The sequence below is a fragment of the Copadichromis virginalis genome, linkage group LG7 (genome assembly GCF_057382275.1).
Source record: "Copadichromis virginalis isolate Kocher_CV1m ecotype Utaka linkage group LG7, C_Virginalis_male_GT1.1, whole genome shotgun sequence".
Lineage (NCBI taxonomy): Eukaryota > Metazoa > Chordata > Actinopteri > Cichliformes > Cichlidae > Copadichromis > Copadichromis virginalis.
Genome location: NC_140624.1, coordinates 64,753,891 through 64,898,069, shown reverse-complemented (window position 1 = coordinate 64,898,069; position 144,179 = coordinate 64,753,891). Strand labels below are relative to the sequence as shown.

Genomic DNA, 144,179 nt, shown 5'->3' with positions numbered 1-144,179 from the left:
GGGCAGCTGTGGCTACAAAGTACCGCAGTGTAATCCATTTATTTCAACAAAGTAACTGTATTCTGAATACCACCTTTTTAAACGGTAACTGTAACGGAATACAGTTACTCATATTTTGTATTTTAAATACGTAACGGCGGTACATGTATTCCGTTACTCCCCAACACTGGTTACATGTAATTGTTTCAGGAAGAAACACTTGGTTATTGATCATCAGGATGCTTCACGATGAATACATGTATTGATATGTATTTACCTATGAGTTTTAGAGATAAAAATAAATAAATAAGCAAATAGGTTTGTGATGGCTAAGGCTGTCACTGAAACACAAGAAAGAAAACTAAAGATCTCACCACAGCTCAGTCTGGAAATATTAAGACATTTTCTGTAATGCTAGAATCATCAACTCATATAATGTAGAGATTGTTACGTTCCCCTGAGGGGTCTAGGCGGGGAGGGGGAAGTAACAAAAGGGACCGGGTCAGAAAAAGGAGTCAAGGAGGCAAAGGGGTTAAATTAAAGAGTTTTATTAAAGTTTCAATTTATACTAACTAAAAGAGACGGACAAGCCGCTATTACCATTTAAGAAAACAAACAAAACTCAGGCGTTGGTCAATAAAGTAAAACGTAAGCCAAAAAGAAAGAGCAGCTCACTAGCTGAAAACCACCAAAAACACAGCTCACTAGCTGCAAACACAACAACCACTCAGCTCACAAGCTGTAACCACACTACTGGCACTCTGGCCCAGAGCTCACCTTTCCCTGGGCTTAAATACTTTTAATTACTGATGTGAGTCAGCTGTGTAACAGGGAAAGGTGGCACCTCAGGCAGAAGAGGTGGTGGGACACGCCCACACAGGCACCTTCAGGAGGAGGCCCTGCTAGGGCCGTAACAAGATGATGTGAAAAAGGCAGCTGTACTCACATAGACCCATTGTTCCACTCAGGATGAGGAACCTAAGATTGGACTGTGTCTTAAACAGAAGTGAGCATCAGCTGTTACTTCCTGGATAATGAAACTGAATGGGCGTCACTGGGTCTGTGACGTAAATAAACTTCCTTTAGTCGTCATAGAACAAGTGCTTGTGAGGCTGGATCTAAGGGGATTTGACATATTTATTTATTTTATGTTTTGTATTATGTATTTCACACACATGTGTTATTTCAAGGATTGTTCTTTCTATTTTAATCCTTATGTTAAATCAACTGCTTAAAATAAACACAAACAAAAAGGAGGTTATGATACGGAGCGTGTTTGAATGTTATTTGGGTCACTGAAAATGTGTCTGCATTATGTGTGCCCTTTCTTTGGGGTGTGGTATGTAACATAAGAAAGACCGCGGGTACCAATTAGTGTAGAATTTCCTCACATACTTGAGTCATACCTTGATTCTGGTTTAATCTTGTTAAGAAAAATAGTGAGAAACAGAAATGGAAATAAAATGGGTGAGTATAAAAGGCGCCGCACAGCAAGAAGGTCCTGAGTTCAATTCCACCATCAGGCCGGGGTCTTTCTGTGTGGAGTTTGCATGTTCTCCCCGTGTTTGCGTGGGTTCTCTCCGGGTACTCCGGCTTCCTCCCACCATCCAAAGACATGCAGCTTGTGGGGATAGGTTAATTGGATAATCCAAATTGTCACTAGGTATGAATGTGAGTGCGAATGGTTGTCTGTCCCTGTGTGTTGGCCCTGCGACAGACTGGCGACCTGTCCAGGGTGTACCCTGCCTCTCGCCCTATGACAGCTGGGATAGGCTCCAGCGCCCCCTGCGACCCTGAAAAGGAGAAGCGGAAGCGAATGGATGGATGGATGGATGGAGTATAAAAGGCTTATCACAGCAGACACAAGAGCAGAAGGTGAGAGGAGTTATAAAAACAACCAACGTCTGAGAAGCCCTGGACAGGAGATCCTATGAAATGGCAGCACTGGAGATCATGACAAGACACACGTTCAGGAAAGTTTATTATACTGCATTTAATCCCAGTCATTTTCAGAGAGAGATTAAAGGTTGAAGACTGATTTATAACAAGTCCCCACACAAACATAGATAAAGCACTAAAAGTGCCTCACTGACGAGCAAGAAGTGCAATAAATAACTGAGAAGTGATACATGCTGTATGGGCGTCGCACATATGACGAGTTAGGAGTGAGAACGTGTTGATCTGCAGGGAAGCAGGAGACTGCTGTTATAGAGTGGATTGAAGATTTTTATTCTTTATTTCTATTTTTCAAGACTTTGTGAATTGTCTTTTTTTAAATAACTTGGCTTACCCTTTTTGGTTTTGTTAATATTGGCAATAGTGTGAAGTACTATTGTTGGGTTCGATAATATTTATTATATAGGTCATCCAGTTAAGGTAAATGTCATGTTTTGAATTGTTAGAATCTGATGAGCATTATTTTATTTTATTTTTTGTTGTTTTGTTTTTCTGTTTTCCCCCTGAGAGATTACCACCTTAACGTGGTCAGGCGGTGTGATGGCTGCAGTTACAGCCACACAGTGGTAATATCAGTGTAGAGGCTTACACACAACACTGCATCCACATTGGTCTTTCCTTAAATATAAGGTTTAATTTACAGGATAATAAATAACTGGTTTTGGTCTCAGTTAGGTTTTTGTGTGTTTTACCCCTTTTTGTGATTTTTGTGGGCTGATCAGCCACTATTTAAGTTTCCCCCTTTGTCTTCTTTAGTGAGGTCAGTTTGTTTGAGGTATCAGTATTGGTTGTTGTTAACTTTGAGTAGAGTTCTGTGATTTTGACCTCTTTTATGGGCACATATGATTTTTTTTTTGTATAATTTAACCAACTATGTTGTTGGGTTAAATTTAAAAAAATTGGGGGGGACTGTACTGCGGTGGCCCTGAGAGGCCGAACGGACTGCAACTTAAGAAAACACCAGCAATAAGAAAAACCCTGCAAAAGCACACAAAACACAGCGGAAATAGGAAAAACAAAACAGAAATAGGAAAAAATAGATTTCCAAAAGCACAAGGAAAGTGTTTCTGGGGAGACAATAACCCGACAGACCAGTTGCAGGAACCAAAATATGGTAAGAATTGCGCTGGGAGACACTTAAAAGAAGTGGAGGATCACACATGATGGGAGGAAAAGGACCAACGTTACTGACACGCAGTAGTGATATATTAACACACTGAGAGTAAAAGACAGAAGTGCTCAGTGCATGATGGGAAGTTAATGAGCAGTTGTGGCCTATAACAGCATAACTAAAGGATGGGACAGGGTCAGCTGATCCAGCTGTAGCTGTAAGACTGATCAAAAAGGAAAGTTATGAGTTTAATGTTAAAAGACGAGAGCGTTTCTGGTTAAACAGGACAGGGACAGGAAAGCTGAAGGCTCAGCCTCCCATTAGACTCATTAGACCTCACCAGAGTGAACAACTTTCTCTGCAGCAACGCAACTCATAACTTTTATTCACACCCTGTCCTGATACTTCATCTGCTATTTCATCTGCTATAAACAATAACCATACACTATTATTGCAATCTATACTACAGCTCAAACGTCTGTAGAGAATTAGAAATGTCTTATTTACTGTCAACAGTGAAAATCTTTTGATGTTTTACTAAATTAATCAGAAGCGTAAAGAAATATAAATAATTAATGGTAACATTTAGCATAAATCACAAATGAGATTTAGTGGAATATCTACTTAGTGTTGTTGAGACAACGTCGGTCTCTCCGATTCTTTTTGTCTTGGTAGAGATCACGCAGAGATGTTTCCAAATTTCACACAATCCTTTCATTACCCATTTTCCTTACAGATGCATCTGGAGATCAGCACACTGCATCCTGTACAGTCCTACTCTAAAGGCTGATCTGAAGGGTTTCACACAACAATTACAGTTATAGTCTCTGGTCTCCAATTTCTACAGTAAATCCCCCACAATGGAAAAACACTGGTAAAGTGGCCTGGGGTGCTGACACCCTGACCCCCATCTCCTTTTAAGGTAATGTACATTGGCAATTGTCTGCCCCTCACCCTCAGTAAATCTTGCTACTGTCCTGTGTTTGGGGGTTAACTGCCGCACTTCCCTGCACCTCAGTTCTTTGTTCCCATCCCAGGACTATTTTCTATTTTGTAATCTTAAATCCTATCAACAACAAAATCATACTACGACACACACTAATAAACTACATTCACTATGACCTCAATACCTAATACACAGTCCATTATTTCTACAGTGTACTGTTATGAAAACAACAGAATTCAATTCAATTCAATTCAATTTTATTTATATAGCGCCAAATCACAACAAAAGTCACCTCAAGGCGCTTCATAGATACAGAGAAAAACCCAACAATCATATGACCCCCTATGAGCAAGCACTTTGGCAACAGTGGGAAGGAAAAACTCCCTTTTAACAGGAAGAAACCTCCGGCAGAACCAGGCTCAGGGAGGGGCGGCCATCTGCTGCGACCGGTTGGGGTGAGAGAAGGAAGACAGGATAAAAGACATGCTGTGGAAGAGAGACAGAGGTTAATAACAGGTATGATTCAATGGTAGTGAAGGTTGTCTGGAGGCACACTCAGACACTGTCACAGAAGGTCGTGGAGATCCGTAACGCTGAAACGTCTGCACAGAAACAGAGAGTGAGCAAAGGCAAGAACTGATGGAAAATGTGACATGACTGTGGCATGATACGTTACCTTGGTACTGCAATGATCTGGTTGTTTAGAAGCCAGCATGAAGACCTCGCGAGGAACAGGCGAGTAATCAGCTGATTCTTCACAAGTGACTGAGGGACGGGAAGGTGGAGGAGCATCCCCTAAAAAAGACAAGCACACGGACAACAACACAGGCATACACCGAAAGAGGAGAGAGAGAAAGAAGCAGGCCAGCAAAAGAGGGCAAGGGAACCGTGACATCTACAGAGGCCCATTTTTATTTGGTACATCGTGTCACCAGATGTCAGTTTGTGATGTTACATCCAAACTTGTCAGTCAAGAAACCTTTTTCCAAAGATATCAGCACAAACCAAAATCATTGTGTGGATTAAAAACAGTAAAATATCGAGGTTTGTGATGGATCATCCCATTTTCTGTTTGTAATCTGATTGAATCAAGTGTGTTCCATGTGGCCATAAAGGAGTGAGTGTTACTAAAATTTGGTCCATGTATAAATATGCAGACATTTCCTAATGCATCATGAGTGATTTAACCAATAAAAGATTCATTAAACACACATCTGTGAAAACATTACTGGTAAACTTTGCGTAATATTATGTTAAAGCAAATATAATTTTACAATTAAGACAAGAATGTTTTAATCTGACCACAAACTTTTGAGCAGTAGTGTGTGTTGTATGCATGTGTCTGTCTGTATCTGACCAGGATTTTGTCATCAGTGTCAACAAAACGCTCATTTTTTTAGCTGTGTCCATCATCAAAATTGAGGTGGAGTGTTTTAACTCTGATGGCAATCTCTCCCTAACAAGTCCACTTTATTGCGTGCTCATTTTCTCCTATTAGTGGCTCATACGTATATAATTAGGAAACATGCATTAAGTCAGCGGTCCTCAACCTTTTTTGCGCCACGGACCGGTTTATGCCTGACAATATTTTAAAGGACCGGCCTTTAAGGTGTCGCGGATAAATACAACAAAATAAAACTAGTACCAGTACCGAAAAAAGAAGATTTATTCATATAACACTTGAAAAGGCCCAGGGACACCGAGTTAACGATAAAAACGATAACAAAATAAACCTGAAAACCGATAAAAACCCTGAAAACCATACATTTCACACCTGAGCCTCAACTCTCGCGGCCCAGTACCAAACGACTCACGGACCGGTACCGGTCCGAGGCCCGGGGGTTGGGGACCGCTGCATTAAGTGCACTAATTTCTCACACTTATCAGTGGCTCATGGTTGCTTAAGGCCTATGTCTGTACTTGACCACAGAGGCAGAGCATCATTCAACCTGCCAGCTGCCTATCTTGGGAGCTTTTCAAGGATGACAGACTCCACTTTCTCTGCAGCAAGACAGCTCATAACTTTTTTACAGTGTCTCCCTGTCCTCATACTTCTATATATTCTTCTGTAATAGATAACTATACACTATCATTGCAATCTACACTACAGCTCAAAAGTTTGAAGTCAATTTTCACCTGGTTTATAACCATGTGATTGGTCCATACAGCAGTGATTGTTTCTAAGATTTGGCGCACGTATAAGTGTGTAGACATTTCCTAATGCATCATGGGTGATTCAACATAAATGATTCATTAAACACACATCTGTGAAAACATTTCTGATCATTTTCATGTAATATTATGTTAAAGTAAATGTAAATTATTAATTAAAAGACAACTGTTTGAAACTGACCACAAACTTTTGAGCAGTAGTGTGTGTTGTATGCATGTGTCTGTCTGTATCTGACCAGGATTTTGTCATCAGTGTCAACAAAACGCTCATTTTTTTAGCTGTGTCCATCATCAAAATTGAGGTGGAGTGTTTTAACTCTGATGGCAATCTCTCCCTAACAAGTCCACTTTATTGCGTGCTCATTTTCTCCTATTAGTGGCTCATACGTATATAATTAGGAAACATGCATTAAGTCAGCGGTCCTCAACCTTATTTGCGCCACAGACCGGTTTATGCCTGACAATATTTTCAAGGACCGGCCTTTAAGGTGTCGCGGATAAATACAACAAAATAAAACTAGTACCGGTACCGAAAAAAGAAGATTTATTCATAACACACTTGAAAAGGCCCAGGGACACCGAGTTAACGATAAAAACGATAACAAAATAAACCTGAAAACCGATAAAAACCCTGAAAACCATACATTTCACACCTGAGCCTCAACTCTCGCGGCCCGGTACCAAACGACTCACGGACCGGTACCGGTCCGAGGCCCGGGGGATGGGGACCGCTGCATTAAGTGCACTAATTTAACTAAGCTTCGCCCCAGAAAGGCAGCAGGCCCAGACAAGGTGTGTCCTAGGATGCTAAAGGCGTGTGCTGCTGAACTTGGGGAGCCGCTACAACGAGTCTTCAACCTGAGTCTGCGACTGGGGAGAGTGCCCGCCCTATGGAAGACATCCTGCATCGTCCCGGTCCCCAAAAAGAACCGGCCCAATGAGCTGAATGACTTCCGACCGGTGGCACTGACGTCACATCTTATGAAGACTCTAGAGCGGCTCTTCCTCAACCTCCTCCGACCACAGGTACAACATGCCCAGGACCCACTACAGTTTGCATACAAGGCGGGTGTCGGAGTGGAGGATGCCATCCTGTACCTCCTACACAGAGCCCACTCACACCTGGATGGGGGAAAAGGCACGGTCAGGATCCTGTTTCTTGACTTTTCCAGTGCCTTTAATACCATCCGGCCCTGTATGCTTCAGGAAAAACTGAACAGGATGGAGGTGGACCCCTGCCTGGTGGCTTGGATCTCCGACTACCTCACCGACAGACCACAGTACGTCAGGCTGAAGGACATCACGTCTGACACAGTGGTCAGCAGCACAGGAGCACCACAGGGAACTGTGCTGTCCCCTCTTCTCTTCACCCTGTACACCTCTGACTTCTGCTACAACTCTGAATTATGCCATATTCAGAAGTTTGCAGACGACACGGCCATCATGGGGTGTATCTGGGATGATCAGGAAGAGGAGTACAGAAGTCTGGTGAGGAACTTTGTCGCATGGAGTCACACAAACCACCTGCAGCTCAACACCTCAAAGACTAAGGAACTGGTTGTGGACTTCGGGAGGTCCAGAGAAGGTCCACTGCCAGTTCAGATAGAGGGGGAGGAGGTGGAGGTGGTCAACAAGTACAAGTACCTCGGGCTGTGGGTGGACAACAAACTGGACTGGTCATGCAACACAGAGCACCTGTATAAAAAAGCCCAAAGCCGACTGTACTTCCTCAGGAGGCTGAGGTCTTTTAACATCTGCAGGAAGCTCCTGAGGATGTTTTACCAGTCGATGGCTGCTGGAGTACTTTTCTATGCTGTGGTGTGCTGGGGGAGCAGCACAGCAAAGAAGGACTCATCCAGGCTGGAGAAACTGATCAGGAAGGCTAGCTCTGTGGTCGGCATGAAGCTGGACACTCTGGTGACAGTGGCAGAGAAAAGGACATTAAAGAAACTGATGGACATTATGGACAATGCTGGGCATCCTCTGCACACGGCCATAAACAACCAGAAGAGTCTGTTCAGTGACAGGTTGCTTCTCCCCAAGACAAGAACTAACAGACTTAAAAACTCCTTTGTCCCACACGCCATCAGACTGTTTAACTCCTCTCTGGAGGGGAGAGGGAGGGGAGACAGGAGGACAAAGGAGGGGGGAACAACTAAGCTGTAGTGCCTCTTCACCTCACTGTACAATACCTTGTGCAATACTTTTTGTAAATAGTCAACAGTGCAATAGACTCAATACTTGAAATGTGCAATTCACTTGTATTTTTATTTTTTTATTCCTATTTATTCTATTTATCCCCTTTGTATATTTTATTTATATTTGTCTCTGTATTTATATATGTGTGTGTGTGTGTGTGTGTGTATATATATATATATAACAGTTCTGTAACTGTAACTTTGGTCGTTGCTGTGCTTTTTTTGGAAGTCGAATTTCCCAGAGGAACCCACCCGAGGGATTAATAAAGTTCTATCTTATCTTATCTTATCTTATCTTATCTTAATTTCTCACACTTATCAGTGGCTCATGGTTGCTTAAGGCCTATGTCTGTACTTGACCACAGAGGCAGAGCATCATTCAACCTGCCAGCTGCCTATCTTGGGAGCTTTTCAAGGATGACAGACTCCACTTTCTCTGCAGCAAGACAGCTCATAACTTTTTTACAGTGTCTCCCTGTCCTCATACTTCTATATATTCTTCTGTAATAGATAACTATACACTATCATTGCAATCTACACTACAGCTCAAAAGTTTGAAGTCAATTTTCACCTGGTTTATAACCATGTGATTGGTCCACACAGCAGTGATTGTTTCTAAGATTTGGCGCACGTATAAGTGTGTAGACATTTCCTAATGCATCATGGGTGATTCAACATAAATGATTCATTAAACACACATCTGTGAAAACATTTCTGATCATTTTCATGTAATATTATGTTAAAGTAAATGTAAATTATTAATTAAAAGACAACTGTTTGAAACTGACCACAAACTTTTGAGCAGTAGTGTGTGTTGTATGCATGTGTCTGTCTGTATCTGACCAGGATTTTGTCATCAGTGTCAACAAAACGCTCATTTTTTTAGCTGTGTCCATCATCAAAATTGAGGTGGAGTGTTTTAACTCTGATGGCAATCTCTCCCTAACAAGTCCACTTTATTGCGTGCTCATTTTCTCCTATTAGTGGCTCATACGTATATAATTAGGAAACATGCATTAAGTCAGCGGTCCTCAACCTTTTTTGCGCCACAGACCGGTTTATGCCCGACAATATTTTCAAGGACCGGCCTTTAAGGTGTCGCGGATAAATACAACAAAATAAAACTAGTACCGGTACCGAAAAAAGAAGATTTATTCATAACACACTTGAAAAGGCCCAGGGACACCGAGTTAACGATAAAAACGATAACAAAATAAACCTGAAAACCGATAAAAACCCTGAAAACCATACATTTCACACCTGAGCCTCAACTCTCGCGGCCCGGTACCAAACGACTCACGGACCGGTACCGGTCCGAGGCCCGGGGGATGGGGACCGCTGCATTAAGTGCACTAATTTCTCACACTTATCAGTGGCTCATGGTTGCTTAAGGCCTATGTCTGTACTTGACCACAGAGGCAGAGCATCATTCAACCTGCCAGCTGCCTATCTTGGGAGCTTTTCAAGGATGACAGACTCCACTTTCTCTGCAGCAAGACAGCTCATAACTTTTTTACAGTGTCTCCCTGTCCTCATCCTTCTATATATTCTTCTGTAATAGATAACTATACACTATCATTGCAATCTACACTACAGCTCAAAAGTTTGAAGTCAATTTTCACCTGGTTTATAACCATGTGATTGGTCCACACAGCAGTGATTGTTACTAAAAATGGGCCCATGTATAAATGTGTAGACATTTCCTAATGCATCATGGGTGATTTAACATAAATGATTCATTAAACACACATCTGTGAAAACATTTCTGATCATTTTCATGTAATATTATGTTAAAGTAAATGTAAATTATTAATTAAAAGACAACTGTTTGAAACTGACCACAAACTTTTGAGCAGTAGTGTGTGTTGTATGCATGTGTCTGTCTGTATCTGACCAGGATTTTGTCATCAGTGTCAACAAAACGCTCATTTTTTTAGCTGTGTCCATCATCAAAATTGAGGTGGAGTGTTTTAACTCTGATGGCAATCTCTCCCTAACAAGTCCACTTTATTGCGTGCTCATTTTCTCCTATTAGTGGCTCATACGTATATAATTAGGAAACATGCATTAAGTCAGCGGTCCTCAACCTTTTTTGCGCCACGGACCCGTTTATGCCCGACAATATTTTAAAGGACCGGCCTTTAAGGTTTCGCAGATAAATACAACAAAATAAAACTAGTACCGGTACCGAAAAAAAGAAGATTTATTCATAACACACTTGAAAAGACCCAGGGACACCGAGTTAACGATAAAAACGATAACAAAATAAACCTGAAAACCGATAAAAACCCTGAAAACCATACATTTCACACCTGAGCCTCAACTCTCGCGGCCCGGTACCAAACGACTCACGGACCGGTACCGGTCCAAGGCCCGGGGGATGGGGACCGCTGCATTAAGTGCACTAATTTCTCACACTTATCAGTGGCTCATGGTTGCTTAAGGCCTATGTCTGTACTTGACCACAGAGGCAGAGCATCATTCAACCTGCCAGCTGCCTATCTTGGGAGCTTTTCAAGGATGACAGACTCCACTTTCTCTGCAGCAAGACAGCTCATAACTTTTTTACAGTGTCTCCCTGTCCTCATACTTCTATATATTCTTCTGTAATAGATAACTATACACTATCATTGCAATCTACACTACAGCTCAAAAGTTTGAGGTCAATTTTCACCTGGTTTATAATCATGTGATCAGTCCATACAGCAGTGATTGTTACTAAAAATGGGCCCATGTATAAGTGTGTAGACATTTCCTAATGCATCATGGGTGATTCAACATAAATGATTCATTAAACACACATCTGTGAAAACATTTCTGATCATTTTCATGTAATATTATGTTAAAGTAAATGTAAATTATTAATTAAAAGACAACTGTTTGAAACTGAATACAAACTTTTGAGCAGTAGTGTGTGTTGTATGCATGTGTCTGTCTGTATCTGACCAGGATTTTGTCATCAGTGTCAACAAAACGCTCATTTTTTTAGCTGTGTCCATCATCAAAATTGAGGTGGAGTGTTTTAACTCTGATGGCAATCTCTCCCTAACAAGTCCACTTTATTGCGTGCTCATTTTCTCCTATTAGTGGCTCATAGGAGTCTAACTAATGAACTGTATACATGTTTCCTAATCTTTCACACTTATCAGTGGCTCATGGTTGCTTAAGGCCTATGTCTGTACTTGACCACAGAGGCAGAGCATCATTCAACCTGCCAGCTGCCTATCTTGGGAGCTTTTCAAGGATGACAGACTCCACTTTCTCTGCAGCAAGACAGCTCATAACTTTTTTACAGTGTCTCCCTGTCCTCATACTTCTATATATTCTTCTGTAATAGATAACTATACACTATTATTGCAATCTACACTACAGCTCAAAAGTTTGAAGTCAATTTTCACCTGGTTTATAACCATGTGATTGGTCCACACAGCAGTGATTGTTTCTAAGATTTGGCGCACGTATAAGTGTGTAGACATTTCCTAATGCATCATGGGTGATTCAACATAAATGATTCATTAAACACACATCTGTGAAAACATTTCTGATAATTTTCATGTAATATTATGTTAAAGTAAATGTAAATTATTAATTAAAAGACAACTGTTTGAAACTGACCACAAACTTTTGAGCAGTAGTGTGTGTTGTATGCATGTGTCTGTCTGTATCTGACCAGGATTTTGTCATCAGTGTCAACAAAACGCTCATTTTTTAGCTGTGCCCATCATCAAAATTGAGGTGGAGTGTTTTAACTCTGATGGCAATCACTCCCTAACAAGTCCACTTTATTGCGTGCTCATTTTCTGCTATTAGTGGCTCATACGTATATAATTAGGAAACATGCATTAAGTCAGCGGTCCTCAACCTTTTTTGCGCCACGGACCGGTTTATGCCCGACAATATTTTCAAGGACCGACCTTTAAGGTGTCGCAGATAAATATAACAAAATAAAACTAGTACCGGTACTGAAAAAAAGAAGATTTATTCATAACACACTTGAAAAGGCCCAGGGACACCGAGTTAACGATAAAAACGATAACAAAATAACGCTGAAAACCGATAAAAACCCTGAAAACCATACATTTCACACCTGAGCCTCAACTCTCGCGGCCCGGTACCAAACGACTCACGGACCGGTACCGGTCCGAGGCCCGGAGGTTGGGGACCGCTGCATTAAGTGCACTAATTTAACTAAGCTTCGCCCCAGAAAGGCAGCAGGCCCAGACAAGGTGTGTCCTAGGATGCTAAAGGCGTGTGCTGCTGAACTTGGGGAGCCGCTACAACGAGTCTTCAACCTGAGTCTGCGACTGGGGAGAGTGCCCGCCCTATGGAAGACATCCTGCATCGTCCCGGTCCCCAAAAAGAACCGGCCCAATGAGCTGAATGACTTCCGACCGGTGGCACTGACGTCACATCTTATGAAGACTCTAGAGCGGCTCTTCCTCAACCTCCTCCGACCACAGGTACAACATGCCCAGGACCCACTACAGTTTGCATACAAGGCGGGTGTCGGAGTGGAGGATGCCATCCTGTACCTCCTACACAGAGCCCACTCACACCTGGATGGGGGAAAAGGCACGGTCAGGATCCTGTTTCTTGACTTTTCCAGTGCCTTTAATACCATCCGGCCCTGTATGCTTCAGGAAAAACTGAACAGGATGGAGGTGGACCCCTGCCTGGTGGCTTGGATCTCCGACTACCTCACCGACAGACCACAGTACGTCAGGCTGAAGGACATCACGTCTGACACAGTGGTCAGCAGCACAGGAGCACCACAGGGAACTGTGCTGTCCCCTCTTCTCTTCACCCTGTACACCTCTGACTTCTGCTACAACTCTGAATTATGCCATATTCAGAAGTTTGCAGATGACACGGCCATCATGGGGTGTATCTGGGATGATCAGGAAGAGGAGTACAGAAGTCTGGTGAGGAACTTTGTCGCATGGAGTCACACAAACCACCTGCAGCTCAACACCTCAAAGACTAAGGAACTGGTTGTGGACTTCGGGAGGTCCAGAGAAGGTCCACTGCCAGTTCAGATAGAGGGGGAGGAGGTGGAGGTGGTCAACAAGTACAAGTACCTCGGGCTGTGGGTGGACAACAAACTGGACTGGTCATGCAACACAGAGCACCTGTATAAAAAAGCCCAAAGCCGACTGTACTTCCTCAGGAGGCTGAGGTCTTTTAACATCTGCAGGAAGCTCCTGAGGATGTTTTACCAGTCGATGGCTGCTGGAGTACTTTTCTATGCTGTGGTGTGCTGGGGGAGCAGCACAGCAAAGAAGGACTCATCCAGGCTGGAGAAACTGATCAGGAAGGCTAGCTCTGTGGTCGGCATGAAGCTGGACACTCTGGTGACAGTGGCAGAGAAAAGGACATTAAAGAAACTGATGGACATTATGGACAATGCTGGGCATCCTCTGCACACGGCCATAAACAACCAGAAGAGTCTGTTCAGTGACAGGTTGCTTCTCCCCAAGACAAGAACTAACAGACTTAAAAACTCCTTTGTCCCACACGCCATCAGACTGTTTAACTCCTCTCTGGAGGGGAGAGGGAGGGGAGACAGGAGGACAAAGGAGGGGGGAACAACTAAGCTGTAGTGCCTCTTCACCTCACTGTACAATACCTTGTGCAATACTTTTTGTAAATAGTCAACAGTGCAATAGACTCAATACTTGAAATGTGCAATTCACTTGTATTTTTATTTTTTTATTCCTATTTATTCTATTTATCCCCTTTGTATATTTTATTTATATTTGTCTCTGTATTTATATATGTGTGTGTGTGTGTGTGTGTGTGTGTATATATATATATATAACAGTTCTGTAACTGTAACTTTGGTCGTTGCTGTGCTTTTTTTGGAAGTCGAATTTCCCAGAGGAACCCACCCGAGGGATTAATAAAGTTCTATCTTATCTTATCTTATCTTATCTTAATTTCTCACACTTATCAGTGGCTCATGGTTGCTTAAGGCCTATGTCTGTACTTGACCACAGAGGCAGAGCATCATTCAACCTGCCAGCTGCCTATCTTGGGAGCTTTTCAAGGATGACAGACTCCACTTTCTCTGCAGCAAGACAGCTCATAACTTTTTTACAGTGTCTCCCTGTCCTCATACTTCTATATATTCTTCTGTAATAGATAACTATACACTATCATTGCAATCTACACTACAGCTCAAAAGTTTGAAGTCAATTTTCACCTGGTTTATAACCATGTGATTGGTCCACACAGCAGTGATTGTTTCTAAGATTTGGCGCACGTATAAGTGTGTAGACATTTCCTAATGCATCATGGGTGATTCAACATAAATGATTCATTAAACACACATCTGTGAAAACATTTCTGATCATTTTCATGTAATATTATGTTAAAGTAAATGTAAATTATTAATTAAAAGACAACTGTTTGAAACTGACCACAAACTTTTGAGCAGTAGTGTGTGTTGTATGCATGTGTCTGTCTGTATCTGACCAGGATTTTGTCATCAGTGTCAACAAAACGCTCATTCTTTTAGCTGTGTCCATCATCAAAATTGAGGTGGAGTGCTTTAACTCTGATGGCAATCTCTCCCTAACAAGTCCACTTTATTGCGTGCTCATTTTCTCCTATTAGTGGCTCATACGTATATAATTAGGAAACATGCATTAAGTCAGCGGTCCTCAACCTTATTTGCGCCACAGACCGGTTTATGCCTGACAATATTTTCAAGGACCGGCCTTTAAGGTGTCGCGGATAAATACAACAAAATAAAACTAGTACCGGTACCGAAAAAAGAAGATTTATTCATAACACACTTGAAAAGGCCCAGGGACACCGAGTTAACGATAAAAACGATAACAAAATAAACCTGAAAACCGATAAAAACCCTGAAAACCATACATTTCACACCTGAGCCTCAACTCTCGCGGCCCGGTACCAAACGACTCACGGACCGGTACCGGACCGAGGCCCGGGGGATGGGGACCGCTGCATTAAGTGCACTAATTTCTCACACTTATCAGTGGCTCATGGTTGCTTAAGGCCTATGTCTGTACTTGACCACAGAGGCAGAGCATCATTCAACCTGCCAGCTGCCTATCTTGGGAGCTTTTCAAGGATGACAGACTCCACTTTCTCTGCAGCAAGACAGCTCATAACTTTTTTACAGTGTCTCCCTGTCCTCATACTTCTATATATTCTTCTGTAATAAATAAATATACACTATCATTGCAATCTACACTACAGCTCAAAAGTTTGAAGTCAATTTTCACCTGGTTTATAACCATGTGATTGGTCCACACAGCAGTGATTGTTTCTAAGATTTGGCGCACGTATAAGTGTGTAGACATTTCCTAATGCATCATGGGTGATTCAACATAAATGATTCATTAAACACACATCTGTGAAAACATTTCTGATCATTTTCATGTAATATTATGTTAAAGTAAATGTAAATTATTAATTAAAAGACAACTGTTTGAAACTGACCACAAACTTTTGAGCAGTAGTGTGTGTTGTATGCATGTGTCTGTCTGTATCTGACCAGGATTTTGTCATCAGTGTCAACAAAACGCTCATTTTTTTAGCTGTGTCCATCATCAAAATTGAGGTGGAGTGTTTTAACTCTGATGGCAATCTCTCCCTAACAAGTCCACTTTATTGCGTGCTCATTTTCTCCTATTAGTGGCTCATACGTATATAATTAGGAAACATGCAGCGGTCCTCAACCTTTTTTGCGCCATGGACCGGTTTATGCCCGACAATATTTTAAAGGACCGGCCTTTAAGGTTTCGCAGATAAATACAACAAAATAAAACTAGTACCGGTACCGAAAAAAGAAGATTTATTCATAACACACTTGAAAAGGCCCAGGGACACCGAGTTAACGATAAAAACGATAACAAAATAAACCTGAAAACCGATAAAAACCCTGAAAACCATACATTTCACACCTGAGCCTCAACTCTCGCGGCCCGGTACCAAACAACTCACGGACCGGTACCGGTCCGAGGCCCGGGGGTTGGGGACCGCTGCATTAAGTGCACTAATTTCTCACACTTATCAGTGGCTCATGGTTGCTTAAGGCCTATGTCTGTACTTGACCACAGAGGCAGAGCATCATTCAACCTGCCAGCTGCCTATCTTGGGAGCTTTTCAAGGATGACAGACTCCACTTTCTCTGCAGCAAGACAGCTCATAACTTTTTTACAGTGTCTCTCTGTCCTCATACTTCTATATATTCTTCTGTAATAGATAACTATACACTATCATTGCAATCTACACTACAGCTCAAAAGTTTGAAGTCAATTTTCACCTGGTTTATAACCATGTGATTGGTCCACACAGCAGTGATTGTTTCTAAGATTTGGCGCACGTATAAGTGTGTAGACATTTCCTAATGCATCATGGGTGATTCAACATAAATGATTCATTAAACACACATCTGTGAAAACATTTCTGATAATTTTCATGTAATATTATGTTAAAGTAAATGTAAATTATTAATTAAAAGACAACTGTTTGAAACTGACCACAAACTTTTGAGCAGTAGTGTGTGTTGTATGCATGTGTCTGTCTGTATCTGACCAGGATTTTGTCATCAGTGTCAACAAAACGCTCATTTTTTTAGCTGTGTCCATCATCAAAATTGAGGTGGAGTGTTTTAACTCTGATGGCAATCTCTCCCTAACAAGTCCACTTTATTGCGTGCTCATTTTCTCCTATTAGTGGCTCATACGTATATAATTAGGAAACATGCATTAAGTCAGCGGTCCTCAACCTTTTTTGCGCCACGGACCGGTTTATGCCCGACAATATTTTCAAGGACCGGCCTTTAAGGTGTCGCGGATAAATACAACAAAATAAAACTAGTACCGGTACCGAAAAAAGAAGATTTATTCATAACACACTTGAAAAGGCCCAGGGACACCGAGTTAACGATAAAAACGATAACAAAATAACGCTGAAAACCGATAAAAACCCTGAAAACCATACATTTCACACCTGAGCCTCAACTCTCGCGGCCCGGTACCAAACGACTCACGGACCGGTACCGGTCCGAGGCCCGGGGGATGGGGACCGCTGCATTAAGTGCACTAATTTCTCACACTTATCAGTGGCTCATGGTTGCTTAAGGCCTATGTCTGTACTTGACCACAGAGGCAGAGCATCATTCAACCTGCCAGCTGCCTATCTTGGGAGCTTTTCAAGGATGACAGACTCCACTTTCTCTGCAGCAAGACAGCTCATAACTTTTTTACAGTGTCTCTCTGTCCTCATACTTCTATATATTCTTCTGTAATAGATAACTATACACTATCATTGCAATCTACACTACAGCTCAAAAGTTTGAAGTCAATTTTCACCTGGTTTATAACCATGTGATCGGTCCATACAGCAGTGATTGTTACTAAAAATGGGCCCATGTATAAATGTGTAGACATTTCCTAATGCATCATGGGTGATTCAACATAAATGATTCATTAAACACACATCTGTGAAAACATTTCTGATAATTTTCATGTAATATTATGTTAAAGTAAATGTAAATTATTAATTAAAAGACAACTGTTTGAAACTGACCAAAAACTTTTGAGCAGAGTGTGTGTTGTATGCATGTGTCTGTCTGTATCTGACCAGGATTTTGTCATCAGTGTCAACAAAACGCTCATTTTTTAGCTGTGTCCATCATCAAAATTGAGTTGGAGTGTTTTAACTCTGATGGCAATCTCTCCCTAACAAGTCCACTTTATTGCGTGCTCATTTTCTCCTATTAGTGGCTCATACGTATATAATTAGGAAACATGCATTAAGTCAGCGGTCCTCAACCTTTTTTGCGCCACGGACCGGTTTATGCCCGACAATATTTTCAAGGACCGGCCTTTAAGGTGTCGCGGATAAATACAACAAAATAAAACTAGTACCGGTACCGAAAAAAAGAAGATTTATTCATAACACACTTGAAAAGGCCCAGGGACACCGAGTTAACGATAAAAACGATAACAAAATAACGCTGAAAACCGATAAAAACCCTGAAAACCATACATTTCACACCTGAGCCTCAACTCTCGCGGCCCGGTACCAAACGACTCACGGACCGGTACCGGTCCGAGGCCCGGGGGATGGGGACCGCTGCATTAAGTGCACTAATTTCTCACACTTATCAGTGGCTCATGGTTGCTTAAGGCCTATGTCTGTACTTGACCACAGAGGCAGAGCATCATTCAACCTGCCAGCTGCCTATCTTGGGAGCTTTTCAAGGATGACAGACTCCACTTTCTCTGCAGCAAGACAGCTCATAACTTTTTTACAGTGTCTCCCTGTCCTCATACTTCTATATATTCTTCTGTAATAGATAACTATACACTATCATTGCAATCTACACTACAGCTCAAAAGTTTGAAGTCAATTTTCACCTGGTTTATAACCATGTGATTGGTCCACACAGCAGTGATTGTTTCTAAGATTTGGCGCACGTATAAGTGTGTAGACATTTCCTAATGCATCATGGGTGATTCAACATAAATGATTCATTAAACACACATCTGTGAAAACATTTCTGATCATTTTCATGTAATATTATGTTAAAGTAAATGTAAATTATTAATTAAAAGACAACTGTTTGAAACTGACCACAAACTTTTGAGCAGTAGTGTGTGTTGTATGCATGTGTCTGTCTGTATCTGACCAGGATTTTGTCATCAGTGTCAACAAAACGCTCATTTTTTTAGCTGTGTCCATCATCAAAATTGAGGTGGAGTGTTTTAACTCTGATGGCAATCTCTCCCTAACAAGTCCACTTTATTGCGTGCTCATTTTCTCCTATTAGTGGCTCATACGTATATAATTAGGAAACATGCATTAAGTCAGCGGTCCCCAACCTTTTTTGCGCCACGGACCCGTTTATGCCCGACAATATTTTCAAGGACCGACCTTTAAGGTGTCGCAGATAAATACAACAAAATAAAACTAGTACCGGTACCGAAAAAAGAAGATTTATTCATAACACACTTGAAAAGACCCAGGGACACCGAGTTAACGATAAAAACGATAACAAAATAAGGCTGAAAACCGATAAAAACCCTGAAAACCATACATTTCACACCTGAGCCTCAACTCTCGCGGCCCGGTACCAAACGACTCACGGACCGGTACCGGACCGAGGCCCGGGGGATGGGGACCGCTGCATTAAGTGCACTAATTTCTCACACTTATCAGTGGCTCATGGTTGCTTAAGGCCTATGTCTGTACTTGACCACAGAGGCAGAGCATCATTCAACCTGCCAGCTGCCTATCTTGGGAGCTTTTCAAGGATGACAGACTCCACTTTCTCTGCAGCAAGACAGCTCATAACTTTTTTACAGTGTCTCCCTGTCCTCATACTTCTATATATTCTTCTGTAATAAATAAATATACACTATCATTGCAATCTACACTACAGCTCAAAAGTTTGAGGTCAATTTTCACCTGGTTTATAACCATGTGATCGGTCCATACAGCAGTGATTGTTTCTAAGATTTGGCGGACGTATAAGTGTGTAGACATTTCCTAATGCATCATGGGTGATTCAACATAAATGATTCATTAAACACACATCTGTGAAAACATTTCTGATAATTTTCATGTAATATTATGTTAAAGTAAATGTAAATTATTAATTAAAAGACAACTGTTTGAAACTGACCACAAACTTTTGAGCAGTAGTGTGTGTTGTATGCATGTGTCTGTCTGTATCTGACCAGGATTTTGTCATCAGTGTCAACAAAACGCTCATTTTTTTAGCTGTGTCCATCATCAAAATTGAGGTGGAGTGTTTTAACTCTGATGGCAATCTCTCCCTAACAAGTCCACTTGATTGCGTGCTCATTTTCTCCTATTAGTGGCTCATACGTATATAATTAGGAAACATGCATTAAGTCAGCGGTCCCCAACCTTTTTTGCGCCACGGACCCGTTTATGCCCGACAATATTTTCAAGGACCGACCTTTAAGGTGTCGCAGATAAATACAACAAAATAAAACTAGTACCGGTACCGAAAAAAGAAGATTTATTCATAACACACTTGAAAAGGCCCAGGGACACCGAGTTAACGATAAAAACGATAACAAAATAACGCTGAAAACCGATAAAAACCCTGAAAACCATACATTTCACAACTGAGCCTCAACTCTCGCGGCCCGGTACCAAACGACTCACGGACCGGTACCGGACCGAGGCCCGGGGGATGGGGACCGCTGCATTAAGTGCACTAATTTCTCACACTTATCAGTGGCTCATGGTTGCTTAAGGCCTATGTCTGTACTTGACCACAGAGGCAGAGCATCATTCAACCTGCCAGCTGCCTATCTTGGGAGCTTTTCAAGGATGACAGACTCCACTTTCTCTGCAGCAAGACAGCTCATAACTTTTTTACAGTGTCTCCCTGTCCTCATACTTCTATATATTCTTCTGTAATAAATAAATATACACTATCATTGCAATCTACACTACAGCTCAAAAGTTTGAGGTCAATTTTCACCTGGTTTATAACCATGTGATCGGTCCATACAGCAGTGATTGTTTCTAAGATTTGGCGCACGTATAAGTGTGTAGACATTTCCTAATGCATCATGGGTGATTCAACATAAATGATTCATTAAACACACAGCTGTGAAAACATTTCTGATAATTTTCATGTAATATTATGTTAAAGTAAATGTAAATTATTAATTAAAAGACAACTGTTTGAATCTGACCACAAACTTTTGAGCAGTAGTGTGTGTTGTATGCATGTGTCTGTCTGTATCTGACCAGGATTTTGTCATCAGTGTCAACAAAACGCTCATTCATTTAGCTGTGTCCATCATCAAAATTGAGGTGGAGTGTTTTAACTCTGATGGCAATCTCTCCCTAACAAGTCCACTTTATTGCGTGCTCATTTTCTCCTATTAGTGGCTCATACGTATATAATTAGGAAACATGCATTAAGTCAGCGGTCCTCAACCTTATTTGCGCCATGGACCGGATTATGCCCGACAATATTTTCAAGGACCGGCCTTTAAGGTGTCGCGGATAAATACAACAAAATAAAACTAGTACCAGTACCGAAAAAAGAAGATTTATTCATAACACACTTGAAAAGGCCCAGGGACACCGAGTTAACGATAAAAACGATAACAAAATAAACCTGAAAACCGATAAAAACCCTGAAAACCATACATTTCACACCTGAGCCTCAACTCTCGCGGCCCGGTACCAAACGACTCATGGACCAGTACCGGTCCGAGGCCCGGGGGATGGGGACCGCTGCATTAAGTGCACTAATTTCTCACACTTATCAGTGGCTCATGGTTGCTTAAGGCCTATGTCTGTACTTGACCACAGAGGCAGAGCATCATTCAACCTGCCAGCTGCCTATCTTGGGAGCTTTTCAAGGATGACAGACTCCACTTTCTCTGCAGCAAGACAGCTCATAACTTTTTTACAGTGTCTCCCTGTCCTCATACTTCTATATATTCTTCTGTAATAGATAACTATACACTATCATTGCAATCTACACTACAGCTCAAAAGTTTGAAGTCAATTTTCACCTGGTTTATAACCATGTGATCGGTCCACACAGCAGTGATTGTTTCTAAGATTTGGCGCACGTATAAGTGTGTAGACATTTCCTAATGCATCATGGGTGATTCAACATAAATGATTCATTAAACACACATCTGTGAAAACATTTCTGATCATTTTCATGTAATATTATGTTAAAGTAAATGTAAATTATTAATTAAAAGACAACTGTTTGAATCTGACCACAAACTTTTGAGCAGTAGTGTGTGTTGTATGCATGTGTCTGTCTGTATCTGACCAGGATTTTGTCATCAGTGTCAACAAAACGCTCATTTTTTAGCTGTGTCCATCATCAAAATTGAGGTGGAGTGCTTTAACTCTGATGGCAATCTCTCCCTAACAAGTCCACTTTATTGCATGCTCATTTTCTCCTATTAGTGGCTCATACGTATATAATTAGGAAACATGCATTAAGTCAGCGGTCCTCAACCTTATTTGCGCCACGGACCGGTTTATGCCCGACAATATTTTCAAGGACCGGCCTTTAAGGTGTCGCGGATAAATACAACAAAATAAAACTAGTACCGGTACCGAAAAAAGAAGATTTATTCATAACACACTTGAAAAGGCCCAGGGACACCAAGTTAACGATAAAAACGATAACAAAATAACCCTGAAAACCGATAAAAACCCTGAAAACCATACATTTCACACCTGAGCCTCAACTCTCGCGGCCCGGTACCAAACGACTCACGGACCGGTACCGGTCCGAGGCCCGGGGGATGGGGACCGCTGCATTAAGTGCACTAATTTCTCACACTTATCAGTGGCTCATGGTTGCTTAAGGCCTATGTCTGTACTTGACCACAGAGGCAGAGCATCATTCAACCTGCCAGCTGCCTATCTTGGGAGCTTTTCAAGGATGACAGACTCCACTTTCTCTGCAGCAAGACAGCTCATAACTTTTTTACAGTGTCTCCCTGTCCTCATACTTCTATATATTCTTATGTAATAAATAAATATACACTATCATTGCAATCTACACTACAGCTCAAAAGTTTGAAGTCAATTTTCACCTGGTTTATAACCATGTGATCAGTCCACACAGCAGTGATTGTTACTAAAAATGGGCCCATGTATAAATGTGTAGACATTTCCTAATGCATCATGGGTGATTCAACATAAATGATTCATTAAACACACATCTGTGAAAACATTTCTGATCATTTTCATGTAATATTATGTTAAAGTAAATGTAAATTATTAATTAAAAGACAACTGTTTGAAACTGACCACAAACTTTTGAGCAGTAGTGTGTGTTGTATGCATGTGTCTGTCTGTATCTGACCAGGATTTTGTCATCAGTGTCAACAAAACGCTCATTTTTTTAGCTGTGTCCATCATCAAAATTGAGGTGGAGTGTTTTAACTCTGATGGCAATCTCTCCCTAACAAGTCCACTTTATTGCGTGCTCATTTTCTCCTATTAGTGGCTCATACGTATATAATTAGGAAACATGCATTAAGTCAGCGGTCCTCAACCTTATTTGCGCCACAGACCGGTTTATGCCTGACAATATTTTCAAGGACCGGCCTTTAAGGTGTCGCGGATAAATACAACAAAATAAAACTAGTACCGGTACCGAAAAAAGAAGATTTATTCATAACACACTTGAAAAGGCCCAGGGACACCGAGTTAACGATAAAAACGATAACAAAATAACGCTGAAAACCGATAAAAACCCTGAAAGCCATACATTTCACAACTGAGCCTCAACTCTCGCGGCCCGGTACCAAACGACTCACGGACCGGTACCGGACCGAGGCCCGGAGGTTGGGGACCGCTGCATTAAGTGCACTAATTTCTCACACTTATCAGTGGCTCATGGTTGCTTAAGGCCTATGTCTGTACTTGACCACAGAGGCAGAGCATCATTCAACCTGCCAGCTGCCTATCTTGGGAGCTTTTCAAAGATGACAGACTCCACTTTCTCTGCAGCAAGACAGCTCATAACTTTTTTACAGTGTCTCCCTGTCCTCATACTTCTATATATTTTTCTGTAATAGATAACTATACACTATCATTGCAATCTACACTACAGCTCAAAAGTTTGAGGTCAATTTTCACCTGGTTTATAACCATGTGATCGGTCCATACAGCAGTGATTGTTTCTAAGATTTGGCGCACGTGTAAGTGTGTAGACATTTCCTAATGCATCATGGGTGATTCAACATAAATGATTCATTAAACACACATCTGTGAAAACATTTCTGATCATTTTCATGTAATATTATGTTAAAGTAAATGTAAATTATTAATTAAAAGACAACTGTTTGAAACTGACCACAAACTTTTGAGCAGTAGTGTGTGTTGTATGCATGTGTCTGTCTGTATCTGATCAGGATTTTGTCATCAGTGTCAACAAAACGCTCATTTTTTAGCTGTGTCCATCATCAAAATTGAGGTGGAGTGTTTTAACTCTGATGGCAATCTCTCCCTAACAAGTCCACTTTATTGCGTGCTCATTTTCTCCTATTAGTGGCTCATACGTATATAATTAGGAAACATGCATTAAGTCAGCGGTCCTCAACCTTATTTGCGCCACAGACCGGTTTATGCCCGACAATATTTTCAAGGACCGGCCTTTAAGGTGTCGCGGATAAATACAACAAAATAAAACTACTACCAGTACCGAAAAAAGAAGATTTATTCATAACACACTTGAAAAGGCCCAGGGACATCGAGTTAACGATAAAAACGATAACAAAATAACGCTGAAAACCGATAAAAACCCTGAAAACCATACATTTCACAACTGAGCCTCAACTCTCGCGGCCCGGTACCAAACGACTCACGGACCGGTACCGGACCGAGGCCCGGGGGATGGGGACCGCTGCATTAAGTGCACTAATTTCTCACACTTATCAGTGGCTCATGGTTGCTTAAGGCCTATGTCTGTACTTGACCACAGAGGCAGAGCATCATTCAACCTGCCAGCTGCCTATCTTGGGAGCTTTTCAAGGATGACAGACTCCACTTTCTCTGCAGCAAGACAGCTCATAACTTTTTTACAGTGTCTCCCTGTCCTCATACTTCTATATATTCTTCTGTAATAGATAACTATACACTATCATTGCAATCTACACTACAGCTCAAAAGTTTGAGGTCAATTTTCACCTGGTTTATAACCATGTGATTGGTCCATACAGCAGTGATTGTTTCTAAGATTTGGCGCACGTATAAGTGTGTAGACATTTCCTAATGCATCATGGGTGATTCAACATAAATGATTCATTAAACACACATCTGTGAAAACATTTCTGATCATTTTCATGTAATATTATGTTAAAGTAAATGTAAATTATTAATTAAAAGACAACTGTTTGAATCTGACCACAAACTTTTGAGCAGTAGTGTGTGTTGTATGCATGTGTCTGTCTGTATCTGACCAGGATTTTGTCATCAGTGTCAACAAAACGCTCATTTTTTTAGCTGTGTCCATCATCAAAATTGAGGTGGAGTGTTTTAACTCTGATGGCAATCTCTCCCTAACAAGTCCACTTTATTGCGTGCTCATTTTCTCCTATTAGTGGCTCATACGTATATAATTAGGAAACATGCATTAAGTCAGCGGTCCTCAACCTTATTTGCGCCATGGACCGGATTATGCCCGACAATATTTTCAAGGACCGGCCTTTAAGGTGTCGCGGATAAATACAACAAAATAAAACTAGTACCGGTACCGAAAAAAAGAAGATTTATTCATAACACACTTGAAAAGGCCCAGGGACACCGAGTTAACGATAAAAACGATAACAAAATAAACCTGAAAACCGATAAAAACCCTGAAAACCATACATTTCACACCTGAGCCTCAACTCTCGCGGCCCGGTACCAAACGACTCACGGACCGGTACCGGTCCGAGGCCCGGGGGATGGGGACCGCTGCATTAAGTGCACTAATTTCTCACACTTATCAGTGGCTCATGGTTGCTTAAGGCCTATGTCTGTACTTGACCACAGAGGCAGAGCATCATTCAACCTGCCAGCTGCCTATCTTGGGAGCTTTTCAAGGATGACAGACTCCACTTTCTCTGCAGCAAGACAGCTCATAACTTTTTTACAGTGTCTCCCTGTCCTCATCCTTCTATATATTCTTCTGTAATAGATAACTATACACTATCATTGCAATCTACACTACAGCTCAAAAGTTTGAGGTCAATTTTCACCTGGTTTATAACCATGTGATCGGTCCATACAGCAGTGATTGTTTCTAAGATTTGGCGCACGTATAAGTGTGTAGACATTTCCTAATGCATCATGGGTGATTCAACATAAATGATTCATTAAACACACAGCTGTGAAAACATTTCTGATAATTTTCATGTAATATTATGTTAAAGTAAATGTAAATTATTAATTAAAAGACAACTGTTTGAATCTGACCACAAACTTTTGAGCAGTAGTGTGTGTTGTATGCATGTGTCTGTCTGTATCTGACCAGGATTTTGTCATCAGTGTCAACAAAACGCTCATTCATTTAGCTGTGTCCATCATCAAAATTGAGGTGGAGTGTTTTAACTCTGATGGCAATCTCTCCCTAACAAGTCCACTTTATTGCGTGCTCATTTTCTCCTATTAGTGGCTCATACGTATATAATTAGGAAACATGCATTAAGTCAGCGGTCCTCAACCTTATTTGCGCCATGGACCGGATTATGCCCGACAATATTTTCAAGGACCGGCCTTTAAGGTGTCGCGGATAAATACAACAAAATAAAACTAGTACCGGTACCGAAAAAAAGAAGATTTATTCATAACACACTTGAAAAGGCCCAGGGACACCGAGTTAACGATAAAAACGATAACAAAATAAACCTGAAAACCGATAAAAACCCTGAAAACCATACATTTCACACCTGAGCCTCAACTCTCGCGGCCCGGTACCAAACGACTCATGGACCGGTACCGGACCGAGGCCCGGGGGATGGGGACCGCTGCATTAAGTGCACTAATTTCTCACACTTATCAGTGGCTCATGGTTGCTTAAGGCCTATGTCTGTACTTGACCACAGAGGCAGAGCATCATTCAACCTGCCAGCTGCCTATCTTGGGAGCTTTTCAAGGATGACAGACTCCACTTTCTCTGCAGCAAGACAGCTCATAACTTTTTTACAGTGTCTCCCTGTCCTCATACTTCTATATATTCTTCTGTAATAGATAACTATACACTATCATTGCAATCTACACTACAGCTCAAAAGTTTGAGGTCAATTTTCACCTGGTTTATAACCATGTGATTGGTCCATACAGCAGTGATTGTTTCTAAGATTTGGCGCACGTATAAGTGTGTAGACATTTCCTAATGCATCATGGGTGATTCAACATAAATGATTCATTAAACACACATCTGTGAAAACATTTCTGATAATTTTCATGTAATATTATGTTAAAGTAAATGTAAATTATTAATTAAAAGACAACTGTTTGAATCTGACCACAAACTTTTGAGCAGTAGTGTGTGTTGTATGCATGTGTCTGTCTGTATCTGACCAGGATTTTGTCATCAGTGTCAACAAAACGCTCATTTTTTTAGCTGTGTCCATCATCAAAATTGAGGTGGAGTGTTTTAACTCTGATGGCAATCTCTCCCTAACAAGTCCACTTTATTGCGTGCTCATTTTCTCCTATTAGTGGCTCATACGTATATAATTAGGAAACATGCATTAAGTCAGCGGTCCTCAACCTTATTTGCGCCATGGACCGGATTATGCCCGACAATATTTTCAAGGACCGGCCTTTAAGGTGTCGCGGATAAATACAACAAAATAAAACTAGTACCGGTACCGAAAAAAAGAAGATTTATTCATAACACACTTGAAAAGGCCCAGGGACACCGAGTTAACGATAAAAACGATAACAAAATAAACCTGAAAACCGATAAAAACCCTGAAAACCATACATTTCACACCTGAGCCTCAACTCTCGCGGCCCGGTACCAAACGACTCACGGACCGGTACCGGTCCGAGGCCCGGGGGATGGGGACCGCTGCATTAAGTGCACTAATTTCTCACACTTATCAGTGGCTCATGGTTGCTTAAGGCCTATGTCTGTACTTGACCACAGAGGCAGAGCATCATTCAACCTGCCAGCTGCCTATCTTGGGAGCTTTTCAAGGATGACAGACTCCACTTTCTCTGCAGCAAGACAGCTCATAACTTTTTTACAGTGTCTCCCTGTCCTCATACTTCTATATATTCTTCTGTAATAGATAACTATACACTATCATTGCAATCTACACTACAGCTCAAAAGTTTGAGGTCAATTTTCACCTGGTTTATAACCATGTGATCAGTCCACACAGCAGTGATTGTTACTAAAAATGGGCCCATGTATAAGTGTGTAGACATTTCCTAATGCATCATGGGTGATTCAACATAAATGATTCATTAAACACACATCTGTGAAAACATTTCTGATAATTTTCATGTAATATTATGTTAAAGTAAATGTAAATTATTAATTAAAAGACAACTGTTTGAAACTGACCACAAACTTTTGAGCAGTAGTGTGTGTTGTATGCATGTGTCTGTCTGTATCTGACCAGGATTTTGTCATCAGTGTCAACAAAACGCTCATTTTTTTAGCTGTGTCCATCATCAAAATTGAGGTGGAGTGTTTTAACTCTGATGGCAATCTCTCCCTAACAAGTCCACTTTATTGCGTGCTCATTTTCTCCTATTAGTGGCTCATACGTATATAATTAGGAAACATGCATTAAGTCAGCGGTCCTCAACCTTTTTTGCGCCACAGACCGGTTTATGCCTGACAATATTTTAAAGGACCGGCCTTTAAGGTTTCGCAGATAAATACAACAAAATAAAACTAGTACCGGTACCGAAAAAAGAAGATTTATTCATAACACACTTGAAAAGGCCCAGGGACACCGAGTTAACGATAAAAACGATAACAAAATAACGCTGAAAACCGATAAAAACCCTGAAAACCATACATTTCACACCTGAGCCTCAACTCTCGCGGCCCGGTACCAAACGACTCACGGACCGGTACCGGACCGAGGCCCGGGGGATGGGGACCGCTGCATTAAGTGCACTAATTTCTCACACTTATCAGTGGCTCATGGTTGCTTAAGGCCTATGTCTGTACTTGACCACAGAGGCAGAGCATCATTCAACCTGCCAGCTGCCTATCTTGGGAGCTTTTCAAGGATGACAGACTCCACTTTCTCTGCAGCAAGACAGCTCATAACTTTTTTACAGTGTCTCCCTGTCCTCATACTTCTATATATTCTTCTGTAATAGATAACTATACACTATAATTGCAATCTACACTACAGGTCAAAAGTTTGAAGTCAATTTTCACCTGGTTTATAACCATGTAATCGGTCCATACAGCAGTGATTGTTTCTAAGATTTCGCGCACGTATAAGTGTGTAGACATTTCCTAATGCATCATGGGTGATTCAACATAAATGATTCATTAAACACACATCTGTGAAAACATTTCTGATCATTTTCATGTAATATTATGTTAAAGTAAATGTAAATTATTAATTAAAAGACAACTGTTTGAAACTGACCACAAACTTTTGAGCAGTAGTGTGTGTTGTATGCATGTGTCTGTCTGTATCTGACCAGGATTTTGTCATCAGTGTCAACAAAACGCTCATTTTTTTAGCTGTGTCCATCATCAAAATTGAGGTGGAGTGTTTTAACTCTGATGGCAATCACTCCCTAACAAGTCCACTTTATTGCGTGCTCATTTTCTCCTATTAGTGGCTCATACGTATATAATTAGGAAACATGCATTAAGTCAGCGGTCCTCAACCTTTTTTGCGCCATGGACCGGTTTATGCCCGACAATATTTTCAAGGACCGGCCTTTAAGGTGTCGCGGATAAATACAACAAAATAAAACTAGTACCGGTATCGAAAAAAAGAAGATTTATTCATAACACACTTGAAAAGGCCCAGGGACACCGAGTTAACGATAAAAACGATAACAAAATAACGCTGAAAACCGATAAAAACCCTGAAAACCATACATTTCACAACTGAGCCTCAACTCTCGCGGCCCGGTAACAAACGACTCACGGACCGGTACCGGTCCGAGGCCCGGGGGATGGGGACCGCTGCATTAAGTGCACTAATTTCTCACACTTATCAGTGGCTCATGGTTGCTTAAGGCCTATGTCTGTACTTGACCACAGAGGCAGAGCATCATTCAACCTGCCAGCTGCCTATCTTGGGAGCTTTTCAAGGATGACAGACTCCACTTTCTCTGCAGCAAGACAGCTCATAACTTTTTTACAGTGTCTCCCTGTCCTCATACTTCTATATATTCTTCTGTAATAGATAACTATACACTATCATTGCAATCTACACTACAGCTCAAAAGTTTGAAGTCAATTTTCACCTGGTTTATAACCATTTGATTGGTCCACACAGCAGTGATTGTTTCTAAGATTTGGCGCACGTATAAGTGTGTAGACATTTCCTAATGCATCATGGGTGATTCAACATAAATGATTCATTAAACACACATCTGTGAAAACATTTCTGATCATTTTCATGTAATATTATGTTAAAGTAAATGTAAATTATTAATTAAAAGACAACTGTTTGAAACTGACCACAAACTTTTGAGCAGTAGTGTGTGTTGTATGCATGTGTCTGTCTGTATCTGATCAGGATTTTGTCATCAGTGTCAACAAAACGCTCATTTTTTAGCTGTGTCCATCATCAAAATTGAGGTGGAGTGTTTTAACTCTGATGGCAATCTCTCCCTAACAAGTCCACTTTATTGCGTGCTCATTTTCTCCTATTAGTGGCTCATACGTATATAATTAGGAAACATGCAGCGGTCCTCAACCTTTTTTGCGCCACGGACCGGTTTATGCCCGACAATATTTTAAAGGACCGGCCTTTAAGGTTTCGCAGATAAATACAACAAAATAAAACTAGTACCGGTACCGAAAAAAGAAGATTTATTCATAACACACTTGAAAAGACCCAGGGACACCGAGTTAACGATAAAAACGATAACAAAATAACGCTGAAAACCGATAAAAACCCTGAAAACCATACATTTCACAACTGAGCCTCAACTCTCGCGGCCCGGTACCAAACGACTCACGGACCGGTACCGGTCCGAGGCCCGGGGGATGGGGACCGCTGCATTAAGTGCACTAATTTCTCACACTTATCAGTGGCTCATGGTTGCTTAAGGCCTATGTCTGTACTTGACCACAGAGGCAGAGCATCATTCAACCTGCCAGCTGCCTATCTTGGGAGCTTTTCAAGGATGACAGACTCCACTTTCTCTGCAGCAAGACAGCTCATAACTTTTTTACAGTGTCTCCCTGTCCTCATACTTCTATATATTCTTCTGTAATAGATAACTATACACTATCATTGCAATCTACACTACAGCTCAAAAGTTTGAAGTCAATTTTCACCTGGTTTATAACCATGTGATTGGTCCACACAGCAGTGATTGTTTCTAAGATTTGGCGCACGTATAAGTGTGTAGACATTTCCTAATGCATCATGGGTGATTTAACATAAATGATTCATTAAACACACATCTGTGAAAACATTTCTGATCATTTTCATGTAATATTATGTTAAAGTAAATGTAAATTATTAATTAAAAGACAACTGTTTGAAACTGACCACAAACTTTTGAGCAGTAGTGTGTGTTGTATGCATGTGTCTGTCTGTATCTGACCAGGATTTTGTCATCAGTGTCAACAAAACGCTCATTTTTTAGCTGTGTCCATCATCAAAATTGAGGTGGAGTGTTTTAACTCTGATGGCAATCTCTCCCTAACAAGTCCACTTTATTGCGTGCTCATTTTCTCCTATTAGTGGCTCATACGTATATAATTAGGAAACATGCATTAAGTCAGCGGTCCTCAACCTTATTTGCGCCACAGACCGGTTTATGCCTGACAATATTTTCAAGGACCGGCCTTTAAGGTGTCGCGGATAAATACAACAAAATAAAACTAGTACCGGTACCGAAAAAAGAAGATTTATTCATAACACACTTGAAAAGGCCCAGGGACACCGAGTTAACGATAAAAACGATAACAAAATAACGCTGAAAACCGATAAAAACCCTGAAAACCATACATTTCACACCTGAGCCTCAACTCTCGCGGCCCGGTACCAAACGACTCACGGACCGGTACCGGTCCGAGGCCCGGGGGATGGGGACCGCTGCATTAAGTGCACTAATTTCTCACACTTATCAGTGGCTCATGGTTGCTTAAGGCCTATGTCTGTACTTGACCACAGAGGCAGAGCATCATTCAACCTGCCAGCTGCCTATCTTGGGAGCTTTTCAAGGATGACAGACTCCACTTTCTCTGCAGCAAGACAGCTCATAACTTTTTTACAGTGTCTCTCTGTCCTCATACTTCTATATATTCTTCTGTAATAGATAACTATACACTATCATTGCAATCTACACTACAGCTCAAAAGTTTGAAGTCAATTTTCACCTGGTTTATAACCATGTGATTGGTCCACACAGCAGTGATTGTTACTAAAAATGGGCCCATGTATAAGTGTGTAGACATTTCCTAATGCATCATGGGTGATTTAACATAAATGATTCATTAAACACACATCTGTGAAAACATTTCTGATAATTTTCATGTAATATTATGTTAAAGTAAATGTAAATTATTAATTAAAAGACAACTGTTTGAAACTGACCACAAACTTTTGAGCAGTAGTGTGTGTTGTATGCATGTGTCTGTCTGTATCTGATCAGGATTTTGTCATCAGTGTCAACAAAACGCTCATTTTTTTAGCTGTGTCCATCATCAAAATTGAGGTGGAGTGTTTTAACTCTGATGGCAATCTCTCCCTAACAAGTCCACTTTATTGCGTGCTCATTTTCTCCTATTAGTGGCTCATACGTATATAATTAGGAAACATGCATTAAGTCAGCGGTCCTCAACCTTATTTGCGCCACAGACCGGTTTATGCCTGACAATATTTTCAAGGACCGGCCTTTAAGGTGTCGCGGATAAATACAACAAAATAAAACTAGTACCGGTACCGAAAAAAGAAGATTTATTCATAACACACTTGAAAAGGCCCAGGGACACCGAGTTAACGATAAAAACGATAACAAAATAAACCTGAAAACCGATAAAAACCCTGAAAACCATACATTTCACACCTGAGCCTCAACTCTCGCGGCCCGGTACCAAACGACTCACGGACCGGTACCGGTCCGAGGCCCGGGGGATGGGGACCGCTGCATTAAGTGCACTAATTTCTCACACTTATCAGTGGCTCATGGTTGCTTAAGGCCTATGTCTGTACTTGACCACAGAGGCAGAGCATCATTCAACCTGCCAGCTGCCTATCTTGGGAGCTTTTCAAGGATGACAGACTCCACTTTCTCTGCAGCAAGACAGCTCATAACTTTTTTACAGTGTCTCCCTGTCCTCATACTTCTATATATTCTTCTGTAATAGATAACTATACACTATCATTGCAATCTACACTACAGCTCAAAAGTTTGAAGTCAATTTTCACCTGGTTTATAACCATGTGATTGGTCCACACAGCAGTGATTGTTTCTAAGATTTGGCGCACGTATAAGTGTGTAGACATTTCCTAATGCATCATGGGTGATTCAACATAAATGATTCATTAAACACACATCTGTGAAAACATTTCTGATCATTTTCATGTAATATTATGTTAAAGTAAATGTAAATTATTAATTAAAAGACAACTGTTTGAAACTGACCACAAACTTTTGAGCAGTAGTGTGTGTTGTATGCATGTGTCTGTCTGTATCTGACCAGGATTTTGTCATCAGTGTCAACAAAACGCTCATTTTTTAGCTGTGTCCATCATCAAAATTGAGGTGGAGTGCTTTAACTCTGATGGCAATCTCTCCCTAACAAGTCCACTTTATTGCGTGCTCATTTTCTCCTATTAGTGGCTCATACGTATATAATTAGGAAACATGCATTAAGTCAGCGGTCCTCAACCTTTTTTGCGCCACAGACCGGTTTATGCCCGACAATATTTTAAAGGACCGACCTTTAAGGTTTCGCAGATAAATACAACAAAATAAAACTAGTACCGGTACCGAAAAAAAGAAGATTTATTCATAACACACTTGAAAAGGCCCAGGGACACCGAGTTAACGATAAAAACGATAACAAAATAACCCTGAAAACCGATAAAAACCCTGAAAACCATACATTTCACACCTGAGCCTCAACTCTCGCGGCCCAGTACCAAACGACTCACGGACCGGTACCGGTCCGAGTCCCGGGGGATGGGGACCGCTGCATTAAGTGCACTAATTTCTCACACTTATCAGTGGCTCATGGTTGCTTAAGGCCTATGTCTGTACTTGACCACAGAGGCAGAGCATCATTCAACCTGCCAGCTGCCTATCTTGGGAGCTTTTCAAGGATGACAGACTCCACTTTCTCTGCAGCAAGACAGCTCATAACTTTTTTACAGTGTCTCCCTGTCCTCATACTTCTATATATTCTTCTGTAATAGATAACTATACACTATTATTGCAATCTACACTACAGCTCAAAAGTTTGAAGTCAATTTTCACCTGGTTTATAACCATGTGATTGGTCCACACAGCAGTGATTGTTTCTAAGATTTGGCGCACGTATAAGTGTGTAGACATTTCCTAATGCATCATGGGTGATTTAACATAAATGATTCATTAAACACACATCTGTGAAAACATTTCTGATCATTTTCATGTAATATTATGTTAAAGTAAATGTAAATTATTAATTAAAAGACAACTGTTTGAATCTGACCACAAACTTTTGAGCAGTAGTGTGTGTTGTATGCATGTGTCTGTCTGTATCTGACCAGGATTTTGTCATCAGTGTCAACAAAACGCTCATTTTTTTAGCTGTGTCCATCATCAAAATTGAGGTGGAGTGTTTTAACTCTGATGGCAATCTCTCCCTAACAAGTCCACTTTATTGCGTGCTCATTTTCTCCTATTAGTGGCTCATAGGAGTCTAACTAATGAACTGTATACATGTTTCCTAATCTTTCACACTTATCAGTGGCTCATGGTTGCTTAAGGCCTATATCTGTACTTGACCACAGAGGCAGAGCATCATTCAACCTGCCAGCTGCCTATCTTGGGAGCTTTTCAAGGATGACAGACTCCACTTTCTCTGCAGCAAGACAGCTCATAACTTTTTTACAGTGTCTCCCTGTTCTCATACTTCTATATATTCTTCTGTAATAAATAAATATTCACTATCATTGCAATCTACACTACAGCTCAAAAGTTTGAAGTCAATTTTCACCTGGTTTATAACCATGTGATCGGTCCACACAGCAGTGATTGTTTCTAAGATTTGGCGCACGTATAAGTGTGTAGACATTTCCTAATGCATCATGGGTGATTCAACATAAATGATTCATTAAACACACATCTGTGAAAACATTTCTGATCATTTTCATGTAATATTATGTTAAAGTAAATGTAAATTATTAATTAAAAGACAACTGTTTGAATCTGACCACAAACTTTTGAGCAGTAGTGTGTGTTGTATGCATGTGTCTGTCTGTATCTGACCAGGATTTTGTCATCAGTGTCAACAAAACGCTCATTTTTTTTAGCTGTGTCCATCATCAAAATTGAGTTCATGGCAATCTCTCCCTAGCATGTTCACTTTATTGTGTGCTCCTCAATTTACTCTACAGCTGAAAAAAGTTTGAAGTCAGTTAGAAACGTCTTTTTTAAAAAAAACAAAAACAAAAAACAACCAAGATCCGCTTTTAGATTTTGCAAATTAATTGGGAATGCAAATAAATATTATTCCTTAAAACTTGCATAGATCACCAATTATGAATGATGATTGATTAAATATTACCTGGTGTATGGATTACAATAATAATAGCAAGTGTGTAGATTATATTACCTTTCCTCAGTTTATCACATTAAATCTCAGCTTACTAGTGACCCAGCATTTTTCTAAGTACAGAAGCACTAACCAACATCATTTTTTCAAGTAATATAAAAATCATCTTTATATATTACCTTTTTAAACATCCCATTTTCTTTCTAATGTCATTAAAACAAGTTTGCACATTTGAATAACAGTAGTCAGACCTCCAGATCTTTTAAGCTTTCAATTTTTTTCTCAGTGTCACACATGGATTAGTTTTCCTCTCTTTCAATAAGAAAGTCAAATCTTCAAACCCTAAAGCAATCTTTGTTTCTTTCAATCATTCCAATATTTTTCATCTCCTGTTATATAATTGCAGTTAACCAGGGCTTAGCTACTCTGATCCACAGCAATTTTGGGGGTGTGGATACCTATTTTCTTTTTTTCACAGGTGCGGAGCCTTTTTTTTTAAAAAATAACGAATAAACTGCATTTTTTAAAAGTACCTTTAACATAAATGTAGACTGACAAGTAACTCAACCTTTAACACGGTGATCATAGTGAAGTTTCTAGTTCAGATAAAAATTATTGTTCTGATTAAGGAAACAGTAAATCTGGCCACATTATTGTCCCGATCCTCCAATCTTCCCTTTCCAATGTGACTAAATGAAATGCAACTTTTTTTTAATAAAAGCAGTTAATAAACCCAGATATTTCTTACAGTAAGAATCCTCCAACAACCTTTCAAAAGAATTTTTTTTGTCTTTCCTCAATTTTGAGACCAACTGAACCCACAAACCTGAAGCTGCAGACCCCAAACTAACCAAATTTAATGTTTCCTTAATCAGCACAGTAATTTTTAAGTCTTTATGTGTTATGTTTACTCACAGTTTTGATGCTTGCTTCTTCGACTTGATCCACGATTAGCTCTGCACCATCGCTCTGCTGTTTTCTCTCTCCTCATGCTTCTCCTTCATGCGTCCTGTCCTCAGATATAATCCAACCTGCCTCCTTGTTTCCTCCTTGACTTGTATTCGCAAAATTTCCAGTTAAATTAAGAGTAATCCAGAAAAGTTTCCCTGCTTCAAAAGCTCTTCCAGTTGCCTGTCTTCTTGTCCTCCTTCAAATGTGCAGTTTATATATTTGTATTTATTTGACTTCATATTGCCATGGCAACATAACACAGAGCATCATGGTAGATTAAAGCAGGTGGTTCTGTCCTCTACAGAAATGCTGATAAACTCAATTTATTTGAGTTGTCTTAATTTAGAAAAACTAAGTAAGACAGAAGTTTTTCTTCTCAGTGCGGAGGGATGAAAGATGTGTTTTGAAAATGCCACTCACTACCGTCCTCCTCCCTAGCACGGATCAGTCCGCAAGTTCATGGTGCCAGCATTTTTTATGGAATATGTTGAGCAAACCTAGGAAAGCGTCAGCTCAAGAGATTATTGTTGTCATTGCTGTGGATCTTTACCTGATACACTGACTTGGTGAGTAAATGTTTACTCTTATTCAAACTGATTTTGTGGCTTCTCTTAGTTTAGCACCGTGCTAGCTAGTGTTAGCCTAGCGTTGCTGCTGCGGCTGGGCTCATGTTACTTAGAAATGAACACCACAGCCTTAAAAACCTTATATAAAAATGTGTCTGTGAAATTTTCTGTTGATTGTTTGAAATAAAAAAGTGAGATAAGAGCCCAGACAAAATTCTTCGGGGGGGTGAAAACAATAAGCCAGGAGTTAGCTGTGCTCGCGGACTCTTACCAAGCCTTGACCTCCCGGTCAGCTATAACAGAGCTCTCGTCGGAGCCTGTGCGTACTTGTAAGCGCAGCAATGGTGGAGGAGCGCGGCTAAAAAACCTATTACTTTTTCTGGGTCACAAAATCAACTTTTAAGATATTTTCAGGCGAGAATGTAGCTGTCGAAAGTTCAAATATCTGCTCGATTTATCAAGACGTCACATATTTGCAAAAATGCCCAGACGTTTTCCAAGACGTCCATTTTTTTCATGCTTTGTGGCACCTTGAACATCTGTGGCATCTATTAATGTCAAATCCAGCCTTTATTTAACAACATAAGCAAACTCTATGTTACAATGATTGCACAGCCATTAAGGATCAAATCGGTTTCTGAAAAATGTTCTGTTTTTTCTCCCTCTGCTTGCTTCTTACTGTCTTTGAGGCTCGGGACCAGCACTCCTGCTGTTGGACAGAAAGACATCAACTCAGTGGTAAGTATTTTGGTTTTCCAATATATTAGCAACTGTCAGTGACATTTATATTAATCAGGCTGAACTTTAATCATACTTTAGATCAGCCTGTTTTACTTATTGTTTTACTTCTTTTTTGGTTTGGGGAAGTTGTTTCTTTACTGAGCTTTTCCTGTCTTCTGTTATTAGACTTGAGATATGACTGCACTAGGCTGTTGCTGGTGACTCCAGTTAATTCTACAAGACATGCTGTGTAAGTAAACAAACAACAACAGTTTGGTCTGCATTTCTTGAAAGATCACATCCCCCAAACTTAGTTTAGAGGGTCTACACTGAATATAGTGAAGTCTGCAAGTTTAACAGCAAAATTTGTTTTGTGCCCAAATCATTTTGCACATCATTAGAATGAAAGTTATTGGCCATCTTTGCATAGCCCTTTTTAAAATGATGCTTTCATGACATTATTGTGTGTCGGGTGGGGGTCACGGCTATCCAGACTGACAATTTGGACATTGAATGTCACCTCTCCAGTGGGGAGGGAGCCTGAGATTGTCTAAATTGGAGTCTGTTTCATACCAAATGCAGAAAAAAATGTTTTAAGAAAGCAATTAAGTTCATGTTCCAAAAAATATGATTGTTTGCTTGCAGGACAACAGGAGAGATGAGTCCTCCGTCACAGATGGTGTGGTCAGTGAAGATGGTCGCCTGCAGGTTCAAGCTCATTGCATCTCCAACCCACATCCACTGCCACTGTACTTAAGGGAAGTTAAAGACTTTCTTCTGCACCTATATTTGGATCACCTCGATCCGTGATAGTCATTCAGGCAGTAATGCCTGGACTGGAAACAAGCCATCCTTAAAATATTACAACATTCCAGCTCATGTGTTGGAATGAAAAACAAATGTGTTGTTTAAATTAGAGACTACACTTGTGACAGAACAACAAATATTTTATTTTGATTATATAAGTAATTTAAGTACAAAACAAACTTGTGGTAGGCCTAAACTTATTTTTAGAATAACTAAATCTGAGACTTTGTTTCATTGTAAGATTATAACCGTGATGGCAATATAATTGTTTGTTGTTCAGCAGAACAGTGTCCAGTATGTTGGCTGTTATACTTTGTTGTGTTTGAAAATAAAAGTTGGTCTGATTTTAACATCATTACAAAAAGTGTTGTTAATTATTTTTAATCATATTCAGGTTACCACAAATTGTTTTTCATTTAGTTGAACTTGAAATGTTTGTCAGTAAGTAAACAATTAGTACTGTACAGTCAGAAATATCAAGTTATTCTTAATACTGCAGACTTGCAATATTAGTCATCTTAAGTAAGCTTTACTTAGTTTTTTTGAGGCAACGAGTTCTGGGAACTAACAAGGCTGTACAGTGTACTCAAAATGAGTAAGTTGCCCTAACTTGGTCATCTCACTTGATCCAATTTTTTTGAGTTCTGGGAACAAATGAGCTTGTACAGAGTACTCAAAATAAACAAGTTGTCCTAATTTAGTCATTTTAAGTTAAGCTTTACTCAATTCTTTTGAGGCAATGAGTTTCCTCAATTTTTTTGAGTTCTGGGAACTAATTAAATTTTACAGTGTATGTTAATAATCTTTAAACAGACACTCCCTGATCCTGTAAGAGCAGGAATTTAACTACAAACCCTCATAGTTCCCATCAGTATCATTCATTCTGCTCTGCCTCAATGGTCACAGTGGCTTGTTTAAGTACGTTTGCCCCATAGAAATCCACTGATGTTCAGTGAGTCCCTTTGATACATGTTTAGACCTTCATAATTTTCACGGTGCATGAGTGTTATATCTCCATCTCATCCTAAACATTTTACCAACATGTAAAAGGCACACGTCCACAAGATTTTGATTTGTTTAATTTTAATTGAAACTTGTTTTTTTTTTCTGAATAAATGTGTGAGATGGCCCTCAGGCCTCTAAATCCACGTCCAGGTTTGGGTGACTACTTGGATTAGGGGAGAATTATTTAGAGCAATGTTTGTCACTTTGGTTAATTGCTAAACTCAGGCCGTTTTTGTTCAGTCTTTTTCTAACTGAACTTTCACATTTAACATGCTAACTGAAGCCTGTAGAGTCTGAGATGTAGCTCTTTTATTTTCTGTATTGTACAGTCTGACTTAGGGGTGGATTTGCTGGGATTGGTGACTGTGTTGCATGTTTTGAATAATCTTCTTCAGCGTAGACTTTTGGTGTAAGATGATAGTGAATGAAGAAAACTATAAAAAGCTGCTGTGGTTTTAATTTTCCAAGAGAGGTAATGCACATAATACAGAGACGAGCGCACGGGGGATATCCAAATTCTAGGAAGGCAGCCTGCTGCTGTACACAGGCGGATTCTTCTCAGTCATAGTTCTTAACAACTTGACTGTTTTCTCCAACCACACAAAGAGTGCTGTTTCCATTCTGGGAAGTCTACTCATTGGTGTAGGTAGTTCTTTAAATTACCTATATATGAGCAGCTGTATTAGCTTTAACTTATCATATGTTAAATATTATACTTTCCTGGTTTAAAATTTATGATGGCTCAAAATTCAAACCTTACAAATTAAAACCCTGAATCATCACCACCTGTGTGAACTACAAGAGTGCCATCATTTTTCTTTTCAATCCATTAAGTACCAAATGTTTATTTTGTTTTATTTTCACTTGCTGAACATGGGACGGATTTGACTGGGGGAAAGAAAACCGAGAAAGAAAGAGGAAAAGAAAAACAGCGGGGAAGATGAACGTGATAAAGGACAAAAAAGAAAAACAAACAGACAAAAAAATACATATATCACCTGTCAGGAAAAAAAGAGAAAACGAGCAAAAAAGAGAGCAATTTAATAAATAACATCATCGCGATGATCTATGTGAATATAACAGTAAACACTAACTATTGAATATTATTGTGCAGCACGTAAGATCGACAGCGCACAGTGTGCTTTGAGGTAGGAGCCAGAGTGACGGGGGGGGGTCACTGCTCGAGATCTCACAGTACAGTATAAGAGTCCCGCCACAAGGAGACACTAAAGGCTTTCAAACCAACAGTTTCTGCTTCCAAAGTGGCGCCAGCCGTCACCACTGATCATCATACTTATGTAACATAGACTGTGGATGCATGTTTAAGTTGATACATCACTTAAAGCCACCACTGTTCAGGCATCACATCTGTCCATTAGGTTTCCCTTTCATACTCAACATTTTTATCCCTGGGTACTAACTTTTTTGTTTTTGCTGACTGTTTATTTATTTGTTTGTTTGTCTAATGCTCTTGTTGCACTGCTAAATAGGCTGTAGCCAACATGATTTATAAAATGATTATAAAATCTAAGAAATTACTGCATTATTTTACCTACTCTTATTAAACTCACTTTCCTAAAAACTGATTGCAACTTCTAACTTGTGACGTAAATGTTATGCCTCAAATTTATTTCACATCATTCATGGGAGACATGTTTGATAAATGATAAGTTAACAAGTCACTGCTACCAGCCTAATCTATTCATTGGGGCGACCTGCGTGTTGTGTTGCATTGTCTGATTTGGTGGTAGTGTGTAAACACCTCTAGAGGCCACTGTTGTATAGCTGCTGCAAACTGAACGTGCCCGTACCAGAGGTTATACTCAAAATGGCAGCTGCCAGGAAGTCTCTTTGGACATTTGTGTTCACCCTTTATGAAATAGATATGTTGTATTACAAGGTACTAATGCACCCTTGCATTGGTAAAATAAATTCTACTAGAATAGCTGATACTTCCTTACAGAAGATTTATTTTGACCTTTCTAAAGCCTTCTTTAAAAATTAGAAAATAAAATGAAAACAGGCATATCAAAACAAGCCTACTAGAAATACTACTCTGCATTACATCCTAACACTTGGCTAAATCCTAATATGTAATTCTGGTTTAATAGTTTATTACACTAAATGTGATTATGCACTAAAAAAAAAACATGTTGGGTTTACTTAATTCAATAGTGGACACTGGTTGCACACTGATGTTTTGCTTTGGCAGGAGCTTAAACAACTGAGGTGAAGTTATTCATATTCAATAAACCTGTGCAATTTGTGTTGATAAAGTTTGATTGAAACAAAATATCCAATTTGAGCTCCTGGATATTTTAATCCTTCACAATTTTCACACTTTATTCCAACACTATTCAGTGACTTTTACCCAAATACTATTTGGTCACTGGAATACTATATGTTATCTTCAAATGACATGTTGGTATTATATTCCAAATACACAATTTTCCAGTGAAGGCCTTATAACAGATTGTATTGTTCTCTTCCAAGATTGTTGCCAGCATCCACTAGTAACCTTTCAAAACAAAAACGCTAATATCACTGCAGTGACAGTAGGTAAACCAGGGGTCTCAAACTCACGGCTCGGGGCCAACTTGCGTGAGGCCCGTGTCAGCCCTACTTGCCACCCTTACTGTTGACGTGAAGAAAGGAAATACAATTTGGCCCTTGAAGTTCGTTTTTGTTACGAGGGGTTTTGTTGTTGAGTGCAATTTGAAAATAAGTTGTTTTAAAAGCAAAAATGTTTTAAAATGAGGGCAATATGAGCAGAGTAAAAACATGTTGAGGGATTGGCTGTATTAGTTCAGTGAGAGAGTTATATGTGAAGAAAACAATTTTCACTAGCAGTCAAAAACTAATGTGTTCACTTATGTCTGCATTTTTATTTTGTTAAATATGGACAAAACTATTGTAGAAATGCTTCCACGTGTCTGGCCAGAAAGAGAGTATCTTTCCTTTTTATTTGTTAGTTCAATAAAAAGGTTTCAGTTAGTGAGAAGTTTTTTGCATTCACATTTGCAGTTTTGTTATACAATATTTGAAACAAACAAACAAAACACTACATTTTCTGAAAGATTTGTGGGTGTTTTCTTGTTTGTTTGTTTTTGTACTACTTGAACACTAAAGTGGCCCTCCAATGACATGACAGTACCAGCAGTGGCCCACAGCTCATTTAAGATTGACACCCCTGCTTTAAGGTGTTATTATGTGGATATGTTGGTTTTATTTAGTTGCTGTCAACAAGTGGAAGGTAACCTAATGAAGCCTGTTATTTCTTTCTGTGGCTCAGAAGTTGGAAATTTCAATAACAGTGCGTTATCCAATTACTCAGATTGTCAGAGGAGTTCACATTTCCCTATATACTCGATTAAAATACCCCATCTTCGATCCATCCCATACAGGTCACCCTGACAACACTGAGCAGTCCCTTCAGTGACAGGCTGCTGCTGCTGTCAGACTGTACACTGCACAACAGCAGTGAATGTACACCACATATGAACACACTGGGGTCTTTACATATATCAGTGTGCAATACTAAATACCTGCTACTATTAACACCCAAACACTGCACTATGTTTCATTCTTCTTCTATTAGTAATCTGTATAATTGCATCATATATGTGTATATATGTATGTCTGTATATGTATGTGTGTGTGTGTATTTGTGTGTGTGTACGTCTGTGTGTATGTGTAGATAGATAGACAGAGTGATTTACATATATAAGTACATATCTATTCATTGTACCTGCATAGTCCATATTTCTTCTATTTTTGCAAAGCATTATTGCTGTTAGGTATGCTGCATGTGTTCATTTGTTCCTGCCTTGTGTACTCTGCTGCAGTAACAATTTGAATTTCCCAACTTATCTGAACTGTATCTAAACCCAGCTGATATCTGGCTAAATTTTCTGGTGAGCATCCAAATCACACTGGACTGAAGTTTACACTGTATAATGCCTGATTTCTTGTAAATATTTAACAAAATATATATTGATAAAATGCTTAACAGGCCACAGTGAACAATGGAAAATAAAATTTAAATAAATAATTAAAAAACACCCAAAAACACTCAAAAATATATATTTTTTAGAGATGTCTTAACCTGGTTATGCTGTACCATCCAGATGAAGTCGTGAGCCAAAGATCCTTTAAGTTTCATCTAATGAACTTACCTTTTCCTACATATGAGAAATGATCTGGTGTGAAGTAAATCGGGTTTGTATATATGTAGCCTCAGATGAGCATGAAACTTCATTTTTGACCTGCTTAATAGCAGTCTCAAATATTAAAGTCTATTAAATCAATTAACCAATGCAGCAGCTGAAATATGACACCAAAGGCCACTCTTAATACAGACAGAAGTCAGGTAGTCAAAAATCTCTTATTCTGCTTTTTGTATTCTGAACTCTGAATCTTGAGTGGACAGCCAACAATCCTACAAATAGACTAGAGGATGTGCCTGAAATGTTTGTTAAGACAAATAACTGGACCTTAGTTGTTAATAAGAATCAGAATACTTTATTAATCCCGTGGGAAATTAGGGTTACAGCAGGCAGCACGCCAATGGCACATGCGCACTTACAAAGGAACCTTCTGACCAACTTTACACAAACATCACATTGGGGAGACATATAAGAAAGGTAGGCTGATAGGAAAAAACAACAAAAATACACTACATGAGGTAAGAGGAGGAGGGAAAAAAACTCCACTCAGACTGAGCTCCTAGTGGGAGAACAGTTTGATAACAGAAAAAACACCTCAGCACAAAAGCACATGACTATCAATACACCATAGAAACACAAGGCAAGCAACAGGGGCAGGTAAAGGGTAAGAGAGAGCCGGTGTAGACAGCGCATCCGGTCCTGCAGCATATCTGCGCTGGTCCAGTTGACTGCCATCTTCCCCGGTAGGGCACAATCATCGAAGGCGTATGGAAAGGGAGGGGGGATCAGTGTGTGCATATCAGAATCAGAATCAGAATACTTTATTGATCCCTGGGGGAAATTATTTTTTGTTACAGTGCTCCATTATAAACCAACATTAAGACAAGACAGACAATACGCTAACTAAGAATAGTACAATATATACATATATATACATACATACATAAGTCACTCATAAATAAATAGTTGGAAAAGAAACATGTGTAGCTGTAGCAGCAAACAGTGTGTTAAGTGGATGCGTTGTACAGGGAGATGGCCACAGGCAGGAATGATTTCCTGTGTCGTTCAGTGGTGCTTTTCGGTAATCTCAGTCTCTCACTGAACGTGCTCCTGTGACTGACCAGCATGTCATGGAGTGGGTGGGAGGTGTTATCCAACATTGTCTTTATCTTGGACAGCATCCGCCTCTCCGACACCCCCTTGAGGGAGTCCAGCTCCATCCCCACAACATTGCTGGCCTTACGGATTAGTTTATTGAGTCTGTTGGCATCTGCGACCCTCAGCCTGCTCCCCCAGCATGCAACAGCATAGAGGATCGCACTGGCCACAACAGACTCATAGAAAATCCTCAGCATTTTCTGGCAGATGTTGAAGGACCTCAGTCGCCTCAAAAAATAGAGACGACTCTGGCCCTTCCTGTAAAGTGCTGTGGTGTTTTTAGCCCAGTCCAGTTTATTGTCAATGTGTACTCCAAGGTATTTATAGTCCTCCACAATGTCAACACTGACCCCCTGGATTGAAACAGGGGTCAAGTGTTTCCTGGTCTTCCTGAAGTCCACGATCAGTTCCTTGGTCTTTGCCACGTTGAGCTGCAGATGATTCTGCTCACACCACGTGACAAAGGAGTCGACCACAGCCCGGTACTCTGTCTCATCATCCCTGCTGATGCATCCAACCACCGCAGAGTCATCAGAAAACTTCTGAAGATGGCAGGTCTCTGTGCAGTGGCTGAAGTCTGTGGTGCAGAGGGTGAAGAGGAAGGGGGAGAGGACAGACAGAGAGGACCAGATTTTGTGTGACCTTTGACCTCTTCGATGCAACATAACTACGTAGCTCAGCGTGCTCGTCTTACTGTGATTCAGCTGAATTTAATCATGACAGTGATGGGTTCGCCTTTATTTTTGGTCATAATCGCCTGCATCATTCCTAAAGGCGTATGGAGATACCTCAAACCTTTAAAGAAGTTCTCGATCAGAGGTCTGTCAATCCTGCATTTTCCTTTGGCCGCCTCAAAATTATTGCTGAGGACGCCATAGATATTCACCTTGTCGGTTTTTTTCCCAAAAAACAAGAAGAGAGCGTAGCAGTCCTTGCCGATGGAGGTGCAGAAGTTCACCATTCTCTCGTACATGTTATTGTTGCTGGACTCCATCTGGGCCATCTGGATGGATTCACTGCAGGTGTCCATAGAGACCTTCTGCTCAGCCTCCTCCCTTTCAGACAGGTGCAGGACCTGCACGACAATCTGGAACTTGGGGTTCTTGGTCGGCCTCTCCAGCACTGCCCAAACCCAGTCAGCACCCAGGAGGACGCGCTGCTCAGGAGTCATGACTGTGCAGTTAAGGGTATCCTGCAGGTTGACCTCAACACTCCGAGTGATGTAGGTCATCAGGAAGACCTGTTAAAGCGTGAGATATTTCAGTAACTTCTCTAAAGCAAAATGTCTTGGATATTGATGACGTATTTTGTTCAATAAGTGTTGCTACCTGAGTGAGCACATCAGGACTCGGGCGTAACTTGTCCTCTGGATCCTTGAAGGTGAGGTACTCTTGGGTTCTGGCTGTAGCAGCAGAGATGCAGTTGCTGAAAAGATGTATGAACTCGTTGGGCCTGGGGACATTGCGCCTCTTTAGTGTAGCAAAGATGCTCGGTTGGGGGGATATATTATGATAAAAGGATGGTTGCCTGGATTGGCCACATTTGAAACAGGAAAACACGTTTCTCAGTGGGTTAGATGTAGGTTTGCTGAATTTTGCACCCATGGTCGACGGATGATGGGCAGCAGATCACAAGCTGGTCTCCCTGATACACTGGAAAGATAATGGTCAGATTTTGGTGTAAAATTTAAGCTGAAATGCACATACTGGTGCTAAAACATACTCAGATTTTCACATTAGTTCTAAATATAGATGAAAACAAACCCAGTTAAAAAAATTAGAAATATCAGAGTTGGTCGTTTGAGAAAAAAAATGAGCCAACATTACATGTGGAAAATTCCAAAAACTGCAGTTCCTCCAATGACCATTTGAGGCTGACTCCTAAAGCAAATCATCCCTCAGAGACTCTTCTATGGATAGTTTCCCTCAGATTTTTTTTTTTTAAATAAAATAAATATTTCACATGAATACTTGAGTTAGTGGCATGGTCACTCTGACAGCTGTCCGGACACATGCAGCTGGATCCAATTGGAGTCTGCTAGGCTTCGGTTCTATTCATTAGAATCATTAAAAACGACCTCACGACTGTGTCTGTCAGTGCCTTCTAGTTCATAACAAAGACTGCTAGTGTTAGCCAATAACTTAGCACTCTTCTCTCTTCCAAATATGGTCCTCAAACCAGTGAATGACATCACAGCAGCTACGTCCATCCATTACCTTTAGGACAGCGTTGGTTTTGTGAAAAACCAGCCCTGGAGAAAGTGCAGGCTTCCTAAGTTTAAACTTAGATTTAGTTGCATATTTTTTTCTAAACAGAGGTCAAATGTTAACCTTTTACAGATGTGTAACAATGGATGGTTTTCTCAGTAAACAGACAACCCATATTTTGGATCCATTTGCTTAAATGGGTTTTCTTTATCTACTTTTATTAATTCTGAGGTCATATATACAGAGAAATGAAGAAAATTTAAAGGCTTCACAACCGTTTAAGCACTGCTGTGTGACTGCTATCGCTTTATATTTAAATCAGTTGCATTTTTGAGGAGCAAAAGAACCCACTGTCTGTTCTGCTTTTGTCCCAGCACATGGAATTAGTGTCACTGTTCATTTATTTGAGAGCATAATTGACTCTGACACTACTTTCCACATTAAATATTGATCAGTTTCTGGTCCACCAGCGCGTTGCACATAAACAGAAAGAGCATTGTCAATCAGTACAGATACTCACCAGGACTGGTCTGGGAGCTTCCACAGTTCCAAATACACTACATTTCCTTTCTTCTTCTCCCTCGTCCTGCTGAGATACACAGAGTCTGTGTGAGTGTTTTATGGTTGTTTGTGTCCTGATGTGTAGAGAACTTCCAGCAGAATACTGAGAATTTTCTGCTGAAGCAGAGTTTTCGCTGACAGTGGCAGCAAGGGTGTGGTGTTTGCATCTTGTCAAATTTTAGGTAAGTCAACAAAAGACTCATCTTACCAGTTAGCTTGGTGCAGCAGCTTGAGGACTGGGGTGAGCCTGAAGGGGTTGGCGGGTAAACAAAATGTGTAACTGTCTGCTTTTAGAAAGAAGCAGCAATGAGGACAGGTAGGCTGGGACAGCAACTTATAGTGTGGAGGCTCTCAAGGTCAGTTTAGGAAATGATAAAAGTTTCACAGGTGGAGAAATCCCAGATTTGACCAGTAGAGGTTAATGTAGGACTACAGTGAACTGTAATCCTACAAAACCGTTTAGAGGACCCAGTCTTATCATTTTTCTTTGATTTTTGTCAACCGAATATCACAAACTACTGTCCTACTGTTCCAGACTTCTACCATATATTTGGATGTGCTTTAAAAAGTTACTTGTAAAAGTAAATTTAGTAAAGTGTTCACATCACAGCTGGAGAGGGTTAAATGAACCATAGTAAATCCTGGTGTTAGTTTTGTGATCATGTTAAAATAGCTGAATAGCCATAGAAATTAAAGTCACAGAAACATAAATTTATATGATGTTTCAGAGCAAAGTCCAGGTTTTGGCCACTTTTAGTATGCTGAAAACACTGTGGGATTAAATTCTTTTACAAGCAACCAGATTTCTCTTTCCTGTGCACAATCTTTGATCTCTACCTGTAAACTTATTCCCTTGAGTTAGGGAATGAAATTAAATTCATGATGGGTGTCCTCTTTAGCCAAACTGCAAAGCTGGATGTAGTATCCAAATGTTCAGGATTAATGGAGTCAAACAACAATAATTTAATATTTTGTCCATCTAATTTATATTGTAGTAAATTAAAAAAGTTATGTTTCATGATTGAAATAATGCAGCTTGTTCATTTTCATTAAATTTGAATTATATAGCTCCTGTTCACAAAAGTATGGGTCTTCAGGTATTTAGCTTAACCCCACGATCAGACAACACACAACTCACTTAGAGCAAGCTCTGAGTGAAGGTGGGGAAAAAGAACTTCCTTTTAACAGGAAGAGACCTCCAGCAGGACCAAGCTCAGGGAGGGGCAGTGCTCTATCATGGCCAGTACTACTTTGAGGCAAAAGAGGAGTTTCAACAATTTTTTGTTCCATACAGTCATTTAGGAAGCATTGGTAGTTCTTGTAACTTCTTTATTTCAACATGTGATATGTAGCATCTTTCTCTGCAGAACAATAGAATGACAATGTCGAGGAACCAGCTCCTTCTTCTTTGGCTGCTCTGCTCTTAAAAATGGCTTCAACACCATTTTTGATGGAATGTCCAGTTTGTCCATTCTAAACTGCATGTTCACTGCTTTGCACAGTCCTCCCCAATGAAATACCAGCACAGTATTTACAGTACACAGTATGCTCATTAAAAGCTACATTGCATAGGGAATTAAGGAAAGCAGTAACAAAAAAAGTGTATAAATAACTGTTCAATTCAGCACTCTAGAAAATAAAAATAAGACCTTTGATTGTTGTCAAAATGTGTAGGTCCGTTTGTGTTTCCCAGTCCTCTGTGCAGGAGTTAACTTGAGGTATCAGGGGCTAGTAGAAGTAAATACAAGGAGCTCCACGCTGCAGTGTTAGCTTGAGGGCTGAGGTACAATTCAGCTGTGAGACAGGTCGCTACAGGTCTTTGTGGTTGATTGACAGCCTACAGCTTAGGGTCATCGTCCTTCAAACTAGCGCCGTCTGTGAACGCCTCATCTCCTTCCGCAGCTCATCTCGGCTGAGCAGATACTGGGGGCAGAGCATCATGGGAGTGGCAATGGGTTAGAGAGATTAGAAGTTAGTGTTTGCTTCTGAGCTGGGGTCAGTATACTTTACTGAAATGAGAACATCAGATCCGATGTGAGATTGTTTTATGACATGTCACAAAGGAGAAGCATAGGTGGAATTTATAAAATGAAGATGCCCAACATGAAGATGAATCTGTAGGAAATCCTCAGACATGGCTACCTTGAATGTGTGACACTAACTCACCTTAGCAAATATGAACATTATTAATGTTTGTAAAAAGACTGTGCTTTTCATTCTATGACATCTTAAAAGGTCTGCTGTGATAAAAAGTATGCCTTGGTTATCGTCTCTCTGCTCTCTAGTGCAATGGAAGCTTGTTGATTCTAATTACTGTGATTATTTCAAATAATAAATCTGAGGTTTAAATTCGCCCTTCCTTGTTCTGATGTAACTCCTGCAGATTCTTGGACTTAAAATTTAACTTCAAATAATAAAAAGATATAAATAATGCTCAAATTTCTTTTTTTACCAAGATCTTCACTGATGTACTGACGCTGCAAACGTGTTATCAAACATCTCAGACTTCAGTTACTGTCATGATTTTCTTGACTTGAACGAACAGAACAAATGCTAAAGAACCAAGCCTGGCATCTGGATGATAGCCGCAAGTAATAAAGAAGCAAGTACCAGCGAGCAGGTTTCACACTAGCAGCATTGCTTTAATTTGTACACAGACACAAGACGTGGTGTTTTAATGGCATTTCCATCTGAGTATCTGCAGTTTTCCATCTGAGTGACTCAAACTTCTCTTACAGCAGACTACAAGCAGATTCCCAGTGAGCGAATCAGCTGCACAAGTCATTAGGCAGCAGCTTGTGTGTGTTGGCGCTTACTGTGAGGTTGTTGATGCTTTCAGAAAGAGCTTCTATTTGCAAAATGGTACCCTCTGTGGTCTCCATCTGCAACACACACGCACACACACAGATTCCTTATAAACTCATTACAACTCACAATTACAGGCTTACTATCATCAAAACAATATGTTTCTTAAACCTTTTAAAATTACCGTAGAAAGATATGAAAACGTGCAACAGATCACTGATAATGAGGATTGTACCTGCAGCTGAGTCATAGTCAAACATGCACTTCCCATGTCACCTTTAACAGGGTTACCATGGTGATGATCATCAGCCATCTTGGCTCAGACCGCTCAGCCGAAGGGGGGAAACGTGGCGTCATAAACAGCAATGACAGCCACTGTGATGGTGAGAATGGAGATGATGATGATGATGGAAGCAGGTTAGTGCTTGATGTAGGTTATTAAGGCATGCTGCTGCTCGTGGCTCCGCCCAGCAGCGTAGTCTGTTACGTTATCTTACAGAAATACAGAATATGCTTCCTGAGGAATTCAGTGTTTTCCACATGAAGTCACCTAACTCTTAGTTTGTGAGTTCAACCACATTAACAGGCAGCATGCTTTGACATTGGCAGGGTTACCGGGTCACTGTTGTTGCTGTCTTGATGTCACTGAGCTATTCTCCAGTCAGTCTCTTGTTCCCGCGGTGAACAGATTCCAACTCTACCACCTCGGACTGCTGGTAAAGGTAATCCCTGTTCTAAACTGGAAAACTGCTGTCAACTGGAAGTTGAAGCAGAGGGACAGCTGGTTCTGGTTACTAACCTGAACTTACTGCGGTTATATGCAGCAAGCCAGAAATGCCAAATATCACTTTGTGAACTGATGATGTTACAGAGCAGAACAAGAGCTGGAGTCGCTACATGCGGTAAATTTTGAGTCCTTACATAGAATGAGAAATTGACTTTAATGGCAACAATTTATGGCTCTTATAAGTTAAGACAGCATGGATGTTCCTCCTTTTGCACGTGCAATCTACCTCTGTGGGAAACACTGAAAATGTCCAGTACAGGCCCCTATACCGATGTACAACTAAAAACTAAATAAATAAAGGACATTGAACATTTTACACATCTGCTTCTACTCTGATCATCAGAAAGAATGAATCAACTTTGCTCATGTCGGATTTTGTTTATTAAATGATTTGATAAACCACACGTTAGCTTCCTTTCTTTGCTATAAAAATACTATTACAGTCAAATATGAAAAATAACGGTACAAAAATCACCACCTCAAGTTTCAAACAAAACATGCTATTTTATGATTTTCTCTGCAATGATATAAATAAAATCCCTCCATTATTTTATGTAAATATTGCACAAGTTCATCTCGACCATGTAACAGAACTGCATTCAACCTGGTTAGAAAAATCAAAGGTCACACATAAAAAATAATCTACTGGTGGTGCACACATGTTGGCTTAATACTGTACAAGAAGACATGTCTGTATATGCTGTATGGATTACAGGAAGTGATGTCACAGGAATCCAGAGAGAGGCTGTGTTCTCTCGTGATGAGTTAGAGTCATGGCACAGGTTTGAGGCTGAGGTTGGGTTAGTTAGGCATCTGACCGGAGCTGAAATCAAAATACTTGAATTGTGCTCGTCTCAGGACTCCCTGCAGCGTGACAAGCAGCTGACTGAGAAACAATCTCTAAATGTAAGGCACAGGGTCGGGCTGATGGGCGGGGCTTAAAGAAGCACATCAGGGGATGGACTGAGGTATTATGGGCTGCAAGCAAAGGAAGCAGAGTAGTAGCAGAGATAGCTGAATGGCTAATAGACAGGATGACAACAGTCATCCGTGTTGTTGGCGTTACAGTTGTTGCCATGGAGATGGGTCGGCTCTGCTATCTTCTAGCCCCACCTGGTCCCTGGAGCGGTCAGGCTCTCGGTCTAGGATGGGGCTCAGGCCTCTGAAGCCAGTGTAGGGCCGCATCTGCACCCCGTTCACTGCAGACTGTCCCGACTGAGGCGAGGAGGACTCGATGGGGCAGACATAGTCTGTAGATTCATCCGGCCGTCTCCTCCTGAGGTGAGTCAAGTTAGAGAAGCCCAACTTCTTCGGCTGCAGTGAAACAGGAACAAAAGCATCGTCATGCTGTCACGCTTCAACAAAGCAACAGTGACTGCTGAGAAGACTTTTAATGTTAGAACAATGTGACTAATGATAGGCTCTACAACAAGAAGCAACACGTTTAAAGCGTGCCAATCACTACTCCTACATCAACAATGTCAATAAGAATGATTACCCAACTCACTGATGTGATTTTCTTTACTGATTTGCCATCATTAACAGCTGCAGGCAACTAAATCTTTGATAAAACTGCACGTCGCGTGTCAAGCATCAAACCACAAACAGATGTTGTGACTAGCAGCTGAACTTTATGGAAGATGCAGCCGCCTGTTGAGGACTATATGGAGACCAAAACAGAGCTAAAAGGAGATTCCTTAGATGTTGTAGATTAAATGTTATTGTTACAAGTTATTCAGATGCAAACTGGAGATCTTAACACCAACACTACAAAGGGGTGGACTCCCAGTCCTATGCACAAAAACTACAGCAAGGACAAACAACTCTGAGAGCTTCCTTGATCAGATTTAAATCAGGTAATGGGGTTTTTGGTTCCCTGGTTCTTTTGATCACACCTTGGAAACTTGAGATGCACTGAATATCTTGAATACTTGTAATTCAACTGATACACTGCACTGGTATTACTGCCAAGTGAAAAGACCAGAGCAGCATGAAAGGGAAGCTGGCATTGCAGTGGGCTGCAAAGGAGCTTGCAGCTAAAACGCTATTTCTGAAATGCAGGCTGACACTGAGATCAAAACAATGCTGTGCTCAGTTTTGTTCCATTTCCTGTAATCACATCTGTATGGATTTCCCTAATATCTGCTCTTTTTTGTGTTTAGTAGATGTGAATGAGGGACACCGGGCAGCGACACACAACAACATTCATCAAATGTGTCCTCTAACATCTGTGATATCGTCACAAAGCACTGCTGGATTTTACTTCATAGCTGGCTCATCTTGAGGGGAAAATCTAACTTAACAATAACAATTTCGTTTTGGGATTTTTTTCCCATCCACAGTATTATATACCTCCACAAAAACATCCACATACATACTTCCTGCATTAGATGTCTAAGTGTCCAAGATCATAAGTGGATCAAATGCAAGCGTGAATTCTCTTATGATGAATTATTCTTCTATTATTACTTAATTATTTTCTTCAAGAGGCACTTTGAGCTGACGCTGTGGCTGATGGCTGAGTCTTAAAGATGTGAGGAGCAGCAGAGCAGTTCTCACTGGCTTAAACTTTTGGAAGAGCTCGGAGAAACCGAGCTGACACACTGAGGTCTCACCGTGGATTAAGGCGCTTTTCTCACACTTGCAGGGAGAGGGAAGGTGTTAACTGGTCTCTTATGATGCCTTATTTTACCTACTGCCTGTGCTACTCTCAACTTTATAATTGAGTCTTTTCTTGTATTTTCTTACCTTGACTTTAGCGGTGATGCTGAGTGGGGAGTATCCTGTCGCCTCAGTGTACTCCCTCTTCTCCTGCTGAGCCTGTGCTCCTACTAGGTTGTTGAAGTTGGTGGTTAAGTGGCGCCTCAGCAGAGTTTTCTGAGGAGGGATGTTCAGCAGCATGGCCATGCTATCAGAGTTAAACCGAAGCTCCAGCATCTATTTGAGGAGAAATGATGTCAGATGCTTTTTAAATTCTTGTTTTCCATTTTGCTCCAGATGCCGGCTGCTTTTATGTACTCACTATCAGCCCTCCATGCACGCCGCTGCCCCTCAGGTTTGGGGCATACTCTGCAAGGTCCACAGATCTCAACCACTCCATGACTCGGTGGTTAGACCACTGGACAACCTCACTGGGAGTGAACTGGCTCTGTAACACACACAAATGAATGTATTTTTTGTTCTAGTTTGACTTTTTAACAGTTTCCCAGCCTTACAAAGTGATGTTTTCTGGCAAATTTTGTTTGCACGAACTGATTAAAAAAATACAAACCAACATAGTTATATAAACTGTACTCAGTCTGCATGTGCAAATGTGGCACAAGTGGATGTCCCATTCTGACCACCAACATGTGCATCTGTGAGCAGGAATCTATGAACTTAGCTAACTCTGATGTGACACCATGTGATGCCACACACACATACAGGTAGTCAGAACAAGGACTTCCACAAGTGATGACCTTGAACGGGTGATCAAGTTTTTGACTTTCATGGATGGAGTCTTACAAATACAAATACAATGTACAAAAAGAACTTACAAAGAAGAAGACAGTGGATCTGATTTGAAGTTTTAATTTAAGAGTTCACTCACTAATGGCTCTTTTGCCATCTTTGTACTTTGCCGTATAAATGAGTTAACAATACCTCATTGCCGGGCCTGCGTTTGAGGCAGTTGGGATTGAATTTGTTGACATGGAGAACATGAATGGCACACTTGATGCTGAGGTGGTGCAGCTGGCTGGTCACTTTAAGGAATAATAAGTCGTTCTAACATGGAGAGCAGAGACAGATACAAGAAGGGAAACATGTCATACATCCCTTTTATTTTTGGGCAACTGTAAGCTCATTCCCCCCATATGGTAACGCTGATTTAACTTTACATGAATTGATTAGTTACAAACTCACCACAGTGAGATACTGCAGCATCTGCCCATCCACTCTTCCTTCATTAAACTGGTCTTTGTACTGAGGAAGGCCAATATCATCAAGCCAACCTGGAACAAAGAACATAACTGTTTTCTCGGAGATTTTCCCATATGTGTGTCTGTGCGTATGTGAGAGAAAGAATCCTTTACATACGGGTAACCCAGAGGTAATCGAGCTCTGCAGATTTTTCAGGCTGTTTGCTACTGATCGCTTTGATGGACAACTGAAGCTTCTTCCTGTGGAGTGGATTCTTCATGGCCATCTCCTGTGGACAAAGAGAAACGATTGGCTTTTTCCTCCTGTTACAGTTTAGTCAAGTCAACCAGATATAAAAGCAACATTGGTCAAAGTGCTGTACTACCAAAAAAGAACTCTTTAGAATATCAAAATTAATAAAATCTTACAAATAAATAAAAGCAAATGTTGAGGCTTAGTTTAAAAGCCAGTGTTTTGAATGGATTTTAAAACATTTCCAGTGTTGATTAGGTTCTGATGTGAACAGGTAAACCACAGTTTAAAAGCGACAGCAAGGGTCCTGTCGTAAAGGTTCTTCATGATTTTATGTGGCTAGGCAGCGATGTTCTGGAGCAGCTGCAGATGTGAAATCAAAGACTTGCTTACACTCAACTATTGCAGTAGTCGCCAAGTAGTATGTCAAAATGCTACAACTCCCATGCCATTAAGAGTGGGGAGAAGGTCTGAACAACAGAACCTCTGCTATCTCTTCGTAAAGTCTAATGACATCCATTTTTAGCGTGTACGATCAGCAAAGGTTGTAGCATTACTGTAGCATCAGTGCATCGTCTGCATAGTGAAGTGCTGTAATGAACGGCGGACCTTTTTTTTAAAAAATTGACCCTCATAGTCGAATGTGGAATGATGCTGAAATAACTCCAATAACAGGCAAAACATGAAAGAGTTTTCCAAATTCTCCAAAGTCTCCTATCTGTGAAATTATTGTTTAAAAATATTTTAGTGCTTTATACATTCATCGAACAAGTGAAAAATCCCTGGTCAGATCATGGGAGGAGACGCAAATCCCTTTAGGTTCGCGTCAGGAAAAGCATCCAACATAAAACAAATCTGCCAAATATAACTTGCAGAGCTGCTGCAACAGCAGCAACCATCCATTCGCTCATCCTTTTCAGGGTGGTGGGGGGGTGCTGGAGCCTATCCCAGCTGTCATAGGGCGAGATATACCCTGGTTGCCAGTCTGTCTCGGGGCTAGCACACAGGGACACCATTTGCTCTCACATTTACTCCTGTGTTTTGGACTGTGGGAGGAAACCACGCATGGGGAGAACATGCAAACTCCACACAGAAAGATGGTGGAATTGAACTCAGGACCTTCTTGCTGTGAGGCAACAGTGCCAATGACGTGCCACCGTGCTGCCCGTGCTGCAGCAACCCTTTGTGAATAAAGCAACAGGTTGAAGTAGCCTCTTCTACTGCAAAAGTGGTTAAATTGGCAGATAATGTGGAGCACCCATAAATTAATAAACCTGCAAAATATTAATTCAATCATTGATAAAATGACTGACAATCTGACCATCCATCCATCTCCTTCCGCTTATCCGTGGCCGGATCGCGGGGGCAGGAGCCTAAGCAGAGAAGCCCAGACCTTCCTCTCCCCAGCCATCTCCTCTAGCTTGCCTGGGGGAACATCAAGGCATTCCCAGTACACCCAGAAGGTGCCCAGGAGGCATACTTGTCAGATGCCTGAACCACCTCAACTGGCTCCTTTGGATGTGGAGGAGCAGCAGCTCTACTCTGAGCCCCTCCCGGATGGCTGAACTTCTCACCCTATCTTTCAATCTGACTATCTGATGGTAATTTCATTGAATTTAAATGATTAAACTAACCTTTTAGTAATAAAAGCCATTCAAGTTCTGGTTGCACCTAAATTTAAAGAAATACTGCAAGCTGCATACCATAAAGGACAAATCTGAAAAGTATATTCAAAGACCCACTTTCTATTAAAAAGATGAAGAATTTAATGAAGAACAACTTAAAGAAAAATAACAAAATGGTCAAAAACCAAGGTAAACACAGTACATAAATAAACAAACAGTTGTGTACTCCAAGCAGAAGGATATATAAGGTGAGGTATTTAAAAAGAAAAACAGAAACTCCTGATACGGCGATCCAAGGTTTGACAGTTTCCATGGATCACAGTATTAATATAGATTAACCCGAAGAAAGAAACAGAACTGATCAAAATGATCTGGATGAGATGCAGAGAAAGGTTGGAGGTGGAGATGAGGTGTATGATGTGACAGTGTTGAAGGCGAAACTAAAGAGCTGGTTGAAAGGCAGAGGCAGGCGTTACTAAAGACCAAACAAACAGACAGACGGCAACAATGATCAGACAGGTAGAAATGGAAAATATGTGACACGCTGTATGGAAAACCAACACAGTGTGATTGTGTGTGCCGGTTGTCTTAGAAGCATCACTTTAGGAACCACACTCTATAAAGCAGTGATGTGTGCGTTTGAGTGTGTATACCTTCTCTAGGTCTTGTGGCGTGGCTGATAGCAGAGTCTGACCGCTGGTGACCCACTGGCGAGCGAGGATGCTGTACTGACCTAGTCCAATGTCTTCAATCCAGTCACACACCTGCTCTGTGTTCCACTTAGAAAATGGCGTCTTCAGATCTCTGCATAGGAACAAAACACCAAAAAGTGAACCGTGCACCTAATCACTACTATTCACTTTATTAATATAGATATTTTATTAATTAATATACTGTGTTTTCCCTGGACGGGCCAATCGAGGTCCAGCTGTAGCTCTGAATCCTCCCCTCTTGAAGTCTCCTAGCTCTGGGTCATGAACTTGGACAGGACTACCCGACTGACTGCGACGGATCCTTGCAGACAGAAATGAGAACATGAGTATAAATATAAAAAGTTTAGGACACCAAACATGCTGTTAAGTGTGTGCTCTGTATATCCTTAAAACATACTTCCCCCAGAGTTTCCTAATTCCTCTGTGACCCTTCCTGTTCTCTGGTGAGACAGGAGACTGCTGTCCAGAATCCACTCCAGAGGACAGCGGGGACTGGTCTGATGGAAAGCACTCCTCCAGCTTCTCTGAATGCTCTGCCACAGGGAAAAAAACAATGAGGAGGGGAATCACTGCAGGAACCTGAGGGGAGCTCTGGGATCCAGAGTATCTGTGTTTCCTGCTATGGACAAGAACAACATGAACATCTGCTGCTACAAATTAAATCACACGTACGGGAGATTGTTCTGTTTGGAAAATTGACCGTCTCACATTGAGATTTTTCATACATGCAATAATAAACCACTTTTTGTACAGCACTACACCTTTTATGTGCACCAAACCAACAGTTTGAAATTCCCAGTAAGGTCCTCTATTTCTGATCACAATATTAAAGCTCCTACTCATACCTATAGTCACTGTTCTGGAATTACTTTCCTGGCTACTTCTAGGTCATAGGCTTTGTGTTTAAGCAAATATTCAATACTAAAACCTACTACAAATAGTCAAAGGACAACTCAAAAAGAGATTTAGGATTACTCTAAAGAAATCCCAAAACACAGCACAAACACTACACATCCAAAGACAACACAAAAGTAACCAAGTGACCACAAAGACACAAGAGAACAATTGCAAAAAGAAGGCTCTATACACAAAAACAGAATTTCACTACAAAAGAGACACGAATTTGTGTCTGAGAGAGAGACAGGACTACCTTAGAGAACACAAATAACCATAAAGATATGCAAAAGACAAAACAAAATAACAAAAGAAACAAAGCTCCAAAGATTTGCATCCCACAGTGACCACAGAGATGCTAAATTGCTGCAAGAAAGGCTTTAAACAAGGCTAGAAACAAATCTGAAACGTCTGCAAAAAACATAAAAAAATATACCAAGTGACTTGGTACAACCAACAACACAAAGAAACAGGAAGATGCACAGAGCAGCTGGAAAAAAGACACCAAAGGAAAACAGCTACTAAGTGGAACAAAGACATAATTGTTAGAAAAAGACTCAAAACTACAGTTTGTGTGTCTTTCTCCTATGTTGGAGTGCTTACTGTGTCAGAATTCAAATGTGGCTGTTAAACTGTCCAATATTTGACAGTGCTACATAAAATGATGCAGATAACCTATTTAGCCCCAGAAACAGACAAGCTGGCAAATTCTTCTCAACAGGTTTGTAAGACTCCTACACTTAGGGGTGAAATGATATACCCACCAACATCATAGAGGTCATGTTTTCCAGGAGATCCTGATGCAGAAGAGGTTAGTTAAGTGAGAAGGATGCAAGCAGAAAAAAAGCAGAAGGCATTATTAGTCAAAGCGTCTTTATCTCCGAAATAAATGCTGAATACATGTTTGATTGTAAAGCAGAGCTGTTGACGGTTAAGTCTTTAGAAGTACTCTAAATTACTGCTTCAAGCCCATTACTCTAAATATCTGTCTCAGTTAATATGCGCTGACCTCTGAATATGCATGCTAGTCCATGCTACATCTATCCATCCTATCTGCCACTCAGTGGTAGGATCAAGAATATCTGCCCAAATATTCTAGAACCAGAAAACGATTTTCTAAGATAAGTGCAAAATATACAGGGTTTCTTAAAAGTCCTTGAATAAGAACAGTAATGTATTTTAAATAGTGCTCTCATAGACTGTATAGAAAGGATGGACACAGCCAACACAGTACCACAGACTGGTTAGTGCAGCCTTGTTGTGAAGGATCAAAATGAATGTTCTCCCCACAACAGTCTTCAGATTGTGAAACCTATTTGAAGCAGCTACCTTTTGATTTTGAACACTTGCTCCTTCAACAGGGAGCATCAGCTGTGGACTGTGAGCGAGTGCAACCCCAGTGAGGCCACGAGAGCGAGTGGGAGCGGATGTCAGATTGCATCCTTCTTTGTTTACTTTGGGGTGTTTTAGCTAGTTGAACTTCATACATACTTAAGCTTGCACTCCTCGCCCTCTCGCAGTCCTCTGATTACCCTCCTGCCTTCTTAAGCTCTGGCTCTGTGTACGCAGATATACGGGTGGCCGTGTGCTTTTATGCCTATTAGCTTTAAAGCGTATGTTTAATTCAGCAAATGCTGATGCGAGAGAGGCGGGCATTATCTTCGACAGCTCTCTGAGTCGTGAGGGAGTCCTAATAATCCTGGGCTTTAAAGCTGCTTCATCCTCAGCGAAAACGGCTGCTCACCCTGACTCCGCTCACCTCTCAGAAAATCTTGTTTTGCTCACAAGATAGGTGATGCTTTTGTTTGCTCAAAGAGGCTTTCTCTCAGTGACTTCACAGTCACAGAAACACTGCGTTTCAGTTCTTCTGAAAGTGTATTTTCAGTTTTGACATTTGCGTTTCTGTGAGGGCATACAGTACCTAAAACCGGAGCACTGGCACTCCTGCAGCGAACTGCAGTCAGAGCACAAACAGGAGACAAGAGCAATCCGACAGCAGAGCAGGCATGAGGAGGAGGAGAAAGAAAAGGCACAGAAAGGAAGCAGTGGGCGAAGAGTTAGTTGACAAAGACAAAAAATATTTTTGTTTTGTTTTGCTTTGCAGTGCCAAATGATCTGTTCACTAAAATCACTTGCTTTTTATTCCAAGGAAAAGTTACACAAGAGGGGAAATATGCATGTTGGCTTTCTTGCAAAGCTAAATAAGATGTGTACGGTCACTATGAAGCTACAGCCAGAAGGCTGCTTGATTAGCTCAGCCGAATAAATGTATTCCCCAAAATATACAAACATTTAAATTTTTCCCTTGAGTGCAAGGTCATGCAGATTTTTTAGGTTTAAATTACAAAGAGCGAGAGACCTGCATTTGAGATTTCACAGATTAAAACATGGTGCTTAACAGATACAACACTAACTCAGACTGTAGTCCTGGCTGTGGCTGTGGACAGGCGAGAGCTGGACGGGAGATAAATACTCTCCGTCTCCGTCGCCGTTCAGCTCGGCCCGCGGCTCGTTCTTTTTACTCAGTTTCCCCGGCAGAGTTTGGTACTTGTTCAGCTCCATGTGGGGATTCTGTACAATATAAAAAGCAAACAGTGTGTTACTCTTTCAGCCAAGTCTGGCATCACATTCCAGATATAATCTTAAAATGTATACAATTCAATAAATTCACTGCAGCTTTGAATCTAAAATGATTTTCAGACACCTCTGACTCTAACAAAGTGGACACCTTAATCTCTGTAGTGTTGCTATGTGGCTCCGATTCTCTTTTTTTACATTCTTCTTTAACTACACTGAAAGTTAGTGGCTTTACCCGATGGCTTTCATAAGATCACAGCGGGGCCGTGAGGTGATTTGTGTTTTTCCTCTGTTGCATAACCGTCTGTCCTTTAGACAGTGAATGTCTGATGATGCTGGAATATAACCGCACATTAAAGTCATCGGGGTCTGAGAGAATAACTGGAGAAAGGCCAGCAGAAAGAAACAGCTGGGAGGCAGCTGTGATGTCAAGTACTAGCGACAGCCACTTCAGGTGGGTCTTGGCCCTTTTGTGTGTGTGTGTGTGTGTGTGTGCGCGTTTGTGTGTGTGTTTGTTAGTGTAGACGCAGTATGATTATACGATTATATATTGACTATAATGCACTGTGAACTTGTCATGCTGAGAACAAGAGGTCAGAGGGCACCAGGACAGTTACATCACTGTTTGCTATAAAGCACAACATTACTACACATTCTAGCAGTTTATAAGTGGCCTCACAGAAAAGACGACAACGCTGTGAGCTTGTTTTTGTCTATTATATCCCTCGAACATATCACTAGGTCATCAGTCATTACTTGTTGATGTAAGTGCATCGGGTATATTTAAGAGATGCTTTGCCTTGTGTGGATCTTTTTATGCAGCCATATAACTACTCACACAGAAACTACTCCATTACTTTTTGCTTTTCTGTTACATCTCTCAGTACTCTGCCTCTTTCTGTATGACGAACACTCTGTGTACTTTCAATGTATGATAATTAGTATGTTCAAGTCTTAATTCATATGGCTTGATACTAATTAGTATGTCCCCTTGCCCTTGATTGGCTCCTCCACTTGCCTGTCCTGCTGCTGCCTCCTTCCCCTGCACCTGATTGGTTCCACAGTAGAACGTTCTTTACTGCTTATTAAAAGATCATTTCACCCTCCTGCTAGAGAGCTGGGGTCCAATCTCTACTTAACCTTTATTTATTAAAGTTACTTTTTTTAAAGTTAAAACTTAGTATTAAAGTGTTTCCTGTTATTTGTGAAACACGTATAATGAGGATGGATGACTTGCTGGCACAAACAAAATAATGCGAACCTGTTAGAAATCACTGAATAGGATAGAAGAAGGAGCGCATCATTCTAGACGTTTTAGACTATTTGTTTACTTATAATAACTACAAAATAACAGAAAATTTAGGAACTCTTAGAGGAAAGTTGCCCATTACCTGGACAAAAACAGTCACAATCACATTTTATAGCCAACAAATATTTTACCCTTTCATAAATAAATAGATTTTCTGCTTGAAAAATGTAAGCTGGTGGCCAAAAAGAAGTCAAAAATCATCAGGTGAATGACGTGATAGGTGAAAATTATGTTTGGCATTAAAAAAAACAGCAAAAGCAAGAATGTGGTCATGATCCAAATTTTAGAGGGATATATGTGAATATATCTTTAGATACAGTTTCTTATCAATCGGGGGGGGGAGAGAGTTGGTCATGAAGATTAGTTAAGGAAGGAGAGAAGGAAAGTGGCCCTAATATATCCCTGTGGCCGCTGTAATAAGAACTGTCTGAATTCTCTTAATACTGAAGAAAAGGTGCTTCAGTGCTTCATTTATTGCCTCATTTAACAGAGGAAACCCTAATCCACCCTTTCTGAAAGGAAAGGTGATCATCTTGACAATTCAAAGCATCGCACGTCAGACCATTCACAACAATAAACGATCAAAGTAACTGACGTTTGGTGCAGATTATCACATAAATAAATCCTGCTTTCTTATTACATAACATGCAAATATGTGGATATGTTTTAGCCCAAAGCTGGACTATGAACCACTCTGTTAAAATTCCTGCTTTAATCAAGGCAACGACTACAAAGGATCATCTCTTTAGTCGAAAGAGAAAATACGAGTGGACAGCAGGGTGAGATTTCCTGCGGGGAGTCTACACAGGAGAGGATTAGTGATGTAGTAGAGACGAGAGACCACAGAACGTATGAACCTGTAGTTTCGCCAAGTAAGATAGCCAATGTGATATGAGCAGGTGGTGGCGACTACATTAAAGGGTTACCTCAGTAAGATTCACCGTGTTGTTCATTTTTATACAGCCTGCATAAAACAACAAGGTAAAAACAGACAAGGCAAAGTATCCAATATGTGTTTGAAGCTCTTTTTGTGCCACGCCAACATTTTAATGAGCAGTCGGATTCTCTTTTCCTTATGAAATTACATCTTCCCCTGACTTCATGGTGTTTTCCATACAGGTCATGGAAAAACTGATTAGGAGTCATTTTTTTTGACTATTTGGCCACAGCCCAAGTCTTGTTTATATTTTGATTTATTTCATCTTCTTTACAAAAAATATATACTAATCCTTCAATCTAAAGATATATAATGAATACATGGGATTTGTGTAGCTAAATGTGTGACATCATGTTGCAGATCAGTACCTCGGCCCCTACATCTGATTCACTTTCAAGTGGCTGGATCTCTACAGCCTACAGCCAACAGAGAGACGGGAGAGACCAGAGAACACACACACACAAACCCAGAATTAGAAGGTTAGCAATCACACAGTCAGATTAACAGGACGTTAAAGATTAGCTAGAAAGGACTGATTTAAAGTACTTTTTAGTAAGCAGATGTGATAGGCTGGATTAGATAGAGATTAGTATGTTTATATTAAACAAGCGAATCGTGGAGGCAAACACTAACAGACCTTTTGTAAAGATCCACTCTGCAACTCTTCAAGACTGCTGGACATCAACCGGCGTCGATGCCTGCAGAAAAAATATTGTATCACTGACATCTGGTTAAGCAGACGTACACTTTGAATGTGCTTGTACTGTAGCAGGGCTTACCAAGACCCATTAAACAAACTTGGGTCAGCAGCGGACACCAGCGATGTCTCCACAGAGTTCTGGAAACTGCAACAGACACCGCACAGAGTTAACTCAGAGTCTGGCGTTCATTCATCGCGTACAGTACGTGCACTGCACGTTCATACCTGAAATCCAAATCCCTCTGATACGGCGATGAGGACAACATAAGCGGTGACGATCCTCTTGATGATAGCTATGAAGGAAAAAACATTTTTTCAAAGCATTTGTGGAAGTGAGATTATTAACCCAATAATTCTTTGACTTTTATTTAAAATTTCTTGTGAATCCTACCTCTGATCTGAGGATGTCAGAGTGTGCTTTGTGAGTGATGGCTTTGAGCTTTAAACTGCCGCTCAGCTCCTCTTCACTGCTTCCTGGTAGATAGAAACCAAAACAATTGGCGGCATAGTGACGTTAGAGAGAAAAGACAGGTTTCCAAGCAGAAACTCACAATACAGAAAAAGGAAGCTCACCCTGCGTGAGTGCCATGACCTCCCTCATCTTTCTGTATTGGCTGAGCAGAATGGTAAGCTCCTCTATACGCCGATCCTGTTATCACCAAGGCAGAAATGGTCATTCTCTTTTTATTTAATCTTGTTGTAAATGATATATATTGTAGCAGTGGCAAAAATTATTTCATTACCTTCTCGTCATTTGAAGCCAACAAAGACTCCATCCCCACCTTTAACCTCTGGTATTCCTGGTCTAACAAAGAAGACAAAGAAGTTAAAAAGGATCCTATTGTACCCTCACGCTAGCTAGTTAGATCAGGGCAGCTGATGGGTGCACAAAGCGGTGCTGGTGACAGACATGAGAGCCGTGCAAATAGGACTAATCAAGCAAAACAAATACATGCTGACAGCACAACTGCCCATGCAGCATCACCTGGGACACACGTGGAAACTGAGCATTGTCAACAGCACCATTACCGAGAGAAGAACTAATGAGGCTTGCATCAGTATCAGCCACACAAACAGATTTCATTTAACATCCTTTCAAATGCAGAAACGTATCTAAATGGGATTTTTTTTGTTTATTCAAACGACTCAGCTTTGAAATGATATGCATGTCATCGGTGGCTTTAGAGCAGCATTTATAAGGCAACAAGAAAGCAATGAACTGCAATATGACAATGCCAGGAGGAAAAACAAAGCACAAAATGTCAGGATACTGCAACGCTCTCTGGTGACTCCTCCTGCAGGAATCAATAAACTAGTTGCATAGTTTGATCTACTACTTGTCCCACTCTCTTCTGAGATTTTCTTTAGATGACATGTTTATATTATAGTCCTCTCAATGTGCTTGTTATGTTCTATTTACTCAGATTTGAATCTATTTTTTTACATGCCTCACTGTGTGCATTTATCAGTGTGTTTGTGTGGTACTTTTATACTGTACTTTATATTCTATGTGTTCTTCCCAAACCGGAAGGCACTTTGGGTGAACTCCTGTTAAATAAAGATGATTCGATGTGGTATAAGAAGTTTGCACAGGACAGTGGACGCTGCATAGCCTGACACTCTTCTGAGTCTTTTTGATTTGAAAGGATGTACAGGCTCACATCACAGACACACACTGAAGCTTAGCTGTGGTCCACATTCCTGATGAAGAGACTACTTAGCCTCGACATTTAAAGTGTTTCCCTGTTTGGTTTTAAGTTTCACATTTGAGTCATAAATGACCAAAACAGAAAAATCCAGCTGTCCAGGAGGTTGCTTAGAAATTAGCCCCATTAGCAACATAAATGCCTTACATTTGTTAATCAGATGCTTGATATACACCTCCTCTACAGCAGAGGGCAGCAAAGAGTGGAAAAAACACAAGCCAAGTGGAGAACAGAGAAGAGAGGAACTGTTGATTAGATGTTACAGTAATCAGAGTTGACAGACGTGCACATCGCTGCCTCTCACACTTATCTGCACTGACAGATTTGATTGGTCAGACTGTCAGCTGAGTGTACCTCTCTCTGCGTTGTCATTGGCGCTGCCGCCTCTGGCCAGCAGCTGGGTCTGTAGGCACACGATCTCAGCATCTTTGGAGGCCAGGAGCTGCTGCAGCTCTGAGATTTCTGCCTGTGGAGGAAGTCAGAGTAGATGTCTGTGAACTGGGTCGATCTTCCAGGTCAGTGGATGTCTGTGAGCTGTAAGTGTGAAGCAACTAAGCAAATCATTTTTCTTAAAAAGGAATCATTTCTAAAAACCAACCAGCCAACTGATGAGCCATCAGAGTAACACATAAAATGAGTTGTGAATTCTGAGATTATTCTATATTATCATCATTATTATTATTATTATTTGGCACTGAGCACCTTCTTTCAAATAAAAACTACACAATGGAAATATAAAACAAGCACTGAAAGCCACATGTAGCCACAAGTTATTTTGGTTTTCTGCTTTAAATCAACCCCACTATTTCACTTTTTTACAATACTTTGTTAAAACAAACTCTACCACAGCTTTCTCCACACGATCTAAGGAACCTGCATCACCACTCAAGCATCTATCCAATGGAAGTATTTCTGGCAAAAAAACACAATTTCTGACACGTACTACAGTCTCCACCCTCAGCTGTTAACTGTAACATGACTGACATTACTGCATTGTAGGGATGGGTATCGAAAACCGGTTCTTGTTGAGAACCGGTTCCCACTGTTTCAATTCCTTGGAATTGTTTGCCATTTTTGCAAACGATTCCCTTATCGATTCCAGTCGCCCCGAATGACGTCACCATGTTCCGGAGCATCATTTACCTGGCAGGAAACACGGCGGCTCAAACGCTCAAAAGTTTGGTTATACTTTACGAGAACAGATGACAACAGGGCAACTTGCAATACTTGCAAAGTAGATATTTCATTTAAGGGAGGAAACACTACGAATATGCAAAAGCATTTGCTCACAAAACACACGATAACCTTAAATGAATGTCATGTTTTTAATCCCGCTCGACTCGTGAATCTCAACCCAGCAGCAGCGGTAACGTTTGCACGTCCTCTCCCGTTAATGCGGCAGGTAAATAATCAACTAACAGTGCATATTATGTTAGCGCGATCTGCCTTATTACAAACCTGCCATTACTGTGCATTTAGGTGATCATGATGAGAGAGACAGACAGAGTCTGGCTCAGATGCTGGCAGTTGTCGCTGCAGCGGTGTGTGTGTCCGGTAGCGTCTCCTTTCAGGCCGGGATAGACGAATGTCACCGAGCAGTGACTGAGTTTGTGGTCAAAGGCTTGCACCCATTTGCCACAGCAGATGCCCCGATTTTTGGTAAGTGAATGTGTTTAATTGTAGGCAGGGACATTACTGGATATTCTTGTGTAATTGCTACAGAATAATTTATGTTATACTTTGTTATTGTTACAGAAGAATATTTATTTTATTATTTTGTATTTACAATTTTTTTTCCTGGGGACTCTGTGACCCCATTGAAGAGCCGTAGGCTGGATCTCGTAAGATCTCACTGTTGGGTTTGTAAGGCCATGTTACTCCTAAATTTCTATCTTGTTCAAAGAGAAGATATAAAACAAAGTTCTAAGCTAATCGACCTCTGTGTACTCCTTTTTTTTTTTTAAAGAATCGATAAGAGAATCTATAAAGAATCAAATCGTTAAACAGAATCGAAAATTGAATCGGAATCGTGAAAATCTTATCAATACCCATCCCTACTGCATTGTGCCCAAACAACTGAAAATGAGGCCAGGACGATGTGCCATAAACTGCACTTGGCTGTGGGAAGACTTCTTAACAAATTTATAGCATAGTACAAAAAGGTTTTGACAGATTGTTTCCTCTGAATAATTGGTTCAGTTTTGTTGAATGACATTCTGATATTTATTTGATCTATCACTAAGCAAATATGTGTGTTTCTGTGCACTGCATTCATACAGTTTACGTAACTTTAGCTTACTAGCATTATCTGATAGCATAGCATGCCACCTTCTCATGCTAATATAGTTCTTTTTGGCTCCAAAAACAACATGGCAATGGTCAAACAAACAAAATTTGAGGTCCAGGAAACAATAGGTGGCATCACTTTCATAATGTCCATCTTTTATATACAGATGGTGTAAAAACTACATTGTTTTTGTAGATTTGGGGCAGAGGACATATTTAAAGCCCCACACAACACAGAACACCCCCACATATGTGCGTTTGTTTTATGTGCATTTGTCCAGGTGAACTTTTGTTCTCCGGCCAGTAGTGACAACTTTCAAGAATAACCATTTCAAGATTATCAATCACGTCCATCTTTTATATACAGTCTACAGCCTAGTGACTAAGAGCTAAGAGCTCAGTCAGACCTCTCATCACTTTAATTGAAGCCAACACAAACGGACAAATTAGGGTACCGATGCTTCCGTGTAGGGAAAATTCAAATACAACAGCAAAAGGGAATGTTAGCATCAAAGGAAGAAACATCTTCTGCAGTATCATTTTTTAAAAGAAACAATAATACTGATATTTTATACATATGCAAGCGTTAAGCCTCGGTCTTATTTTTCAGTATTGACCCTCTAATATAATAAAAACTGCTGTACTTCAGTCTGCCTTCAGTCACATGCAATCCACGTTTTCTTTATCCATTACAACTTTCCTATTCTCAGACATCAGATTAAATGACTAAAGTGCCAAAATAAGAATTAAACAGGAAAACATTTATCTCCAAAAAATCATAAAGTGGACCCTGTTATTTAAGCTATTTGCTTGTGTCTGCTCTGAGGCCTTGACATGTTATGACAACCTAATCTGAGTTAAGATGAAAAGAATAGTAAAAACAAGTAATCACACATTATGCTAACAAATACAGTGGAGGCAACAGCTGAAGACAACAGGTGTGTGCACAGACTGTATGGTGGCATGCTATAAGTGCAAACTTAACAATGCCTGCAGCTGCTCTGCAATAAAACCCAGAAGCAAAAACCTACAATAGGGTAAGAAGCAGGGGAAGCCAGAGAATAACTCAGAGATGTGCAGGGTTTTGTTACTACCATCAGATCTGTGTTTGTCTCGAAGGCTCCAAATATTACAGAGCATATAAAATAAAATGAAAGGCACCAGCCAGGAAATCTGCTGAAGTGAGACTATGTGGAAGCCATCATTACCGTGTTATATCCTTAGTGCACAATATGAACACAGTAGGGTCGCACAAACACACAAAACTGATAGAATCAAATAAATTCACAAAATCCATGCAAACGCACACTAAAAATCACAACGACGGGAAAGAAAAAGCCACAAGTAAAAGGATGGAATCTACTGGTTTCTGCTTTTAAAAAATACAAACCTTGTCCTTATCAAAACCAGTGTAGGTTTTGATTTATTTATTTATTGTGTAGGTTTCTCTGTCCGGTCCCTTCCTGCTCAAAGGGACAGGACAGAGCTTCACAGCTATCGCAAGACCAACAAAAACAAATGCAACTAAGGAAACTAAGGAAAGAAAAGAAATGAGAAAAAAACACGAGAAGGGGAGGAGCAAGACGAGAAAAGTAGAAAAGAAGAGGCCAAACATAACACTAATCATAGGAAAGAAATCAACACGGGGAGATGACAAGCGGCAAGAGCAGGAGAGGAGGAAGAGGAGGCACCTGTGCGCTGCGCCAGCGCTCCTCCCAATGCTGCTTCTCCAGCTGTGTGTGCTCGACAGTCAGCTTGAGGCTGGACAGCTGGGTCATGAGCGACTGGTAACACACATGGAGAGAGTAAGAGATAGAGAGCTAGAGAGGGAGAGAGGACAGGAAGAGAGTAATGACGGGGAGAGATTTAGGGATGTGAAGAGAAAGGAGGAGCGGAAAAAAGTGAAGAGAGCAAGCCGCAGAGAGGGGTTAGTAGAGAAGAGGAGAGGAGGCGGATAGTGAAGGAGGGAGAGAGGAGGAAGGAAGCACTGTAAGCACAGAGAAACCAATGGCAGTTTGACCTCCTTCAGACAATATCCAACAATATGTTAGAGAGAGACTCTGTCATAACAAAGGAAATGAAGCTGCACGTCTCTGCTGCTGAGAAACACAAATGAGTGAAGCTCTGATTATTTCATCCTGATGAATGAAGGTTAAAGAAATTCACCTGGTGACAGTCTGATCAAATTATCGAACGTTTACGTATAACATCACAGTAACACCAGCTGTTAATTTTATCTTCTGTTACAGTATCCAGCATCCATTCTTGTCTACATCTGCTCTATTTCCTTTTTCATATGTGCAATTATCAGATTAGGAAGTCCGTCCTTTACACAGGTTTGCTGGAGTGACTTCACAGGCCAGTTTCCACATTTTGAAAAGTCTTCTTCCAGTGAGTTTGATGAGAAGTATACACCACACTCACATCTATGATATGAAGTTAGTCAGATTAGTTTAGAGCAATGTTTGGATTCGTTTAATGTAAGTCTGGAAGGGGAACAAGCTGCCTGGCTTTGTCCAAAGGAAACCCACCCTAATGAAAACTTCAGAGCTCATTAAGTCCCATTTTTTTATTCATTTTTTATTTATTCTATTGTATTCTACACAAAATAACTCTCGAAAAAAAAAGCAAGAGCTGCATTTTATTAAAAATAGTGGAAAAACACAACAAATCTCAAAACTATATATGCGCTCCTTACAATTTCACATCAATAATGCAATTTAACTTAAATTTAAGAAACGCCAAGAAAATACCAGATGGAAGATCTCAGAGACTAATGAGCTCAATTAGTGATGTTGTTGGATATTAAAAAAAACATCTTAAAGAGGCCGAGCTGTTCAGAAGAAAAACTCGGAAGGGACTAACTGCTCCGTGAAAAACTATGTGGGCAAAGAGTTCAACAATTTAAGGGTAAAATAACAAAAGATTAGAGAAGTTCAAAGTATTGGGGCATTGCATCATAACATTTAAAGATCCAGAGATTCTGGAGACACCTCTAGACCAAGTACCAAGGCTAAAAACCAATGAAACGCTGCAATTTTGGGGCCCTACGACAAGTGAAATGGACATCTGTGAAGACACCACTAATACTAAATGATGTTTACAGATTTTGGAGTAACATTGAAAGAACTTCTTTCGCACAGAAGACAATGCCAAACCACAATTTACATGTTTTCCAGCAGTAGTGAAACACATTTTTAAGTCTTCATATTCAAAAATATAATAAGATTTCTCAGTTTCAACATTTGATATGCTTTTTGTATATGTTACACAGCATCCCAGCTTCTACAAACAGATTTTAAGTGCATGTAAAATGCATTTTACACTGCTCTGTGTGCTTTAGCGAGTACCTTGGTGGCTCTTAATTTCCTCTCATACTGGCTCTTCTCTCCCTCCAACTCATCCACTTTGCTCTTCAGCTGCTTAACTTCTTGTTGCAAATCCTGCAGAAAAGCCAAACCATAGCATTCTTCAGTTAGCCAGACCACTTTACATACATGTGCACAATTACGAAACTTTTCTGATGTTTCAAGCAATTCTCAAAAAAAGTTATACATTTCATCTACATGTCACAATCGGCACGAGGTTCATCTACATGAGTGGGCACGCATGCCAGCATATAAATGGGAGGGTATTCAAACACCAGGTTCACATTCAGTGCAGTTATAAAGGTCCCCGGGGCCAGACAGTGGTTAATAAAGGGAACAAGATCCTCCTGAAACAGACACCACAACGTGCAGTTAACAACCAGGAAACCCAGAACACTACTGAAAGCCTTCCGGGTCGCACATCTGCCAGCTGCGCACTGCCACCATCTGGGGGAAACTTTGGACAGCAGGGTTATAGGGACCGTAACATGACCCATCCACCTGGTCAGTGTATTAGGAAGCTGACAGATGTAAACTTTGTTAGTGGAGGAATCACTGTCATGCAAGGAAACCACATCGAATCTAATACAAAACACAATTCTGGTCCTAAAGGCAAGCTTGAAAGGATTTATAGAGACAACATCCTGATCGGTGCTGAAATACATTCCAAATGTTTCAAATACTTGAGGAGTTCACTCTACGTCATACTGCTGGAAGACTTTTTAGGTAAATAACTCCTCAAATGTATGGAAGCATTTAGAAAACCCAATCGAAAGCCTCAATCACTGCAAGAACCAGAGCAGAGTGTGACCCCAACATCCTGCAGTACACATACAGACACTACAAGAGAGGTTGTTAGCTTGATTCTGTGGAATATTCCAAATACCGGGTGGTGTGTGGACTGGTTAAAAGGGAAGAAGAGAAGAGAAGAAATGATGGGGAAGGAGGGTAAGATGAGTTCATCCATCAAGTCTCCCTACGTGAACAGTCTTTCCTCCATTGTGCTGCCGGGCATCAGAGCCAGACAGGCTCAGGTCCAAGCCGACCAACCCAACTTGAGGGCTGTAGCCCTGGGCTTGGCCGTCTCTTGGCTCCCCCTGCTGGGCCTCCTTCTCCTCCAGGGCCCGTTTCTCCTGAATGCGAGTGCTGATCTCCTCCTGAAACCTGCACATCTGCTCCTGGAGCTCACTGATGAGATTTACCACACACTAGGAGGGTTGGAAGACAAATGAAGGGTGGCAGAAGAGGTGAAATGGTGAGATGAGGAGAAGAAAAGAGGAATAAATGAAAGTCAGTTGAGAGGAGGAGAGGAGAATAAAACATGAACTTATTTGTTAATCAGTCAGTACAGGGAAAATGGTTGATGCCACATCTGGATCACTGTTGGCCATTTGTAGTAGAAACTCAGAAAACACATAAAAATCTTGTGAAACACACAAAGCACAAAGATTTACACAAACACTTGAAGCGGAAGAAAGAAATGCTTAAATTCAACTGGAGAAAATGTTAGAATCCTAGAAAAGAAGGAGCATTACACCTCAGCACATTGACAAACAACTGAAAACACAAGAGTAACTTTTACTCCTTTAAAAACTTTTGCATTATGCAATGCCCTCCTCTTGTATTAGTGCTGTAACGGTGAGATTGTGGGAGACAGATGCAGGCAAGGCATCATGCCTCACCGTCTTACATTGTTGAAATAGTGTGAAAAACAGATCTGGGCTCATCTACAGCGCGAGTGTTTCTGCGCCACCTCCCTGCTGGCTCAATGTGACCACTGACAGGAAAGGAGCGACCACTTTATTCTTAAGGTTAGTCTGGGGTCAGAGGAAAAAGCAGGAAGTCTAGTGGAGTTTGGAGAGCAGCGGTGAGCAGACAAACACCTCCTGACAGCCAGAATTAGAGTGGGGTGGTTAAGAATGGGTTGTATTGTTTGGGCGAACTGTGCTCCAACTGAGTGGATGAATCATTGTGTCCAATTAAATCAAGACAGTGGTCACAAATCACTAATTTGTCTCAGAGGGTTTTCCCAGTCGAACCAGCTTTTGTACAGGAATTAAAGATCGAAAGGTCAAACACAACACGCCCCGTTGTGATACGACCACGACACTTTAGGCGTTCCAAAAGCCCTCAACCAACAAGTCTGTCATGCTGATGCACTTAGTGATTTTGCATTGTACTGGCTGTTAAGCTAATGTCGAGCGTATCCACTGAGGACAGATCAGGGCTAACATCTGTCTTCTGCTGACATTAGAATAGTTTCCATGGCAACTTCTGATGTTGCACAATATAAGTATGATACCATATTGTAAATATAAAAAATGGCAATAGGAACAAGCTGCCAAGATTTCAGTCTCTGTCATTGTGCTTCGTGGCCTATTTTACATTTTACATGAAAAGCAGCTCAGCAGGCAGGGCTGTTTTAAACTACATAAAATCCACATTTCAGGCATCTAAAGCATAATTTTGTATAAGTAATAACCCCATCTGGCGCACCAGGGTTATTATATCATGCCTGAGCTCCAGCCAAGTCTAGTCGCATGGGAAACAGAGCCGTAACCCAGAATTTAGACCAATAAAACAAAACAAGACAGGATGTAAAGACAGGAAAAAAACAGAGCGTACAATAAAGAAGAGACATGAAGGTGCACAGAGCAAAGTCTCTAACTGTTCTTTTTGTTCACACACATTAAATGTTGAGCAAACTGTTGGTCTAAGAAAATGTCACAGCTCAGGGGAATCTTGTTCCTGAAAAGTGGTTGCTTTAGTACTTAAAGGTGTTCGTGAGACGGCAGCGAGCCTGTGTGTGGTGTTGGTGTGGTTTCCTGAGGTGAAAGTGTTTGGCCCCGAGGAATGCTCAGAGTGGATGCTTGCCATTCCTCCTGACAGCCTACCGGAGCCTCGCAGCTGTTACTAACCACACACACAGACACACGCACAGACACACACATCCTGACTTTACTGACAAAAATGCAGCCCCATCATAACGTAAACAAAGCAAAGCACCTCAGCTGCACACCGGACATGTTGGATTCTGGTGAGTACGTATGTGCATCTCAATACTGAATCAATACTAAACCAAGACAGCACCAACTTATAAAAACGGCTCATTGACAGGACTGATGTTAGATTTATGTGGTGGAGCCTCAAGCTGAGAGAATAGGCCTCATGATCCCTGAAGCAGCCTGAAAAACAGACTAGATAAAGTGAATAAGTGCCGCCCAATTCCTGTTGAAGTTTGTGCTGCTTTTTTACATTTTTTGCAATATAACCTATTAAAAAAGGACTGCTTGATAATATCCTGCACTATTTTGTTTAATCTGCCTGTTAGATTTAATGACTCATTAACTGAAGGTGCCGAAATGCTGTTCCGGATTGTTCCAGCTCATTGGCTACATGAACTCATGCATGTAACCTAAATGGATTTTTTGGATACATTTCAGCACCAAAACTACTGTGTTAGGTACAGGCATGATGCCTTGGATTAACAGTAGCCACATGCTAGAAAGTGACAAGATTGCATGTAAAAGATGGGAACATGCTGCAAATATATTTCTAGGAGCACACAAACGGATTTACTAACATCTGCGATATGCAGGTTACTGCTAATTGCACCAGTATTTAATGCTGAAAACAGGTATTGCATTTTTTGTGCTGGATATTAAAATGAACTGACCACCCGTGCTAAGCAAACAGTGCAACTTTTGTAAATCACTATTTTAAACCAACATTTTAAACATCAATTTAACAGTAGTGTGAGACAAAGTGGTGCAGCTAGCATGACGTGAGTAGAAAGTGCCAAGATGTTGGCACTTTCTACTCAAACCAAGGGTTTGCAGGCAGTTTTCTTATGAAATAAGGATCATGTCAGGTACACTAAACTCAGGTTCACTGTACCTGAAATGGTATCTGAAATACTGGACAGCTCCCAGGATTTATTGACAGAATGTGGCTTCCTGACTGAATAAAAAAGTTTTCTGCTAAGACAAATGTTCTTCTTGTTATTGAGTGAATGTGAGCTTTGCACAAGAAGCAAAGTCAGCTCACACTTGGTTTTCTCATAGAATCCGACATCGCTGGCAGTCACGTCCTGCAGGATTTGCAGTGTGGCTATCATGCACGTTCAGTTAATGTGCACCTTACAGGTCAGAAAACAATATTTCAAACTACATCCTGTCACTTTTTGTACATCAGCCGTCTGTTCCTTCTTTTTTCTCTGTCCTCTCTCTTTTCATCTGTTCCCTTCACTATCTCCTCCCCTCTGATGCTTATCACACTCCATCCATGTGCGGTTGCAGAGTATGGGCCCCTGCGTGTCAAAAATGCTGTATCGTGTTTATTCTATCAGAGCACGGCCCTGGATGGCTTGTGATAGCTTTACACACAGACACACACACAGCGAAACCACATGAGCAGCCTTAGTATCCGTTTGTGCCAGTGGGAAGCAGCTGGGTGTCACAATGAACAAAGTCCACACAAAGAAACTAGTGAAGACAAGCAAAGGCTGCTCAGCCGGACTTGGTTGGAATGCGTGTATGTGTGCATCGTTATTGTGCGTTCTGTCAGTGAGGGAAACAGCGTCCTAATGTAACTCTCACCTTCACCGAGGCCCAAACCTGTTGCTGAGCTGAGCAGTCGTTTTCACCTACAATCATTGGCCACTTCATTGGGTACACCTGTTCAAGTGCTTGCTAATCAAAATAGCTAATCAGTAAATCAAATGGCACCAACTCAATGGATTTAGGCATGCATGCATAGTCAAGATGACCTGCTGAAGTTAAAACTGAGGACCTACATGGTTGTTGGTGTATTTCAGTGGGTGCTGATCTACTGGGATTTTTCTGCATAACCATCTCTACGGTTTACAGAGAATGGTCCAAAACAGCGGTCCCCAACCTTTTTTTGCTCCACGGACCGGTTTATGCCCGACAATATTTTTACGGACCGGCCTTTAAGGTGTCGCGGATAAATACAACAAAATAAAAGAAGTTTTAAGAAAAGAAGATTTATTCATAACACGTGAAAAGACCCAGGAAAACAGAGTTAACGATAAAAACGATAACAAAATGACGCTGAAAACCGATAAAAACCCTGAAAACCAGACATTTCACACCTGAGCCTCAACTCTCGCGGCCCGGTACCAAACGACTCACGGACCGGTACCGGTCCGAGGCCCGGGGGTTGGGGACCGCTGGTCCAAAAAACTGAAGATACCCAGTGAGTGACAGTTATCTGTGAGAAAAAAACCTTGTTGATGCAAGAGGTCAGACATGAGCAGCTGCTTTGAGATTATGAGAAGGCAACAGTAACTTGAATGACCATTCCTCACAACCAAGGTTTAAGATCACCTCTCAACATGTCAAAGCTTGAAGCAGAGGAACTACAGCAGCAGAGGACTACACCAGGTTTCACACCTGTCAGCTAGAAAAAGAAAACCGAGGCTACAGTTTAAATGGGCTCACCGAAATTGGAGAGGATTGGAAAAATGCTGCCTGGTCTGATGAGTTTTCTGCCGCAGCATTCCTGGTTAGATCAGAATGTGGTGTGAACGGCATTAAAGCTCCAGCCTGGCTTGCATCAACAGTTCAGGCTGTTGGTGGTGTAAAAGTGTTGGGGGATATTTTAATGACGCACTATGACACACTCACTTAAATGCCATCGCCTACCTGAGTACTGTTGGTGACCAAGTCCATCCCTATATAACCACAGTGTACTCATATTCTAATGGCTGCTTCCAGCGGGATAATGTGCCATGACACAGATTGTATTAAAATGGTTTCTTGAACATGACAATGAGCTCACAATACTTAAATGGAGGGTGTTCACTTTTCTGTAAAAGTCATGACGGCCATACTAGAATTATTGATTTCTTGACTTCACAAGGTGGAAGGGCTTTAGGTGCACCAGGTATTAGTGAGGCTCGTGAGTTTCAGGTGTTTTTTCACAGTTTCAGTTAATTATTTCTAAAGTCTCCGATCAAAAACAAAAACTGTTCCGCTGACTCTTTGCAGGATGTGAGCAGGGTGGTGCTTAAACTACTGTTTGATGTGTTCTGGCTTGTTTCAGAGCCTCACCAGTGAAGTTTGTACCCCATCCAGACACATTTCATCATTACCTTTGCCAGTCAAGTTGGCCAGAGGGTGGGCATGTTTTCACCATCTGCCTGGTTATTATCTGGGTGACAGATATTTCAGGATCGCAGGACAGATTCTTCATTTGGCCTCTACGATTTCCATTTAAATGTGGGACAAAAACTGTGGGAAAATCCTGCTCGTGTGACTTTTTCACTGGTTTAGTGGGTAAACCAAACCTGAAAAACAACAAAAGTAACAGCAGGCTGCTGCTGTGGAAACGAGAGTCAACATGAGAGTTTCTAGAGAAAGCTGTAACGGTTTTTCCTTTTTGTTACACATGGCTTAAAGACAAACCGCTATACAAGCGTAAAAAGTTTAACCGTTACCATGAAACTTCAGCAACTGAAAGGATTTTTTTTAGAAAGATAGCAAAAGGTCTGTAAGTAAATCTTTGAATAAGAAAATTATGAAATCTGTACTAATTTGCATAAATTTCCAACAGACAAGTGTACAAGGTTTCATGTACAGACTGTGCCTTGTGTGAAATAGCCGTTGCCTATACAATAATGTACTTACAACTCTGAGGCTGATAAGAGCCCTGTGAATAGACCCGGTTAGCATCAAACACACATTCCACCAATCACACTCCTCTTTAGCGGGATCGTCTGCCACCAGCCGACAGGTGAGGTCTCACAGACAGGAGACGGGAGGAATCAGCGCCTCATAGTTTAATCCACACATTAACATTTGTTTTCCTTCTTTATAAAAAGCTTGGATGAGAGAGTATAACTTGTGAGAACAAGCACAGACGCAGAAACCAAAGTTGCAGAAAGAGTTAAAAAGCAGACATGTAGTTACTGTTATATCTGTAAGCCAAAATATTGCAAATACATATTATACAATAACATAATAATCCCCCCTCCCCCCAATCTGTGCCTTTCTACTGTGACAGCAGTAGCCCCTGGTGAATGTGCATGTTCCCTCCTGGCTTTGAGACAAAAAACACAATAAAACCAGACAAACAGCTTCCATACATCCTTAGACAGCATGTCTGAACTCCCCAATCCGTGTCCCTAAATAACCCCTCATGGAACATACGGAATAAAGATTATTAAGCTTTATTTGAAAAACAGTGGTAAAAACAATTGTGTTGTCTATTGATGTGCATTTTGAAGGTGATTTCATTCAAACCAAGCGGTGGCTGCAGACCTGATCATACCAGCGATGATGTTTTTGTTCCACTGGTTGCTCTTTGCAGCTGATAAATAGCCCAAACTAGCAGAAATGTAGTGAAGGATCACCCAGGCAAACACAGCTGAACAGTTAATGACAGTTGTGATTATTCAAGACGCTAATATCACATATTCTGATGTTGCATTACAGAGTTTTAGAGTTGGGCAAGATGAAAAGTATGAGACAGTCGGTATCTGGCCTTTCCACCTAATGAAGTACCTGAAAATCAATGTGTATAATCAAAGTACCAATAACTGTTTAATACCAACAAGTAAGTTAAAATAATACTCTTAATCTGTGCCCTAAAATTAGATAATGGTTTATTTCCCAACCATAAACAGGATTAACTGTGCAAAGTAAAATGTTCATCCTCCTGTTATTTAACTCTACAATACATCAATATGTACACAGAAGGGAAAACTTCCACTCAGGCAAGTGTGGCAGGGATCTTGGCTTATAGCCCATTAAACACAGACATCATACAAGTTTTCCATTTCTAGATCAAAGACTTGAATGTGTTTGAAAACATGTTTGTTGACTTTCCGTACCTCAGCTTTGTTCTGCTTTGTGTCTGTCGAATCCTGCGGGTGTGAGTTGGTTTGCGTCTCCTCCATGCTGACCAGCTTCAGTTTGAGAAAGGACACCTCATCCATCAGATCCAGCTTCTGAGTTTCTAGCGAGGTCCTGCTCATCAGCTCCTGGGAGAATCACATGTGCACCATCTAAGTCAGATGCATGGGAAGCAAACACGCAACTTACTCAAGCTAGAGCAACGCAGCTTTTGGAGATCGGTGTTGTGAGACTAAGCAGGCTACTCCACTCAGCGTATTATTGTTCCCACACTAACAGAGCAGAGCGGTTGGGGCCCAGACCCCACAAAGCTAAATATATACACACACACACAAGCGTGCTAGAGACTCTATTAATATATGCCTTCTTTAGTATGAGAGAGAGTAAAAGAAAGAGCATCTAAAAAAGAGAGGGAACGAAAAAAAGCACTCTACTGGACATGAAGGAACGTTTTTCTGACTCTGTTGCTTTCAATTCCTCATCTGAACTCCTTTAAATTGCACTTCCTCCTTTCTAAACTCAAACTACAGTTGACCTGGATTGCTGATTAAGCCTTTAACATCCATCTTCTTGCTCCATACTTGTTTAGTATGAAACATTTAGAAAGAAATGGGAAGAAAAAACACCCCCAAACAGACCAAATATGAACTTACCAGCTTTTTGTGCACCAATTTAAAAAGCTTAATAAGGAAAAACAAAATTGGGACACGTGTAAAAACTAGGACTGCCAACTCAAGTGTGACCCCCACTCATGATAATATAACAATACCTGTGGAAAAAAAATTACAACTTTATATGATTCCAGGAGGTTTGGTTCTGGGGCAATGGTGTCGAATGGCGGTGGCTAAAGCTGCCATATCCCTGTTACTTTTAACTTTGCTAAACAGGACAAATGTCGTTGATATATGCAGGACTCAGCTTGTCCAGTTAAAGCAGAGCACTCGATTAGACCAGCTACGCCCTGTAGTCACACATGTGCGAGTCAAAACGCACAGTTGGGTATTTAACCGAGCAGTTAGCGTTAGCTCAGAGCGCTGTGAAGGCAAAGAGGAGTGGGAGCTTTAGAAAGAGCACAAACAAATCTGAAAATGAACTAACTGAATGAAGGCTCGCAAAAGTTCACCTCTTTCTAGTCCAGTCCTTCAGTCAGAAAAGCAACAAAAGCCAAGTGAGTGAGTCAGTGTAACGTAACCGCTTTGTTATGGGAAGTGATTTTCCCGTAGAAGTTGCTGCTTTGACAGAAATGTTTTTGCTGTAAGAGGTAGTCATATTTTCTTTAGTCACAGTCAGCAGTAGGTACTGAAAGTCTTTTACTGAGAAAGCAGAGAGCTGTGATGAAGTGCAAACTGAGGCTGTAAACATACATTTTCTGCAGTTTAATAGTTTTTAATGTATCACACTCTTGTTTTAAATCTCTCGTAGAGACATCGGTTAGGCAGACTTTCTCAATGCCTCCAAATCGAGCTACTTTTATGTTGTCACTTGTGTTTCATGAGCCTTTGATTATTTTTGTGTGCTTTTACTGTACTTGTTTGTAATTCTTCATTTTCTTTGTTCTGCTTTTAACTGTCTTGTGCTCTCCCTCCCAGTTTTCTGTAACCTTTAAATGTTTCTCAAACGTTTTATTACGATTTGCTTTACCGTGACTATCTTGTCTTGTGAAGCATCTTGTAGCCTTATAGTTGAGCTATATAAACGTATTATTAATGCAAAACTTTTTTGAGATGGTTTTGGAGCAGAACAACAATCAGAATCATTTTTTGCTTCTCTATTTTTTCATTTGTGCGTGCACATTTTCAAAATGCCAAATGAATCAAATTCAATAAAAAAGATGCTGGGATTTTTTTAGAATTATAGCCACACACTTCTCACATGAGCCTATTTTAAATAACATATATTTAAGACAGAAATTCAATGACTTGTGAGCGGTCAAATAAAGTAGATTACTGTCCATTAAATGTCAGACAAGGAATTTCTTTCTAAACGGAAACATCACACAGTAAACAAACTGTGTCAACACCACAGCCACACAAATGAACAACTAAACCCCATAATCACTCCAGCTCAGCAGCCACACACACACACACACACACACACACACACACACACACACACACACACAGATATTTAGAAAATCTCTTTCGTTATGGCAGCTGACTGTCAGTTTGCAATCTAACACCAGTGTCACTTACAGAGGGATAAGCCGCAATATTTAGAGGTAATTCATCCACACGCTGTGGTCATGGCCCACGGCTCAGCTGCCTGACATTTGCTTTCCTTTAATAATGAGGCCGTGCCGTGCATGTGACTAATTATCATATGCACCACATGTCATGGTCCTGGGCCATGTTGGCCCAGTGTTCTTAGTTTTCTTGTATGTTTGTATTTTGTTCCTTGCTTAGGCCATGTTTTCTGAGTTGCCCTGTTGTGTTGTTCCCTAAGTGTTTTCCCTTCATGGCTTTTACCCCCTGTGTGCCCCTCTGTGTATCTGTGAGCCCTCGTCTCTCCTTATGTTTTATTCCATGTTTCCCCTGCCCATCATGTCTGTGTTTTCCCCGTGCTCTCTCTCCTCCTGTCTGAACCTCTGTGCACTTCCTGTTTACTTTGTGACTCTCACGCCCGTACATGTCATGGTCAGTTCACCCCGCCCTGTCTCGTTATGATTATCAGTGTCACCTGTGTTCCCCGTGTGTTCCCACTTTCCTCGTTAACCCTCTGTGTATTTCTGTCTGCGTCTCCCTCTGTTCAGCGTGACGTCGTCCCTCATGTTGTGTGGATCTTCCTGTGCCTTCCTGCGAATGTTAGTTTACTTTTTCCCAGTTAGTTCTGTATTTCCTGTATTCTGCCGTGCCAGCATTAAAGCTGTGTTCTTTAAGTTTATCCCCGTGTCTGTGAGTCTGCATCCTGGGTCCTTCTCCTGCCTGCCGCACAGTGATTCATGACACCACAGAATTTATAGATCCCTTTAAAGAGGCTGTGCTCATCTCCAGAGTTAAATATGGCACGACTAGACAGGAGAACTTGAAGTATATACTATCTAACGTCTTGATGCATTCTCAATCATCCAGGAAAGTAAATCTCCAAAAAGTTGATTCTGTTCATCTGGACGTAGCGTTTTGTGGGAGAAATGTTTCGTCACTCATCCAAGTGACTTCTTCAGTCTCAGCTGACTGCAGGTTTCCCCAAATCTTATAAACAGGACATTTGCATAATGACTGAAACCAGCCCACTGAAGGTAGAATGGGCTGGGAGGTCAGTTCCTTAATCTTAACCTCATACCACAGGCTGTACCCAGGGGAGTCTACACCAAGCCTGTATGGTTTACCAAAAATACATAAACAGGGTGCACCTTTAAGACCGATTGTCTGCATGATCAACTCTGTCACCTATAACATCTCCAAGTTTCTGGCTTCGATCCTCAACCCGCTGGTGGGCAGCTCTGAACACCACATCCAGAACACCCTGGATTTTGTTGAGAAGGTGAGAGATGTCATTATGGAGGCAGATGAAACCATGGTCTCGTACGACATTACATCTCTCTTCACTTGCATCCCAGTCACGAAAGCGTTGGAGGTAGTCCGTAAGAGATTAGGATGACCCCAACCTCAGCAACAGGACCACTCTCAGCATCGACCAAGTGTGTTTGAACTGTGTCTTCATTCCACCTACTTCACATACAAGAGTCAGTTCTACAGGCAGAAACATGGGTGTGCCATGGGCTCCCCAGTTTCACCCATCGTGGCCAATTTGTACATGGAAGAAGAAGCAGAAGAACTGCACATCAAGAAGGCCTTGAGTAAATGTGGTTATCCCAGCTGGACTTTTGTCAAAGTGGGAAAGGCACCTAAAGAAAGCTCCAGCCGATCCAGGAGAGAAGGACAACCGCTGCCCAAGTGAAAACCTGTAGTGATCCCATATCTGTCAGGAGTATCGGAGCAGTTGAGACGCATTTTTTCTAAACACCGGGTCTCTGTGGCTTTTAAACCCCAAAACACGCTGCGCCAAAAACTGGTCCACCCCAAGGATCGGCTCCCCCGACACAAACAGAGTAACATAGTGTACGCTGTTAAGTGCCAGGAGGATTCCCGGGATATATACATCGAGGAAACCAAACAACCTCTGGCGAAGCGGATGGCACAACACAGAAGAGCTACCTCGTCAGGCCAGGACTCTGCAGTCTGTTTACACCTACAGGCCAGTGGACACTCTTTCAAGGATGAGGATGTACACATCCTGGACAGGGAGGAACGCTGGTTTGAGGGCGGAGTCAAGGAGGCCATTTACGTGAAAAGGGAAAGACCATCTCTAAATCGAGGAGGGGGCCTAAGGGTACATCTGTCACCATCTTACATGCTGTGATTGCAGCCATTCCCCAACTCTCTGTGAATGGTACTCATGGCCATTGATCAGTGGGTTTTGGTCAGTGGTTGTTGATCAATGGTTATGAGAATTTGCATAATTAAGATTAAGGAACTGACCTCCCAGCCCATTGTTCCTTCAGTGGGCTGGTTTCAGTCATTATGCAAATGTCCTGTTTATAAGATTTGGGGAAACCTGCAGTCAGCTGAGACTGAAGAAGTCACTTGGATGAGTGACGAAACATTTCTCCCACAAAACGCTACGTCCAGATGAACAGAATCAACTTTTTGGAGATTTACTATCTATTTGTTTAAAAATTAAACACTCAATAAAATCGCAGAAGTAGAAGTTTGGTACTGTTTTTGCCTGTGAACTTACCTTTACATCGCTCACTATGTTCTGAAAACAAATCCCATGCTGTTCTATTCTCTCGGTGTAACTAGCATGCTGCCCTATTATATGTTACAGTAGGCTCTGGTGCATAGGTAATCTTCTTATATATTTACCCCGTCATTTTATGTCATGTCATAAGTAGTCATCTACTCTCAGCCCCTTTCAAATATGCACTGCTTCTGATTTTAACACGTCAGTTTTAGGTCTGTTTGAGCACCTTTGCTTGCTCCCCTGTAAAAAGTTACATCAGGCACTTTAAACCTAGCAACAGTTCATTTTTTATGTTTTTCCGCTATGTGTTGACATGCCAAAAGGTTATGGAGATATGAGTTCTTCACTTCAGGCAGGTGAGCTTTTTTGACTCAGACGTGACCATATTTGGACGAGAATGTTGAGATCTAAGTTATAAGCTAAGGCTTGCAAGCTCTGGTTTTCATGTTGCATCTATAAAATGTAGAGGTGCAAAATCAAGATACATAAAAATATCCTCATTTCACTCACCAAAAGGCAAAGCACAGATTCACTGGGCATTCTGTGTGACATGGTCCCAAATGACAGAAAAAGATTGCCAACACAGTGGAAAGGCTCAGTTCAGTGACTACAGTTAGCTGAAATGAGGCCTGACCAAAATCAGCTATGACTCTTCATGCTGGCATAGTTGTTAATCCAAGCAGTCGGCTGTTTAGGCTAACCTTAAATCTACCCAAATGTTAACACATTCATCTTTCACATGAAAGATCCCCGGCTCAACACCCAGAGGAGACACTAACTAAACCTCAAAGGGGGTGACAATCTAATGCACTCCTGGTCCCGATCCAAAGCCCAGATAAATGGGATGGTTGCGTCAAGAGGAGTGTCCTGTGTAAAATCTGCTCTGGTTTAAAAATCTGGACACAGCCACTACAGCAACCCCTTGGGAAATATGGAAGCAGCTAATGTCCTCAGACATGCAACTGGACGTTGACGCAGCCTGCACTGGCATAAATGCTGGCATGGCTTCAGCTTTGAGTAGGTTCAAGGCTCTGCTTAGATTCACCACAGAAAGAAAATTCAAGCGTGACCTTTAGAGCCAACCTCAAGTGCCAACAGCAATTTTGGCACTTTCAGGATCCTCAGCCTCAGTGGTTCTCATTTGATTCAAGCCATTCCCATAACTGTAGGTAGGATGTGGCAATCATCATCATTTGCAAGTTGCAACATTTTATTATTTTATTATTATATTATTGATATTTCTCAATCTCTGGTTGCCAAATCACGGACTGTTTTAGAGACCTCCGCCTTTTTGTTTTGGCCAAAAACGCAGAAAATAAAGAAACATCAGCCAGAGAGTGCATGAAAACCAAAAATACTGGGAAATTGCTGGGCTGTTGATATTTTTTGGATAATAATGAAGACAGTGAATGACGTCTGCTGTTGAGTCAATTACATTTTTAATGAACATGGCAAAATATTAAAACATAATGGCCCATGAATGTTTATGCGCGTTATACTTGTCTTGTATGTTGTTTAGGATACTGTGTAACTACAACAGTGTAAGCCGTGTAGACAGAAATGTCTCAGTACAGTAATTTTTATGTCTAAATAAAGGCACTGTAGGACATGTAGTCACAGTATGACTACATGTGTGGGTGGATATCCTCCAGCATGAGAACTCTGCACCCTGTGGTGTGTGTGTGTGTCCTGAGGGCTATTTCTTATTAGATTAGTTGTGGTTCCCACAGCAAACAGCAGCCCTGCAGCGCTGAAACATAATGCTGCATGGCTGGATAAACTCTTGTTCGCCTGTCGCTTGTCTCTCTCGCTCACACACAGACACACAACTTGTTTGTGTTTGCTCATGTGAATACTATCCTGTGAATACACTACACAGAATCAGACGTACAGCATCCATCTCCACGCCCAGCTGACGTCTGTTAACGGAGGCGCTCATGTTTGCAATGTGCTGCCGTGTGAAGTCCCTTAATTTCAGGCGTTTTCAGGTGTCCTTCTACCCCTGTACAACTTTTTGTTTTTCGGCTTCATGCTGACTGTCCACTTGAAGGTGCTGCACTTCACTTTTTCCCATTTTCTGGGAATAATCTAAGCTTCAAACATCTGTGGAGAGTTCTTAAGTCAGGGGTGTCCAACTCCAGGCCTCAAGGGCCAGTGTCCTACAGGTTTTAGGTATCATCCTGGGTCAACACACCTGAATCGAATGATTAGTTCATTACCAGTCACTTCAAGACATGTTGAGGAGGTCATTTAACCATTTAGATGAGCTGTACTGGATCAAGGACACATCTAAAACCTGCAGGACACCGGGCACGGAGTTGGACACCCCTGCCTTAGCCTCCTAAGACCTGAACTCTTCCACAGCATGCATTTTTAATTTCTCTTTGATATTTGGGCATATTGGGGCCCGATGAATGTAAAAACAAAGAATTACCAGATTTTTTTTACCTTACTTTTGTTTTTAAGAAAAATAAGAGCCACGTATTAGGATATTCGTTTAAAATTTTGAAAGAACAGTAGCAGTATAATGTCCCCGTAAGTGGATATCAGGCCCTTGTAGAGCAAAATTGAGTATTTTGGTCTAAATAACCCAAAATGTCCTAGGAGGTAAAGTCAACTAACTTAGCATCCAACAATCCGGAGCTTTGCTGATATTTTGTTTTTCAAAATCTTCATTTTGTTTTTTTCCCCCACTTTTGCTAATGAAAGCATTAAAATATAAATGTGATTTTATGTGAAAACATAAACCCGCAGAAATCAGAAGATGAATTTATCGTGTGTCACAACCTCGATATGATCCAAACCAGTGAACTCATACTTGTGTATTAGACACTGCAGAAGCAGACGTGTTTGCCACCTTTTAAATCCTTCAAACATGCCCTGTAATTATGCACGGAGAAGATTTAAGAGGTACATAACTGATAATAAAATACAACAGACACAACAGACGAGATAGAAACTGAAAACACCGGTCCACAGTTATCTTTCTCCTCACTCAGCCTTCATCTCTGCAAACCAAACATCTCATATCAGATTAACTATTTGAGCAGCGGTCGTAAACTGTAAAAGGGAACCACTCGCAGCTACTAACAAACAACCACAAACCAGGACGACAGCTGCAGATCAGTGCAGCTAAAACCAGGAAACACCACAAACGTCAAGTCACAAACCAAAAAGAAGATCAGTAGCAGCAGAGATTTTTTTTTAAAAAAAGAGAGAGAGATGTTTTATTCCTCCTGTGTTTTTACCTAAAACTGGTTTAGATCACTTGAAAAAACATCAACAGCAATAACTAATAGATAACAAAGGGTGGCTGGATGAGGGAGAAAAACGTCACGGCCGCGGTGGGGTATTTATTTGGGGGCTGTGGCCTTTTTATCCTCTGTGCCGACAGCGAGGAGGACAAAGAGCCTGTTGACGAGTCTAAACAGAAGCCTGATTCTGTGATGCACAGAGCTGCAGGCTTGTTGTGTCCAGCTTGGCAGAGCTCACGAGCTTGCCTCACTGGTGACGGCAACCAAAACAACTGAAACGACTAGAAGACTCTGCTTCAGAATTATGACCTACTGTGGGCAGCAGTAGAGAAATCCAAAGACTGGCCGGCTGAATAAACTTTCCATTTGCTGCACTTTGCTCTACAATTATTGTCCAGCAGTGCCTTAAAGTGCTAAGTGCTTAGGAGCGCATACTAATGGGATTTTCAGTAAGGACAGACGTTGATGCACATGAGATAGTATTTACTTGTTTCCTGATACTGAAGACAACAAAACTATAAAACAATACAGATTCAACTGTTGCCTCTGTTCGCCTTGCACACATTTTGCAACATGTGACTGAGATCTTCACGCAGGATTAATATAGTCCGTATTTGACATTAATTTTCATATTCAAAAAACCCCAAAGGCTTGATGCTTTGACAATTCTTTTCAGTTAAGGACAAAGTATGTACATATAGAGAGATAGATTATATAGAAGTTATATGAAAATTGCTTTGATGTTAAAAATAAATCTTTGATAACTCATAGGCCACATTGTACCGACACAAAGGCTTTGATCAATTCAAAGTGTATTCTTCTTTTTATTCGCTTGCTCTTAGTCCAGTTTAAATAGACCTTCAATGCTCTGTCGGTTTCCAAATATATCCCTTTGTTATTAACCTATGTTATAAATGTACTCACAGTTTACCAGATGTTGTAATGAAATGAATATTTAATAATCAGACTGGCCCATTTTCTGTCAACATCTTTCAGTAATGCTTTTGAAACACACAGGATTTCACCGCTGCTCATGTTTTAAAAACCACGTTTATGGAAACCTTTTTTCGGTTTCGTGTATCTGCTGCTGAAATCTGGGCTTTATTTCTATGTTTTGACTGATTCTCATCCCTCCAGGACCGACAGCAGTTGCATTAATGTAAAGTCAATATTAGTGGATTACAGCCGATGAATGGGACATAGCTGGTAGCAGAACATTTTACATCCTTTATCTAAAAAGGTCACCTTCAAACTCACTGTACTGTAAGAGTAAACTCTGTCTAATCTCATTACATCTCACTGAACACTGAGTAACTTCGAGCTTTGACCCTTTAAAATCTAGTTGTTTTGATGTCTCTGTTATACCCACCACACAGCTAAACAGGGACAGAGTCAAAGGAGGCCAGCGAGCATAAAATCAAACTGGAACCCTCAATAAAACACTGCGCCACTCCTTTATTTATTCATTTACAGTAACAACTCACTCCTGCACTTTAGTCACTCTGAACATCCTGTTGGATAACTCCCTGCTATCACCTGAAGTCAGCGACTTGGTATTTGCTCTAACGTAAAACAGAAAAAAGACACGCCAAGTGACAACAAGGTCAACTCAATAAGTATGACCTCTGTCATAGTTTCATTTTCAGTTACCATCTGTCTGGGCACCATTTGAGACCACATTTAGTGTTTTAAATATAATACACTCTCCTCTTTAGGCTGATGCAGTTTGCACTGAGAACAAACAGCTACGGCCCTCTGTAGAGACCCTGTGTTAATACTGTTATAGCAATATATTTTATATACGGGGGTTAAAACAGCTTTCTTAATTGATTGAAATTAAACTAGTACAGAGAACCAAACAAACTGCAGTTCATCTAAAATCAACTTGAGGCTAGTTCCACAAAGTGAGTCACCATTACCACTGGCTCCTTTGTTAAAAGTCCCAAAGTTAGTGGTGAAATCTAAATTTTACAGATGATTTCACTCTCTGCTAGCCTAGCTTGCTGCCTTTAGTTGAGCCACAGTGTTAGCCAAAATGCTAACAATGACATCCAGAAACCACAAAGGCCATGTCCACCTTTTATGCAGTCTATTACTACAAATGCCATTTTCTTGCCATATTGTCTGTACTGTAGCATCAGAATCCCTCCAGGGTGGATCAAGCAACATGCAAACAATAATATTTCATCTGTTCAACATTTTTCTGTGACAGGTTTATAAATGGTGTTTTACACGTGCTTTACCTGTTGGAGCATTTCTTCAGTGGAGGCCAGTTTCTGGCGGTGTTCCTCCAAAGAACTTTCTAGGTCTCTGATCTTCTCTCCCTGGGCCTCCACCTGGTCGGTCAGAACGCTCACCTGGTGGGTGACACAGTCATACTGTATTACACCGTCCTCAGAGAGCGCTGGCTGATCACATGCTTAAGATAAGGAAAAAATAGATAGAAATATGCAGGAGTTTTAGTTGGTAAACATTGTTTCTGCTACACTGGATACTGGATTTTAGTCACTGATACAAGTTTTTATGGGAGATAGAATTACTATTACTATAGTACTATATAATATGCTATATATACTGTATAATAGTACTAATACCTGTGATAGACAAATATTATCAGTTTGAGTCTACCCTACATATTCAAAAGTCCACAGCTTTTGGTTTATGTTTGTGTCTTTATGTCTTTTTCTTCTTTCAATCCACATAAAAGAACACATCATCACATACTTCAACTCCAAACCAACACACACACATTTACTCAGCAGTCTGTCACCTAGGAATGTATTGCACACTTACTATAATCTCTCTGACAACCCATTCACCTCCTGCCAAACGTGCACCCACACACACACTCAAAGATCCCTCCTGTTCACCTAAACGATGCCAAATCCATCTGACAGCAGCTGACTCTCTGTCACTTCAGTTTCTCTGATTTTTACCCCTGCAGCCACGTCCTGTCGCACATTGCTCTGGCACAAAAGAATATTTTGTCAAGTTTTTGGCTTGACACTTGTAACCGCTAACAGAACATGAACATGTGTTATTACAGAGGGACTGGTCTGCTAAACCTGCCCTCCCTGGCACTGATGAACCATGAACAAGTGAGTAAATGAATGAACAAGTATCTGAATGAGTCACGTCTAAGAGCCTTGTGTTAGGTTTCGCACCAAAAACATGGATACCACTAACGCTTGACAAACATGACGCAAAGATAAAGTAAGTAAAAATAAAGAAACAACACGGCGTGATCTTGATATGACTGTATAAACTCCAAATGCTAAAGACAAAAGTTAAAAATACCCCTTACCTCCTTCCTCTGAGCCACACACACACAAACAGAGGTGAATGCTCTCGACAAAGCTAGAAGGAAGTTAGTTACTAACCACAGAGTGTGTCTATACTAGCACACGCTGAAGCAAGACAAAGCTTCACATAAGCAGTCTTAAAGTAGAGGCAGGTGAAAAGGCAGGAAGGCACTACGGAGGGGCAAACTGTCCACAGCCAATTAAATCACCAGTCAGTAAAAACAAGCCCCGGTTCACTTGGATCTCAACCAATCACGGGCAGTGTCAGTTGAGGAATGTGTAAGAAGTAGGTGTGCGGGTGGTGGTGGTGGTGGTAACGAACGAGATGTGGACTTTGTGAAAACTTTGCAAACCGGGGTTGTCCAGACGGGTGGTGCACTTATCATCAAAAAAAAATCATCCGCTCGCGTGGGCTTCCCCAGAGCATAAAACAAACATACACAGAGACAGGGAGAGCATAAAGGGGCAGTTCCAAAACGACAAATTAACTAGGAGGGATGTAAAGACAGACTGTGGAAATCACAGCTGCATGAACTGGCTATTAAAGAGTTTTGACAGCACAGAGCACCTCCTGACATCATATAGTTAGATGACATATAATCATCTTTACTGCAGCCGACTAGGCGCTGGCGGTTACTGCACAAGTCGTATGTAAACACCCTCACATGCTTTCGAAGGTGTCCGGACATGTTTTGTTATGAAATAACACGAAATATCTGAACTCACAGGATTACAGATTAAAGGATAAGATGTTTTTCCAGCGTGGAACAAATCCTGCCAGACAGTCTCCTGGCTCATTTATGGCAGGGATCAAAAAGTTAGATGTAGTTGTGCATGCCAAAATAATTACAACCACATCTGAACAAGCAAACTGGGACAGCAAAGAAAAAGTACACTCTGAAAATGTGATATGAAAGTACACAGGCAGCATAGGCACGTTGCGTACATACTGTATGTGTCTTTGTATTAAATGTTCAGTTGACACCGTCTATAACTTAGATAGATAAGAAATATCTGACCTGTAGCACCAGAGACTCCTTGTCTCCCTCTAGGCGAAGCAGTCGTTCTTGGTAAGTTTCATTGTTGGCTGGAGAACAGAGGTTCACCTGGACAAATGCACACAGAAGAAACACACAAAGTTCATGAAGAGGTTAAGGATGAAAGATAAGGGATGGCTTATTTTTATCTTCAAGCACTGAAGCAGAGAGGCACATCCTCTGTCCCTAAATCAGCAAAACTGCAGTCTTGTTTACACCAAAGACTGTATAGAAAAAATGAAGGTAGCCAAGGTGACCGTTTCCAAGCTTCTGTTAGCGGATTTTAGTCAGTGGCTTTTTTGGTGTGTATGTGAGAGGTGGAGATGACAACTTGTTAGCCTGCAACAAAAGCTTCCTAATGAGTGTTTATTTGTCTGAACCACAGATGAATAGATGCCTGCTCATCCTAAACATCTTAGTTTGGCACATGGAAGCTAAATTTGGCAGGTCTGATGCTGAATTACACCTTAACCACCCAACAAACGGGGGGGATGCGCTTCCCCAAGACAGGGGCAATTTCATCTAGCTACTCATAAGCCAGATACAACTAGGTTCTCTAAAGCAGAAAAGAGTATCTATTATTCACAAAACTGCACAAATACATTATAAAAAGTGCTGTTGAAGTCAGAAAATAACTTATTTACTTTGTCTGGGATGCTTTGAACAAAAGCAAAAAGCATGATTCAGCAAACATACATATTGCCAATGTTGAATTTAAAATACAAAGACGTGTAAACTGTTAGATTACAGGTAGTCAGACTGAAATATCTATACAGTAAGATTATAAACAGCCAGTAATATGGCTTAGCTGCTAACGTTAAATGCATATAAATGTCAGAATATTGCTGATTTTTGCGCTGCTGATGCTTCAGAGTTTGACAAAGAACCAAGCTGTACACATAATCCTCTCGCTTAATGTCCAGAGCTGGTCTGGGCAAGACTGCTGACTCTTGCACAAGGAACTCACAGAGCCGATGCTGTATAAATACACATTTTTCACAAAGCACATGATACGAAGTTATGAAACATCATCTGACTCATCTGACTTCTGTTAATCTGGAAATAGCAGGATAGCGGAGCCAAATCATCGACATTGTGCTAAAGCTTGTGCTATAATTTCCACCTTTTTCATCTCTGACTACTGTAAGTCTAACAAAACATATCAGATATCAATGTATTTGCAGCAGCCTGTCAGGAGAAAAAGCCGTGTCAGGCTCTGTGTCGAAATAGAAATGCTTTCTAATGTGAACTTAAGAACATGCAAACAGTGAAAGAGACATTTCCCTTTGGTCAGAAGTTCTTTTGCCAGTTCCTTATTACCCTGCTATTAAGGTTATGGCAGAATTATGCACTCCACAACTCAGGAAGTGAAAATGAAAGTCAAGCCGAACAATTTTTAAATGGCTTTATTCCTGAATGATGATGTCTGTCCTGTTTCCATTTCTCTGCTCAGCTTTAAGAGTCAGAATGTGTTTGAATGCTGCTGGCTCCTCCGCTCCCCAACATGCTGCTGCAAACATTTGGAAAGAGAGGAAAACATTCTTATGATAAGATGATATTTTCTGCTTCTGTCAGCAAGATTAGAAATACCACCTGTTGTTAGAAACACTTTGGCTAAATCAGTTTGCACTTGCAGGCCTGTTAAACTGCAGCTGAGATTTAGCTTTGTGCTAACCCTACATAATGTTAAGAAACAGAGTGACGTGTACTGGCCAGTAACACTGTATCAATGCCAAACAAAGACTGTGTGGGAAACAGCAATATTACATTACAGCTCAAACCGAATGAGCTCTTAAAACTGGAGCTTCAACACTATGTTTGCCCTTAACAGAAATCTTGCTATTTCTTTTAAACCAGATTCAAGAAGGTGCTGGAAACATTCCTCAGAGGTTTTGGTGTATACTGACATGACAGCTGTCAGTTAAACATCTATGATCCCAAAGGTGCTCTGCTGGATTGGTATCTGGTGACTCTGGAGGCCATTTGAGCACAGTGAACGCATCGTCATGTTCAAGACACCAGTTTGAAATGATTTGAGCTTTCAGACATGGCGTGCCATCCTGCTGGAAACAGCTGTCAGGAGATAAGGTACACTGTGGTCATTAAAGGGATGTATGTGATCAGCAATCAGGAAGGCACTTGGTGTGGTCTTCTCCTAGTTCTCATCTGCTTCATGTTTTGAAGTGCTGCGCATTCAGAAGTGCTCTTCAACAAATCTTGGTTGTAAGGAGTGAGTCTTTGAGTTACCGTTGACGTCTTACATCACCTGGGCATTTTCACACAGGGAAATCACCGGATGTTTTCTTTTTTCAGACCATTTCAGGCTCTGCAAACTCTGTTTTATTTGGGAAAAGTAGATCAGCAGTTTCTTAAATGTTCCGACCACCTTGTTTGGCATCAACAACCGTGCCATTTCCAGAGTCACTTAAATCACCTCTCTTCTCCATTCTGGTGCTCGTCTCAACCATGTCTGTGTTTACTTGTGTTTAAGATAATTTCACTTGCACCTGCTTCTACATGTTTGATTGTGTTTTTCCCTCTCACCACCAAACATCCAGTGTGGATATATGCTATAAAAGTATGAACCTTGTATATGACTACTTGAAACACTAGTATTGACACCAGCCCAAAAGTCCATTATAGATCTGTTTCCACCTGAAATGACAGAAAGCAGTAGCAGCTGTAAAGGAACTGATGGTCATTCTGGTAATATATCAAGACTGTGTGTGAAATTTAGGCCTGAATTAAGTATGACAATTATTATTATCAATTATTACAATCAATCAAATGACTGTGGATAATGTTAAAATCACTTGTAGTAGTAAAACCACATTGTCATCGCTCAGCACTGCAGTTCACCTCAGCTGTTAGCACATTTTGGCTAAAACAATTAGTTTGTTTTAATATCTGAAGTACTGAACTTGGTTACCACTGATTTCCATCAGCAGCAGGTAGCTGTATTCATCAAACATCCCACTGGTGATACTAAAGCTTAAGTTAACAACCAATTTGCAAACATGAGATGGTCGCGTTTGTCCTGTAGGAGTTCAAATTGCATTTTAGATGAATGCTGAGGTTGCTCAGGACTACTACAGGATTACTACAAAGAACTAAACACTGAATGCGTCCATGTTCTGTAGGGCATGAGACAGTCCAGAGAGGACAGGAAAAATATATATTTCATTTGTTAAATATTTTTCTTCAAGAAAAGCTCATCGTGTTTTTGGTGGAATTAAATGATATTTCATTTTTAACCACAGACTATGCTGATTATGGCATCTGCAGTGTTTTCTTGTACAATGATGATCGTGTGTCGGTGGAACTTTCTGCATCTGTCCCTAAAGATTTGAGGGGGCCCAGATTTGCCAACAATCCCCACAACCATTACTGTCATTTAAGCAATCAACATTTAAGCCTCTTACTGCCAAAAATCCACTCCACACCCATCTAAACTACGATTAGCTTAACTAGCTTCAAAGTCCAGAAAAAAGAAATATATAAAACGCCTTTAGGCTAAAATATGCAGCAGTGTAAATGTAACTGTTTGCTACAAGAAGCCGACCTTTCCTACTATCATGACGATGACCCAGTTTTAAAGAAAACGTAAACATCGAGGGGTTTTTTTGTGCTTTTAGCTGAAACTCTTATCTGATGCCACAACAACTACTCTAAACTTTAGCTTCAAGGCACATTAGTGAGCTTCCAAAACCTTATCAGTCTCTTTCATCCCTCAAAGGCCGTCTCAGCACACAGATGAAAAACCCTAAAATCAGCCTGTAATCCTGGATGAACTGTCTGAAGCTGAGGTCACAGGATGTACACCAGCTAGGTCACCTGACGTGGACCATATGGATGCATTAAACCCATTATCAGACTTGAAATTAAACAGAGACGGGGGTAGAAAGGGGGTGGGGGACAAACTGTTTCTTTCAGAGTGTCTCTTAAGTTATAAAATGTAAGGCTGTAATAATGTTACATTTACAGTTTCTCATTCCAGTGGGAAATCTGCTGTAATCACAGATCTTCCCATCAGAAGACCGAAGAGAAGCAAGGCCATTTCAGGGTGGTGATGACACAGCGTTTGAATGGACCGATAAAAGAAACCAGGCCAGTCTGTTTTTATCTGTTATCGCCTGGTGGATTGAGTGAGAATGGACAGAGCAAGACGATTTGGGGCCACAGTGTAATGTCTTTGCACTATCATTATATATTACAGTTCTGCAGTTGTTTTTTCAGTTTCCTTGAGTTTTCCATTAGCACTTCTGACTAAATCTGGGAAATTTAGCTGAAAACTACTAGAATATTAGTAGCAGTAAAAATTTAATTAAACAGGTTCTCTCTGTGAACCTAGAAAATATTACGTTTTTAGAGGCGTTTCAGTTTGTATCATGAAGTAAAAGTGCTTCCAGTACAAGTAAAAACAGGGTGGAGCATCAGTTAAATAAATACTGACCCATTACCTTGAGTGGTTTTTGCTTACACAGCACATTTTTATTCAAATATATTAAATCAGGTATTTATGATAATAGTGAAATAGTGAAATAATTCCTCTAATCAGCTAGGAAAATATTTAAATCATTTAGAGCTAAATATGAAATTACCTTTTGAGTTTTTTCAGGATGTTCTCTCAAAAAACAGGACCATAAAATTCATATTTTATTCAACACTAATGAAATTCGAATCATAGTTCTAGTACAATTTATATAAAGTGAGTACACTTCACTGCAGCAGACCAAATATTTAACAAGGCTTTGCACAAGAGGAGAGGAAACACTATCCACTCAATATAAATGATTACACTGGAATGAATACAGACATGTTTTATTAGTCGTACTTTTCTCGGTGTATTCACAATAAATGTTGTGGCCAGTGGAATGGGTGGAACTGTAATGACATACAGTGGCGTGATCCCAGTGTCTAAGAATGCATGACAGCATGCAGCACACTACCCACCTACTTTAAGTGATTCACATAAAAGTGCTCCAAAGGTCAGCGCTCTGTAAGCAGGTAACATGTACGTCCACAGAATTCATGTAGAATTTTACTGCTCACTTTCAAAGTCAAAGCCTGACCTTCTATCCAAAACCAAATGCTTTTAGTTTTTGGTTTTCGTCCCTTGTTGGCCCTAATCTGAGTCGTGAGTGCTCATTCGATTTAGCGCTGCAGCAGCGTGTGCAGCACATTAGCTTAGGTATTCTCTCTAGTCACACCACAGTGTCTCTAAATGCAATTTAAAGTCCAATTCAATTTGCTGTCTGCTCAGCTTGACAGTAAACAGTCCCACTGAGTGTGGAAAGTGAATCTGAAGGTGAGTCAGTGGCATTTAGGATGAATTGTCATTTCTGTTTCTCCATATCCAAGTTTGATTAACCTTCATCTTGATCTTACCACTATAATCACGTTAGCCTCAGCAATTCGAAGATGAAAACAGCTGTTTACTGTTACGTTTGTTTAAAAAAAGACAAAGAAAAAGGAAACAGGACCAAGCTGGCAGTGTGGGAGAAGGGAATGATGGTTTAGTATACTACTAAAATAAATGGCCTTTTCTCTGTCTGGAAGTAACCATCACACACGCATTAAACAAAATGATCACCTAATTTGCTCTTTAAAACTCTTTGCTAATTTGGTCCTCATTATCTGAAGTAAATATGTACAGTGCTTATTTAACAATTGTATCAGACCAACTGTCATAAAAACACTGAATTAACTGAGTTCCGATTTTGATGCCCAAATTTGAGCTGGCGCACTGGACTTCTCTGAGAAATCAAAAGTTAATCAATTCAAACATTAAAACAAAATTTTCAAATGCAAGTAAATAACTGTGCTCTCTGGAGTTTTTTTTGTAAAGCACTACATTTGAAAATTCATAGATAGCAACGATAATTGTATTTTAGCTTTAAAAATAGAATTTTGATTAGTAAGTAAGGAAGTGAACTTTATTTATATGGTGCTTTTCAAAGACATAAAAGCCACAAAGTGCTGTATAACAATAAAACACAATTAATATCAATAGAGAAGTGAGTGAAACTGAATAAAAATAATTAACAGAAGAAAGTCAAAAGGCCTGAACTTCTGCACACTGGTGCATTGATCATTACAGAAACATAAAAAACCTTACACTGGTCTAATAAACTTGTTTATCACTGTAGTCGTATCTGGAACAATTTATAAATGGCAGCTTTGCTGTTGTGGGACCCTGTGATGTTCTCTGAGCATATGTGGAAAGCCCACACCCACCCACAGAACAAATCAGGAATAAATGATCATATGCAGGACACTGAGGTGGATCAGTTGTAGAGCAGAAGTGAGTCGCAAAGCAACTGTGAAGGCTGAAGCAGCGTGATGAGAGTTATAACTGCCAGAATGAGATGTGTAGCCTCAGGGGAGTATCAACTCACATGGGCTAGCATTGAGATCAAGCTAATCTGCTGAATGCTAACAAAGGCTTTATTCCATTTTTAACAAAACAGACTGAATGAGTAACTTAGCTATCTTACTAAAAAATAAGAAAAGAGATTGTATTGCATAAATAATGTTAATTTAATTTAAATACGTTTTAACATGCTAATGTTTATTTCACACATGCTGGCCAGGTCAACAGCAAGTAAAAGAACTCAGATGTACATCCTCACACACAGATGCATCTGTGCACCTTTGTAAGGGTTCATTTGTTTAATGCTATTTCACTCCACCCCTAACTTCACTCTACCTCAGATACATTATAAGATGCAGACGTGGCAGTAAAACAAATCCTGTCAGTAATCTGTTGGACGATTTGAAACACTAAGAGGAAAATCACAACGATGCACTGACAGAGCAAAACAGAGTTCAGGACAGTTTCAGCTGGGTCGTTGTAGCCGTGCCTACTAGTTATTGGTTCAGTCTATGGTTAACTTTGTCATCCAAGTTCCTCTTTCCAACTGTAACTATAACATGAAGTAGCATCACATTTGTTCAGTGCACTGGAGGTAGACAACTGATTGTATCAGTGCTCCAGATTGAGCCATTAATAAACCTTAGTTTGGGGTAAGTTTAGCAAACCTCTTGACTGGTGACTTTATGAATGCAATGAGGGAAGTCTGTGCTTTTTTGCTTAGAGTGCTGAACCCTCCTACCGGACCTGGATAAGCAGTAAAAGATGGATGGATATTTTTTATCCCAGCAAACTTTGAAATGAAAGTTATTCATCTCACTCATTTAGCTAAAAGATAAAACTGACCTAATAACGTTCCTAGAAGTGTAACTCACCATCTGGTGGCCAAGTGGTAAGATGCTCTTATCTAACCTTATAACCAAGTCCTGACCCTCTCACAGCCTTTTGAATTAGTGTGATGAAGTGCAGACTGGCCAACATGTCTTCAGTCCAGGTCTACTTCAAGAAGTCAAACAAAGAGCCTGTTTTTACACATTCTCTGCCCTGGTGAAGAGTCATTTCTCAAAATATACGTCCACTGTGGCAAAATATAAAATAATAATCCATAAAAATGACACAAGGCTCATGGAAGTCTAGGGGGACTCACTGACAGGCTTAAACTTTCTATTATTCTGATGAGTCACTGTGTCAGAGAAGTCCGAGTAGAATAACGTTTTAGCATTAAATGTTAGATATTAGAGAAACAGATAGGAAGTAATGCAGAATGATGTGAATGAGGCAAAATGCAGCAAAATCTTTTAAGCATGTGAAGAAGCCCCTTAAAAGAGACAGAGCGACACCTTCAGTGAAGAAAACTTTGCACAATTAATTTCTTATCATATATATTCACAGAATAAATCCCAGAGAGAGGCATCAATAAAAACAGCATAAGCTGATTTACTGTCACCTTGAGATCTTTGCCATTGACCTTAGCAGTTGCTGGAACTCTGTGAATGATCTGTGAATGTTAGTTTAAAGGTCACATCTTGAAGAAAGAAACTGCAATAATGTAAAACACTAGCATGCTTAAAAGCAGCATAGCTTCACGATTTTAAAGATAAATTAAATAAGCCTAAGTAAATCAGACAAATGTGGTATCTCATCAGTTAAAGACTTGCTCACAGGTCTTTACAACACAGATCCTGCAGCGCTAAGTCTCTCTCTGCTTAACCCCCAGAGCATTAGACACTGCTTTGACAACAACAATCAGCTGATAGTGAATATTTCCAATCTGATAACACAGTCCTCGTGGATGCGTGCCTTCATAACACAACAACAACAGGAGATGCAGTCCAGCTCTTGAGCTGAGGGAAATTACATCACAAAGTCCGTCGCCAGGAAATAAAACAATAACAGCAGGACAATGTCAGGCATCTAAAGTGGAACAACTGCTTTGCGACGGCAGCTTCTCCTTCAAACATCTCTCCCCTCTCTCTGTTTTCCAACTAAAAGTTTCCTCCGAGGCATCAACCTAATGAAAGGAATGTGCAACACGGACAGACACGAATATATTTAAAAAGGGGGGAAGAAGAAGACGCAGGAGAAGGAGCATATAAACAAACCCTAACTCACCTTTTTCAGCCAGGAGAAGTGTCTGTAGAAGTCAATGGGAGTCTCCATGCTCCCAGCCCATTGCTGCCCTGCCTATTTTCTTGTGTTCTTATGGGACTATCAGCCTCTGAGTGTGTCTTATGTGCAAGTTTCACAAACTAACAGTGGACTGAGCAAACTGCTGCAGCATGTGAGTACTGTCATGCAAGTGTGCGTGTGACTGCGATGTTCACAGCTGTGGAGGAGGGCTTTTTATGATCTCTGCCTCCTCAGAGGGAAAACTCCCCCCTGCTTGGTCCCCCTCCTCCTACTTCTCTCTTTCCTTCTTTAGTCCCACTGTGTTTTCCCTCTTTTTCTCTCCCTCTCCCTACTTACTCCCCTTCTTCACTTTCCAACTTATTTGTCCTTTTCCCTGGACGCTCTCTGCCTTCTCCACGCCCTCTTTTATTCCCGTTTGGTTGGAGTTGTCGGTCCCCCTCCTTTGCCCTCCTTCCTTTCCCCTTCTCCTTCTCTTTTCTTCCTTTCTTCACTTTTGAATCGTTCCCCCTCTTTTCTCTCTCTCGCTCTCTGCCGAGGTCCATCTGACAGCCAAATGGTCAAACCGAAAAAGAAGGAGGGGGGACGGTGGGAGGGTTTGCCATTTTTCTTCTTTCTCTGTCATCTGTTTGTGTCTCAGTGTTGGCCTATGTTTCCTCTCTCCCGCTCTCATATGTAGCCTCTAAAGCAGCAGCGTCTGATGTCAGATAAGTGGGCAAAGCAGCAACAGGCTGTACTGTCAGCACAAACACAAATCATGCCAGGAGGTCCGTCTCCCTCCTTTTTTTTCGTGTGCTCTTTTAATTAAGTCACAGTGCCGGGAGACGCTGGCTCACTTTCTTTGCCTCCTGTTCGTCTGTCTCTGTGTGTGATCCTCCACATGTTTAAGCCCTTTAGCTCAGGTTTCCATTTCCTGTGTATTTTACAGAGTCCACCACAACAATCTCAGCCATTTGGTCTGAACGGCAAGTTTATTTACAGCCACACAAACCCCAGTAACAAATAGCGCTTCTGTGCAGGTGATTACAAGTGATTCAAGTCCTAAAATGTAAAAAAAAGTTGGATGTAAACTGTAATTTCATGGAGTCATGTTTTGTATTACTGAAAAGAGCTGTAATATGTCAAAATACTGCAAATTTTGATATGGCCACACTTTCTTCCTCCAACTTTGTCTCTTAATACAATCTTTCTGCCTCTTTCACGCTCCTGTGCATGCTCAAGCAGAAGGTCTGTCTCATGCATCATTTTAACGAAGCTTATGCGCAAGTTCAATAAGGTAGATCTACAGTCTCACATCTGTCTGCTCCCAGGTGTTGCCGGCTAAATCTGAGCTTCAAATCTCTTCCACTTTTACAAGCTGTCAAGCTGTTTGTGACATCAGTGGTCTAGTCCAATCATCTTTCTCCCAGCCTTGTTCAGACCAATCAGCATTCACGCCGCGTACTTTAAATCTCACTGCGCATCTTTCTCCTTTGCAGTCGCCTTCATGCAATCTGCCTCCTCCCCATCGCTGCCTCTCATCTTTCAGGCTCCATTCAAGTCTCCAGCTTCATCTCCACCAGCAGCCTCCGGGAGGTCCTGCTCTAATCTCTAACACCAACACGGCCATCAGAGCCTAACTGCCAAATACCTTTATCTAAATTCTGTTCTGTCCTCAGTTAAGGGGAGGGGCATGAAGAATGGTGAAAAATATAAAAATGATGAAAGGGAAACACATAATAGGTTTTTCAAATGAAGCAGAAAACTGTTAAACCCCATGAGATAAGTGAATATAATCGTTTTACAGGGTGGCATGTAGCTACAACATAGTATTGCAATATTTTGCATGGTGACAATACTGCCATTTGGATACCAAATGGCAGTATTTTATCAAATAAAGGAAAATACTTTGTGAATACTGTGAACAAGAGAGATAATCACCATCACGCAGCACCATCCTGAGATGACATTAGCCGAGCAAACTTGCATTAAATCGGCTCACACGAAAAACCATCGAACACTGGACACATTCAGTTTGACAAAGCCAGCTCCTAATTCATCACAACTTGTGGTGACTAATTGGTTCCCTACACCCTGAGGCTGTTGAACACTCATGACCACTTTGATCACAAGCTCAGGTCACCTGATAGGAGCAAACATTCCTGCACACAGTCACAGCCTGACGACTGCAGTCACTCTCAGAGATTGTCAAAGGTCTCCATGTTTAGGTCTGTCTTCCAGACATGAAGAGAATGTCTATAGACCAGTTAACCTTGTTTATATGCAGTGAATGGTTTTAACCTACTGTGCTTTGAGAACAAAAGGGGGACCAAAATCAGCTGAGGGTAAAACAGCACCCCGATATTTCTCTTTTCCTTTTTAATTCCTAATAGTTCTACCCACTCCTACCAACTGTCAGCCTGCAGGACGGGCAGAAAACCCGTAATAAATCGCACAACTATGTGTAACGTTAAATAGGGTCCTAAGCTACACAGAGTATTCTGGCATCTTCTGTCAACACATGGCTGTATTATAGACAAATCCATTTTTCAATGTAAAATACAAAAACAAAAAAAAGAAATATAACAAAATAATAAACTACTGAGTGAAAACATTAAATCGGGGACCCTGCTCTGTAAAAACAAAATCCTGACCTATTTTCTTTCATTCCATCTCATTTTTAATAAACTCTTGACAGTTTCTGCTGAAAGAACTTGTATAGTTGTATTTCTATGTATAAAAAAATCGAAGAGTTCAGGTTTTTTTTGTATATTTTCTCTTCAGCAGGTTTGGGGAAACTGAAAATGTTCATCTGCGTCACGAACACAGGAGACAACCATCTCTGGGTCAGCAGTAATGAGCAGCCGTCACCGGCTATCACAACTTCCTGCCAGAAATACACTTATGATGCTTCCTGTGTTTACATGTGCTTCACCATGAAGTATGCTCTGGAGAGAAGGCCGTGGGGTGCAGACTAATTGCAGAGCACAACTGACTTTGATCCTGTTGCTCAGGCTATAGAGATTGAAAATGTGACGTCATTCAGGGGTAAAACCGCAAAGGATTCTGGGAACTCGTGGCAAGAGGTACTAGCGCACGCAGGCTTTCAATTGAAATCAGTTACACCGCGATAAAAAGAAACACAAAAAATGGCAAGAAGCTGTTGTATTATTAACTACAATAGCCGGTGGCATGACAGCCACGGGAAGCCGACGGGTAAAGACATCAGTTGTTATCGGATTACGTCGTTGAAGAGAAATTGTTTGCGCCATGTTCCCGAAGTAACAAAGAGCCGACGGAAGGGGGGAGAAGGTGGACAGGATGAGCTTGAGAGGAAGCAGCCAGCCTTACATTCTAGCTGCCTTGATTATCTGCCAGGCTTTTGTTCATCTGCTATTGAAATTTTCAGGCAATGTTAGCAGCTTTCCACTACAGGAACAGTCCCTCTGGAAACTGTTGACTGTGGATTATCCAGACTGAGTGAGACACTGTTCCTGTAAAGAAATGCCACACTTAACTCCTTAATCCCTGATCTACTGACTCAAATAACTTACGAGAAACTTTTTTAATGGTTTTTGTTTTGTTTAGTTAGTAATAACCTTCTACAAATACACAACTCGAAAAAGTGCTAGATTAGGATATCGCAAGAACTGAACACTGTATTAATGCATGAACTTTCCAAGTTGAAGAAAAGCATGTTTGTGTTTATTTTTGCTTCTTCTCCTTTCCTCAAAGTCATTTTCCTGTCTCCTCTACAGCTTTCAGCGCTGACACAGTGCTTTTAACTTAAAGTCACCTTGTGTGTACTTCTTCATGAGCATCTGCAGTTTAACTTGTGAAACTGGGTGTAGTAACCACCAAAGGGACTCCAGTGGATGATGTGGATGAGGAGAAATACATTTCCACAGACCTTTTTTTTTTTTAAAAGCAGCGGTCCGGAGACTCAAAGGGATGAAAACACTTGGAAGGGAGAACGGTGTAGTCTGGATCAAATACAGTTTTGGCTTTTGCTTAAAATTTTAAACTCACAAAGGGAGAGGAACAGAAAGAACAAGTAATTCTTCTACCTTGACCTCTTTGAGTATTCATTTTAAATAAAATGCTTAAAAAGAAGAAGCAGGGAACTGGAGTGATACTGCATTAATGCATTGGGAAAAAGCCTTTGGCACTGAAGATGATTAACAGCCTCCAGACAGTGTTAGATTTTAAATGGTGACCAAAAACAGCACCTTATTGTAAAACACCCACCTCGTGCTGCTGAGCCGCATGAATTAAAATAACATATTAATAAAGACAAAAGTGTCACGTACAACACTGTGCACATCACACTGAACTTGGACTGAAAAGTGGGACAGCACTGTGGAGGAAAGCAGCAGTGAATCAAAGAGAGGAAGAAACAAAGAAGGCAAGAGGGAGGAAGGGAGGAAGGGAGGGGTGGAGGGAGGCTTGGCCAGTGATTGAGTGCAACATGTGAGACATCTGCTGTTGAAACAAAGTAGGAGTTCAAAACGCTGCTTTCCAAGATCTACTTTCCATCTCAATAACTGTGGGTAAAACTTTGCACTGCTGCAGGACAAAACTCGGCAAGAGAAGAAGAAAAAAACCTCACATAAATGACAAAAGCAGGAAAGTCAAAAAACTACATTTTTCACAAAATACCAAAAGATCCGCCTGAGCTGCAAGGTTTCAAACATCAAACCGTACCACATTTGCTATAATGTATTGGAGCAGTTAGACCTAACTTACAGCAGCAGCCCTGAGCAATCCAATCCTCTCGACAGACATTTGAGTGCCTAAATAGAAACTACCTCATTTACAAACAAGCTTGCATTAAAAACTAAATGGAATGTGTCCATAAATGCAAAGTATCAGTGAGCAAGAACAGTAGCTTTACAGGGAAAAAGAATGGATGAAGGAAAAGTAAGAGGGAGAGGGGGTAAAATAGCAAAGAGTAAACAATAAACAGAGATATTGGACAGGCTGAGAGGCCACACAGGACAGAGACAGGGTGTGAGGGAGGGAAAGCTGCACAGGAAGTTGATAATAATGGAGATGTAATGATGTCTCTGAGGAGAACCTAATGGAACTTGTCCTAAATCTCTCCGCTTATTTCCTCCTTTTGATGAAATCCATGAAAGGGTTAATAAAGATGAAACATGCTGAGAGGTAACCCATGATGTGAAACGTATTTTAGTGTAAACAGTAAAAAAGAAAAGGAACATTAATATATGTGGAGCAAAACACACCCTGATAACATGTTTCACTGATATATAACCAAACTTCAGATGATGTATCAAAGCTATAGTCAGACATCGGGAGGGTAACTTTAGCTGTATCGTCCTGTCTTTGGCACACTGTATATGTCTAGCTGTCAATGCCAAATTAGCTCAAGTATGACTTTGTAGGAAAAGCACGACAACAAGCAGGAAACCAAAAAAGGAAAAGAAGCGAGCAAGAAAGAAAGCAGGAATAGATGAAACGTGGTGTCGGACTGGGACAGAGACCAAATGAGCCCTGAGCTCATCCTCACAGAGACATGCTGAGCTTGTGCAGCAGAGAATAACTATTCTGTAGCACAGCAGCCAAATTCCTCTCCTCTTCCTCCTCTCCTGACCTTTTGGCTGACCCCTCTGACCCCAAGGCAACTGTCCCCATGCTGTGAAAACACTAGATAATGCAATACTTGCATGTGAGTTCCCTCACTGTCAAATCACTGAATATGATCATACTCAACTTCAAAGCTGAACATCTTGTTTCCGTTAGTTCTGAGACGCAGGCAGCCTCGTCTTTACTAGCATATGCTACAGCACCCTCCGCACAATATGCAGATTAAAGAAACATGCGTTGGATTTGGATTGAATCTGAATGACTTTCAAAAAGCACTAATGAAAGCAGTCTGTTTGTGATCCTGAACCAGCACTCCTGCACTAATCACTGCTGACCGAACAGATGAATCCAGCTTTTCTTTACTTATGCATTCCGATCTACTTGCTACAAAAATAAATATTCACCCTGTAAGAGAGGCTTCAACAAAAAACAAAACATCTGGTTCTTTTTGTTAACATTTTGCATGTCTGATTTCATTTTTCAGATGCTATCCTCCTCTAAAAAAAACAAACAAAAAATCGGCTGCTATTACTTTTGCATCTCCAGCCAGTCTACCCTGCTCTGAGTGCAAGTAAACATAACTTGTCTCCACAGAGACATGTACACTCAGCATACAGTGCAAATTTCTAACCCATCTGTGTAATCTCTTAGGATGGCGAGAGTCTCACTGCAAATTTAAAATGAACAGCTCAATGAACTCCCGGTTTACTGAGAGAGACGAAACAGATCTCACAAAGCGTGTAATAGTGTGTTTTCAGCTTTGATAGCGCTCTACGGATGGCAGTCTGTCTGTTCATCGCTACATCCAGCCTGAAATATCACAACAGCTGTAGTACACACATTCAGGGTCCCCCTTTCAGAACGTGGGTGAATGTAACCAACAGCTCCTAATTTATTAATGAACAGCACCAGTTAGCTGTTGGATCTATGATGTTAAACAACCACCTGCCACTAACCAAAGCCGGTAGATGGTAGCACTCCAGGTGGAGAGTCATCTGTACAAACATGAGTGATTCCTCCCTGCTGTATGTAGTCTGTATCAAGTGTGCAACCGCATTCTGCACGAGTGAAAAAGTTAACCTGCAAGAAAAGAAGGCTGCTGGAGCTAGCACTGCGAGTCTGACAATGTGTGAATGCAATGAATTATGCAAAATTCCATGTAAGCAGCATTGCATGCAGTATTTGTACAGACATCTGTGAACCTTGTCCATTGACCTGCGTTTAATTTTGACTCTTTCCTGCGTTTTTGATGAGTTATTAGTCTGATTTTTTTTCCCCTGGTTCTCCTGAAGAGGAAATAAGTCACCAGGATTGTCAGGAAAGGTTAAAAAACTCACATCACTATATGCTTAAGAAAAATAGAATATAACATAATGAAAATGTTATATCAGAAACATTAAGACCACTGTTCAGCGCTTAACTGGAGTTTCTGTACACAAATAAAAATTAATTTAACAAATACCGTGTCCAATTTATGAACTAACGTCAGCTTTAAGACTGTGGCTCTGTCAGCCCTGGCTGTGGGATTTTAAGCGACAACAAGTCAGAAGTCATTTTGCCATCACATAGCCACAGCCTAATTTAATTTCATACAGAAAATAATATCAAATGCATTAAGCTCACAGGTATTTGACCCGGTCATACTTCAGACTGAACTGTAATCCAGTTGTCGAGCTGACTTTTCAACTAGCTGATAATAATTTGGGAGAAAATGTCCAGCACTTTAAATCATTGCAAGTAAATTAAATATCGAGTATGTGCTACACAATAATTGTTACCTCAGCACGAAAGCAAGGGAGTGTTTGCTTGCTTGTCATCTTGCTAAAATGACTTGAGTTTCTAAGTGTGAGATGTAATTCGAGTGTGTCAGAAAACCTGAGATATTGAACATGTACACAAAGACGTACTAATAAGTTCATGCCTTTGTTAGGCTCAGGTTTCCCCTGCAAACATCAGAAGAAATCACCACAAACATGTGAGTCAACGCTGAAACCCCCACAGAATATGGTTTCTTTGCACATTAAATATTTAACAAGTATTTAATAAAGGCATGAACATTTTTATCAGTCTATTAAAAAAAACAGTCAGTTGTTGATTTTTCATGGAAGAATCTGTATACACATCCAAGACTGTTAAATAACCGCACTAATAAGTGGAAAGGCTGCATCGAGACTTGGTGCATGTAAAATGCCTTTCAGCCTCGTTCATGCACTAACAAACATAAAGGGCCTGAAAATTCAAGTAGAAGAAACAAATATATAAAAATGCTTTACAGGAACAAGAACACAGGAATTCTCACGCTTAGAAGGCAAGAATAACAAAATGAGCTGTGCAGACTCTCCAGTCTGAAATGATGCTCATTTTCAGCTGCAGAGACTAAACACGGGGCAAACAATGGCATAAAGAGTCAAAGCCGATCCATCACACTGAAATCCTCTGATACAAACTCAAATACAGACAAAGGAAAAGTCACATTTCCATTTGATGTCACAATTTTGTGCATAAACACTGCTTGTAGAAGACGATCAACACTGAAATGACGGATAACATCAAAATGAATCACACGGTGTACTCACAGCTCCACTCTGCAGCCAGTCTACAAGAGCCTGTGCGGTCTCTGCAGGCAGCTGTGCTCGGAGGCTGTTTCGCTCCTCCTGGCTGGGTCGAAGCTCCAAGGAAAGTTTGAGGTCCTCAGCTAACTGAAGGACCTGCAGCGGTCCAGCACTGACGGGGGAACCCAGGTCATACATGCTGTTAGAGAACTCCATCGCTGCTGCTTTTGAACCTGGTGTGTGAGTGATGGAGGAGGAGAGGATTAGAGGACATTAATATTACTAAGGAAGTCAAACTTTAATCAGAGCCATACATCTTTCTAATACATGGCCTCCAAACCGTCCATGTGTCACCTGGATCATTTCCCTGCACTGTATGGCCCAAGCTAACAAACATCTGGATGCACTTAAGCAATCGTGGCTCTAAAACAACAGCCACACATTGCAGAGGCTTCAGACAGCAAACAGAGCCCAAAATTAACAAAAGAGCACGCAACAGAAACAAGCTGCGTCCATTTATCATGAAGAGGCTGAGTTTAAGCTACACATCTGTGGGCTTACTTTATTTGAAATAAAATAAGCAGAGAGAAAATCTAGGATGCTCAAGCACCACTGAGCTGGTATCTATGTCAGAACTGCTTCTAATGTGCGATGTTTCTGAAAGATCATCGCTGACATTTCAGCTGAAATGCTGAGAATTCTTAAAGTGAATTATTTTATCTGCACTATAAGGAAAAAAACGAGAAAAACAAAAGCTTTATCAAACAAAAGTTGTTGTTTTTTTTTATTATTTGTCATGGTCTTTGGATTTTATAGAGAGTTTGAAAGGTTTAGCTTCCTGTGTTGAGTTAATCTGATATCCTTCATTGTGTCTGTTCCCTGTGCTTCCTGTGTTGCCCTGTCCACGGTCTCATGTCTCACTTGTAGCCGATTCCTGTTTTATTTTGGAGACAGTGTTTTTAATGTGTCTCCTGTTGCTTTTATTTTGTTAAAGTTGTGCTTCTGGGCTATAATTTGTTCTGTTTTGTCATTTATAACTATACCCTGGAGATATGGCTGTTATAATCAGTGTTGAGAAGGTTACTTACAAAATGTATCCCACTACAGATTACAGAATACATGCCCCAAAATGTATTTTGTAACGTATTCCGTTACGTTACTCAATGAGAGTAACGCATTCTGAATACTTTGGATTACTTAATATATTATCATGCTTTTGCTGTGTGATTTATTACTATTACTGAAGGATAGTCACCATACCAATACCAACTAGATGTTTAAATCTTAATATAAAATGAGTAACAGTAGGTGGACATTAGGTAAGGCTGCACTTTTTGCAGCGATCTCGTATATAAAACAGGTCCGCGGCTCCGAACCGTAGTAAAGGGACCTCTGGCTAATACGTCGGGTTCGTGTCGGGCTCGTCGCCCAAAACTAGCTTTACTTTGTCGCCTGGGTCGACTTTGCTAGCGAGGGACAGAGAGAGGCATTGAAAGGCTGCTCCAACAGAACTTGTTGTTTCGGAGGAAAACACGAACACAGCGTACAGTCGAGTCTTAATAGCTTACTTACAGCTGGGCTCGTCAGGCACTCTTCACTTCAGGCTGCAGTGGTTATTATTATGTTTACATGCTTACACTCTACCTATTGCCTTCATATTGAATAATTATTTTGAATAATAATTTTTAAAAATATTTCGTCACGTCATTATGCGGGCCGCGAAATTGAGACACAGGCATTAGAGCCTTTTCATGCGTGTTTTGTTTGGGTCTCTCTTCCACAGCATGTCTTCTATCCTGTCTTCCTTCTCTCACCCCAACCGGTCGCAGCAGATGGCCCCGCCCCTCCCTGAGCCTGGTTCTGTTGGAGGTTTCTTCCTGTTAAAAGGGAGTTTTTCCTTCCCACTGTCGCCAAAGTGCTTGCTCATAGGGGGTCATATGATTGTTGGGTTTTTCTCTGTATATATGAAGCGCCTTGAGGCGACTTTTGTTGTGATTTGGCACTATATAAATAAAACTGAATTGAATTGAATTGAATGTCAGGTAAGCAAAGCATGCAAATTGTGATGCAATGGCAAGTTCAAGTTGCCCGCTACTTAGTACACTGTCAAGGCCTTGTATTAGTAAATGTGTATGTAACTGATTACAACTGTAAAGCATTTTAATTTCAGAGGTAGTCCTAATAATTTATTTCTGCACCATTAACAGCCTTTACTCTGTGACCCGTCTGCGTCTGATAACATCTACATCCCAGGACTGGCAGCATATAGACAACTTATTAAAAGGTAGCTGTGATAAAGGTTTGCAGCTGCTCCTCTGCCTGCAAACAGATCAAAAACAACACCAACACCAAAATCGTTAACCAGCAGAGTGCTTTCACAAGTATTACCGCAAGAAGCTTTTCGACCCCAAAAGCACAGAAAAAGCTGTCTTGATCATGGAATGCAATATGACCGACATATCTAAATTCCTGATAAGTGGCTCTAATTTCCTCGTTAGCGACTGGCTGATGCTATCGCTAATGGCATTTTTAATGTCTTTCTATTTGTGGTCAGTGAGAGCCGGAACAGCAAGCTCAAAGGCCTGGGTGAGATCAGCACATTGATGGCAAATAGTAACAACAATTACAACAATGATAGCAGTAAAGCCTCTTTTCTCCACTTGTCTGTGTGAAAATAAGTCGCAGGGCAACTGTGAGAATACAACTGCAATTTTATTTCATCTGCTGATTATTTTCTCAATTGATGAACTGCCTCGACTAACAAAACTGGGAATAACTGACAGTGTTATTTTTAAAAATTACTTGATTGGTTGAAGTTTCCACAGATATCCAGCAAATGAGAAAATTACAAAAAATGATTAACTCACTATCAAAACAGTTTCATCAGTCACCACAAGAGATAGTAAAGTAACTACTAATAGTTTACCATTTACCAAAATTTTACTTTCATTAGTGACCAAAACATTTCTGATTCTGACGGATTCACAGGAAATCCTCCGCGTCGGTCCTTCTCTCCCTAACCTTGTGACTGAACTGATGTGTTTTCCCACATCATGCTGCTCGATCACATTAAACATTTACCCCACTGTCAGTCTAATCTTTTCTGTCCAAGGCTGAGCTGCCTGCAACAAACTTTGTTATACTGTACAAACACAGAAAACGAGGCAGTCTCACCATTGCAAGCCTGCCATTTATTAACCTGCTGTGTTCAGAAATTTTACACTGTTACATGGGGTTAATATCTCAAAATGTTATCTTATTAACTCAACCTTTTGAGAAAATAACTCAAAATTGAGAAATTAGCTTGAAATTTGGGGTTAGCAAGTCAAAAGTTTAAGATAATAGGCCAAAATTTTAACTTATGGATCACAAAAAAAAGGTATGAGCTGAACTCAAAGCAAACCCAAACACTGAACTATATCATTTTTAGCTCTAGTAAGTTATATTTTACGGCTGAAGAATGGTAAACAATCTGCACTCATGTAGCCCTTTTGACCTTTGACCTTATAGGTTACATAATGTGCTTGACAATGTGTTTGCTTGTCATAAGTTGAAGCTTTATCAATATTGTACATAATCATTTCCTGCAGCTCTACTGTAAAAAAATAAATACAAATGCATTGTCACACATACACCTATGACTGGGGATGGATACTGACAAGATTTTATTGATACAGTTGCCACAAACGACTCAGCTCTCATGTCTGCTTCCTTACTGGGTTCTGATCAATTTTGGGTGCAGGGAAAACCCAGTACTGACAAATGAATCGACAAGCCTGAAGGTATATGAATCAGATGGATTAGACAAGGGCAGCGACTCTGGCTGCAAAAACACAGACTTCCAGCTGTATAGACGGATAAGGGGAAACCACCCTCAGGTTTCCTTGATATGTGACTTCAGTAACTACTCCAAAAATACTTTTCACTTTGTAAATTATGTTCCCCATCAATGTTCAGAACGAGGATAAAGCATTGCATGCTTCAGAGCAGGCCTATTTTCTGCCTGACAAGCCACTAATGCATGAGCATGCTGACTCCTGGTTTCAGATAGCAATGAACAAGAAGCTCAGGCCAAGGCTTTAAAATACAGGCCACGGACAGTGCTACCTGTCAGCCTCCTAGTAGACACGCCTATCGTATCAATTTAAAAAGTCTTTATCGCATTGTTCTTAAGTTATAGCATTTCTAAGATTTTCAGAGATTTTCAGAAAATTTGACCTCTGACCTTGTGGTCGAGGTCACTGAGACTCATCCAAGATGTTTAGCAGATACGCCTACGGTATCATTTTAAAACTCCTGCGTTGCTTCATTCCCGAGTTATCACTTTCACAAACTTGGGTGCCCACCTCACCCACCCAGCAATACCTCATCAGCCTTTTACGTCGGAATGGTAAAAATGAACCAGAGTGCGTGACATCATAGTGGTTCAGTCCATCTTTAACATACAGTCTATGAGTAGCAACAAATATACCACTTACGTTCTGGACGCTTCTGGTGCCGGCAAACATATTTTTTTAATTATGTTGCTGTGGCTGATGCACAAAGTTTCCACTTTAGTTCTCAGTAACAATCACTAATTGCCCAAATTACAACAGCAGTACGGAGCAGTGTTACAGCATTAATACAGACCAGATGATGCTTATTTGTAGCACACGGTGCTGGAGAAGCCAACCTGTGTGCAGATACTGGTTCATGACATGCTGAGACTTCCACTCACCTCTAAACACTAACTCAAAGTTTACACCTGTTGCTTTCTAGCCTTTACCTGCAATGATGTCGTCCATCTGCTCCAGTGCCGCCTCGAGCATGTGACTGGCCTCTGTTTCCATGGTGATGGCAGGTAGCATCAGATCTCAGGTGTTCTGATGTTCTACAGAAGAAATAAAAAAAATAAGTTAAGTAGCAACTTGCTGTACAACGTACTCAAGACTTTGACAGAAAAAAATATATATTTGTGGATTTCTGGAGTAGCGAGTGGTTCCCCAAACCAAAACATAGAGACCAGTGCTGCACCACTCCTAGAGACAGGGAGGGTTTTACTTACCCAAAGGTTATGCATATTCATATGGAGATACAAAAGAAGACTAAATCTGATTCTTTTTGTGCTAAGAAAACAAATCTTTATTTTTTTTAAAAACTGGTCTGTTTGAAAGTAGTTATAGCTGTTCCCATGATTTTTCTTACATTTCACCAGTTGAAAATGGATGGATTTTAGTATTTGGCAACTAATATGAAAATAACAAAGTTTTACAGTTTAGAGTAAAAGATCTATCATATATATTTAATCTATATAATATTCTGGATATTTAAAATTGAGCTGTTGTATATATTAGAGCTATTCCTTATATTTTATAATGTTGTAATATATTGAATTCCTTAATTTAGTTCAGTCTGTAACTGTTCTTATTGTCTTGGAGCAACTGTAACCACATAATTTCCTTACGGATTAAGTATTCTGATAATCTCTCGGATGGCTTGGGAACGCCTTGGTGTTTCCCCGGATAAACTGGGCTTCTCTGCTTAGGCTGCTGCCCCCACAACCCCGCCCCGGATAAGCAGAAGAAGATTATTGATGGTGGATTCTGATTCTAATATTACTAATAATAACCATAAATTCTGCCAGTATCGGTCAACAGGGCCAATAACAACAACAACAATAGGCCGATATATTGGTGCACCGCTAGTAAAAGCTTAATTGCATCAATGGGTTTTTTGAGGTTAACAATTTTTGTCCCTAACAGTGACTCACAGGACAACAAAGAGTTACTTTGGACTAAAGTTATATACCTATGTGGTATGTGACTTTTGTTGCCATGATGCCAGGTCTCTCTTGGAAGTAAGATTTTTAATCTCAATGAGATTTTTTTACCTGGATAAATAAAGCACTAATAAAAATAATAAGCTGCATTAACCATCAGTCACCACCAGGGTCCAAAAAAATGACGATAAATGTTTAAATGTTCTTTTAATTTGATTAAAAATCTCTCTCAGGCTTTTTGCTGAGTTTTGAGGTCTTTGCATTGACACAGCGTACGTCATTGTTTTGTGTTTTGTTTTATTTTACAGACACAGATATAACCCACAAACTCTCTTTAAAAAATCCTCACTACGTGCACAGAGGCAGCATACATGTAACTAGGAACAACCGTACAAGAACAGCCATGGCTTTCCATCCATCATCACCGCCTCCGGCTGCCCTCCGACTCCTGGCATCCTTGTTTCCTGCTTTTCAGCCCTCCCAGTCCTCCCTTCTTTGCCTGGCACTCATCCTTTTTCTGTCATCTCTCCTTCAAGGCTCTCACACTGCTGTCACGCTGTCATGCCAGCTTACAAACAAACAGACATCATCATGTTCAAATCGAAGAGGAAGGACGGTGATGTAATCTACTGACGCGTGGGAGAATAAACCCCCCTGCACAGCACACTAATGCTCATCTGCATTAGCACCAACTGGCACATCATCATGACAAGTGACAATGAAAATCAACATGAAACACACTGAATGGAATTACAGTAACATGCTGTCATTACTCTGTAAGACAGCATCAGAATTCCTCAAAGATTCCCCATGATGTAATGTGATGGGTGTGTGTGTGTGTGTCTGTGTGTGTGAGTTTGTCTGTCAGGACTGTCAAATAAAATATGAAATACACGAACAAAATCAGTCTTCGATTGTTAAAAAAGAAAGAAAGAAAGAAACAGCAAAGCTGGCCGCTGTCTGCCTCTGGAGCTTTGCAGTACGCTGCAGGCGGCTACTACTCCGGGGGTTAATGGAGCCTTTGAAAGCATTTAAAATATAACAATAATAATAACACAGCAGGGTAGAGTAGGTGCAGAGACAAAGACTAATGAATGACTTTACCTACTGTAATTAAGAGAACATAATAGGATGACTGAACATCCAAAGGTCCTTGTGTTTATTACTTATTACAGTCATATTAGTAAATATAACTGTGCTTGTAGTATTTTATATGGAAGCCCGTTTCTGCCACAAAAAAAAGTATCCATAACTTGAAATTTCAAGTTATCGTCCTTGAAATTTTGACTTATTTACTCAAAATTTTGAGAAAAGTAACTCGAAATTTCGGGTTAGCTCTGCCAATCGGTAATCTACATGAATGACGTCATTTTCTTGTTATCCAGAAGGATACGGCGCAGAGGAATGCGCATTCAAAAATCGAGAGTACGTTTGCTGATAATAACGCCATGCGATTCAGCTAATAACACAAGGATTTCATAATTTGTGAAGCCACGCTGAAAATAGTCAGCAATTTGTGTATTCGTGACTGGCTGTAATACTGGTAGCTTAGCTGTAGCATTTGTAGCTGAGGGCTTCCGGGTAACACGGAAATGACGTAATTCCCGCAGATTGATACTGACTGGCAATGCTAACTTGAAATTTCCAGTTACTTTTCTCAAAATTTTGAGATAATAAGTCAAAATTTGAGAAAATAACTCAAAATTTCAAGTTATGGATACTTTTTTTTAGCGGCAGAAAAGGGCTTCCATAATTTTGCCATTCTGTGGGAACAAACTGACTTTTAAATGGTTTAAACCTGCGTGCTTTTTTACAAATGACTACCCCAACATTACTTTTTGGTAACTGGACAGAGCTACAGTGTGCATTTGTGTGCACAGATGAAGAAGCATGTGTTTAAATAATGCCCAGTGTTATGTTCATTATAAATGACTCCATATTAGCATGCGCAGGCCGAGGGTGACAGCACCATTCAGATACTGTGACACACTGTCTCTGTCCAGCTGCATTGTTGACCTCGACAGAACAACATCGCCTTTGTGTCCACTGTATGTGTGTGTGTGTGTGTGTGTGTGTGAGCTTGAAAGGGCCACAGTGTGTGAAACTAAGGTAATCACAGTTTTACAGTGAGACTGCATATAAAGGTGCTGATACACAGAGATTACTGATCTCCACAGAGCTGACTATACAAAGTGTAAAGAACAAGATCCACTGTGGAGAGAGGTTTCTATGTGAGAGGGTTGAGTGGTCAGGGTGTGTGTGTGTGTGTGTGTGTGTGTGTGTGTGTATGCGTGTGAGAGCCTCTGAGTTTGCGTGTGAGTGGATAGATTGCTCTTGCTAAAGAGATGTGTCACACTGAAACTGCTTCACACTAACTGAAAATTAATATATTTTCACTTTTATCATCTTTTCACTGCTTTCTTAAAGCACCTTAACTAAGATGACAATTTTCAAACTTACTTTGCAGAAAGAAGCTATTAAAAAAGAGAAAGTACATACTGGAGAGCTTATTTAAGGTGTTTGATATCCCATCAGTCGCCTGTTACAGTCAAAGAGCAATTAGGTAGTGTGTGTGAACATGACAGGCTTGCTCATTCATGGATGTGAGAAAACAGACACGCCTTTTCCCACGATCGCAGATGCACTCCAGAAAAACATGTTTGTCAAACGTGGAGATAAATGTGACCTGTTTCTTACAGCTACACCCTCCTCAGTGTTGACAGCTCTCTCACCTGAGTCAAAAGGAAAGCGGATACTCGGCCAAATTTAATCCGGTCTCTAACCTCATGTGCTGACGGGACATATCCGAAACTTCATGTCTACAGCTAAAAATACACATTTTTTTTAAAACTACTTTTACAGCTTAATTCAAGTACCAGTTTCATGAGTAAGATGAGCCCAACACATCTCATTACTCAGACCATTACAACCTGTCCTCTAAGCAAGTAGGGGCCTGTGCTATGATGCAGGATTTGGGACTTAGTGAGGGTTAACGCTGGGTTTTCAGCGACTCACATCCTACTGAGGTATCTCGTTATGTTAACTTATAGTGCAGAACTAACAGGCTCCACTTAAGTTATGCTCAAGATAAGAGATGAACATGTACAAAATCAAAGCCTAAACAGAAAGCAGAGCTGACATTCCTGGAAGCTGCTTTGGACCTTTGTGTGCAGACAGAGAGAAGGTTTATGGTTCTTACACATCCGGTCAGTGGTCATTTTCTTTTGGCATAAGAAAGCATGTCACTTTTATTCAGTTTACAAAACTTTATGGAAAGATGAACACTGTGTCGCTTTTAGTATGTATTACATGCTTAACTCCTTTGTATTTTTTGAATTTTATAGTCTATACTGCTGTAAGTAGACCTGTCTGTGCTCTCAGCTGGTCATGTGATGCCAATACTGCCTCTTTTGTGAATGTGCTCACAGTTAGATTTGGAAATCCTGGGTTATACTGAAGAGTTGATAACCACCTTCTTGTGACCGCCTAGCCTGATTTCTGATGTCAGGGAAAGATAAGGAAAAGTGGGTAAACTTGCTTTGTAGCCACTGCTCCAGTTTCACCAGGTTTCCATGTTGACAGAACAGCTTCCGAACAACAATGCACGACTGGTCAGCACCTCTCTGCATAGCCACCTCTTGCATTCACACCATTTAGAAATACCTACTGCCCTGCAGCCTGCTGCAAGTGGGGATAAACTGCTATCTAAATATCCTCAAATCCAGCACGCTGCAATCCAAGCACATTTGTCTCACAAAGCGACTCTATATGCTTGCTGCAGGTTTGAGAACCAAACACTTCCCATTTCAGACTGAAAAAAAAATCCAAAGTGCTTTGATTTAAAAACCCTTCAAAGAAATAAAACAGAATCTTCTGGCGCCGGACGAGATTCAGGTGTTGAAATTGTTGACTCGGCCAACGAGGGCTTCAAAACAAAGCATGCATTTGATCCACGAGTGTGTCATGTGATCAAACATCTGCCTGTGTGAACTCATATCAAGAGATCTGTTCCGTTCACTTCATTGAAAACCAGGGAGTTTGTCTACTGTTATATGCCATCGCACCCGCTCCCCCCTCGTCACCTTCATGCTCTGTGCAACTGAACAACACTGCCAAAGCTTGTATGAAAGAGACACTGCATATGAAAGTCAGGAGGTAAAGACTGTGAAGATAAACAGAAAGGGTAGCTAGATTAGTACGTCTATGTGTGTTCATGTGTTCAACCACATATCCAGAGTACAGCAAGCAAATAAATCAAGTGTTGCTTACAAGAATAAAGTAAAAGCAAACAGAGAAAGTGCACAGAGGAAAATGTCGAAACAAAGTAATTATGAGGAAAATAGGATGAAGTCCAGCATCAAACAAAGAAGCAAAAGAATAAAAACATCTAATGGTGTAACTCTGTGTTGGTTGGCCGAATGTTTCAGTCTTTGGCGAGAAATCAAAAAAAGCAAAGTCAGCAGAGAAAACTCAGACTAGCCGTTACTCAAACATGAGGTTAACAGAAAATGAAATCTTATCAGACCTGGTCCAAACTGTCATGGGAGTATTTTAGTTTTTAGTGCCTCTAAACTGGCACTGAAAACTTTACCTGACAATGGAAACGGCCATTTAAATGGCACGACCTTTCTTTTTCCCCACTACAGCAACTCTCAAAAGGCCTCAGTAACTATGTGTGTGCTGAAATGTTTGAGAACAGAAAAAATGCACAAGCAAAATTTAGATCATGCAGGTTTGTTCCCAACATGCGTGTCCCACCACAGTCTCTGACTCGCCTGAGGAAATGAAATATATGGAAATCGCAGTTTTTTAGGCAGCAGACGTGTTAATTCCATATATAAAGTCAGGCATCGAAACAAAATCTATGGGGAATGACTCCCTTTTGGAGCCAGACTCAAGTGGCTATTAGAGGAACTGCAGTTTCTGACACTTAAAGCTGCAGTACTTGATTTTCTGCCACAAGGGGGCAGCAGAACCAGCTGTAACCAACAGTTACCTAATATAATAATAAGTGTTTGCAGCATTTTTTTGGTCTCAGCATCTGACTCAGTAGTTCCCTATATAGTCATTACATGCTAGACTACATGATCCAACCCTGGGCTCCTGTCATCCCCCATCACTCTGCCAACTGTCAAAGGCCAATACCACCACTGCTGGGAAAGAGGGGGCACAGTGTTCATGATGAAATCCACCCTCCATAATGCAGACTGTATGATTCAAACACAAAAACACAACAGGAGGAAGTTTATTTTCCACTTCCAGCATGATGAGAAAGAAAGTGCAGAGCCTACTTCACATACAGCCTACTGTAGTTAGTGAACAGCAATGCAATGGGTATTAGCTCACAGTAGGAATTCTTAACATCTGCTTGCTTCTTCTTTCATTCTACTTTAGGGCTCTAGTGCTGCTTACTCATTAAAATTTTATATCTCTAAAATATGTTTCTGTGTGGGGAGGACACAGTCAAGGCAGACTTAATGCATTCATTAGATAACAAACTTTAAAAAAAATGGTTTTGTTTATAAGCTAGCGCGACTCACTCTGACCATCATCGATCGACCCATCCGCAGCATGAATTAAAAACCTTCATTTCCAACTTACACAAATGATTGATACTTTCTCAATCCAATTGAAAACTCAAAGTGACTACCTTTTACTACCTGCCTCATTCAATTAATCACACACATTCATTCAAGTGCTTTTTTTTCTATTCGTAGCGGTAAAGCGCTAGCTTTGGAGCAAGACATGAACACTTCCACTAACTGTACTGATTTGCATCGTAGTCAAGATTCACATATACTTGATGTAGAGGAAAGTGCTCTTGGACAAAACTGAACTCCTACAGTGACACTGTGCCTTCTGAGATAGCTTTGCTCTCCAGCACCTCAGCCTCCATGGCCCTATGGTTGAGTTTCTGCTTTGTCAAAACAGCAAGAAGTCTAACTTTCTTTCTTTTTTTAAGGAAGATTATGTCTTTGTAAGTGGGCTATTGTCTCCTCAGGCTCACCACCAGCGTCACACACAGACACATACAGAGAGAAAAGCTATAAAAAGCATCTTCTCAAAGCTAAGTCTGTGGGCTTGAACACGGGTTAGATTATCTTTTCTAGTGTGTGACTGTGGGTGTGATCCGTGAACCGTGGCTGATGCGTTGCTGCTGGGTGGCCAAGAATATATAGTTTAATGTGACTCGCAGCGCCGCACTGCTCCGTGTTGAACTGCTCAGCTCTTTTTTGTCCTATTTAGTTCTGCTGAAGTGCTTTTGATTCAAGTTGGTTCTGCTTCGTTCAGGTCTCTCAGTGAAACGTGGCTCTGTTTTCAGCTCTCTGCGGATCATCTGATTCTTTTTTCCTGCAACTGTGTTATACTCCATCAGTCCAGTTGACTTCTGCTCTCATTTCTACTGTAATCTATTTGTCCTCAGAGTGAGGGTAATGAACCATAACACAAAACAACACATGACTTCCAGTCAATGATAATCATGAGGGCAGCAAACAGCAATGGGAATATCCAAACATCACTTCAAATCTATTTCCAGTCTGTTTTTCATAAGCTTCGTGTTATTTACATGAAGTGAGGACAATCTATGCAAGTCATAAAAGGTAAATAAAAGGGCAGGTAAACTGGAGCTGTAACAAATTAGTACTTATTTGTTAACTAGGCTTCTTTTACACTGTCACAACGCATTCATTGTGACCATCATGCTGTTATTACTGTGTACAGGCAGACTGACCTGGTGTCCTCTAATGAAATGTGTCCTTTTTCTCTTTAGAGGACATCGCCTAGATCCATGAGAGGATGTTTTATAACTGCAGAGCTGATTTTTCCCTTTAAGTAGGCACTACTACTCACAGTAGGATATACATGTGTATTTTCCATTTAGAAAAAACACATCAACAACATGGATTTTCCTACATTTCTTTTTTAAACGGGTCCAAATCTTTCCCAATCCGGTGCGTGAATAATAACTCCATGCCTGAGCTGCCACTGACAAGAGTCACAGGAAGAGTAAATGAGTCAGAGGAGTCATATCATATCAAATGTTTTCCAGAGATATGAATTCTATCCGTGGCACTGTTTTTGACACTACTTGAGTGCTTCTCCTTGTATTGCACACAGGCTTTCCTAAATTAATTGTTATGTTTCTCTGCTGCAAACATTAAATTTGCTAAGTGGTATTAGAGAGCAGTTAGCACCAATTGTCCTTGTTTCAATATGTAGTCTGTGTATAGTGCAAACAATCCAGCTTTCAAAATGCTGCTGGGTCTGGTTAGAGCGGCCCAGGTCCAAGCGGATCTTCCGAGCAGAGGATGAACTACCATTGCAGCTGCAGTTCAACATGGCAGAGTGAAAATGAAAAACTCACTGAGAACCAAGAGCTTTCGTTGTCCATCAACAAGCTTCTGGCATAATTCTGGCTGGCTGGATTTGATCACTCGTCTTGGCAGAATTAGTAGAGTTCATTTAAATGGGTTGGTTTCCTGGCACCAACCCAGCTTTTAATAATAGTCCACAAATTGTCAATAGGACTGAGAGCCGGTACAATGTTCTTTGGTTTGAAAGCCTCACCTTTACTCCACCAAACACACCTGTTGTCATTATGGCCAAACTGCCCAGTCTTTGTTTTCTTTCACTATAAAAATCTTCTTCCGCTTATCCAGACCCGGATCGCGGGTGCAGCAGCCTAAGCATGGACGCTCATGGCGATATAAAACTTGCTTCACTGTCGACAGTGACGCTGGTGTGCCAGCAGTTTCCAGGTCATGGCAGGCTTGATTCCTGTTGGTTCCTGGGTTGTTCCTCGACATCCTAACCAATTTTCTCTCATGTTGGGGGGCAGTTTGAGTTTTCTTTGAGACTTTGGAAAAGTAAGATGAATAGCAGATGAATAGAAATTCCTGGAAATCTCAGTTGAGACCTTCCTAGCTTTTGTAAATCTACAACTCTCCTACCTATCTTCACGGAGTTCCTTGGACTTTCCCCATTTTCTGAGTATTGGTCAATGCAATGAGTGCTTTTTGACAACACTCACTTTGGTGGCTTTTTATGTCAGCAAAGAGAAATTACCAGCTGTTGTCAACCATCATTCTTAAAGAGGAGCTTATAGGCGTTCATCTTGTCAAGTTCAAAGACACTGTAGAACAGTTAGCACAATTAAGTATATATAATATATATATTATACTTTTGAGCCTTAGAGAAAATCTAAAATAAATTCTAACTTGTTCACCCAACTCTAGTTTTTTAAAGTCATTAAAGATGTATTCATGTGTAACAGTTCAAAGAAATAATTTCAAGACCAAAACTACCATGACATTCATGCCTATGATGAGTGCATGTTGACTCCAAGTTCTGACAACTGTGTTATAATAAAACAGTCAGAGTATATAATGCAGTTAATGTTAATGCTGATAGATAACAGTAAACCTTTACAATAAAATCGTTTATTTAGATTGCTAATTTCAAAAAGCCTGATCAGTCATTTGACATTCTTGGAATACCATAAAAAATAATTTCTTCCAAGATGAATAAGCCTATCGACTTTGACTGTACATAGTTAAACTTGTAGCAGCAGCCTCAAGGAGAGGTTACAGGCCCCTCTTGTGTCAGTATACACGTACCAGGAAGGTGTCGAGTACTTCCACATTCTTGTAATGTCAGCTGCAGAGCTGCCTGACTGTAGTAATTGTCAGTGTAACAACTTGCCCGAGGGGACCAACGGCTAAGATCAAAAGATTAAAGCTGTGAAAGAACTGTGTGCCTTTTTTGTGCTGACAGTTTAGAAGCACAGTGCAAAGAATGATCTTTGATTTAACCATCAGTGCACAGGTGGAAATTAGGACGAGATGCGGCATCTAAGGCATTCCTGGCTAAAAATCTAGTCATTTATTTTTCTCTATTGGTCGTTGTGTAATACATATTTAAAGCACTTCTGCAGCAGTGTTCAAAGCTAAAGAGCCTATCATGGCTTTTCTTGTACTGAGCAAGCCAAAGGCTCAGACTTCAGTCTATCCTAAATGCACAGTTTCAAACTTTGTCTTCTCTTCCCTTTGTATGATGTCAACCTATATAGAGGTGACATCACCGATTTTGTCATCCTGGGCATTCAGCTCCAGCTTTGACCACAAAAGCTTCATCCACCTGTTGAAGGGTTTTCTTGATGAGGGGCAGACAATCAGAACAAAGTTGTCTTGATGCATGCTTGATGCATGCTAGTGTCAGTCATTGTGCAAATGCCCTTCTTCAGCTGAGACTGAAATAGTCATTTGGATGAGTGACAAAATGTTTCTCCCACTGAAAGATCCAGATGAGCAGAATCAAGCTTTTGGGGCAGAACAAAGTTGGCTGAAATTGAGACGAGTTAAAATGCTTTGTTGTTTCAGGGAATAAACTGAGAGCTAAACTAAGATAAAGAAAGGCTATTTTTGAACTATGAGTTAGATAAAGTAAAAAATATGACTCCCAAGAAACATCCAAAACAAGATAAGATTCTGTCATCTGAGCCACTAACAAAGACAAGCTCCAAAAATGCTGCAGCTGAGCAAACAAATAATTCTCCGTTTTGACAGAATTCAGGAACTATGACTTCACGAACTGAAAACAATCAGAAGAAGCATCTAAAAAGCCCAAATGTTGAAGTTCATGCCTCTGACTGGCTCATAGCTAATGGATCTGGGCTCTTTTACCTGAAACTTATGCATTTCTGTCATAATTACATGAAGTATACCATTAAAAAAAACATAAAATAATCTTCTCACTTAGCAAACCCTCAATTCCACCAACTGCCATTTAGCGCACAAACTTTCGGCTAGCTTTGATAACATGCAACTCGGATCATAACAATCAACACACCATGAAGTAACGAGGCCAGATTATCACTCGTACTATAATTTAACCAAATGCACATGAAGACAAGACAAAGTACAAAGAGACAGTAGAAGAGAGATTTTACCCACAAGGCAGAGCTTCCTCAACAAATGCAAACAGCAGAGCTGATAGGAGCTGACAATGAGCGGCACTTAGCCTCTGGACTGTCATCATAAGCACAGCTTATTACTAATCATCAGAAGAGGATGATAGAAGTACAGACACACACACACAAATGGGTTACATATAAGTGAAACACATTCATTGTCACAGTAATTTCTCAGCCCGCTAGTCATTCAATCATCTCCAGAGGAGCTCCGGAGAGTCTCTGCTAAAGAAATTGTTTTGACATGTAATTCAGTGCAGATTGCAGCCTTTGCTTTACAAATGATTCTCAGAGACAGAGCGGCACTGAAGGCAGAAGCAAAACAGCATATTAACGAAAACAATATGGGAGGATTTATACTTACTGGCTTTAATGCACTTCAAATGCTACATACTGTAAGTAGCAGCAGCAGATGATAAATACAGTCAGGAGGGCATTACCTTAGAGGAAGACTAACTTCTTTTTACATGTCCAGAGAATTCAACGGTCTGAAAACATAGACTGAAAAAGTATCGCAATGAAATACAGTGTATTTTCTTATTGTACTGCGGACTTTGATGTTATAATTTTATGTCTTTCTTGTCTGGATTGTTATTCATTGTCTGACAGTTTGTTAATTTTCTTATTTATTGTTTTTATATCTGGAACTACAAACAATATGGTCATTATTAGGCACTATCTGTTTTAAATAAATACATTTAAATTCCATCCATCTTCTTCCGCTTATCCGGGGCCGGGTCGCGGGGGCAGCAGCCTAAGCAGAGAAGCCCAGACCTCTCTCTCCCCAGCCACCTCCTCCAGCTTGTCCGGGGGAACACCAAGGCGCACCCAGGCCAACCGAAAAATATAATCTCTCCAACGTGTCCTTGGTCTGTCCCAGGGCCTCCTCCCAGTGGGACATGCCCAGAACACCCCACCCAGGAGGTGCCCAGGAGGTATCCTTGTCAGATGCCTGAACCACCTCAACTGGCTCCTTTCGATGTGGAGCAGCAGCTAAACAGATGACTGAACTTCTCACCGTATCTCTAAAGGAGAGGCCAGCCACCCTTCGGAGGAAGCTCATTTCTGCCGCTTGTATCCGTGATCTCGTTCCTTCAGTCACTACCCACAGCTCGTGACCATAGGTGAGTGTAAGGGACGTAGATCAACCGGTAAATTGAGAGCTTCACTTTTATACTCAGCTCTCTCTTCACTACGACGGATCGGTACAGCGTCCGCATCACTGCAGCAGAACTGCAGAACAAGACCCCGAGATATTTAAACTCCTCCACTTGGGGCAGGAACTCGGCCCTGACTCGAAGTGGGCACTCCATTTCATTTTCAAATTCAAATGTGAAAAAATGTAACTAAAACTAGAGTGTTTTCTTTTCTTACAGGATCTTAGCCTGTTATGTCGTTTTCATAAAATCAGTAAAATAAAGAGGAGTAATCTAAGCTTATTAAGCAAAAGTTTTAGCAGCCAGGCCCTTTGACATGCCTGCTGTTCACCCAAGATATGTTTTACTGCTCTGGAAAACTGCCACAGTGACAAGAATCTAATATTCCACTACAACAATTAAGAATTTAACAGTGGAAATATGATGTTCCTGTGCGGAACGTGACACAAAGAATTTGTGTTTTTGAATATTGCACCAAAGGTCTCAAAGGTGTAATATGCAGAACACTACAGTGGACTATGTGGTGTCACAGTGGCATGCAATCACTCTGGATACTAAGCTTTCTTAATTTGTAGGGCACATGGATATTGTAGTGACCGGCATTCACTGCTTCACCATCAAAGTCTTTCACACACTCTCTGCTGGAGAAACTACAAAACCTCTGCCTGCTGTGGGGCCCACATCCCTTCCGACCTCCTGTTTCCCACCAGGAGGTCGGAAGGGATGTGGGAGGAAGCTTGACCCTCGCTGTTCAGCGCTCCCGTTAACCCTTTACTCCAGTGGTCGTTTTCCAACAGTTTCATCCATCACTGGGTTACTGCTTCATTTACTGACATTGACGATAAATGAGAAACTCATTTAGCACCATATTTTTACATTTGCAGTCCCTTGTCCCTTTGGGGGTTGCCACAGCCTAGCATCCTCTACACCAACACCAGCCCTCTGAAAGACCTCCTTCACAGCATCCAAGAATCTTCTCTGGGGTTTTCCTCTTTTCCTCCAGCCTGGCACCTCCATCTTCAACATCTTTCATCCAATATATCCACTATCCCTCCTCTGCACATGTCCAAACCATCTCAGTATTTGTTTTTATATCAGTACAAAGCTGGGTTCACCCATCACTACACTTTTGATTCTAATACAAAGGGATATTTTACAGAGGAGCGTGAAGAGCTGAGAAAAACGCTGCTTGGATAGTTTGCTTTCTAATTTGCCTTACAAGAACAGAAGGTCGGGAACATTATTCCAACATGTTCACATATGCACAGCCTCTGGGCGAGACATTTGGATGTGCATACATCACAAATGCAAATGATGAAATTTCCTTAAAAACATGTTTACAGTTACATAAGTGCGTCAGGTTATTCTACCTTCACTGACCTAACGCTAGCCTTCTACTCAGAGATTAAAAACATTGGAGAAATGCACTTCTTCTCCAAACAAGAAGACAGCAGAGGTCCCAATCTCAGCTTCCTGTCAAACATTTTTTAGAAAGCCATCAAAGCTGCTGCAAAATGGGAACGACTAAGTCAGAAATTCCAGCGTCACCAAAACCTTCACAAGACACAATTACTGCGATGGGCTTGTGCAAACAGGAAAAGCCAGAATGCCTGTGAACCTGCACAGTTAAACATTAACACTTAGACAAAAGAGACACACACACACACGCAGAGGTGGTGGTGGGAGGGGGTTACCGTTCCTCCTCATTTGACTTAGCCTGTTTAGATTAGTGTCACCAGCTAGAGGCCAGACCTAACCCCCCCAGGCCCCTGCTGTCACAGAGGGTAAATACAACTGTGTGTGTGCGCGTGGAGCAGAGCCAACAAGAAACACCAGATTCTTTACCAATTAACATCAACGCGACAGCACCACTGACATTTAAGACCAGGACGCTCCCTGTTCTGTCCTTTAGTTCTCCCTTCTTTCTCTCTCTATGTCTCCGTGTCTTTCTTCCAACTCTGCTATTTGTATTCAAACATTAGCGTTTCTTTCTGCTGCAACGGTTACAGAAATTTTGCATGAAAATCCTAAGTATCAGCTTCTGGGACTGAAAGATTGAACAAATCCACAAGTGCAAAAAAGCTGCAGTTCCTCTACTGGCCACTGAAGGTTGTTTCCAAAAGCAAGTAAATCCCTGTAGACTCCCATGTTAAAATGCTCAGCTTTGCAGCAGAAAAGCAAAAGTCACAATTTAATTGTCAAAAGGTTTGATTGCCGAAGATTTTCTACAAAGCGGCCACAGTTTAAATAGAAAGAATATAGAAAATAACACCCCCACCCCCTCAAAAAATGGCAAGGCACTTCTCCAGAATCAGACTTTTTGTTTAGACTTTAAAAAGTATCACTTGATCATCACACTGATAAAGCTGTAAGGAAACAACAGCTAAATTCCAGGTGGGCCAGCTGATTGCTCAGTTACTTCATATAGTTCCTGTCTAGCCTGTTCCTCTAGTCGTGTAACTCGATGCAAAATTTCAGTCAGCATTACTTCCAATGGACAAAGCCTCTGTTTGGGAGTTTGCTTTTTATAATCTATGATTTTAATCTGCAACTCCAGCAGCTTTTGCTGAAGGAAAATGGGACAGATGTTGTTCTTTTGGTTCGTTGGCCCCAAACTCTTAAGGATGTCTCAACCTTTTCCTCTACATTAGAGCATATGAAAAGAAAATCATAAACGCAACATGTGAGGTTATCTTTACAGAAGAAAGCAGGACTTAGCAAAGACACCTAAATTGTTTTGGGCTTAAGAAACAAGCTATGCATTTATGTGTATGGACAAAATAATTTTATAATGAAGGCTTAATTTGTCTGGGGTTTTTTCCACTGCTCATTTATTCCACTGCTGGCGAGTAATTTTGCTGGATGACCTGGGAATCAGAGCCGACTGGTTTTATATTAATAAGTCACAAGACAAAGTGGCAAAGCAACATTCAAAGACTGCTTTTGGGACTTGGTTATACAATAACTAGTGTTGAGGCTGGCAAAGCACCATGGCCAGCAGCCTAACCACAAACTGGGTGTCATTGCTAGCCTAGGACTCTGAGTGATCAGTTCTCTAAGTTTGTTAGCTTATATAGTGTATTCAGCAGAAATGTTTTCTATCATGGAAACTCATCTGCATGCCTCCTTTTTCAGGTTGTTAACATGAGCAACAAACATAAGTTTGGGCAGCAGACCTGTGGGTGGTTGGAGATTGGGTCACGTGAGGTTATTTAAATTACCATGAAAATGATTTTTTATCCAAAACGTTCAAAAATCCATGTGATATTAAATTTTGTTTTATTCTTCTTTTATTGGGTCAATTTATTGCTCAAAAGCATTTTCTTTGTCTTGATTGTTGGCGGAGAGTTAGTGGGTCGTTAGTGGTAGAGAAATGGAGCAGTGGTTATCAGGAATCGCGCTTGTTGAATTTCAGTATCTCGTGTGTTAATTACAGATGTAATTAAAGGTTTGGGTGAGCAGAAGATTCCAAAGCGAACCACCGCATTCTCAAGTTTGGGAATTCCTGACATACTGTATTTAAAACATACTGGTTTGGTGAAAGCTATCATAATAATTCAGGTGATAAGCGGACGAGCGGAAACAAACAATTAAACTGAAGTTTAATGGAAGACAGAAAGAATAATATTAATTACGATAATAATAAGCACATCCTCTTTAAGTTATATGTTAAAAATCATCTGGTACCTATCACTCTCAAAATTAGGCTCTGTGTTTCGTTCCTTTGCCTCCTCAGTCTGTCTTGTCTTCGTGTATGTTTCTCTCCGGTCCCTGTGTCAGGCCCATGCACCTTAGTCTCGGTGTCAGTGTTTGTACTTCTTGTTTTATTTTGATAGTCTTCTGTTTCATGTGTATTCCCGTCAGTCAGATTAGTGTAAGCTGTGTTCCCACCTGTGGCCTCTTCCCTCGTTATCCTCCTTGTGTATATATTGTCTGCATTTCTCTCTGTTTGCTGTTTTGTTTTCCCTCTAAGGCTACGTTCACACTGCAGGCGAAAGCGCATCAAATCCGATTTTTTGCGACCCATATCCGATCATGGTCTGACAGTGTGAACGGCACAAATCCGATATTTCCAAATCCGATCTGGGTCACTTTCGTATGTGGTACTGAATCCGATACATATCCGATGTTTCAGAAAGCGACTGCTGTGTGAATGGTCATGTCGCATTAAATCCGTCTTCTACGTCACTGACACAAGACAGACGCCAATTATCAGCGCCGGAGAAGACATCGCGAACGCTTCCTGGCCATCCAGTGTAGATGTCAGTGAAACTGTTGGGAAGACAACGTTGGAGAAACGTGAACATTTTATTTGTTCTGTATAATCTGTAGATTCTGACAGAAATCTGCAACTATCCTTTGAAGCACTGCTCCTCTAAAACAGCAATAAGGATAATTATTAGGTTATTTACATTATTATGTAAATAACAAAATAACTTAAAGCAAAAATTGGGAAACGTAAAGTCGGAAGTCTTTATATCAAGGGCCATCAGTCAAACAATACTGTTTGCTTTGGGTCTAAACAGAGCGCGTTGTGTGTGATGTCTCCTTTTGCGCATGCGGGCCGCGTTGAGCGTTCACACTAGAGCGCGTTTGCTGTCGCATTTTATTTTTAGTGGGAACGAGCAGACAAAAAAATCGGATTTGATCAAAAAATCGAATTGAGCATTAAGACCTGCAATGTGAACGTAGCCTTAGTATGTTTTCCTTGTTGTGGCAAAGGTTTTAGTTTCCTATTGTTGTTATTTTGTACTTTAGTTTAATAAAAAAAAACACCTGTTAGTTTATTGTCTGTGTTCTGAGTCCTGCGTTTGGGTCCTACCTTTGTCAGCCACACAACACCTAAGACATGTAAGGCTGTTTGCAAACAATTTGAAGTTCATGATTCTGCAACAAAAAACTTTATGCACAAGTGGAAAACATTCAAGACAGCCGCCAATTTGACCAGGAGGGGACATTCCCAAAAAATCCCGCCGAGGGCTACTTCTCAGAATCTACAGGCCTCAGTTAGCATGTTAACTGTTAAAGTTCATGACAGTAAAAGTAGAGAAAGACTCTACAGGTATGGCTTGTTTGAAAGGGTTACCAGGAGAAACTCTCTGTTCAGCACAGTTTCATCTGAACAAACCAGAAGAATTTCTGAAACAACATCCTTTGGACAGACAAGACCAGTGGAAATGGAAATGTTTGGCGATATCACACAGCATCACATTTATCAAAAAGCAAACATGGCATATCAGCACAAGCGCCTCATACAAGCTCAGCATGGGGATGAAAGGGTGATGATTTGGAGTCACAGAACCTGGGCACTTTTCAGCCACTGAGCTGACCGTGAATTCGTCTGTATATCAAAGTCTTCTACAGTCAAATGTGAGAGTATCTTTCTGACAGATAAAATCTGTCCCCAAACTGGGTCATGCAGGACAATGATCCCAAGCCCAGCTGCACATCTCCAACAGAATGGCTGAAAAAGAACGGAATCAGGCTGTTGCAATGGCCCAGTCAAAGTCCAGACCTCAACCTGATTGGCTGTGCGCAAACAAATACCCGAAAACCTGAATGAACTAAGATATAGAATATAAAGAATAGCAAGCCAAAATTCCTCCACAACAATATGAAAGGCCAATAAATACAGAAAACTATTTTTTCATATTATTGCTGCAAAAACCAGCTCTCCAGGCTCCTGAATCATGGGCTGCACTTAGCTATTCAAACTCTGCTTCTTTATTATAGGTTTAGTTTTAATAAAATAAAACACGATGTGTAATATTTTACATATTTTAGTTCATCTGAGGTTTTTGTAATTAATTTTCTGACTTGATAAGTATTAGGTAATTCTATGTGGATGTTCTCCCTGTGTCTGTGTTCTCTCCAGGTACTCCAGCTTCCTCCTACAATCTAAAGACATGCAGTTAGTGGGGTTAGGTTAATTGGTGATTTTAAATTGGTTGGCGGTCTGTCTCTCTGTTTAGCCCTGCGACAGATTGGTGACGTGTCCTGGATGTAGCCCACCTTTCGCCCTATGCCAACTGGGAAAAGCTCCAGCCTCCCCACGGCCCCAAATTACGTAAGTGGAAGCTGAAGGAAGAATGGATGTTCATCCTGATATGTAAAACCTCAGAAATGACAGAGGGCGTTATTGCTGTTGTTTTTTTACAGTGACTGCATAAACTCTGGTTTGGTAAAACTGTGACACCCTTACTGCTCACACAACACTGCCTTTATATTTTTCTCAGCGTAGGCATGTAATCAGCTAAGTTAAGCTTTGTGCAACTTACACTGTTGTTATAATTTTCATTTAAGAGGCTATAAACCTGCCCGCACAAAGGAGAAAACATATGGTAGAAGTTTATGGGCTAACCTCATTCTTAGCATGAGGTTAAAGAAAAAAAAATAACACTCCTACTACTACCACCCTGTGCACTCCTCATTTCTGGCATTAATTTAAATACAATAAAAACATTGCAACATGGAAAGGAGTTGGTTTGCTTTGCTCTGTTCCAGAAACAGCATCCAAAACACACCACGAAAGAACACAACTTAGCAGCAATAAAGCAGATCATTATGCTCAAGACAAAGCATTTTAAGCTAATGTAGGTTTACTCATGCAAGAATTTCAAGTGATTTCCTTAACTCTTCTCCCATAGGCTGCCTATTAGACGTAACCTTTGTTTCCACTTTCTGAACTGAGCAGTTTCTGTCATATTTCATGTCTGCTTCCAGGACAAACCGACTGGGTGTGCATTAGAAATTAGTGAGGGTTATCTCTGCTTGTACAACTACGAGTACCCTTGCAAAAGCCCAGAAAGAGTTATTTAAACTCGCCTTTAACTGCACAGGGAGGTCCTCAAATGCCGTCTTTATGGGGGAAAGTGTTCAGACTATAGATGATGGATTCAGCATATTTATGTTGTTGTTTCGCCTGGTTACATCATTTAATTGCCTCAAGTAAAAATATATGAAACTAAAATAAAAATAAAGTCATCCTCATAATAGTAAACTTAAAAAAAATCTCTCATCCAGCTGTTAACCCAGTTAAAAAAAATTACAGGGTTATTTTGAAGCAACACCTGGACTGGGAAGTCCAGCTGGACGAAGTTTTGTCTTTCCAAAGCAAACTTGGATTTGATTTTCCGGCTCATTCTGAAGCCCTGATGTGGCCCCGGGTGCAGAAACCAGCAGGGAGCTCAAACACCAGTGTCAGCAAGCCAGTGCTGTAAAAACAACATGTCAACAGCAGTTAATACATACACGTTAAAGATGGCCACAACTTCATGTGACAGGCGTGACTAACCAATCAGCACTTAGGAGGGAATAAAAACGAGCCAATCAGAGTCCCTGTGAGGCCACAATAAGATCGTGCACTCATTCTGCCATGTGATGAAGCTGATGACATGACAGAGAAAACATGACAGGACGAACTGGCACACAGGCATCGTGCCCTGAAAATGGTGATTGTTTGTTATATGCGAGCTCTACTTACTCCAAAAGTAACCTGCTTAAGGCAAAGCAAAGCAAAAATGTTATATTTTCAACAGGAGTAAGGAATCCTGCAGGTGTAATTAGCTACTTAACAAAATGTTTGGTAGGATACTGAAGCCAGACAATAATTCCCTGTTTAATAATACATCTGTTTCCAAATAACCACTTAAATCTGTCTGCGGTATATGAAAATAGTGCATCTTTGCCACTTCTCATATCTACTCCACCTACCATAAGAGTTACAAATCACAAGTAAGTTTACTTAAGTACACAAAAGTTGTGATATTTACTCAAAACACAAGAATGTGCTTCTCATGGCCCCCTGTGACCAAAGCTCTTTGTTTGTTTGGTATACTTTTCAATTTCGTGTAGTTATACAGAATTAGTCCAGATAAAGGATAAGCACTGATGGGAAAATAGGTTTATTTTGCAGAATAATAAAGTTACCATTGTTTAGCAAAGTATAAACCACTTTATTGAGCAATATAATGAACAAAGGTGCAGAAAAGCCAAAATGTAACGTCATCAAAGGAGGACACAGGGGCTCAGGGGGACCAGCACAGGCTCAGAGTGCAAGCTACCAGTTAGCCTTAAAAAGCTGAATGACTTAAAAACAATTCATTTATACAGTTTTTTAATGAAACAAATTCTGAAGATGCCAGTTTTCATTTTATCCTGAAGCCTATCCCAGCTCAGAGTAAAGAGAAGGTTCAGCCTGGACAGGCTTAGCAGTCCCAGCAGTCCCAGAGGACCCAGTCAACCAGGAGGTTAGACCCGAGAACCCGAGGCGGCGGTGCTGAATACTGAACCACTGCGCTGTAAAGGTTTAGGGAACCAATCACAATTTGTTTACAAATCAATTGATCAGTCGACCTGGACACTACAGCAATAACATATTTGATGCCAATTTATTCTAAAGCTGTCACCCAAAAGGTATGTGTCTACATTTCAAGCTGGAGGATTACCAGTGTCAGTGAAGTGTATTTAAAGATCAGGACCAAATTCAATGGCGATCAATATAGTGATCGTTCAACAGACCCACAGCGCCAACCACAGAGACCTGCCACCGTCTGCAAGGCATAAAAAGGTGAAAAGAGAGATAATTTTGGATTAACAATCCAAAACACTGAATTAAAAACATTTCCCAGAACTCTTAGCATCATTTTGTGTGATCGTTAACTACCTGGTAAATGATCTGTCCAACCTTGTGATCCAGTTTCAATGATGTAACTGTGATCATCCTCCTCCTCCTTTAGCCGAGGACAACACTTTCTATTTTCAGAGTAACAAGCAGCATGTCATGACCAGTACGCTGACCTTCAAGTGCAAAATTGAAGGAGGTCAAAGAAGCAGAAACAGCATTTTTCTCATGATTCCTCTTCAAAATTCCCCATCTTCTTTTTCCAGTTACAGTTACAGTTTGGAGCTATATGTAACTTTAAAATTTTTTTAATATACATTGTATATAATATTACATACAGTATCACAACGTTGCTACAAAGTTAAGGCTAACTGGCTAACCACCTCTATGCTGTCCATTACTCTCATAGTTTCCCAGTTTTCCCACAGTTGAAGACCACCTCCTAGTTCCCTGTTTCACAGATAGTCCACAAATTTGCACGACCCTCAAACTATGACATGAAGAATTGATTATGCATCAATTCGGTTTTTTATGTGTGTCCCAGTAGAGCAAGCCAACTGGTGCTTTGCAGCTGATTCAGATGGAGCTCAAGGATTCTGGCCGCCAGCCTGGTCGAGTGCAGTCAACTGGCATCCTTATTACCCTCCATACAAATTCAGGCTGAAAAGAACGATTTTCCACTGAGTAAATAAAACACCAAACACAAGTTAGCAGGATAGTAAAAACTTCTAAGCTTCTAAAGTCGAGCACATCGAGCAGGAAGAAGCAGTGAAGTGCGAGAGGCCAGCACCTCGGCTGCAGCAGACTAGGGTTACACAGAGTCCGAGTCACAACCTCCTAACAAGCTATCTGGACATGATCAGAGACGGATCACGTTACCTGATAATGTTACAGCCGCATGAGAAGCTCTGTGTGGTTCAGGTAAATGTCATCCTGAAGGAGACACGCAGACAGTCTGACACACAAACTCATTTAATTTCAGCTTACTCAACCTTAATGTAAAGCTTTATGGACACTCAACATGACTGCTTCCTGGGCAGACACAGCGCAACACGTCCAGTTTTCCATTTTGATTTGAAGAGGAAAATTACAGGATTATCTTCCTTCACACTCAAGCTTCAGTTACATCAAAAGAGCAAGTAATTGGGCCAAATATTTGCAACCCATTCTTGTGTGTTTATAAATTTGTCTTTATTATTTTATTACTTGTTGAAGTCCCAAGTGAAACAAAAAAAGTGACGCTTAAACAACACTAGTGGTCAAATTCCTGGAATAAAACAACTGAGCACAGAGCTCAGCCGCTGCAGTGAACACAGCGGGCGTCTCCGATTCTTGCATCAGAGGATAGAGCAGAGGCAAATACTACACTGAAATGTAATCCAATACAAATATTGACATTGGCCAAGTATTCAGGAGTGAATATTGGTACTGGACTTAGTTAAACTAAGCATAGCAGCGCAGCTAAAAGGCTAAAATGTCATAATATGGTAAAATATTTGATATCATTGCTTTTATTATTAATAATTATTTAAAAATCGGGATAAAGAGGGCAACATTTTTATTTATAGACATTTTAACATTTTACTGTCCTTACAGAGTCACTGCTGGCAGACATTGGGCTGGGTAATAAGGGCACAAACATTGTCTCGACATTATAAGGCTGATACACAACACATATCTCTGCATTTTCTACACATCACACACTTGTTTTTTATAGACCAAATTCTGAAGGATCAGAAGAAAATACATAAAAATAACTGTCTATGTGGTACAAGTACAAGGATCCCACATTATTGTCATTACACATGTATAAATACAGGCTAATGAAATACAGTTTGCATCTAATTAGAAGTGCAAAGAGCAATAAGTGCAATAAGAGCAGATTATATACAGAAAGGGGTAGTATAAAAGGTGGGAATAGTTATGTACAGATTATGTACAAATAAGTGAAGTATATAGATGTTTATATTGCTATACAAAGAGCAAATATACAGATGTACTACGGAGAGATGTACTGATGTATACATATGTACACAGATGAACTGTATAGCAGTCCATCTGTGTACATAGCGGAGGACATAAAGCCACATACTGCTGTGGACACTCCCAGCAAATGTCAGTCACTCAAAGGAATCACTGTAGGTTTAGGTATACGCTGTATTCTGACCATTTTCACTGTTCATGAGGAGATGAAGCAATAACGTGCTGCAAGATTCAAAGACCAAACAGTTTTTGCATTTTTTTAAATGTTTTATCCAAAACATTAAAAAAAAGAACAATAAACCAAGTTCTAGATAAATTAGTTTGAATCACAGCATTATTGCTATTAAATTATTATTTCTATTAAAATCTTGAGCCACTATAAGTTTCTTAGAGAGGTCTGTGAAAATCTGATATCAACACAGCTCTACTTTCTTCTACTCAAAGATGTAAACAGAAAAGAAAAGAAGACTTATTTAATATAAAATATAAAAATATCCATGCACCAATAGTGCAAATGTTGCTCTGAATACCTTTTCTTTATACTAATATATATTAATAATCAAGACTATAGGACTCTATGCAGTGAACACACCACTAGTGCTTCATTGGAATTTAGTAGGTAAATAGCAGTCAGGTGCTGCCAATCAAGCATCTGATTAACTGATTATCTATAAAAGCAGGATTTCTGGCAGCTCGCTGGTCTGCAGCATTAAAGTGCGCGTGAACACTATGTCACAATCTACCTAGGAGTCGGCATCTCATTAAATGAATCACTTTATTACGTAACTCCTGCTGTCAAAGTGTCCTTAAACTCACCACTCTTTACCTTAAATGTGCACCTCCCCTCTCCTTACTTCCCGATTTATTGCCCTGTAAAGCTCTTCTTCACCTCCTCTCTGCTCTCTTCATCAGCTGCTTTGTTTGATATCATTTCTGACAAGTCTAACTGTGAGATTTGATCACTGACTCGCTCACATGCCCAGACCCATGCATGTGCATGAGTGTTTCAATGCCATAAAAAACCGAGCAGCTTCAGTACAAAACACTTGAACGTATTACCCCTTAAAAAACAAATGTTTACTCCCATTAATCCAGAAAAGTGGACAAAATTGCTCAAGTGCAGTGCCATCTAACAGTCTCAGAACAACTCAACAAGATTTACCTACCAAAATCAAATCATATAAGCTTTTATCTTCAATGGCTTTTCTTGATATCCACTTAAATAACACTGTAAATCAATACGTATGAATATAAGTTTACTGTAATGTTCATTTAACAAACAGCTTTTATTTTTCTACATTTGCACTTGCCTATTAGCCTTCTGTCTTTTCTTTCCCTGCCTCTAGGAAGGCAGGTGAGACAGCACAAAGAGCCACCAGAGCGGGTATGGTTTGCCCCCTCATATGGGGCTATTATTTTTAAACATGTTTGACTTTTTTACTTGCTTTTAAATCTTATTGTGCCCCGTTTATCATCTACCCTTCTTCAAAGGGTAAATGATAAACCCTCGATGCAAACGTTAGCTGCTTTAACCCCCTCAAACAACCCCCCACCTTTTTTTCTTAATCAGATCAAGTTGCATAATGAGCATAAAAATGATATTTCAGGCTGTCATACAAAAGCTAATGGGGGAGTTTTACAGTAACAAAGCAGGACTCAAATAACCACTCTTGTCTTGAAAACAAAGTTATGCAGAAGAGCATCTCTCAATGCACAAAAGCTTGAACCTTGAAGCAGATGGGCAAAGAAGGAGCAGAAGACCACACCAGGTGCCCCTCCTGTCAGCTAGGATCAAAAACCTGAGACTGCAGTTCCCACAGGATCATGAAAACAACAGAAGACTGGAAATATGTTGCCTGGTCCAATGAGTTTGTGCCGCAACATTCAGATGGAAGGGTCAGAATTTGGCATGAACAACATGAAAGCTTCGATACATCCTGCTGTCAGCCGAGCATTGTTTAAACACCCAGCCTATTTCATTATTCTCAGTGGCCATGACCACAGTGTCTCCATTTTTTGTAACGGCGTGATGCTATCATGCCAGTATGGACCCAAATCTTGCACCTTGATCAATTAAGCCAGTTCTCAAGGAAAAAGAGGGGTGAGGGTTGTTATTAGCAAGGTGTGCCTAATAAAGTGTCAAGTGTGAGTGTAAGTCACAATGACTGGAAGGCTCAGGCACAATTCGTGGACATATAGTAAACTGTGGCTGGTTGGTGGACGCAGACATTGGAATTATAGTCATAAGCATCACCTGGTATCACACCTGAGAGGCGGAGGTTCTTTTTGGCAGGTCAGAAATCCTCAAAAAACATAGCCATGCTTGGTTTTTGAAACAATGTCAAACACCCTCAGTGAGTCATTAGTTTTACCTCCTTTCTAGAGCAGCCTCCAGTATCCACACACCGCAGGCTGCACACTTATTGCACTCGAGTAGGGGGATTAAAGATGTGCTGAAGTTCCATAACACTTTGACATGATACATTTGCATATTTTTACACATTACCGAGCACTTCCACCAACACAGTACTCCCTTTTATCAAATGTTAAACCTTTAACTCATCCCTTGCACACTGCGTTGCTGCAGCGAGGATTTGAGAAGGAGCAAAATAACGGCTGAAAAACCAAAGAAAAACCTAATCCTTTCGTTTACCTTCTTTCTGCTCTGCTTATTCCTCCTGGACTACTTTATTTTCTCTTAAATGGGACAACACAGCATGAGCAGCATCTAGCCTCTGCTGTTCTCTAACACCTCTTCACATTCCTCGACAAAGAAAGCCAAAGATCGCCTCGGACAAGCCAGAGTTTCTCCTCTTTCTCTCTCTGACACTTTTCTTTCACTCCTTCACTTCAGCAAGATTAACAGCCTGACTTTGTCTTTTCAGGTTTCTACGCTTTTCCTCTTTTTGCTATTTCGCTTTCATTCCTCTCACCCATATCTCTCCTCTTCTCCTTTGTCTCTCCCTCTAAGCAGCAGTGGAACTACACCATAGCCGTGGACGGCAGCGGCTGTAAAGATGACAGAGCAATCATCTGAACATGGCCGCTCTGGGACTTAGACGAGCAGCTTTGATCACAGAAATGAGTGCTATCATCTGCTTGACCCAGTGTGTGTGCACCCTGCGTAAACCTATCACGACAAGCCGATGAGCACTATTGTCAAAAATAAACTGTTGCAACAATAAATGTTACCAATTTAGGGCTTTTATCAACTGCCACTTCAGCCGAGCTCCTGTGTGCATTTCTTCTGTTTCCGTGTGCTAATGCCACCCAAGTGCCAACCTCAGCAGCGTTAATCAGTTCACTGTCGTCAGCGGCAATGATGCCTTTCAACTCCGTCTCTTTTTAAAATGAGATTTGCAACAGAAAGGAGGCACCGGCCTGATGTATTCACTGGCAGGAGGCTCCTTCAGCTCTCTCATGTCTCTGATGTTTATGCGTGCATGTGTGTGTGTGTGTGTGTGTGTGTGTGTGTGTACTCTGTCTCCAGCCTTAGATGGAACAGATGCTTCAGCGAAGGGGGGCCACACATCAACCTTGATATTCTGCTGTTAGCATATCAGCGTCCCCCCTCTTTCACCCGCCCCCTTTCCATTTTACTCACGCTGTCAGAAATTGATGATCTGCAATTACACAGCATGTGTCGGTGCAACTAAACATCATTTAATAGCTCCGAGCTGACAGTACATGACTGAGCAAGCAAGCGGAGAAACACCCGTGTCACAGTGAAACTACCATGTTGTCTCCAACAGACCATGTTGCATTTTGTTGTTATGTAGAAAAATATATATAATGGGATATACAATGTAGGCAAAATTAAGGGTGACGGGGACGATTTTGGAATTTCTGGCTTGTGTAAACTTTCTTGTTGTAAATTCTAAGAAAAGCTTCAGCCCACTATGTGATATTCTGTAAAGATGAAGAGGTTTAGCATCTATTTGAGCTGGAATTAAGAGCAGATCATACTCCAAGAAAGCACACCAAACCCTTTTTGTGTAAAAAGACCCAAAGCGCTATTTTCGTAACATCTCCCTGTTGGGACCGAACATTTGACTACTTATTTCAGCTTTGCTAGAAACTTACAGCATGTTGCACAGTTTGTGTCATACTTGACCTTTACTTTGACATAATTTTGCTTTTTTTTCTATCATATTTCTGTCCACAGTCATTACGGTATAAAACTGCCTCACTTTCACAGGAAATCACTTACTAGTGGAAATAGGGTACTGTCATGGTACTGTTACGGCCCTCAGTGGGCGAGGTGAGGGTTTTTAAAGTACCCACGTCTGTTAGGTGTGTCATTCATTTGTGCCATGTAGTGACTCAGAATACAGACTTCATCACTACATTCTGTAGAAGATCTGAGTGACTGGGTGTCGGAGGTCACTGATCTGCAAAATGCAAAGTTCGTCTCTACTGCGAAGTTAGTAAGGTGAAAGGACCAATCAAAAATACCTATGTAATACCTTTTTACGGCAGCAGCAACAGCAGCATATTACCTTTATGCGTATGCTAAGTTCCTCAGCCTATGCTTTTCTGTTTGAAGCTAGCCCCGCCCACCCGTGTATGCCACAACAGCTTGCACATTTATTTTTCATTATTTGGTTTCAGAGCTCCGCCTTAACAAAAGAAGTTGTCATTTTGCATGTACAAGGAAGAAAACAAACCATGTATACTTATACTGTCCCATTCAACCTTATGTCCCAATTACTCTTAATAGAAAGGCTGATATGCTCGCAGCACAACCCCAGCAGGATTATCACTGAAGCATTTTTAAGACTTAATACAATATTTGAAATACAGGCTGTGCTGAAGTCTCTCCTGACATAACTGAGTGCCACCATAAGCACTATCTGCGAACCTCGGACCACAAATTCACTTTTAAGTAAAAGAAGACAAAAACATTAGCCGCACTTTAACTCGCACATATTGAACGCTAATTACTCAGGAATTAGACAACTTGTCAAATATTTGGTGCTTTTTTTGTTGCAGCAAAACAACAACTTGTAAAATGTAATTACCGAAATGAAAAAGCTATTTTCACACAAAAATAAGTTGGAGTTTAAATGTATTAGAGATGCGGGGAAACTACTACATTAAAGTCATGTTACTCACGTTGTGCGACCCTCTGACGCGCAGTCCAAACAAATCCTTTAACTGCGTTTCTGGGAGACGCTTGAAGATAAAGTGAGAGGGCACAAACGCGCCATTACGCGTACATACAGCAGTCGTGCGCGCAAGGTGCCCTGACCTGTGTTAACTGTCTGTCTGTGTGTACTCTGCGCTGCACTGTAGCGCCAGCTCCCTCAGCTCTATCACCTGCCATGTGATACGCACGATGCCTTTACGAGCTCCTCGGAACTCCTGAAACTATTTCTCTCTCTTTTAGATCTACATTGAACATTATGATATGTTTCGCAGTGCGCTCATAGTTGAGAATGAAAAGGAACCATCTAATTGTAGTACTTGTATCTTTTCTTCTTGGATCCAGCAAATACCAATGATGATTGTAATACTGTGCAGTACTAGTCAAAGTTGCTGTTGTGTTTTATTCAAATGATAAGCCAAAGATTTTAACGTCTTAAATTAGCCTCATTATCCTACAAGTGATGTCTCCGATATTCATGAACGCAGCGAGGCATCGATCTGTGGTAATCCGGATAACGATTTGGTTTTAAGACTCCAAACTCAAACGTTTGTCCAAAAGGTTCTTCACATTGCCTGAACCTGAAATATGTGCTCTGCATTTAAGGGAAAAGAGGGGGAGTGATACCACTACTACTAATAATAGTAATAATAATGAGAATAATAGTAATAATAGTAATAGTAATAATACGAGATTTCAAGATTCATAGAGTCATACAAGTACAACACACAGGGAAATGCTTCCTGAACTGCTCCTTGACTGTGCAAAATATTATAAACAATAAGTAAATTTAAATTAAAAATCGGAAATTTGAAATAAAATAATAATATTATTGAATAATAATAATAATAATAATAATAATAATAATAACAATTAATTTATCTTTAAGAGGTTGAGACAGTAACATCCGAAATTGCAAACAGCTAAAAACAACCAAACAACGTGGGGGGGAAAATGTCCATTTTATGTTTAGCTTCGCTTTATTATTATTTTTTCTATAATCAAACACTGCCATCTAGTGATGTAAAGTCATAATTATACTTGAGTGTACATTATCAGTGCAAGAAAATCACTGATTGCATTCTTTATTAATATTTACTTTTTTAAATATATATCGCCATTGATGTGATAAATTCTACAAAAACAACGTGTTACAGCTGTTGTTGTTTTCTTTGTAGCAAACACAAATCAGAAACCAGTAGTACACACAGCACTGCATCTACACGAGAGCCTGTTATTGTGATTTACACACACACACACACACACACACACACACACACACACACACACACACACACACACACACACAGTAACAGCATAGATATTCTACATGCTTTCAATATCTGGAATCCAGAATCCAGGCGTTTATAAAGTTCACAATGAGCTCACCCGAAACCTTGGCTCATGTGATTAGGTAGAGGATCATCAGGGGTCCTTTGTCCCTCTTTGAGGGGGGAAACTCCCACTGGGTTTAAATCTGGGACTCTCCACCATTTGACCCTTAGAACTGAAGAAGCTTCTCGAATGAGAGGTGAAACGTCTTCAAGCAACTTAAAGAAGTCCAGACGCTTTTATTTGCAAGCTCCTTAGACTACGATGACCTGGATGACTGAGAACCTTCACAGACAGCTGAAGTTAAACCACCTAAAATCAGCCATGTCTTCTTTCTCCAAAACAAAGAGGACTGTGCATGGGATTTCCAAAGCAACAGCAGAAATGATCGTGCAGCAATGGATTTTTAATCTCAGTAGAGAAACAGTTCCTCATGCTTTCACTATTGATGGCTCAGGTAGTGAGTATATCAAGAGATTATTTCAAAATTCCTGGTGTCTACAATTAATTAATGACAAGTTGCTGTAATAAGCCACTGCAGGTATGTTGAGCTCCCCCTTATTATCCATTACTGTTTTATTGCTCTGTGAATACAACTGGTCATAATCTATCAGTTACCAAAGTGATATTTTATAACTTGTTTAAGAAAGATGACATGTTTAAGAAGCTATTAGACGTATCAAAAGCTATAGCACTAAATCATAACAACAGTTGCTTCAAGGTGCTTTATATTGTAAGGCAAAAACACTATAATAATATAAGGAAAACTGAGAAAACCAATCATATGTTTATTTCACAGTCAGTGTTGGAGACACTGAAGAAGGAAAATGAGATCCTGCAGTATAACTGTTGGAAAAACAAAGCAATCACAGACTATTTAAAAGAAGCCAATAAAGAGGTAAACTCTGTAACTTTAACTTTAGCAAAAGTCTTTAGTCCATAAAATATCCAATCCACTGGTACAGCAGACACAAACTCATACCCACTGTCAGGACGATGATCAAATCACAGCACCGCCTCCACTGGAAGATGAACTAACGTCAGACTCTGTGGAGCCTGAAGTGGTTAATGGGCCTCCTGCAAATTGTGCACAGGCTGCTGACACATCTGAGGGGAAACGTGGGCAGGATGGAGGAGAAAAGGAAGAAATATCCAATATGTTTATGAGCACACGTGTACAAAGTGTAGTTTTGTTTGGCTATAACATCATTAAAGAAGAGCAGCCCTTGTAAAAACACCATTAGCCTGATCAGGTGGTTAGTTAAGAAAATCTGGCTTAAAGTTGAGGAGTGAGATTTCAATAAGGTTTAAAAACCTCCACACTGGCATCATCACTGACATTTGTAAAAACTCAAGGTGCTGAGCTGATGAGGCGGTCAGTTTAATGGATTTTGGAGATCCAGCAACTGACAATATGATTGTGTTCTTTCAAAGAACACGTGTTGACATTGTGAGGATAATCTAATGGCATCAAAAGGTTCCTCTCACCTGTTTGCATAACTGGATACAAAGTCTCTGAGGAGATACCTGTTATGGAATTGTGATAGTGAATCGACTATTT

At 40.6% G+C, this 144,179-nt stretch overlaps 2 protein-coding genes and 1 long non-coding RNA gene across 7 annotated transcripts; 1 reads left to right on the top strand and 2 right to left on the bottom strand.

The window, feature by feature from the left end:
* The first annotated feature begins 37,395 nt into the window (after positions 1-37,395).
* LOC146706555 (uncharacterized) lies at positions 37,396-39,187 on the top strand. The gene is made up of 3 exons (XR_014921580.1): positions 37,396-38,053; positions 38,222-38,285; positions 38,681-39,187. It is a non-coding gene; the product is annotated as an uncharacterized LOC146706555 (long non-coding RNA).
* Positions 39,188-44,354: 5,167 nt separating this feature from the next.
* Positions 44,355-46,775, bottom strand: rep15 (RAB15 effector protein). The gene is made up of 2 exons (XM_085464751.1): positions 46,500-46,775; positions 44,355-46,411 (listed from the first exon to the last, which is right to left on the bottom strand). The coding sequence occupies exons 1-2, from the start codon at positions 46,773-46,775 to the stop codon at positions 45,872-45,874; spliced, it is 816 nt and encodes a 271-aa protein (XP_085320877.1). The 3' UTR covers positions 44,355-45,871.
* Positions 46,723-141,424, bottom strand: ppfibp2b (PPFIA binding protein 2b). 5 transcript variants are annotated; one of them, XM_085464750.1, is made up of 32 exons: positions 141,256-141,424; positions 113,415-113,519; positions 108,674-108,882; positions 91,994-92,080; positions 89,916-90,029; positions 79,654-79,803; positions 72,779-73,006; positions 71,781-71,873; positions 70,122-70,250; positions 66,499-66,610; positions 66,292-66,324; positions 65,182-65,243; positions 65,012-65,087; positions 64,830-64,912; positions 64,664-64,731; positions 64,518-64,583; positions 64,376-64,436; positions 64,107-64,154; positions 61,330-61,486; positions 60,837-60,869; positions 59,680-59,712; positions 58,419-58,554; positions 58,203-58,322; positions 57,962-58,112; positions 55,609-55,720; positions 55,435-55,523; positions 55,174-55,296; positions 54,554-54,679; positions 54,280-54,468; positions 52,645-52,845; positions 50,756-50,821; positions 49,479-49,862 (listed from the first exon to the last, which is right to left on the bottom strand). In XM_085464750.1, exons 2-32 carry the CDS (start codon positions 113,494-113,496, stop codon positions 49,800-49,802), a joined length of 3,300 nt encoding a protein of 1,099 aa, XP_085320876.1. In that variant the 5' UTR covers positions 113,497-113,519; positions 141,256-141,424; the 3' UTR covers positions 49,479-49,799. The 5 variants fall into 5 exon arrangements, with proteins under 5 accessions (XP_085320872.1, XP_085320874.1, XP_085320873.1 ...); XM_085464746.1 differs by lacking the exons at positions 49,479-49,862; positions 59,680-59,712; positions 60,837-60,869; positions 70,122-70,250 and adding exons at positions 46,723-46,823; positions 47,899-47,967; XM_085464748.1 differs by lacking the exons at positions 49,479-49,862; positions 59,680-59,712; positions 60,837-60,869; positions 64,107-64,154; positions 70,122-70,250 and adding exons at positions 46,723-46,823; positions 47,899-47,967.
* Positions 141,425-144,179: the final 2,755 nt, after the last annotated feature.

Bases quoted from the DNA above. Each gene is read 5' to 3' on its own strand.
- rep15 (XM_085464751.1), bottom strand. From the start codon at position 46,775: ATGGGTGCAAAATTCAGCAAACCTACATCTAACCCACTGAGAAACGTG. The intron at 46,412-46,499 runs GTAGCAACACTT...ACGCTTTAACAG, and splicing joins GTCCTGATGTGCTCACTCAG to GTCTTCCTGATGACCTACAT.
- ppfibp2b (XM_085464750.1), bottom strand. From the start codon at position 113,496: ATGCTACCTGCCATCACCATGGAAACAGAGGCCAGTCACATGCTCGAG. The intron at 65,244-66,291 runs GTAAGGCATTTA...CTTCTTTGTTAG, and splicing joins CAAGCATCTGATTAACAAAT to ACCAGGAATACCAGAGGTTA. The intron at 49,863-50,755 runs GTAAGCGCCAAC...CTCTGCCCCCAG, and splicing joins AAAGCATCAACAACCTCACA to TATCTGCTCAGCCGAGATGA.